The sequence below is a fragment of the Monodon monoceros genome, unplaced genomic scaffold (genome assembly GCF_005190385.1).
Source record: "Monodon monoceros isolate NGI ecotype Baffin Bay Population unplaced genomic scaffold, NGI_Narwhal_1 Super_Scaffold_13, whole genome shotgun sequence".
Classification (NCBI taxonomy): Eukaryota; Metazoa; Chordata; class Mammalia; order Artiodactyla; family Monodontidae; genus Monodon; species Monodon monoceros.
In genome coordinates, this window is record NW_021703769.1 from 70,282,617 (window position 1) to 70,419,247 (window position 136,631).

General features: G+C 49.6%; 11 protein-coding genes across 28 annotated transcripts in view; 5 read left to right on the forward strand and 6 right to left on the reverse strand.

Annotated features, from left to right (window-relative positions):
• Positions 1-679: 679 nt before the first annotated feature.
• On the reverse strand, positions 680-6,407 carry LOC114894325 (keratin-associated protein 10-2-like). Its single transcript, XM_029220855.1, has 4 exons — positions 6,402-6,407; positions 5,437-5,580; positions 5,028-5,183; positions 680-811 (listed from the first exon to the last, which is right to left on the reverse strand). The coding sequence occupies exons 1-4, from the start codon at positions 6,405-6,407 to the stop codon at positions 698-700; spliced, it is 420 nt and encodes a 139-aa protein (XP_029076688.1). The 3' UTR covers positions 680-697.
• A 17,026-nt stretch (positions 6,408-23,433) lies between these two features.
• TLCD3B (TLC domain ceramide synthase 3B) lies at positions 23,434-29,626 on the forward strand. Its single transcript, XM_029221681.1, has 5 exons — positions 23,434-23,886; positions 24,740-24,823; positions 27,451-27,685; positions 28,122-28,217; positions 28,529-29,626. The coding sequence occupies exons 1-5, from the start codon at positions 23,762-23,764 to the stop codon at positions 28,814-28,816; spliced, it is 828 nt and encodes a 275-aa protein (XP_029077514.1). The 5' UTR covers positions 23,434-23,761; the 3' UTR covers positions 28,817-29,626.
• An 8,489-nt stretch (positions 29,627-38,115) lies between these two features.
• DOC2A (double C2 domain alpha) lies at positions 38,116-43,312 on the forward strand. 3 transcript variants are annotated; one of them, XM_029219439.1, is made up of 11 exons: positions 38,116-38,314; positions 39,001-39,274; positions 39,634-39,713; positions 39,931-40,005; positions 40,136-40,245; positions 41,462-41,588; positions 41,670-41,729; positions 41,804-41,967; positions 42,100-42,181; positions 42,271-42,367; positions 42,456-43,312. In XM_029219439.1, exons 2-11 carry the CDS (start codon positions 39,010-39,012, stop codon positions 42,599-42,601), a joined length of 1,206 nt encoding a protein of 401 aa, XP_029075272.1. In that variant the 5' UTR covers positions 38,116-38,314; positions 39,001-39,009; the 3' UTR covers positions 42,602-43,312. The 3 variants fall into 3 exon arrangements, with proteins under 3 accessions (XP_029075272.1, XP_029075271.1, XP_029075270.1); XM_029219438.1 differs by lacking the exon at positions 38,116-38,314 and having other exon boundaries at positions 39,010-39,274; positions 41,462-41,729; positions 42,456-42,601; XM_029219437.1 differs by lacking the exon at positions 38,116-38,314 and having other exon boundaries at positions 39,010-39,274; positions 41,462-41,729; positions 42,271-42,885.
• INO80E (INO80 complex subunit E) lies at positions 43,011-51,957 on the reverse strand. 2 transcript variants are annotated; one of them, XM_029219444.1, is made up of 8 exons: positions 51,733-51,957; positions 51,505-51,575; positions 51,239-51,291; positions 48,097-48,175; positions 47,881-47,992; positions 47,386-47,502; positions 44,167-44,234; positions 43,367-43,593 (listed from the first exon to the last, which is right to left on the reverse strand). In XM_029219444.1, exons 1-8 carry the CDS (start codon positions 51,811-51,813, stop codon positions 43,584-43,586), a joined length of 591 nt encoding a protein of 196 aa, XP_029075277.1. In that variant the 5' UTR covers positions 51,814-51,957; the 3' UTR covers positions 43,367-43,583. The 2 variants fall into 2 exon arrangements, with proteins under 2 accessions (XP_029075276.1, XP_029075277.1); XM_029219443.1 differs by lacking the exon at positions 44,167-44,234 and having other exon boundaries at positions 43,011-43,593.
• Positions 51,958-52,459: 502 nt separating this feature from the next.
• Positions 52,460-55,951, forward strand: HIRIP3 (HIRA interacting protein 3). The gene is made up of 7 exons (XM_029219435.1): positions 52,460-52,601; positions 52,679-52,799; positions 52,918-53,032; positions 53,272-54,296; positions 54,398-54,566; positions 54,650-54,748; positions 54,835-55,951. The coding sequence occupies exons 1-7, from the start codon at positions 52,537-52,539 to the stop codon at positions 54,996-54,998; spliced, it is 1,758 nt and encodes a 585-aa protein (XP_029075268.1). The 5' UTR covers positions 52,460-52,536; the 3' UTR covers positions 54,999-55,951.
• A 159-nt stretch (positions 55,952-56,110) lies between these two features.
• On the reverse strand, positions 56,111-74,857 carry TAOK2 (TAO kinase 2). Of its 7 annotated transcripts, none has more exons than XM_029219432.1 (19): positions 73,597-74,052; positions 70,359-70,525; positions 70,109-70,180; positions 69,917-70,018; positions 69,372-69,417; positions 69,143-69,239; positions 68,878-68,991; positions 68,680-68,771; positions 66,504-66,597; positions 66,327-66,408; positions 65,358-65,525; positions 64,923-65,183; positions 64,562-64,723; positions 62,749-63,114; positions 62,460-62,663; positions 61,897-62,136; positions 58,578-58,790; positions 57,435-57,617; positions 56,111-57,352 (listed from the first exon to the last, which is right to left on the reverse strand). In XM_029219432.1, the coding sequence occupies exons 2-19, from the start codon at positions 70,488-70,490 to the stop codon at positions 56,831-56,833; spliced, it is 3,150 nt and encodes a 1,049-aa protein (XP_029075265.1). In that variant the 5' UTR covers positions 70,491-70,525; positions 73,597-74,052; the 3' UTR covers positions 56,111-56,830. The 7 variants fall into 7 exon arrangements, 6 of the variants coding, with proteins under 6 accessions (XP_029075265.1, XP_029075266.1, XP_029075267.1 ...); XM_029219434.1 differs by lacking the exon at positions 56,111-57,352 and adding an exon at positions 57,754-57,861 and having other exon boundaries at positions 73,597-74,368; XM_029219433.1 differs by lacking the exon at positions 56,111-57,352 and having other exon boundaries at positions 57,396-57,861; positions 73,597-74,368.
• LOC114894326 lies at positions 72,805-74,613 on the reverse strand. Its single transcript, XM_029220857.1, has 3 exons — positions 74,518-74,613; positions 73,597-74,298; positions 72,805-72,810 (listed from the first exon to the last, which is right to left on the reverse strand). Exons 1-3 carry the CDS (start codon positions 74,611-74,613, stop codon positions 72,805-72,807), a joined length of 804 nt encoding a protein of 267 aa, XP_029076690.1.
• A 227-nt stretch (positions 74,858-75,084) lies between the features above and the next one.
• On the reverse strand, positions 75,085-85,916 carry TMEM219 (transmembrane protein 219). Of its 3 annotated transcripts, none has more exons than XM_029219442.1 (6): positions 85,831-85,916; positions 84,587-84,785; positions 84,304-84,493; positions 77,823-78,052; positions 76,224-76,393; positions 75,085-75,185 (listed from the first exon to the last, which is right to left on the reverse strand). In XM_029219442.1, the coding sequence occupies exons 2-5, from the start codon at positions 84,749-84,751 to the stop codon at positions 76,256-76,258; spliced, it is 723 nt and encodes a 240-aa protein (XP_029075275.1). In that variant the 5' UTR covers positions 84,752-84,785; positions 85,831-85,916; the 3' UTR covers positions 75,085-75,185; positions 76,224-76,255. The 3 variants fall into 3 exon arrangements, with proteins under 3 accessions (XP_029075275.1, XP_029075274.1, XP_029075273.1); XM_029219441.1 differs by having other exon boundaries at positions 75,086-75,185; positions 84,587-84,788; positions 85,831-85,910; XM_029219440.1 differs by lacking the exon at positions 85,831-85,916 and having other exon boundaries at positions 75,086-75,185; positions 84,587-85,740.
• A 28,965-nt stretch (positions 85,917-114,881) lies between these two features.
• KCTD13 (potassium channel tetramerization domain containing 13) lies at positions 114,882-127,890 on the forward strand. Its single transcript, XM_029221563.1, has 6 exons — positions 114,882-115,310; positions 116,737-116,906; positions 124,159-124,248; positions 124,338-124,390; positions 125,067-125,262; positions 127,102-127,890. Exons 1-6 carry the CDS (start codon positions 115,067-115,069, stop codon positions 127,336-127,338), a joined length of 990 nt encoding a protein of 329 aa, XP_029077396.1. The 5' UTR covers positions 114,882-115,066; the 3' UTR covers positions 127,339-127,890.
• A 145-nt stretch (positions 127,891-128,035) lies between these two features.
• Positions 128,036-131,440, reverse strand: ASPHD1 (aspartate beta-hydroxylase domain containing 1). Its single transcript, XM_029221562.1, has 3 exons — positions 130,349-131,440; positions 128,839-128,952; positions 128,036-128,301 (listed from the first exon to the last, which is right to left on the reverse strand). The coding sequence occupies exons 1-3, from the start codon at positions 131,226-131,228 to the stop codon at positions 128,192-128,194; spliced, it is 1,104 nt and encodes a 367-aa protein (XP_029077395.1). The 5' UTR covers positions 131,229-131,440; the 3' UTR covers positions 128,036-128,191.
• A 1,334-nt stretch (positions 131,441-132,774) lies between these two features.
• The window catches only part of SEZ6L2 (seizure related 6 homolog like 2), a 19,146-nt gene continuing 15,289 nt past the window's right edge, over positions 132,775-136,631 (forward strand). For 2 of the 7 annotated variants that reach the window (XM_029221559.1, XM_029221560.1), the window contains exons 1-5: positions 133,051-133,383; positions 134,285-134,416; positions 135,302-135,391; positions 135,736-135,875; positions 136,159-136,360. In XM_029221559.1, coding sequence (XP_029077392.1) covers positions 133,305-133,383; positions 134,285-134,416; positions 135,302-135,391; positions 135,736-135,875; positions 136,159-136,360 — 643 coding nt within the window. In that variant the 5' untranslated portion in view covers positions 133,051-133,304. Of the gene's footprint in view, positions 132,846-133,050; positions 133,384-134,284; positions 134,417-135,091; positions 135,392-135,735; positions 135,876-136,158; positions 136,361-136,631 lie in introns of those variants that run through there. The other 5 variants (XM_029221554.1, XM_029221556.1, XM_029221555.1 and 2 more) reach the window with 4 other exon arrangements.

Genomic DNA, 136,631 nt, shown 5'->3' on the forward strand with positions numbered 1-136,631 from the left:
GTGGGCCTGCCTCTTTGGGGGTGGGGGGAGGGTCCCCTGCCCACTCACCAGTACTTCAGAGGAAATTTCTTCCTTGGAAATCCAGACTGAGGCCCTCAAAAGGTTGTCAGGAGAAATCTTTGGACAGGGATCTGTGAGGAGGGAAGGAGGGTAGGGGACTCAGATCCGTGGCCTTCCCTGCCTCCTCTGCTCCCCTGACTCCGGGCCTGTCGCTGGCTGCTGTGATTCTCCGGAGCCTGTTTCTTTAGAGGGAGAGCAGATGCAAGCACTACACTCACACCTCAGAATAACCAAGAGTCCATGGACAGGGTGTGCCTGGGGTACCCCTACACCCTGATATTCAAGGCCCAAGTTTGTCCCATAATGCTCACTGTGGTGAGCAGTGTCCCCCACCCTCACCTTCAAATACGATCATTTACTTGGGGAGGGGGAAAGGAGGGCAGGGGCACCTGGCAGAGCACCAGCCACTCTCTCTTCTGGCCCTCCAAAGGGGCCGCCATGCAGCTGGCGGAGGGCTCCTTGAGTCCCACTCTGCAGGGAGCCAGGCTCTCCACTGCTGGTTCCCAGGCTGGTGAGCTGGGTAGGCCATTTGTGGTTCCAATAGCCTGGAGAAAGGTGTCCTGAGGCCCCTCAGGGAACAGGGCCTGTGGGCCCTGGGAGCTGGCCGCTCCCCAAAGGGCAGGGACCCTGGGTCTTGTCATCGGAGCTTGATCTCAAAGCAGAGACAGTTGAGGCTCTGGCAATCAGGAAGCTGGCACGCACAGGCACAGTCACAGAGCGGGCAGCAGCGAGGGCAGCGAGGGGCCCAATCCTGAGGGAGAGAAGAACGGGGTGAGGGAGTTGGGCAAGAGGAAGGGGGACCAGAGCCTGAAGCTGTTTCCTTCTCAGGGGAGAAGGGAACAGAGTGGCCTGCAAAGTCCCATTTGCCCAGTGGATCAGAGGGTGGCATTCACCATTCTTGGGAACAAATCAATTCTTTCTGCTGTTGAGAAATCAGCAAGGAGGCAATGTTCCTAACAACTGAGTTCAGGAGCTGGAAGAAATCATTCGGTGGTGGGGGGGGGTCCTTTCTTTCTTCCCATCTTATGGATGAGGAGATTGAGGACCAGAGGTCAGCTGGCCCTGGACCCACGCTTAGGTCACAATGTTCAGCTCAGAGATGGTTCTCTTATAACACGCAACTGCAAGTCGTTAGACTGGGAAAGCACACACACACTGTCTATGATGAAAACAACTTGTTGGTTTTGTGGATTTCTCCCTTGGCCTGAGACCAAGCTGGATCTCATTCATCCTCTATTTCTGAGCACCTACTCTGTGCCAGGCACAGACTATGTTCATGAATGATTTTTTAAATCTAGTTTTCCTTAAAAATGGTAATTTGCAGATTTAATTTTTTAATGTTTAAAAGGAGTTACATCTCTTTTATTTATCAGAACCTTGAGTAGAGGGCCTCTTTACAAAAGAGGAAACGGAGGTTCGGAGAGGGGAGTGATCGTGCAAAGGAATACAACGAAGGAGTGGGGCTGGGATGGGTCTGGGCCTGCCTGCTTCCAGTCCTGAGATGCCCCCTGACCAACTGCTTCCCAGGGGCATGAATAGCAGCTTCTTTCAGGGTCTGCTAAGGCAGGGACAGTTCATCTCCTGTCTCCACTGAGCTACCAGGGGACTCAAGCTCAGCAGGTGTCTGAGATACAGATGAATATTGAATGAATGGATCAATCAAAGCATATCATTTTTCCCTCTTTAGGCAAAGAAGGAAGAAGAGGGCTTCTCATCTCCCAGGGGAGACAGAAGGTCTGCCTCTTGGGGAATAGGAGCAGCAAGTCCTTAGGAAGGGAGAACCGGTCCACCCCAACCCACTCCTCTTCTGCCCTGGGACATGGATGATCTGTCACCGCTGCAGGCAGGGACTGGAGTCAGGCCAAGTGGCTGGAATAGGACCCACCCAGGATGTGTGACAAGGCTGGCTCCTTGAGGCCTGAGGCAGAGTTAGTGACAGTCACAGTTGCACAGCTCAATCAGACACCGGGCCAAGCCAGGAATAGGGGAATGACCTTTAGAAGAGCTGAGGTTTCGGGGTGATATCTGACTGGTGAGATCAGATATCACCAGGGGCTCCAGTGAGGGGAGGGCATCTGCTCCTGCTAAAAGAATTGTCTCTCTAGAAAGAGGTAGAAGTATATCATGGTGGAGGGGAGAGAGCGAGGTGGCTTCCTTGTGTTTGATGGGGGTGTAGTTTGGGGTGTCTCTGGGGAGTCCCAGTCTGGGCTGAAGTCAACTCTGTGGGTTTTTGGAGGACTTGCACCGTCATTCTGTGCGCAGAATTGGGGGCTGAGAGAGGTCCCACTGCTCTCACTTCAGAGAAGAGGGTATTAAAAGCATTTTTTGGCTCTGCCCCCTGGAAGGGTTTGGCTCTAGTTGTTAATAACTAGCTAATGGATATCTCGACTCTCACAGGCAGCCTTGTGGCTTCTGGAAGGAATCTGCTTTTTAAGTACATTAAACAAGGGCTCCACATGACTGTTAAGCCCCGTGTTTCTCTAGGCCTGTAGTTTTTCACTCTGATTTCTGTCACTTTGAGGTTGTGAAGGCCAGCCATCGTTACTGTTTGGAGCTCAGAGTTTGAATCTAGTTCAGGCCCAGGTGTGGCTAATTCATGATTTGCGCTTCAGTTTCCTCATCTCTGAAATATATTTTAAATATAACACCTACTTCACAGGGTCACTGTGGGGAATCAGTGGAAGGCACGAAGCACGGTGCCTGGTAGGGAGGGAGCTCTCAGCAAAAGGGAGCTCTTCTGTCACAGCGCTTTTCCCTTAGCAATAGCTCTTAACCCTGGTGGTATGTGTCAGTCGTGTAAGAACTTGTTAAAGATTCGCAAATTCCGATCCCATTCCAGATCTGCTGGGCATGGGGCCTGGATGCCTGGCTTCCCATTTAAGCCTCGTTCCAGCTTCTGATCACTCAAGGGGCTGAGAACCAACCACTGCCCTGGATTGCATCATTTCTCACCCTCGATTCAGAATGTGAGGCAATTTCTCACATTGCCTACTTATTTCTCTGTCCTTTGCGGGAATGTAAGCCCCGTGGTGGCCGTGTCTACCTTGTTTCCACTGCGCCCCCAAGGCTCAGCACAGTGACTCCATAAATCTTCCATAAGTGAATAAATAAATGAATGAATGAATTAGGTCCTCATGACATACCTGTGAAAGAAGTAACATAGGCAGGTTTCTCCCTGAGAGAAAGAGAAGCCTGGGTTTGTGTCTCCACCCAGGCTTTAGGCCTCTGTAAGCCTCAGTTTCTACAGCTGTGAAGAAGCCAAGAGCTTTGGAATATTTGTGGTGGCTATTGTTACTATAAGGAAACTGAAGAACACAGAGGCCTTACTGTGCTTTGTGGAAAGACAGCTCAAGGAAAGAATGACCATTCGTCATTCTAGAATCCTTCCTGGCTCTGGCAGAAGCCAGGTAGGATCAGGACCTGAGGTCTCCAGCTTGGACGCCCTGCAGCCCTGGAGGCGGCAGTGGGTGGAGCCAGTCCCTCCTGACAGCGCACCTCACTTTCAAGGAGGAAGAGAAGCCTCTGACTCTTCCCTCCCCGCGGACAGAAGGCAAAGGGAGTGGTGTCCCCAGGAGAGGGGGCCAGAAATCATTGTGCAATTGAGCATTTCTTATAGAATAGGAGGTTTGAGGACCCAGGGTCTTCTCCTTTTTCCCCTTTGTCCCCCTAGCCCCAGCCCTGGGCCCCATCTCCAGGCTATCCCTGGGAAACCAGACGCAGATTACCTGAAAGAGGAGAACTCCTTGCCCTATAATTTATTTTGAAACTCAAAACATCTTGCAGGGATTTGCAACTGCAGTCTGCCCGAGTTATGAATTTGCTTGGTCTTTTCCCCTCACTCTTCCCTCCCTGGGGAAGGTCCCCACTTCAAGGGCAGGAGCTTTGCTGTCTACATCTCTGAGCCCAAAATCATCAGAGCCTAGGAAGGTGGTCAATTACACTTAACACGTGGCTTTAAAGCCACAAATGCAAAAATGGCCTGTCCTCTGTGAGCCAGGCTTCTCCCTGAGGGTTCTGTTTCAACACATGAAGGAGCAATTTGCTGTGCAAGACTCTACTGTGGAATGCTGGAAAAGTGACTAAATTTCCCTGAGCCAATTTATTCCCCTGCAAAAGGAGGATAAAAACATGGATAGGTAACCAAGGTGTGATGTCACGTTAAAAAGGGCAAGTGGCAGATGTGAGGAAATAGTCTGTGTGGTATATGTGGTATGACTACATTTTTACCAATAGTAAAATACAACAGTGATAGTACTGTATGTGTATTAGTATATGAGGGACATACACCAAATGTAGCAACCTTGGTTAGAGAGCTAGTTTACAAAGTGACTTGTACTTTCTATGTATTTCTACATGCACACTTTGTAATTAAAAAAATACATATAGATAGGTTTTTTAAAATATCCAGCTCTCGGGGTTGTTAATAAAGTAGCACAGTATCTAGAACATCGTATTTACTCTGCAAACAGAAGAAGCTCTGTGAGGGGCTGTCTTTTAACTACCATTTTCAGAAGTAGAAATGTGCCCTACATGTTACATACATTACCTTTCTCCAGATGCTGCCCTATTTTCCTTTCTCCAAGTAGCTTTCATTACCAGAAAATATCTGATATGGTGTTTTTGGCTGTCTCCACCTGACCCAGTACCTGGAACTGTGCCTGGCCTAGAATAGGTACTCAGTAATAAATTTTGTTGAACCAAAAAATGAATGCAGGGCTTTCCTGGTGGCGCAGTGGTTGAGGGTCCGCCTGCCGATGCAGGGGACGCGGGTTCGTGCCCCGGTCCAGAGGATCCCGCATGCCTCGGAGCGGCTGGGCCCGTGAGCCATGGCGGCTAAGCCTGCGCGTGCGGAGCCTGTGCTCCGCAATAGTAGAAGCCACGACAGTGAGAGGCCCACGTACCGAAAAAAAAAAAGAATGCACAGAGAGTACCAAGATCAGGACCCAGGGGCCAGAACGAGAACTCACAGATTCGGCGGGCTGGGGGCAGCAGGCATCCAGGTAGTGGGCTGGTCTGGGCAAAGGGAAGTCACAGGCTTCTGCGCAGGTCCAGCAACAGTCTTGGGGCCTGGAGGCGCCTTGCTTCCTGCAGGGGGAGCTGCAGTCTGCGCAGCAGCCCTGGGCCTAAGAGAAGGCGGGGCTCAAGCTCTGGGCCAGGCGGCGGGTAGGGAGGTACAGCCAAGACTCAGTTTTGGGGAGAGGGGCAGGAGAAGGTTCAGCTGAGGACGAGAAGAGGATCTCCTGGTCCCACGAAAGGGACAGATGCGGGGACTAAATGGCAAAGGTGTCTCAGGGTAAGGGCCTACAAATGAGGGGGAAAATTGACCAGGTTCCTCCTCCCCCAGGCCCACCGTTCAGCCCCCACCAGGCCCCTCACCAGCAGGCAGTGCCTAGTCAGCAGCACTAGGCCCAGCAGCAACAAATAGATGCCCACAGCGAGGACGACAATGGCAGGGATGGGGAGCAGCAGGGAGGGGCTGCTGGCAGGAGCCGGGGTTGGATTCCACGGGCTAGAGGAGGCCTGGACAGCACAGGAGGAAGGGGTGATGAGGAGACGTGGAGGGGCTGCAGGGACACAGAAATACCAGGAGGGACACGGGAGGTGGCTGGGAAAAGGGGAGGAACAGCCACCAGGTGGTGGGGAGAGAGTGAATAGGACTACACTGTCTTGTCCCCAAACCTGCCTTTTCTCTTGTCATCCCCATTTCAGCACCATCGAGGACCTGTTGGTCATTCTAGACTTTTCCAAGATTTATTGCTTTTCCTTTCAGAATGCCTCTCCAAACAGATCTATTGTCTCTGCTTCCACTGCACTACTTTACCATCCCTCAGCCCACAGTACTGGCCTCTAACTGTCTTGCAACCTGCAGTTGTGACCCTTATCCACACCAGCTGTCCTGCGTATCCCCACCTCCTTTGCGGTCCATCAATGGCTCCCACCGACTCAGTCCAAACTTCTTATCTCAGCGACAAAGGCCTCAATCTGGCCCTGCCTACCTCTCCCTCTCCCCCATTACACTCCAGCCATACTGAAGTCCTAGCAGTTCCCCAAATGCCCTGGCCTCTCTCTCATGCCCACGTCTCTGCCCATGCTGTTCCTTCTGCCTGGGATGCCTTTTCTTCTCTGTTGCTTGGCTAGCTCCTCATCTTGCCAGAGTGGGATGTGCCCTTCCATGGGAAGGCCGTCCCTGCAACTCTCTTTCTGTCTCACAGCTCTTGTCCTGAGCTGGAAGGGTCTATGTTGGGTAAAGAGCCCCCTCTCCAGTCCAGGCTCCAAGGCAGGCAAAGTCAGGATGAGTGGAGGGCGCTGAGGGGGCCGCTCCAGAGAGGGGTAGGACTCACGTCCATTGGGCAGGACAGCGCCAGTCAGTCCAGGAGCTGCAGAGGAGAGAAAGTCCTGGGCCTCAGACACTGAGAGGGGCCATTGGCCTGGGATGCCCATTCTCCTCCTCCCATTTCCCGTTTGGGGAAACTGAGGCCCAACGACGGTCCCTGGTCCGGACAGCGATGATGGGGACTCGGGGCAGCGCCTCCTTCGAAGGCCCCAGCCCGACCCTGGCCACATCCTACTGTTGTCCCCAAACCCCGGGCTCCCTCCATCGACCTATCCCCATCACCTTCGCCCTCGGGGCTGCGGGCAGTTCACGGATTCCGCTCCTTGTTTGCTCCAATCGGCCGCAGCTACTGCACCGCCCAGAAGCCTCCCGCTGCTTCTCCCTGTTGTCATGGGGATCAGAGCGCCGCTACTACGGTGGCCGCTCAGACCCAAAACTCCTTCTACGCGCCCCTCGTTTCCCTTTTCCAGTCTGTGGACGCCCGCTCTTCTTTCTAGTCGATGTCCGCTGGGCTTTCCGGCAGTTACCGAGTAGAAATGGCGAGAGTTCCCGCCGCTACCCGCCTGGGTCGGATCCTCATCGTGTGCTGGGTCCTGCGGCGCTGCAAAAGCAAGCCTGAACCTCCAGGCTACACCGCCAACTGGCTGTGTGACTTCGGCCAAATCACTGCGCCTCACTGAGTCCATTTTCCCCTCTGTAAAACGGGGAAACGCCTGCCTCCCAGGGATATTGTAAAACTCAGAGACACTTCTTAATTGTATAGAATTATCCTCAATAATTTTTCAACCTGACCCCCCACTCATTTTTATTGACAGTGCCCAAATTTAAGAGCCATCATCTGGTCTCTTCAACCTTCACATCATTATCAAAGTGATTTCTTCCCACCCACGTCAGATCTTGTGCCTTTTTTCTTTTTTAAAAAATAAATTTATTAATTTAATTTATTTATTTTTGGCTGCATTGGGTCTTCGTTGCTGCGCGCGGGTTTCCTCTGGTTGCAGTGAGCGGGGGCTACTCTTCGTTGCGGTGCGCGGGCTTCTCATTGCGTTGGCTTCTCTTGTTGCGGAGCATGGGCTCTAGGCACGCAGGCTTCAGTAGTTGTGGCACCCAGGCTCAGTAGTTGTGGCTCGCGGGCTCTAGAGCGCAGGCTCAGTAGTTGTGGTTCACGGGCTTAGTTGCTCCGCGGCATGTGGGTTCTTCCCGGACCAGGGCTCAAACCCGTGTCCCATGCATTGGCAAGCGGATTTTTTTTTTTAATTTTATTTTATTTATTTTTTATACAGCAGGTTCTTATCAGTCATCAATTTTATACACATCAATGTATACATGTCAATCCCAATCGCCCGATTCAGCACACCACCATCCCCACCCCCACCCCCCGCCGTGGCTTTTCCCCCTTGGTGTCCATACGTTTGTTCTCTACATCTGTGTCTCAACTTCTGTCCTGCAAACCGGTTCATCTGTACCATTTTTCTAGGTTCCACATACATGCATTAATATACGATAGTTGTTTTTCTGTTTCTGACTTACTTCACTCCGTATGACAGTCTCTAGATCCATCCACGTCTCAACAAATGACTCAATTTCGTTCCTTTTTATGGCTGAGTAATATTCCATTGTATACATGTACCACATCTTCTTTATCCATTCGTCTGTTGATGTGCATTTAGGTTGCTTCCATGACCTGGCTATTGTAAATAGTGCTGCCATGAACATTGGGGTGTGTGTGTCTTTTTGAATTATGGTTTTCTCTGGGTATACGCCCAGTAGTGGGATTGCTGAGTCATGTGGTAATTCTATTTTTAGTTTTTTAAGGAACCTCCATACTGTTCTCCATAGTGGCTGTATCAATTTACATTCCCACCAACAGTGCAAGAGGGTTCCCTTTTCTCCACACCCTCTCCAGCATTTGTTGTTCGTAGATTTTCTGATGATGCCCATTCTAACTGGTGTGAGGTGATACCTCACTGTAGTTTTGATATGCATTTCTCTAATACTTAGTGATGTTGAGCAGCTTTTCATGTGCTTCTTGGCCATCTGTGTGTCTTCTTTGGAGAAATGTCTATTCAGGTCTTCTGCCCATTTTTGGATTGGGTTGTTTCTTTCTTTACTATTGAGCTGCATGAGTTGTTTATATATTTTGGAGATTAATCCTTTGTCCGTTGATTCGTCTGCAAATATTTTCTCCCATTCTGAGGGTTGTCTTTTTGTCTTGTTTATGGCTTCCTTTGCTGTGCAAAAGCTTTTAAGTTTCATGAGGTCCCATTTGTTTATTTTTGCTTTTATTTCCATTACTCTAGGAGGTGGATCAAAAAAGATCTTGCTGCGATTTATGTCAAAGAGTGTTCTTCCTATGTTTTCCTCTAAAAGTTTTATAGTGTCCGGTCTTATATTTAGGTCTCCAATCCATTTTGAGTTTATTTTTATGTATGGTGTTAGGGAGTGTTCTGATTTCCTTCTTTTACATGTAGCTGTCCAGCTTTCCCAGCACCACTTATTGAAGAGACTGTCTTTTCTCCATTGTATATCCTTGCCTCCTTTGTCATAGATTAGTTGACCATAGGTGTGTGGGTTTATCTCTGGGCTTTCTATCTTGTTCCATTGATCTATGTTTCTGTTTTTGTGCCAGTACCATATTGTCTTGATTACTGTAGGTTTGTAGTATAGTCTGAGGTCAGGGAGTCTGATTCCTCCAGCTCCGTTTTTTTCCTTCAAGACTGCTTTGGCTATTCGGGGTCTTTTGTGTCTCCATACAAATTTTAAAATTTCTTGTTGTAGTTCTGTAAAAAGTGCCATTGGTAATTTGATAGGGATTGCATTGAATCTGTAGATTACTTTGGGTAGTATAGTCATTTTCACAATATTAATTCTTCCAATCCAAGAACATGGTATATCTCTCCATCTGTTGGTATCATTTTTAATTTCTTTCATCAGTGTCTTATAGTTTTCTGCATACAGGTCTTTTGTCTCCCTAGGTAGGTTTATTCCTAGGTATTTTATTCTTTTTGTTGCAATGGTAAATGGGAGTGTTTCCTTTATTTCTCTTTCTGATCTTTTGTTGTTAGTGTATAGGAATGCAAGAGATTTCTGTGCATTAATTTTGTATCCTGCAACTTTACCAAATTCATTGATTAGCTCTAGTAGTTTTCTGGTGGCATTTTTAGGATTCTCTATGTATAGTATCATGTCATCTGCAAAGAGTGACAGTTTTACTTCTTCTTTTCCAATTTGTATTCCTTTTATTTCTTTTTCTTCTCTGATTGCCGTGGCTAGGACTTCCAAAACTATATTGAATAATAGTGGTGAGAGTGGACATCCTTGTCTTGTTCCTGATCTTAGAGGAAATGCTTTCAGTTTTTCACCATTGAGAATGATGTTTGCTGTGGGTTTGTCGTATATGGCCTTTATTATGTTGAGGTAGGTTCCCTCTATGCCCACTTTCTGGAGAGTTTTTATCATAAATGGGTGTTGAATTCTGTCAAAAGCTTTTTCTGCATCTATTGAGATGATCATATGGTTTTTATTCTTCAGTTTGTTAATACGATGTATCACATTGATTGATTTGCGTATATTGAAGAATCCTTGCATCCCTGGGATAAATCCCACTTGATCATGGTGTATGATCCTTTTACTGTGTTGTTGGATTCTGTCTGCTAGTATTTTGTTGAGGATTTTTGCATCTATATTCATCAGTGATATTGGTCTGTAATTTTCTTTTTTTGTAGTATCTTTGTCTGGTTTTGGTATCGGGGTGATGGTGGCCTCACATAGAATGAGTTTGGGAATGTTGCCTCCTCTGCAATTATTTTTTTCTTTTTCTTGCGGTACGCGGGCCTCTCTCTGACTGTTGCGGCCTCTCCCGTTGCGGAGCATAGGCTCTGGACGCGCAGGCTCAGCGGCCATGGCTCACGGGCCCAGCCGCTCCGCGGCATGTGGGATCCTCCCGGACCGGGGCACGAACCCGTGTCCCCTGCATCGGCAGGCGGACTCTCAATCACTGTGCCACCAGGGAAGCCCCTTCCTCTGCAATTTTTTGGAAGAGTTTGAGAAGGATGGGCAGGCGGATTCTTAACTACTGCGCCACCAGGGAAGCCCAGATCTTGTGCCCTTTCAATTTTTCACCCCCACGCCAAAGGGCTCGCCATTGACTCCAGGATAAAGCCCAAATGCTTTAGTTGACTGTCCACACCATCCACCCTGGGCCTATCTTCGGTTTATTCATTCACAAGGTATCCCACAGCGTGTCAAGCACTGCTCTAGGCTCTGGGACTCTAGCAGAGACTAAGGCAGACAAATTTCCTGCCCTCGTGTTGCTTATATTCCACTGGGGGAAGAGGATCAGATAATATGTATACAGATAAGATCATTTTGTGCCCCATCAGCTCATTCAAGTTTCCACCGTAGGATCTGTTCAAGGTTCCTGAACCAGTGCATAGGGTTTCACAACTGCTGTTCCCTCTGCGTAGAACACCCTTCCCCTATCTCTCCCCACTGCCTCCACCCCAACTAACACCTTCCTCAGCCTTTGAGCCACTGCTCAGTTTTGCTCAGTCACATGCCTGCCTTAGGCACAGGTGACTGCTTTGGTCACCATATACATACAGCTGTTCTAGCACTTCTCACAAGGTCGTTAAATTCTCCATTTCACTGCCTGGCTCCTCAATTAGACCACAAGTGCCTGCGTCTAAATCATCTCCATATCCCAAGCCCTAGCAATTAGCCTGGCCTCGAGGGGGCCTCCACTAAGTACTTACTGATTCTGTGAATGAATAGAATCCAACCAATGAAGTAATGTTATCTAGATCCCCTGGTTCCCTTGGCTCTTAAGGCACTCCTACCTCCCACTTTCATTCCTGACCTGTTTGGTTCTCCACACCCACGCTTGTACACAAGATCACACACACGCACACTCAGGTAAGCACACCTCCACCACACAGGCCTCAGACTTCATCCATGATTTCTGCATTCTGGCATGTTCCCCTGAAAGCAGCACTGCTTCTGTCCACATTCTCCACCCCAATGTACCTCGCCACAGCTGCTGCCCCAGGGATTTTCTGCACCATGAGGCAGCCACAGAAATTGCCAAGGTCTGTGTTCCTGGTTCCCAAATCTCTCCTCTCCCCTTCAGCCACACTGAGAGGGTCCCAGGCACCTTCTCTGCCACCCCAGCCCTCTCAGAGGGGGATTCAAGCCCAGAAAACAGGAGTCTAGCTGTCCCCAGTGACACCTCTGTTGAGTCGAAGTCTGGGTCAGGCTGCGTGCTTAGGGCTGTCCTGTTGTCTGCCCCTATCTTCGCAGAATCCTGAGACCCAAGATGAAACCAGTTCCCACCTCAGCCCCAGGAAAGGCTTCAAGTGACACGTGGCCCCTCCCTCTCTTCAGCTCCTGCCAACGGAGAGACATTAGCCTTGGCAAGACCTCTGGACACGTCCAGGGCCTGCAGTGGCCAGACTCACCACGGGTGGTATTCTGTTCCTGCCACGGGTGCATACATTATGCAGGAGGGTGGACAGGGCACCAGGTCTGCTCACTGCAAGGCAAGCCAGTAGGAGGGGTGATGTATGCGCCCCACTTTGCCAGGGCCCCACTCCTACCCACATCACACCAATTGTTGGAGGCAGGGAGAAACTGACTTCACAATAGCTGAATAGCCATAAGATCTCCCTTTTTCTAAAGTTCAAAGCCGGCGATGTTAGATATTCTCACCTGTAGTTTTACACTGCCCCTGGGAAAGAGAGTAAAAGATGATGTCCTAATCGTCATGGGGTGGGTGGGAGGCCTGAGACGCAGAGAAAACCAAGAAGATGAAAGACACCTCTGCAGACCTGGGCTTGGATATGGGAAGGCAACCTGGCAGTTCTGATTTTGATCTGATACTTCCAACCCCCTCCTATGGACATCAGATAATATTGCCTCCTAGAGACAATGAGGGGTTCACCAGCCTCCTTATTATGAAAATGAAAGGCCTAGGCTTAGATAATTACTTCTTATCCCCGGGGGAATAAGAAGCTGAGCTGAGTTGAGCATCAGTAGAAGCCTCTTCACAGACTTTATCTTTTTTTTAAAAACATCTTTATTGGAGTATAATTGCTCTACAATGTTGTGTTAGTTTTTGCTTTATAACAAAGTGAATCAGCTATACATATACATATATCCCCATATCTCCTCCCACTTGCGTCTCCCTCTCACCCTCCCTATCCCACCCCTCTAGTTGGTCACAAAGCACCGAGCTGATCTCCCTGTGCCATGCAGCTGCTTCCCACTAGCTATCTGTTTTACATTTGGTAGTGTATATGTGTCCATGCCACTCTCTCACTTCGTCCCAGCTTCCCCTTCCCCCTCCCTGTGTCCTCAAGTCCATTCTCTACATCTGCATCTTTATTCCTGTCCTGCCCCTAGGTTCTTCAGAACATTTTTTTTTTTTTTAGATTCCATATATATGTGTTAGCATACGGTATTTGTTTTTCTCTTTCTGACTTATTTCACTCTGTATGACAGACTCTAGGTCCATCTACCTCACTACAAATAACTCAATTTCGTTTCCTTTTATGGCTGAGTAATAGTCCGTTGTATATATGTGCCACATCTTCTTTATCCATTCATCTGTCGATGGACACTTAGGTTGCTTCCTTGTCCTGGCTATTGTAAATAGTGTTACAATGAGCATTGTGGTACATGACTCTTTTTGAATTATGGTTTTCTCAGGGTACATGCCCAGTAGTGGGATTGCTGGGTCGTATGGTAGCTCTACTTTTAGTTTTTTAAGGAACCTCCATACTGTTCTCCATAGTGGCTGTATCAATTTACGTTCCCACCAACAGGGCAAGAGGGTTCCCTTTTCTCCACACCCTCTCCAGCATTTATGGCTTGTAGATTTTTTGATGATGGCCATTCTGACTGGTGTGAGGTGATACCTCGTTGTAGTTTTGATTTGCATTTCTCTAATGATTAGTGATGTTGAGCATCCTTTCATGTGTTTGTTGGCAATCTGTATATCTTCTCTGGAGCAATGTCTATTTAGGTCTTCTGCCCATTTTTGGATTGGGCTGTTTGTTTTTTTGATATTGAGCTGCATGAGCTGCTTGTATATTTTGGAGATTAATCCTTTGTCAGTTGCTTCGTTTGCAAATATTTTCTCCCATTCTGAGGGTTGTCTTTTCATCTTGTTTATGGTTTCCTTTGCTGTGCAAAAGCTTTTAAGTTTCATTAGGCCCCATTTGTTTATTTTTGCTTTTATTTCCATTTCTCTAGGAGGTGGGTCAAAAAAGGGCCTTGCTGTGATTTATGTCATAGAGTGTTCTGCCTATGTTTTCCTCTAAGGGTTTTATAGTGTCTGGCCTGACATTTAGGTCTTTAATCCATTTTGAGTTTATTTTGTGTATGGTGTTAGGGAGTGTTCTAGTTTCCTTCTTTTACATGTAGCTGTCCAGTTTTCCCAGCACCACTTATTGAAAAGGCTGTCTTTTCTCTATTGTATATTCTTGCCTCCTTATCAAAGATAAGGTGACCATAGGTGCATGGCTTTATCTCTGGGCTTTCTATCTTGTTCCATTGAGCTATATTTCTGTTTTTGTGCCAGTGCCATACTGTCTTGATTACTGTAGCTTTGTAGTATAGTCTGAAGTCAGGGAGCCTGATTTCTCCGGCTCCGTTTTTCTTTCTCAAGATTGCTTTGGCTATTTGGGGTCTTTTGTGTTTCCATACAAATTGTGAATTTTTTTGTTCTAGCTCTGTGAAAAATGCCATTGGTAGTTTGATAAGGATTGCATTGAATCTGTAGATTGCTTTGGGTAGTATAGTCATTTTCACAATGTTGACTCTTCCAATCCAAGAACATGGTATATCTCTCCATTTGTTTGTATCATCTTTAATTTCTTTCATCAGTGCACAGACTTTATCTTATTTCATCCTAACAGTAGACCTCAGTGGCAGAAGCCATCATTTTCACTTTACAGATAGAAATGAATTAGGACCTAGTTGAGAAGGAATTTTAGAAACAGGCAAGATCTAGGTTTGAATTCTAGTTCTGCCACCATGTGTCTGTGTGACCTTGGGCAAGTCGGTTGACCTCCCTGACCCTCAGTCTTCACCTGGAAAGTAGGGATTACATAAGAGACTGGCAGGGCTCATTGTGATGATTAGAGGAAATGTATGCAGAGCTGCTGGCACAGAACGGGGGTCATTAAAAAATAGAACAACATGGGACGTCCCTGGTGGTCCAGTGGCTGACTCCACTCTCCCAATGCAGGGGGTCCGGGTTTGATCCCTGGTCAGGGAACTAGATGCCATATGCCACAACTAAGAGTTTGCATACTGCAACTAAAGATCCTGCATGCTGCAGCTAAAGAGCCCACATGCCACAATGAAGATCCCATGAGCTGCAACTAAGACCCAGTGCAGACAAATAAATAAATAAATATTTAAAAAAATAGAACAACAGGGCTTCCCTGGTGGCGCAGTGGTTGAGAGTCCGCCTGCCGATGCAGGGGACGCAGGTTCATGCCCCGGTCCGGGAAGATCCCACATGCCGTGGAGCGGCTGGGCCTGTGAGCTGTGGCCGCTGAGCCTGCACGTCCAGAGCCTGTGCTCCGCAACAGGAGAGGCCGCAACGGTGAGAGGCCCGCGTACCGCAAAAAAAAAAAAAAAAAAATAGAACAACAAGAACTATCAATGACTGACACAATGAATACTTACAATGTGCCACATAGGAACTGTGTTCACATACATCTCATTCAGTCATCCCACAGTCCTATGTAGAGGTACTGCTCTTGTCCCTATTTTATAGATAAGAAGCCTGAGGCTCAGAGGAGTTAAATCACTAGCACAAATTCTTCTGGCTAATGAGTAACGGAACTAAGATTTAAGTCCAGGCAATGGGACTTTGTGTGTATTCAGCTGAAGCTCAGAGAGGTTCTGACACTTGATCGAGGTCACACAGACAACGTATGGGAGAAAAAGGGACTGGACACTTAGTTTTCTCACTCCAACTCATCTGTTGTGCCCCTTCGGCGGCCTTTTCTATTGTAGAGATGAAGGGTGCGACTGAACTTGCCTGGAACCTAACACTAAATAATAAATGATCTGGCGCACTGTCCAGGACACACCCCAGAGCACGGGGAGGGGGAATTGGACCCTTCCCTGGGTATCATGTGGGAAACAGGCCACTTCTGGCTGTTTATCGTTTACTTATTCACAGGCTTCGATGATATCACACCTGCACACCTCCGCAGGGCCGCGGCGGCACGGCACACAGGTAAAGAGGATGCGCAAGATAGCATTTGGACCTAACGGAGGCTGAAGGAGCAGGAAACGGTAAACTCCAGGCCCGGGGTGAATTGTGTGACAGGTCTGTGAGGTCCACTTGGGGGTGAGAGACCCACCTGGGAAGCCAGGCTGGAGCGGGAAAGCGGCGGCCGAAGTCGTGGGAGCTTGGACGGGCACTGGGGCAGCGCCACCCCACGCTGCCCGTCTCCACGCGGCCGCTGCCGGCTGCCTTCCAGAGGCGCGTGTAGCCAGGGGCTGCACCCACACGCCAGAACTGGCTGGCATCTCCCTTCCTCCGCGGGATGTTCAGACCCTCCTGGAACGCCCAGACAAGGGACCACGGTGTGTGGAATGCATCCCATCTTGGGTTTATTTCAGGTGGTACAGCCATTAAGCAAGAAAGCGCTGCGCCCGCGCGCCCCTGGGCGCACACACACACACACACACACCCCTGAAAGCCATTCTCTTTCCAATTCCCTTTCAACGCTTCTGATTATTCCAGGACAAAGTCTCATTGCGCTGCCAGAAGCCCTTTGACACCTCTCTATCCATGCTTCTCTTATCTTGTCTTTAACAAAGAGAGAGAGGGCGGCCTCCAGCTCAGAATTCTGAGCACGTGCTAATATCTAGTGAGAATGTAAGAACAAGTTTTTTTTTTTTTCATTTTATTTTTTGTTACCTTCTATTTAGAACAAACAATACTGGTTTTCTATTTTCCGTACTGATAAGAAGTTTCCTTTTAACGTACATGGTTAAAAGCAGGTACTCTGGAACTCATATTATTAGGTTCAAATCCCAGCTCTGCTACTTACTACCCATATGACCTTGGGCAAGTCACACAACCTCTCTGTGCCTCAATTCCCTCAACCGGAAAGAGAAAGTAATAATAGCATCTCCCTCTTGGGTTATTGTGAGGATTACATTAATTAATGTATGTGAAAAGGGTAGATTGGTGCCTGACACCTAGTATATGCTGTAAAAATGTCTCCTATTATTAGCTCAAATAGGGGGGAAAAAAACCCTGAGGTTTAGAGAACACTTCTTTGGACCAATTCCGCCATTTTCCATGTGAGGGAACGAAACTTTGGAGAAGAGAATTAAGCAGCTGAGCTAGGATCTGGTAGGTCTCTGGATTCCCAATCCATTTACCAGCCATTTCAATCTTCAGTAATTAATATAACCTCTCAGCCTCAGCTTATTCATTGCAGAATGGGACTAATTCTATTTCATTGGATGTTGGGATGCTGTGTGTAAAGGTGGCTCAGAAAATGAGTTGGTATGATGTCTCCAGTGCATTCTCAACAGGGGTAATAGCACCCCCTAAGAGGGCAGAAATTGGTTCTTGGCAGGTGAAAAATATCTTTTAGATATACAAAGCACAGACATATAGTATATAAGTTCATGAGAAATGGTGATTAGGAAACAAAATGTCTAAAAAAGGCTTGGGGAGCAATAGTTAAAAAGAAGTTGAGAGTTGAGAAATACTGCTCTTAACCAAGATTTTTCCAACTTGGGTTGTTACTCATAAGTGGATTATGAAATCAGCTTAATGGGTCATGATAAGCATTTGGGGAGGAAAAATGATAAAGGGGAACAATGATGTAGTACGGTGTGTGCTGCACATAATCAGGATAAGAAAGTATCCTGAGAAAGTTTCAGTTCAGTTTGGCATGTGCATGCCTGTGCTGAGTCACGAAATAAAAGTCTCTCTTGAGGCTCACTGTAAAAAAAATGGTGCAAGCCATTTCTCTAAACCACAATTTTCTTTTTCTCCCCTCATTATTTATCTCTCAGACAAGCCCATGCAGCCTCGAACTATTTTACTCTGAACAGGAAGAACCTGATAAGGAAAGAAAGAAATGTAGAAGAGAGTGTCCAGATTCCAGTAAAACTAGGGCCTGACCTTTACCAGCTCATGGCCAAGGACTCTTCCCTTCCTCATTCTCTGTTCCAGGGTAAGCCACAGCTATGGAGGAAAATGACTGGCCCTCAGCACCAGAAGGACCTCCCCTCTTAGATTCCTCCCTCTTCCTCCCCTTTCCTCCCCTCCTCTGCTCCCAATGTGAAAGGCAGCAGTCATGTTGATGGAGTCTGAGTCCTAGCTCTGCCATTTACTCTGCAATCCCAGGACAAGTCATTTAATTTCTCTGATCCTCAGTCTTCTCAGCTATAAATGAGGAACTTATTTGTAAGATCGTTGTGGTGCTTAAATGAGAGAAGGTAGAGAAAGTATATTAGTATTTTAGTGCCTTGTATACTGAAGGTGCTCATGATAATAGCAGCTAACAGGCCCTGAATGCTGTGTGAAGAAGTTTATCCATGTTATCTCTATTTCGTCCTCTAAATGAGCTTACACAGGAGTAGGAAAGGTAACAGGGCAGACTCCAGTCAGGCTGCCTAGTTTCAAACCTCAGTTCAGTATCTTTTCACATGTTTAAGGGCTGCCTATAGTTCTTTCTTTCTGACTGCATTGTCTGCCTTTTAAAAAGGTGCTTTCCTCATAACCCCACATAATGTCTTCGGCTTACATCACATTGGCCAGACCTCTAACTACCAGGGAGGCTGGGAAATATAGTTTTTTAAGTAGGCACATTTCAGTCTCCAACAAAATATAGAAAGTGATAAGGATGATACCGGTTAGGCAACCAGAGTCCTCATCTTCAACAGTCTTATCTCGCTCTTGATTTAACCTTGAATTTAATTTTCAAAGGCCCATCCAGAGGGGAGAAAATGGAGGAAACAAGTAAAACAGTTAACAGAGATAAGCTCTGAAAATGTCGCTGACGTGTCTAAATTGTAGTCAATAATGTTTCATTTCTTTTTTTTTTCTTAACCATTCAGTTTCTTTAGGAAATGAATTTACGAGTTTTCTATATCTGTTTAATATTAGAGAGACCAATACAGTCAGAAAATAGGGTTGAAAAAAATCCCACCTCATTAACTCCCTGACTGTGTAACCTTGGACAAGGTACCAAACCTCTCTGTGCCTCTGTTTTCTCATCTGTAAAATGGGTACAATAATAATCCCCATTAACAAAGTTGTTGTGAGGAAATGACTTGATATTTTTAAGCACTCGTATCAGTGTCTGGCCCATAGTAAATGCTATATAGTTAACATTTAATGAGCTGGCATTATTATTATCCCAACTTCACAGATGAAAGAATTGAGGCCCACAGAGACTGGCCAACCATCGCTCAGGGAATGGAAGAGCCTAAGATGGTTTAGCATTTAAAAAATTCCAGGGCATTCCCTAGCGGTCCAGTGGTTAAGACTCCGCACTTCCACACATTAGAAGAGTATGCCTTGAGGATGCGTACCTGTGCAAATGCCCATGATCCATATAAGGGCATTCCCAACCCCTCAGAAGGCTCCCTGGGGTGTCCTCTCCGTCAATACCTCCCCCAAGTTAAATGCTGTTCCGATTTTTCACAGAAGATATTTTGCCTGTTTTGAACGTCGTCCAAATGGAGCCATACAGTATGTTTCTTTTATTATCCGTGGAGTCTGAATTTGAAGTCCAGATGGTCCCACCCTAGGAACTGCCGTCTTAACTATTATCCTGTACTGCCTTTTAAAGCAATGACTGCTTAGCTGCTATTTCCCCCACCTCCTCATCCGGTCCCCTCCTTCAGCTCCACCCCTGAATCCTAGCTGTGCTTCAGGCCATCAACGAAAGCTAATTAGTCAATTCTGTGCTAGAAGGTTACCCCGCCAATGTACCCTCCGGCCCCCCCCCCCCCGCAGGCACTCTCCAGGAAGCATATGATAGAGCACATGTTGTCAAGAAGTGGGCCAATGGGAAGATGGCATATTCCAAACCGTCCACCATTCCACCAATAGGAAGGTGATGTTCCTGCCCCCTCCAACTGCCTCTGTAGAGCTGCCTCCGCCTCATGCCCTTGAAGTTTGACGCTTTCCTTGTATCCTGAGAAGGTCCCCTCAAAGCTGCTTAAGGGGTGCAGGATGGCAGGCCCTGACTCCCTACATCTCTCCTGGGCTTTCCTCACACCTCCCCTCCCTGGAGTGGATGGGAGGGGAGGCTTTTCCAGACAAAAATAACATATATGTAAATATATATGTTTTCAGAGGTTTTCCCATGTTTTGTTTGTTTCTTTAATGGGATAATGCTTTGAGTTTTCTTTTTCTTTTTAAAGAAATATTATTTTAAAAATTTCAGTTATCTTTACAATTTGAACACCCCTCCTTCCTTTTTTTCTGAGTTCTGGGCACTGATGAGAACCACCAGCCTCCCTCTCTAGCCTCCACCTTGCCCCTCCGAGGTGAGGACCTAGGAGAGGGGAGAGGTGACACAAAGAGCTTGGGGTGGGGGGACAGAGGATGGGATGGGGTGAGTTAAGAAAGAGCAGGCACATACTTAAGAGCTGAAAGAGAAAGAAGGAATTTTAAGATGTGAGACGGACTGGGAGGTGTAGGCCAGCTTCAGGAATTACAGCGAAAATGAATAAAAGTGTAGGAAATGGATTGATAACCAAAAATTAGGATGTCCAATTGCTCTGGATGAGGCATATTTAAAGTGCATTAAGGATCTCGAAGAGATTGGGGAAGAGCTACGCCTGATGGCTTTTGATAGGTATGAAAGATGGATCCCATAGGCCTTGAGTTTTTGGGGTGAAGGGAGGGTCTGAGGGACACTGCGTTGAGGTGTTCTCACAGCCATCTTTTCTCACCTTCTCTACCCCAGACAGGCATGACCCTGCTCTTTGTACTGGGCTGCATCTTCTTCCCGCTGAGCTTTGCTCTCCTCTGCTGGGGTCTGCAGAATCACTCCAACCTGCGGATGGAGAGACCAGAGGCTGTTCTGGTGGCATCCAAGTAAGAGGACAGGGTGAGGGCATCCTTCCTGGGGCCAGGGCTGGTGGAGCTGATCTCCTACTTTCAGGAAGAGCTAGTGATAAGAGCAGAAGCAGACTATGTGTGTATGTGAGCGTGGGTGGGTGGGAGATACAGAATCAAAAGACACTGGCTATGGGATCTCTTGCAAGTCATTTAACCTCTCTGAACTTCAGAGCCCCCATGTAAACCCCATGGGTTTAATAAGAATACTCACCTTCCATTCTTCGTGGAGATGTTGTGTGAGGGTCAGGTGAATTCACGTCTGTAGAATAGGGGTAGGGAATTCCCTGGCAGTCCAGTGGTTAGGACTCCGTGCTCTCACTGCCAGGGGCCCGGGTTCAATCCCTGGTCGGGGAACTAAGATCCCACAAGCCGTGTGGCCAAAATAAAATAAAATAAAATAAAATAGGGGTTGCAAACTCCCGCAACTGACACAAGAGATGTAGGCTGTGTGGGGACTGTGTGAGCTGGAAGACTACTCTCATCCCATCCAGTGGGGGCAGCAGCTGCTCGGCTCCAGCCAGACATCATGGAGTTAAGAGTGTGGGCCCAATGTTGTCTGACCTTCTGATTTTTTTCTTAAAAGAAGTTGAGCTTTTATGTGAAATCTAATTTTTAAACACTGACAAATAACTTAGAATTTAAGAAAATACTATGCTGGCAACACCATACTGGCCAAACGAAACATGTTTATGGACTGGCCTGGGCCCTTGTGCTGCAAATCTATGGCCTATTTGACAACGATTAGTAATATACCTGTGAGTTATCACCAAACCTTAGGGAGGAGAGGGAGCCGGCAGAAGGCAGAACTTACTTGGGTGTCTGGAAGACAAAAAACCCATCTCTATCCGCTTTAATGCCCACTATCCGAAAAGCTCCTTCACCAGGTCTGCGGCCCTCCCCACAACTCAGCACCACCCTGCGGCCTTGTACACCTTTGGCTCTGGAGCTATGCAAACATGGGTTTGAAAGCCAGCTTTGCCAATTCTCATAGCTAGGTTATCTTGGGCAGGTTTTTTGTCTTTTTTTTTTTTTTTTTTTGAATCTCTAAGCCTCAGGTTCCTGTCTATAAAACAAAGATACTACCATCTGGGAAGATTAAATAAGAATGAAATAAACCACTGCACCCCGTCCCCAGCACATAGTAAACACTCAGGAAGTTGGGTCCCTTTTCCCCTTAAGTGAAGCACTGAGATCAGGAAGCTAGGTCCACTATTGTCTCTAAAATTGTCCCTCACTCTTGCTGCCTAAGGCCAGGGTCTGTTCCCGCAGTCCGACACTAGAGGGCAGCACAAAATTGCAAATCCCAGTCCTTTGGGGAGGTGATGGCATGGGCTTCGGACAGGCAAAGGCAAATCGTAGGGTTACTGTTGAGGCGTATATTAAGACAGGCTTGAAAACCAAAGCATGGCTTGGGTAGCAGGGCCCCACGTCATGCAGAAGTCTACAGGGCAGTTGGTTTCAGGACGAGAAGGCCAAATTCCAGGGAGGCAGCATGAAAGGGTGAGAAGCATCTCAGAGGCCAGTGTGGTTCTGGTGGGGCTTCTGACCTGCAGTGGGACCCTGGTCAAGTCACTGGACCTTGGTTTCCTTGCAGTGGAATGAGGGGCTTGAATCAGCCAATCCCCAGGGTCCTTTCCCACATGGAGACTGGGCTGTGAAGTTGCAGAGGAAGGGGAGCCAGGAGCATAATAAACCTGAAGAAAAAGAGAGTGACCAGGGCTTAGGGGAGGCCTGAAGGACACGGGCAGGGGCGTCATCGGGCTTGAAGTGGGTTTTCAGAGAAGCAGCACTTCCCCACCCTCTTCAAACCCTGCCACCTAGTGTGAGTGGCCTCTTGCGTTTTCTGAACTATGTGACCTTGGGGAGGGTCACTGAAGGCCTCAGGACCATTTCTTGACCTGTAAAAAGGGGACACATGTCGTTACCTCAGTGCTGTTACAATAGTTAGAGGAGATCATAGGACAGTCTTGTGGCGGCGTTGGGACCAGAGGCACCTCACGTATATATACCTCAGAGTTTCCCTCCCTCCCATTGGCGTGAAGGACGTGGGGGTCTCTGAGCCCAAAGGATACTGTGTTGAGGTGTTTTTATTCCCATCTGTTCCTTAAACTCATCCTTCAGAGACAGCAAGATGCACCAACTTCTCTCGCTCCCCCCTCCAGGGAATCCTCTTTCTCTCTGCCGGCGTGGGTGCCCCTAAGCTGGGACCCCAAGGCCGCTGAGGGACACGTGTTGAGAGGCCTTGGCAGAGGAGGAAATGGCAGGCATTTGCAAAGTACTGGTGGGAAACGGGGTCAGGCCCATCTGGGGGCCCAGGGCCTCCTCCCAGCTGGCCAAGGAGCCCCAGGCCACCTCCCTCCCCAAGAGGAGAGACGACCCTCCCCTGGCCCTCCCAGGCCGACCCTCCCAGGCAGGCCCCTGTGCCTGCCGCAGCGGCTGTCTCTTTAAGGGCCTCCCCCTCCCTCTTTCTCCGCTTCCCCCACCTCTGTCGCAGCCGCTGCTGTGGTTCAGAGCTGCATGGGGAGATGCTGCTGCAGGTCCGGTTTCTTGGTGTCTGGTCGGTGCCATCATTTCCCTCCCCCTCCCCCGCCCTCCCCAAGCCAGTGACTTCCCGTCCCCCTCCCCCTCCCCACCGAGGGGGCAGGGGGCTGGGCACGAACTCTCCATAATGCCCCGTACAGCCTCCCGGCCGGGCCGCGGGCACTGTGGCGGCAGCGAGAGGCGGGAGAGCCGTGCTGACCGCTGACCACTTGCCCGGCTGCTCCTCTGTCTCCCCTCCCTCCCTTTCAGAGCTGGCACCACAGTCCCACCCCCCACCTCCCACCCCGCCTCCTCGGGCCCTCCCAGCCTCTCCACGTAAGCCCACCCCCACCTGCCTCTCTCCCTCCCCTCCCCCATCCGCATCCTCCTCGTCCTGTACCCCCTCCCTCTGTCCTCTCACCCGGTCCTCCCCTCCCCGGCTCTCTCCCAGCCCTCTGGCTGGCTTTCTCCTGCTCCCTTTCTCGGGTCCTCCCTGTCCCCGGTCTCTCCCCATTTCCCCAGTCTCATCTAACTCCCTTTCTCGGGTCCTCTGGTCTGACTCGACAGCCCCATCCCGTCCCTGCCCTGTCCCCTTTGTGCCCCTTTCTCTTTCTCTCTCTCCTTCCCCGGCTTGGCGTCCCTTCTCCACCTCTAACTCCCTTCAGCTCGGCCTCCCTGTCCCTTCTCGGCCGCTCGCTCGGCTCCCTGCCCGAGGCCTGAGCACCATGCTGACCCCAATGGTGGCTGGAGGGGTGGTGTTCCCCGGACTCTTCCTGCTCTCCAAGAACACGCTCCAGCGGCTGCCCCAGCTGCGCTGGGGGGAGGCCGACGCGGTCATTGTCTCAGCCAGGTAAACTGCATCCCTTCCCCGCCGCCCCAGGCTCTTTGGGGATGGAAGGGACCCTTGGCCCGGTGGGGACTGGGGGCTCCTGAAGTGGTCGGTGGGCTCTACCTCCAAGCTTCCCTCTCTCCTCACTGCCTTACTCGCTGTCCCGGGAGACCGCATCCAAGCCCAGCCATCTGGTCTACTAGTATTCAGACTGCTCTCCCTCCCTTTCCCATTCACCCTCCCACCCTCCAAAACAGGTCCGGCCTGTGACTAAAACATCCCTATAGGATATTAGAGAGCAAGGCAAGGGGCACAGAGCTGTGTATTATTCGGGGCATGTGTTTGGGGGAATGAGGGACAGAGGAGTGAACAGTGGAACTCTGCACACCCTGGAATCCGGGCCAGAGTTGGGGAGGGGAGCGTGGTGGCACGCAATGAGAGAGCGGGAAAGTGACCAGGGGGAATCAGAGGCAACCGAGGGGCCATGGGATAACCGGCACCATGACTGGGCAGCTGATGGTGCCAGAACAGGCCCACGGGCTTCCCCCTGCCATCCTGTGCTGTGCCCCCCCACTTCCCTGGAAGGGACACCTTGTCATCAGCCCCTCGTGCTCAGCAGCTTCTCACCTCACGATGACCTCCCTGGTGTCCTCCTGAGAGGAAGGCAACTCAGTGTCCAGTGAGGAAAGGGTGAACCGAGGAGTAGCAGCCGGGCCAGTCCAGGAGCCTGAGGTGGTGTGGCTGAGTCCCGGGCAAGGCAGCCTTGGGGAAAGATGGGCAGGGAGCACCCAAGAAGTGCAGAAACCGGTCAGTAAGGAGAAGAAACCGAGGGGCGCGTCTCCTCCCTCTACTGCTGCTCCCTCTTCCTCCCTAGGCTAGTGTCCTCTGTCCAAGCCGTCATGGCCTCCACAGCTGGCTACATCGTCTCCACCTCCTGCAAGCACATCATAGATGACCAGTAAGTGCCATGAGACCGCCTTAGCCCCCGTTCCAGCAGCCTGTGTGTATGTGTGACCCCTGAGTACCCCAGATCATCTAGGGGACTCCTTCAGTGGTCCCCAAGCCCTTAACTTGAGCCTGAGCAAGTCAACTGCAGTAGCTGCAACTCAACACCCAGGGATAAATTTATCCACATCCTGTCCTTAAAGGTCAGAACCAGGAGGAGAGGGAGCGGGGAGCAAAAAGGATTCTCAAAGCAGCTCCTAGGCTTCCCGGCCTCTCGGATCATAGTAGGTTCTGAAGGTTGTTTCCTCCCGTACCTCCTCCCACCGTTTCACCCCTCGGACCCCATTTCCAATCAGCACCCAACTGGGGTGCTTCTCTACTCATGTCGGGCTCACCCCTCCCCTCCTCCCAGAATCCAGGTGTCCAGCCCCAGCTCTATGCATGAGAGGGACAGATGACACAAACAAGGCCACCAATGGTGAGGCAGTGGGGTGGAGAGTGGAGGGTGAAGAGGCCAAAATTTGGCACTGGGAGCTGCTGCAGTGCCTGGTGTTTGCCAAAACCCCAGGCCTGAGAGGTAGAGCAGGAGGAGGGAGGAGAGGGGCCCTGTCCGTGGTGCTGACGGGCAGCTCTAGGTTGACCCACGGGCCGCCACCGCAGAGTTGCCGGTGAGGGTGCTGATGACGCCCCACGCTTAACTTCGGGTCCTGTTCCCTCCTCTGGTGGCTGCTGAGCTCCAGGGACATTGTCTGGATGCCCCAACCTAGAGACATTCCCTGTCTCCCTCGAGTTCCTTCATCTGTGGACTGAGGTCCATCCCTCCCTGGAAGGGCTGCTGCGAGGAGGAATTGACTTGTGTGTGTCTAACGCCTAGAGCAGTTCTGGCCACACAGAGTGGATGCTAAACTCTTTCTTCAGACCCCCACCCCGGGGACTTGGCTTCCTCTTGTCCTCTCCCCCCATTCCCACCCCTGGGTCCAAGATGAGCCTGGATCCCCACACATTCCCTTCTCTCGCCTTCTTACAGAGGTCACTTTTCAGTTCTTACATTTTCTCCCCCGCCCCACCCAGTCTGTTCTTGTCCCTCCCCGCTTAATCCTCAGGTGGGTGGGAAGGATCAGGGTTAATCCAGGGGCAACAGCTGTTCCTACCTCTGAGCATCTAATTGCTGAAGAGGGTGGGAATGGGTTTAACCCTGCACACTGGAGCCCAGGGCCTGGAGGTCCTGGAGCCCCACAAGCTAGTGGTGTCACCGTGTCTGCTGTGGCTGACTCTCCAGGCCACTCTCTGCTCTAACCTCTCTTGGGCCAGTGGGACCCCTTTCCACCTTCCTGCCCTTCGTCTCTAACCTGGGCTACTGCTTCCTCTCCTCTCTCTCTCCCTCCTGGTCACACACTCCAGCATGGGTCTCTGCTTCTCTTTTCCTGACATCATCCCTGCTAGAGTGGGCTGCCTGTCCCCTTCCAGGCCAGCCTTCCCCAGGGTTCACCTTCTGTTTCCATCTCACCCCTGGTCCTCAGCTGCCCTGCCCTCAGGTCTCACTCCACTTCTCCCTTCAGCAGCTGCTCTTATTTTGTCCTCATATTTGCGTCCCCTCTGGCTGACTTTGCTTTCAGCCCTCCACCGAGCTGGGCGAGTTCCCCTGGGCCTGCCTCTTCGACCTCCCACCCCACCTCGGACCTGTCACAGGACTACAGATTTAAGAGAAGGTGCTTCAAGTGCTGACTCGAGAAGAAAAATGCAATGTTGCGTATTCATGCACTTTTCATTTTTGTTTACTCACTAAGTGCATGGAACTTTCTCTGCTCTTGACTCCTTTTGCTCAGCGTTTTCTCCATAATGCTTGGCTGTACCTGAAAAAACAAGAGATGGGGCCACATTCAAGCAGAGCAAGCACCGCTGACAGCACCACCAACTCCCCAGTGCGGCCTGTCTGTGACCCCTGTCTCGAATCTTCTAGGGGACAGCAGGGCTGAGAGGGAGAGCTGTGGAGCCAGACTTCTCATGTTTATTCCTTGGTCAGGTTACCTAGCCTCTCTCACCTGTAAAATGGGGTGACAACCATACCTACTTTTTATAGGCTTTCTGTGGGGAGTAAATACGTTTGTGCATGTAAAAGATTTAGAATATTAGAATAGTGCCCGCATGTAATAAGCAGTCAATTGATGTCAGCCAATATGCTCTCTCCCCACCACTCCCAGAATTACTCTTCTGCTGTAATTCGTCCTGATCTCAGCTGTTTCTCAGATCTGGTCTGGCTTGTTTGCTCACTCTATCTCGGCCCTCAGGTCTGTGGCTGTCTTCTGGTCTCTCTTCCTTTTTCTCCCACCATATTGCAGAGAGAGAGAGAGAGGGAGAGAGAGAGAATATGAATGAATGAATATGAATCCTGGGTGGGTCCTCAGGTCAGTCGGTGTTTGAATCCCAGCCCTACTACTTACCAGCTGTGTGATAGTGTGAGCTTGGGCAAATTTTTCACCCTCTACCCTTGTAACTTGACAGTCCACTTCCGTCTCAGGGTTGTTACGAATATCACCTGAGATCTGACTCCCGCGATGCATCCAGCATGGGCCCCGGCACCTGGCAACTGCCCTGCCCATCCCCTTTCCTCCTTGACCCCCCTTTCTCTCTGCCCGACAGACACTGGCTTTCCTCTGCCTACACGCAATTTGCGGTGCCCTACTTCATCTATGACATCTACGCCATGTTCCTCTGTCACTGGCACAAGCACCAGGTCAAGGGGCACGGAGGGGACGAAGCGGGGACCAGAGCCCCGGGCAGCACCTGGGCCGCGGCACGCGGCTACCTGCACAAGGAGTTCCTCATGGTGCTCCACCATGCCGTCATGGTGCTCGTGTGCTTCCCACTGTCCGTGGTGAGTGGGGCCGCTGAGAGCCAGAGCCAGGGCCCCGTGTCCTGCTCATGCCAGCACTGCAGGAGCCTAGGAAGCCCTGGGTCCAGGTCCCAGCAGCAGGGCAGGCCCAGGATGGAGGGCCCCATGGAGGGGTTAATGAGCTCCAGCCCAGCCCCAAACAGCAAGAGGGTGGATCGCACCCAGCTGTGGTGCTTTGGAGCTGTGGTTACACACCACTGCCTCTGAGACTCAGTTTCCTCATCTGTAGTATCAGGAATACCATCTCACCTGCAGGATGGTTGGAGGGATACGGTGAGTTAGCGCTCCCAGCTTAGCTACCGTTCACCTGTGCTCAGACTTTCAGAGTGAAGCATCCCCAAAAGTGACGGGGGTGGGGGCGCAGGTGCTGCCCAGGAACCCAGGCTCAGGGCAGGCTGTTTCCTTCCGCTCCTCTCAGGTGTGGCGTCAAGGCAAGGGAGATTTCTTTCTAGGCTGCTTGCTGATGGCAGAGGTCAGCACCCCCTTCGTCTGCCTTGGCAAGATCCTCATCCAGGTGAGAGGGGCGCTGAGGGTTCTGAGCGTGACAGGAGGACCGGGTAAGGGCGGGCACTTTTAGGGACCGATTGGAGATGCTTTAAAGGACAGGTGAAGAGTCGGGGCTATAAGGCGGGGTATAGGGGAGGCGTCAGGGCGGAGGGGGGCGGGTGGAGGGGAGCGGGGCCTGGGGCCCCTAACGTGGCCCCTGTCCGAGGAAGGCGAGGCAGGGAGGTGGGCCGAGGGGGGAGGTGGCCGGGGGCGTGGCCGGGGCGTGGCCGGAGGCGCCCCGCCCCTCACCCCGCCCCTGTCTGCCCGCCCCGCCCGCAGTACAAGCAGCAGCACACGCTGCTACACAAGGTGAACGGGGCCCTGATGCTGCTCAGCTTCCTCTGCTGCCGGGTGCTGCTCTTCCCCTACCTGTACTGGGCCTACGGGCGGCACGCGGGCCTGCCCCTGCTCGCCGTGCCGCTCGCCATCCCGGCGCACGTCAACCTGGGCGCCGCGCTGCTCCTAGCCCCGCAGCTCTACTGGTTCTTCCTCATCTGCCGCGGGGCCTGCCGCCTCTTCCGGCCCCGGGGCTCCCGGCCGCCCTCCCCCTGTCAGACCCAGGACTGAGGGTGGGGCCGGGGGCCCTCCCCACCCCACCCCTACGCCGTGGGGACAGGGCTCTGGGGCTGCTGGGTGGGGGGAGGAGCCAGTGGCCTCTTGCCCTGACAGCCCCCGGGAACTGACAGATGGACTCCGAAGGGGTGGGGACACGTCCCCTCAGGGGCTGAGGGCTGGGACCGGGTGAGTTGGAAGGCAGGGAGAGGGGACCTCTCCCTACAGTGCCTGAACCGAGGGTCGACCCCCTCCTGCCTAGCCCCTGTCTCCATCACCTCCCCTGGGCCCTGGAGAAGCGAAGGAAGAGGAAGAAGACGCACCCCTTCTCAACCGCTTAGGGCTCAAGGCTGTGGGGAGCCTGAGGGGACCAGGACTCACAGAATTGTCGGGGAGGCCCTGCTGCCAAGGCCATGCCAGCCCCCCTGCTGCAAACTCCTCTCAACTCCCTGTCACCTGGGAGGGAGGGGACACCCTATCTAATGCCCGTGGGCTCGCTCAGGGCTGGCCGTCCCCACTGCTCCTCTCCAGGGGAGGCCAGCCTGAGGAATCTTATTTATTTTATTAATTCGTCCAAATGCAAACTCGTTTGTGGGTGTCAGGGGAGGGAGGTGGTTGCTACCCCCCAGCCTTCCCAGTGCTGAGCAACCCCGGGGGCAGGTGTGGGGCCCCCTGGTCCCTTCCCCATTAGGCTGCACATCTTGCCCTCGGGCCCTGGCATGTCCCTGGTGCTACAGACCTCTCAAGGCTTCCTCCAGTCTGGGGTCGGGGGACCCTGGGAGGTGCTTTACAGACCGCTAATAAAGAGGATCTGCGTGAACGCCACCAAGGCCCTCGTCACCCAGTTCTTTGGGGCTGGGAAGGGAGCAGGCGCCTGGGGATAGAAAGCACGATGACTGGTTGGCCGCAGGATGGGGCAGGACCCCCGGGCTGGGTCGCTGAGCAGTCAGGGAGAAGGACTTTCATTCATCAGCAGGAGAGGAGAGCGGGTATGGGCACTCAGGGCAGAGTCCAGGGCCCTCGTCCGGCTTTTTAGGCCCCTTTCTCACAGCTCCTATGGGGTGTGGAGATCAGAGGTGGGAGGTCACGCCACCGCCGCCTCCCTGGGCTTTGGGTCCTTCAGCCTCTCCCAAGGAAGGTTGAGGTGGGCGGGGCTTGGGGAGGGGGACAGGCCTTACATGTGTGTGCAGAACTGGAAAAGCAGGAAGATGAAGGCCACCACCAGAGCGCCCACCAGGATATGATGGAAGAGCCTGGAGTCGGAACCTGCTAGACAGTGAGGTTGAGACAGGGACCCTGGACTCACCTCCAACCAAAGGGCCAAGGGCAGCTGTCCTCCAGGCCCCGTCAAGGAGGGCAGCCCCTTCTCAAGCTGGGTCATACCTGAGTTAACAAAGATGACAGGTCTCTCTCCAATGAACTGGGCCAGGGCCAGGAGCCTGGCTTGGTCCGAGTCTGGGTAATCAAAGAAGTCAGGTCTGTCTAGGAAGAGTGGAGACTCTGCTCCCCGGGCCAAGGCCTTGGCATTCTCCAGGATGGGTGCTGGGGACCCAGAGCAAAGTCTATGAAAGAGCCAAACAGACCCGTGCCCCCCACCCAAGAGGCTGAGGCAGACCCAGGGCCTGGCCAGGCCACAGAGCCCTAGTACAGCTGTGGAGGGCCTTGATTTTGTTCCAGGAACTTCTTGAAGGTCAGCTGAGCTCTCCATGAGAGGACCCACGCCAAGCAGGGAGGATGGGAGAGAAGCATGGAGAGCAAAGAGAAAAGCCCAGGCTTGGCCTCCCAGCCTCTCAGGGGCAGGAACCCCACACCCCAGCCTTCCTCCTTCCCACTGTTCCCAGGACAGCTTCCCACCTGATTCTACGGTCCCCAGCCCAGCCAGCCACATCCACACCTGTGCCCACTGCCACGGCCTCATCACCCTTCCACTCCAGTGATGGGGTGAGGGCTCTGTGATGTCACCGCCCAGAGCCATTCTGATCACACACTCTAGGGTGAGGGGAGAGAGAAAGTGCTAGGATCTGGAATCCTTCCCCCCAAGCCTCTGAATCCAAAGGGAAGGGATTGGGACCCACAGAGCCTTTGGGCTGATGCTGATGATAGAACAATAACAGTGGAAGCCCCAGGATTTACAGATAGGGGGACTTGGTCGGGCAATCTTGCTGAAAGCTGGGACTAAGGAGAGCTGCATTCGTATAGCAGGCATAGTGGATTTGCGGGGGGAGGGGGGACAGGCCTAAACATCTCCACTTACCCCTTGGATTGACCACAGATAGCATTTATTGAGCACTTGCTACTATGCCAAGTACTTTAAATGGACTGACTCATTGAACCATCATAAAATCCTATGAGGTGGGTACTGCTGCCCTCAACTTATAGAAGAGGGAGACAAGGCATAGATGGGCAAAGTGATGTGGGCAACACACACTTCCCAATGGCATGTATCCTCCTCCCCTGAGCCTACCCCCTGCCTCGTGTCCTCAAATGCAGGGGCACAGGGGTCTCCCCCATGCCCAAACTCTGTCTCGTAGTGCTCAGCTGAGGACAACCCTGGGGTTAGCAACCTAGACAAATAACAGACATTTCCACTAGGTGGCAGCAGTGTCCATGCCTGCCTGCTTGTTTCCCTGTTCTTGCCCAAGGAAGGCACAGCTCCCAGGCTCCAGGCCCTCCCGCCTCATCCCATCAGGCTGTATCAGGTGCTGCAGGGAAAGGTATTGCAGGCATGGGCGTTGTCAGAGGAAGTCCCCCGGCCCATCTCGGGGCAGGTCTCTTGGTCATGCACAGAGCCTTCACAGGCTACCCCTCTCTGGGTGGGCTCCCCCAAGGGCCATCCCATTTACCCTTTCTAGTTTCTGCTCTTCCCTTATTTGTCACTTCCCAACAGCCACTTTCACTCCTCTTGCCCCCCCCCAACCAGTGGCTAAGAATTAGCTCCCTTCTGATTGGAAGGTGGGCCTCTCTGTCACACATGTGTCCCGCCCCACCCAAGCCCAAGGACACTTCAGGGTCTCCTTGGTTTTATTACACAGTTGCCTATTCAGCAGCCTCTGACAGTCCCAGTTCCATGACATGCCCCACACCAGGCATGTGTCTGTGGCGTGTATGAGGTCCTCTGTCCTATGGAAGGAGGCTCCTTCCTCCACTGGATTCGTACCCCTCATCTTTCCGATCCTCAGGGACTATCCAACCATTCTCCTCACAGCAACCCTGGGAGGTACTTGTCAGGGTCAGCTTCTACTTCCTAAACAAGGAAAAGGCGCAAAAAGAAAAAAAGGGGGGAAAAGAGGAGACAGACTGACATCTATGGGGCCTCCTGCAGGACTGGCTCTTGTGGGCCTCTTTTCCCTACACTTATCTCTTCTAAGAAAGAGGAAGTGATTTACCCAATGACGCAGGCATGTGAAGGGCAGCAGGGACTCCACCTGGTTCCTGGCTCTGGCCCAGGGCCCCCTCCCCAAGTCTGCATGCAGCTGCCCTTGGGGGCTTAGCTGGGAGACACGGTCCTGGGAGAAGGGGTCCAGAGCCTTTAGCCTTTGGAGTAGATTTGGTAGTTTCCTCCGTCGCCTCAAAAGAACACTGCTGTCCTCTCTACCAGAAAAGGCCCTTTGCGACAGCCCTCTGTTTCAGGCCATCCTGGATAACCCCGTGGTGCAGCTGGGCCTGACCAACCCTAAAATCTTACTAGCATTTGAAGACATGCTCGAGAACCCGCTGAACAACACCCAGTGGATGAACGATGCCGAGACGGGCCCAGTCATGCTGCAGATCTCCCGCATTTTCCAGACCCTGAACCGCACATAGGCCGCGTGCTCCAGCCGCGGGGTCCAGGAGGGCGGCCTCTTACTTCCCAGCCGAGGGCTGGGAAGAGCGGGCAGACCCCGGGGTGCCCTGGGCTGGGGAGCGGAGAAGGGCGGGCCGGAGGGGGCCCCACCCTGGGTGTTGGGCGCCCAGGCCACACTCGTGCTTGGATCTTCCTGCTGAAAAACCTCTGTGGCGGCAGCGCGCTCAGCCGTGCCTCTAGCCTCTGACAGTGTTTACAGACAAGGTCGTCACCCCGGGAAGGGGTCACCTCCCTCCAGTGTCCCTCTGGGCTCTTGAAACGCTACTTGAATTGACCTGTAGGCGCTGCTTGTAGAGTCCACTTGTTATTTGAAACATGGCATGTTTCAATCCAAAGTGTTAACGTCAAGGGTACTAACTTAAGTAGAACTCGCAGATGACTTTTCTTTAATAAATAAATTCCCCTTTTCCAAAAAAAAAAAAAAGAAAGAAAAGGCCCTTTGGACACAAGCAGTGAATTATCCATTCATTTATTCATCCAACCATTAAATAAATGTATTGAGCTCCTGTTATGTGCTGGGCTCCATTTATGGCTTAGATAGAAATCACCAGGGCATGGTCTCTGCCTGCGGGGACCACAGGGGAGAGAACTCAGGGATACACATCGTTCAGAGTATAGACAGACAATCCCTAAGGGGCTGTCTACACTTGCTGTCATCGCTCCCTCACCTTTAGTGTATTCTTCAAACCCTTCAGACCTAGCTTTGTCCCTCCCACTGCACTGAAGCCACTTTGGCCAGGTCTGCCAATGACCCCATAACTTGCCACATCTAACGATCACTTCTGTCTTTTTACTTCTGTCATCTAATGGTTGGTTCTGTCTGTCAGCATCCTGCCTCCAGGCATGGGGGCCACACTCATCTGTTTTCTCGACTCCTCCTCCTCTGAGCTGCTCAGGCTTGGACCTTCTCTTTTCTATCTATACCCTCTCTCCCTAGGTGATCTCATCCAGTCGCATGGCTTTAAATACCATCTATATGCTGGTGACTCACAAATGTATATTTCCAGCCCAGCCCTCTCCTCTCCTCCAGACTCCCCTACCCAACTTCCTGCTTCATGGCTCTGTGTGTCCAAAAACATCTCAAACTCAATAGATCCCAAATGGAGCTCTTGATTCTCCTATCTCAAACCTGCGCCTTTTTTCCATCGCAGCAAATGGGCTCACTATTCCTCTAGATGCTCTGCTCAACACAAAAACCTAGGAACCGTCTCAAACCCCTCCCTATTTCTCTCCTGACAAACCCATAATCAAGACCTGTTGGCTAGGACCTCCCTGGAGGTCCAGTGGTTAACACTCCATGCCTCCATTGCAGGGGGCGCGGGTTCGATCCCTGGCCAGGGAACTAAGATCCCACATGGCACGTGCGGTCAAAAAAAAGACCTGTTGGCTCATCTCCAACCTAAATCTCAAATCCATCCACTTCCCTTCCCCTCCAGTGCCGCCCTGCCCCCCTTCATTCAAGCCAGCCCTATGTCTCATCTGGCTTATTGCAACGACTTATGGACTGCTTGATCTCTATTCCCTCTTCCCCCAGCGAGAACAAACCAGAACACGTGGATCCGCTACTTAAAACCCTCCAGTGGCTTCCCTTGCCTCCTGTGTTATTTTGAACTTCTTACCCTGATCTGCGACACTCTTGTCTACCTACCCACCTCGGGTTTTCCCGAGCTTCCCTTCCTCAGCACACCCCAGCCTTTGCACACACCTCTGCCTAGGACACTCTTGCCCCAACTTGACCCAGTAATTCCTCCTCATCTTCCAGGTCACAGCTGAGACGACACTTCCCCTGGGAAGTGAACCTGAGTTTTCTGACCATCCCCTGTCACCACATCAGTCTGACTGCACTGGAGTTGTCTGTGTATTTGTCTGTCTCCCCTACAAGCCTGTGAAGCCAGAGATCATTGACCTTGGTCATAGCCGTAGCACCACAGTATAGAATAAGTATTCAATAAATACTTATCGGCTTAATGGATGGATGAAAAGCCTTTCTACCTCTGGACAAACCAGGGCTCAGAACTGTCTGTATTTTCCCCCGCGGCTGGCTGGAACTCCAGCCTCATCCGTGTCTTCCTGCAACAAGGCTTTCTGGAGGTGAGCTGCTGGGCCTGAGCTAAACCCCAGGAGAAGAAAGCAGTGCAGGAAGCAGGGCTGGGCTTCTTGCCCAGCTCGCCCCTCCTTTTACTGCAGGCCCAGGTCTGCCTCTCCCCAAACCCACCCGCTCCTGGACGGTGTCTCCCTTAGTCCTGCCTCCTCCTTTCTTATCCTGGAGAACCTCAGAGGAAACCTAATGGTTGCCTTTATCTGAAAAAAGATATTATTTTAGTGTATTCTTTTGAGTAGGTAACATATGCACATGGTACAAAATAAATCCTCTTCCTGCCCTCCCCTGCCTCACAGCAGCCTCCTCAGAGGTCACCATAGTTACCACTTTCTTGTGCAGCCTTCCAGGAATAATTTATGCACAAATAAACAAACATATATAAGCGCTCTTTTTTTTTTTTTTTTTTTTTTACTCAAATGGCAGCGTTCCATTCATGCGCCTCCTTACCTTAGTTTTTTCTGCACAAGTACATAAAGGGCCTCTTTCTTGTCATGGCTGCATGTTATTTCACTGTGTGAAATTCTCATAACTGATTGTGGACATTTAGGTTGTTGTGGACATGTTAGATTGTGTCCAGTCGTGGACATTTAGGTTGTTTCCCGTCTTTTGCCATTGAAGACATGCTGCCGTTAATAGCCTTGAACTTCTATTATTTTGCTCATGGGCCAAATCCTAGAAGTGGATTTTTTGGATCAAAGAGTCTGACAGTGGCTATGTAACTGAAAGTGGGGTCCGGCTGCTTGCTGCGCAAGAGCCAATAAAGGAGCAAGGTTGGTGCAAAGGAACGTTTGCTTTATTTTGGGTGCTGGCAACCAGTGGGGAGGGTGGACTCCTGTCCAAACGGCAACTCCCCCCTACTGACAATCAGTGGGCAGGAGCTTTTATAGACGGAGGGAGGGGGCTACATGCAGGAACAGCACAGTCAGCTCTGACAGTCTTGTTGAAATTGGTCCTGCGGTGGTCTGATCAGTGTCATCTTGATTGTTCTAAGTACAGTTAGTCCTTGGTTCCAGGGTTGATTTGTTCCCATTTCTTGGAGGCCAGTTCTTGGAATTGTGGGAGCTTATGTCATGGCTACAGTCCTGTCATCATGTAGTTAACTTCTTCCACCTGGTGCGGGTTTCAGTATCTACAAGACAGCTCACGGGAGATGGCTCAGAATATTATTTATAGCCCTTGAGAAGGAACTAAGGGTCCTTAACTATGCTTAATGACTAAACTATTATTATTTAGTCTTGCTGGACTGTTTTCCTTTGTTTCTGCATTTTCTCACTTCTCTGATCAAACGTATTCTTTTCTTTAAAATGTATTTGTTTATTTAATTTTTAATGTATTTTTGGCTGTATTTGGTCTTTGTTGCTGCGCCACGGGCTTTTCTCTAGTTGTGGCGAGCGGGGGCTACTCTTTGTTGCGGAGCACGGGCTTCTCATTGCGGTGGCTTCTCATTGAGGAGCACGGGCTCTAGGCACGAGGGCTTTAGTAGTTGCGGCACGCGGGCTCAGTAATTGTGGCTCGCGGGCTCTAGAGCGCAGGCTCAGTAGTTGTGGTGCACGGGCTTAGTTACTCCGTGGCACGTGGGATCTTCCCGGACCAGGGCTCGAACCCGTGTCCCCTGCATTGGCAGGTGGATTCTTAACCACTGCGCCACCAGGGAAGCCCTAAACTTATTGTTTGGCTAAAGTTTTCCCACAGACAAAAGGCAGGCTGAGGACACGGAGGGGCAAAGACCTAGGGTCCTGCTCCGTTTCAGCTACAGAGGTGGTGCCCATTTACTCACAGCCTCACCAACACTGTGTGTTAACATTTGCTTTGAATTTCACCATTTGATGGGTGACAAGTGGTATATCAGCATAGTTTGGTTTTACATTTCTATTACTTTAAAAAAATTGGGGTAAAAATACACATATGAATGAATAGCTATATCTTAGCTGTTTTCAGGCACAAAGTTCAGCAATGTTAAGTATATTCACATTGCTATGCAACCTAAAATCACAATATTTAGTGATGCCAAACTAGTGCCAGGCCTAGCATGTGGCAGCCTCTGCTCCCCAGTAGTGGGGGAGACAGAAATGGAAACAGACATGACAAACCAGAGACAGCACTGGAAGCTGGGGGCTGGGCTGGGGGTGGGGAGATGTTCCAGTAAGTCTCTTAGGAAGAGGGGGTCCAGGATGACCCCTGAAGAAAGGAAAGATCTTCCAGGCTGAGGAACTTGTATGAGCAAAGGTCCACAGGTCTGAGAGATCCAGGTGTGTTCTGGGAACCGCAAGTAATGGTCCTGAGAGCCAGCAAGATGAGCACGGGGGATGAGATTAGAGAAGTCAGGGTCTTGGGCTGAAGGGCCTTGAATCAGGTCACTGTGAGGACTTTGTCATTGGGGGCTGGCAAGTTTTGGACAAAGGAGAGCCAAGATCAAAGGCTGGAGTTAGACTGACAGGCAGGTGGCAGGGCTCAGGTGAGAGACAGCAGAGAGCGGAGGAAGGCCTGCAGGGCTCTGAGGCATTCAGAGCGAAACCCCACGCTCCGCTCCACCTGAGGGACAACTGGAGATGGGAGGGTGAGGGAAGGCGGATTCCCAAAGGAGATGCCATCCCTGAGAAGGGGACTTGGACCCTCGGGGGCTGGGTTGGGTCACAGGAGAGAATCCTGAACAACTAACGGAAGGAGGCGTGGGGGGAAGCCACAGCCTCAGGCCTCAGACTCTCAGGTTTCCCAGCCAGGGTCCGAGACCCCGAGATTTCAAACCAGGGACCGTAGGCGGATTAGACCCCCTTCCCCAGCCCGTTCCTGGGTCACTGCGGATCTCTAAGCCCCGCCCCCACAGGCCCCGCCCCTACGGATATTTGGTAGGGGAGGGCCAGACACCCTCCCCCCCTCCTCCAAACGCTCTCTGCGGAGGAGGGGCATAAGGACGCGCGAGGTAGGGGGCGGGGAGGGAGGAGGAGCCGGCGTCGCCATGGCAACTAGGCCGGTGGTCTGCCCTGGAGACCCGGGAGGGAAGCTAGGAGAGAGGGGCGGAGGGAGGCTCCGCCGGCTCGGCGCGGGGGCGGCGCGGGGAGGAGTTGGGGAACACCGGGCAGTTCTCACCGTGGGTTCCTGGCGGCGCAGGGAGCCCGTGTGTCTGCGAGCGTGTGTGTGCGAAGTTCTCCTGGGTGAGTGTGCCAGCGCGTGTCTGGGTTTGTGCATGACTGTGGTGTGCGCACGTGGGCACAGGCGTGTGCACGGGAGTGTCCGTGCAAGATGCGTGTGTCAGCCTGCCCGTGAATGTGTGTGCACCCGTGTGCGCTCCTAAGTGTGCCCGGGCGGGCGCCGGCGGGAGAGTCCCGCCCCCTCCCCAGCCTCCGTCCGCCCCTCCCCGCCCCGCGCCGCCTGCGCCGGCCGCATCCTCGCCTCCACCTCGCTCACCCCCTCCTCCCCGCACTTTCTCCTGCTCTCCCTCCCTCTCGGCTCAGACTGCCGGACTCGGCGCTCTTCTCGCCGGCCGCCCTGGGAATCGCCGGCTGCCACCGCCCAGCTCGCACCCGCTGGCCCCCCAGTGCTTGGGCACCTGTTGGAGGCGCAGAGACAGGTGCAGGGGGCTGGGCTGCCGGGGGCGAGAGGGTGAGGGTGAGTGTGTGTTAGCCTGTGTGTGCCCCTGGGGGTGTTTAGCTTCCCGGAGGCTGTAATTTCTGGCTCCTCTGGAGAGCCAGTTTCAGGAGGAGGCTTCTGAGGCAGGGGTCCTCACCTTGGATGGCAGCGGATGGGGGCCCAGGCAGGCGGGCAGATCTGGGGCTGAACGAAGGGACAGTGGGAAGTGAAAACCTAAGAGGTGGGTGACCCCCAGACCAGACAGGCGCCTGGTGCAGAAGGATAGTCAGAGCCTCAGAAAGACAGAGGAGGGGGCCTAGGGGGCAGCTTCAGGGGTAGGCAGGGCCCAGGGCAGACAGAAGCCCAGAATGAGGGGCTGGCGCTGGGAAGAGGACAGAGGGACAATCTAGAGGAAAGTGGGCAAGGCTGAGGTGGAGCCAGGACCTATCTGGGGGGAGTGGGCTGGCAGCCCAGCCCCGTGGAGCACAGCTTGGGGTCTGGAGGGCCCAGGCCTTCTGCCTGCCCGTCAGCGGGCACAGGCTGCCCTCTCCCTCAGCACCTAGGAAGGGAGGCCAGTGAGGGCCCACAGACCCTGGCGGGTGCCGCCTGGCCCTCAGCCAGCAGACGGGTAGGTTTGAGAAGTCAGCCCCGGGCTCAAGCTCTCTCGAACCTCCCTCCCCCAGCCAGGGGTGCTGCATGAGGGGCCGCAGGGGCGACCGCATGACCATCAACATCCAGGAGCACATGGCCATCAACGTGTGCCCGGGGCCCATCCGGCCCATCCGCCAGATCTCTGACTACTTCCCCCGCCGGGGACCAGGACCTGAAGGGGGTGGCGGGGGCTTCGGAGAGGCCCCTGCTCATCTGGGCCCCCTGGCCCTGGCACCCCCTGCAGCCCTCCTTGGGGCCACCACGCCCGAGGATGGAGCTGAGGTGGACAGCTATGACTCGGATGATACCAGTGAGTCTGCGGGCTTGAAGGGCCCAGGGTGCTAATGGGGGCCTCCAGGCTTGTGGGAAGGGGATGGGGCCCTGCTGGGGGTGGGGAGGCGGCGGGCACCGCCACCACAGCTGCAGTCAGAGTGGAGATGACAGGTTCAGCTAGGCTCAATATTCAATATTTCTGCTGAGACACTCAACCACCCACAGAGCACCAGTTGCAGCCCAGCCAGGGACCCAGACGTGCACACACAAGCAGGCTGACAGGCACAGACACGCACAAACCTTCACAGCTGGCACACGTAGCAGGCCTGCCCACCTGTCTCTCACACACACCTGTCTTTACGCACGGACTCAGGTTACCTCTTCCCTCTTCTCCAGCCTCCCTGGGCACGCTGGAGTTTGACCTTCTCTACGACCAGGCTTCCTGCACTCTACACTGTAGTATCCTCAGGGCCAAGGTGGGTACTCCCTGCCCCCGAGAGCCCTGGCCCTGTTTGCCTCCTACCCTGAGAGGGGTGCGTTTCCATCCTCCTTTCCCTTCCCCAGGCCTGACTCCTGCTCCTCTCCCAGCACCCATCTTGGCTCTCCCGCCCCCAAGGGTCCACACTGCAGAGAGAGGGAGGGAGGGTGGGCAGGCTGGGAGCTCACAGCCCTCTTCCCTCTCCTCCTCCCCAGGGCCTCAAGCCCATGGATTTCAATGGCCTGGCCGACCCCTACGTCAAGCTGCACCTGCTGCCTGGAGCCTGCAAGGTAACGGCCTCCCCCTACCCTCACCCCCCAGCCTGACCCAGCTTGTGGGTCTGCCCCCAACCTTCGTCTGCCTCCAGCCTCTGTGGGTCTGGGGGACACGTACTGTGAACCCTTCGTCCCCACACCTAAGGCCAATAAGCTAAAAACTAAGACTCAGAGGAACACGCTGAATCCCGTGTGGAATGAGGACCTGACGTACAGCGGAATCACAGATGCTGACATCACCCACAAGGTGCTCAGGTGAGGGGTCTGTCCTCCCGGTTACCAACGAGTCCAGCTCAGCACCTCCTTGGGGACAACTGTCATTGGAACCTTCTTTGGTTGGTCGACCCACCTCCCATTAAGCCCTCGGATGCTCTAGAACCATCAGTGGCTCCCTGTCCCCTTCGGGAGCAGGCCAGAATGTTCCCCTGGGTTCCTGCCCTCCAAATAGCTCCTACTGCTCCTCCAACAGAGGACCGCCCTCTTGCGACTGGTCGGGTTCCTATCTCCTGACCTTTGCCTGTCGTGTCTCTTCCTGCTTCCTCTCTCTGCCGGCCTAAATCCCACTCATCATTTGAGGCTCTGCCTCCTCCTGCAATCTTTCCCTGCTCACTGAGACCCCTTCTCAGAGCCCCTGACTTAAGTCAGACCTATGCAGCAGAGGTCTGCCCATTCTGCTGCCCTTGTCTCCCTAACATCTCTAAGGAGTGAAGTCTCAAGCGACAGAAATGGGAATGAGGCTTAGGGAGGTTAAGTGACTTGCTCAAGGTCATGTGGTTGCTAGGTGGCGGAGCTGGGAATTGAACACCTCTGCATGACACAGCTGCTTGAGAGTGTCACAGCAGAAGGCAGGGAAAGGGGCTGCAGACCGAGACGGATGGAAGTAAAAGCAATAATCTCTTACTTGCTGGGTTCATGAGCCTCTCCCAGGCTGGCTCCCTGCTCCACACAGGAAAGGACAGGGGCTCTAGGGGGAGGTATGCACTCCTGGTCCAACTGCTCAAGGCTCCTTCAGGCCCTTCTAGCTCTTACATCCTGGACCCGTGACCCACATCCACCAGTGCACACCCTGTGCATGTTCAGTTGGATCCTGTCCCCAGGCCCTGAATGGAGGCTGTGTGTGTGTGTGTGTGTGTGTGTGTGTGTGTGTGTGTGTATGTATGTGGTCGCGTTCCCAAGATTTGTGAGGGCTTCCTCAAGGAGCCGAGCAGGTCCTGATGGGCCGGGGACAGCCTGGGCAGCTGGAAAGGGAGGCGCAGAGGAACAGGGCAAATCAAAACATCCTCCTCCAGCTCCAGGCCTGGTGCTCCCCACACAGCCCTGAGACAGCCCATTTTACAAGTGAGGTGTAGAGTATTTAGGGCAGAGCTGGGACCAGCCTCGAGTGTTCAGCGTTCAGTCGGAGGACCTTTCTCCCAAACTGGAGTGGGGCTCAAGTACCCCAGGGGGCCTTGACCCTGCAGTTCCCTACCAGGATCTCCGTCTGTGATGAAGACAAGCTGAGCCACAACGAGTTCATCGGGGAGATCCGTGTACCCCTCCGCCGCCTCAAGCCTTCACAGAAGAAGCATTTTAACATCTGCCTTGAGCGCCAGGTCCCGGTCTGTGCCAGGCTGCGGGGTACCACGGGAAGGGGGCCCTGGGGAGATCAGGTTTCCAGAACTTTCTCTTTGCCCCCTCAGCTGGCTTCACCGTCTTCCATGTCTGTGGCGCTGAGGGGCATCTCCTGTTACCTGAAGGAGGTGAGCCACCCACAGGGACCACATCTGGGTGGGAGGTGGTGAGGGTGCCGGCTGACGCCCGCGTCTGCTGGCAGCTGGAGCAGGTGGAGCAGGGGCCTGGGCTGCTGGAAGAGCGCGGGCGCATCCTGCTGAGCCTCAGCTATAGTTCTCGGCGCCGTGGGCTGCTGGTGGGCATCGTGCGCTGCGCCCACCTGGCTGCCATGGACGTCAACGGCTACTCTGACCCCTACGTCAAGACGTGAGCCCTCGCCCTGCCCCGAGGCCCACCCTCCCCTCCCCAGGGACTTGCCACCAGCCCTGTCCTCTTCTGGGCCTGGTCTGTCCCTGACTGACCTGCTGCCCCACCCCTGTCCCTCCTCCCCCTCGGCAGGTACCTGAGGCCAGACGTGGATAAGAAATCCAAGCACAAAACATGTGTGAAGAAGAAGACTCTAAACCCGGAATTTAATGAGGTAAATGGGTCAGAGGCCAGAAATCGAGCCGGGCTGGGGCTGGGAGTGGGGGCAGCGCCTCATGGAAGGTGTCGCTTGCCCTGTCCCAGGAGTTCTTCTACGAGATGGAGCTCTCCACTCTGGCCAGCAAGACTCTGGAAGTCACAGTCTGGGACTATGACATTGGCAAATCCAACGACTTCATCGGTGAGGGAGGAGCCTGCTGGGTGGTGCTGATGGAGGGCAGCCCGGCAGTGAGCCCGGCCCTGATCTTGCCTGCCTCTACTGCTCCCAGGTGGCGTGGCCCTGGGGCCAGGAGCCCGGAGAGAGGCCCGGAAGCACTGGAGCGACTGTCTGCAGCAGCCGGACGCAGCTCTGGAGCGCTGGCACACCTTGACCAGCCAGTTGCCCCCGGCAGCCGGAGCCCTGCCCTCAGCCTGAGCAGGACAGCAGCCGCCCAGCACAGGGCCCTCAGGGCTGGGCCCAGTAGGCAGCCTTCGCACGAGTGTGTTGCACGTTTACACGGGGTGGAGGCCCCACCCCGCACTACTTGTCTTGTTTCGTGTCTCCGTGACCGTGGGTCTGTCTTCTTGTGAGGGACTGTGGAGATCTATATTCACATATGCAACCTTCCTCCTGCCTGACTCGCTACAACAGACAAATATGCAAACCACCCATCCAGAGCACACCTGCAGGGGGGATCCCACAGTGCCCCTGTCCCAAGGACCCGGCTGCTGCTCCTCTCTCCTGCCTCTCCAGGCTGCCCGGCCCCCTCCCCTCCAGGGAGGAGGTCGGATTAGGGGGGGTTTGGAGGAGGAGGTTTCCAAAAATGAAAATGACACACACAAAAAGAGGCACTCCTTTAATGCAGAATCTTCATTAAAAAAACCACCACCACCGAGCCCTGTACAGCTGCCCTTTTAAGTGGGGGGGCCACTGCAGGGTCTCTGCCTCTCTGAGAGGTGGCAGATGCTCCTGGCCCACTCATTTAAATAACTGTCTCCTGGATTGGGCTGGGATGTGAAGGCAGGGCCCCTGCCCTCCCTGGAGAGGGCCCACCTTCTGGGGGACATTCATGCATGTTTACGCCTTTTCTGATTGTGTCAGTGGCCACAGCATGGCAACCGGGCGTCAATAAACGTCTCTGCGGAAGCTGGGGGCTCATGTGTGCTGACACAGAGGGCGCTGGGCAGGGGGTCAGGCAGAGGGGTTCACTCCGGGATGTCGATCACCAGGTCATCATCCCCGTCCAGGGCGTCGTCCCCGCTGCCTGCATCGCTGAACATCTGCCGAGGGACGGCGCTCAGGATCGTAGGGGGAGGCATCTTGGGTGGGGGCAGTGGGGCCAGGGCTGCCCCCACGCCGGCCCCAGAACCCCGGCCTGGGAAGGTCAGCGGCCCTCCCACGGGGCAGTCGGGGGGTCCTACCGCCATCTGCAGCAGTGGGGAGAAACACAGGGAGGGCCTATCAGGGAGGCACTGGGACCTCCAGGAGGCCGGCACTGCCCCTTAAGACAGTTCCAGGGGATGGGGAAGGGGGCAAAGGCTCTCATTCAAGGGGTAGTGGACACAGCCAGGCCAGCCACGGCTGGAATCAGGGAGCCTGCCCCACCTCAGCCCTGCAGTCTCACACCAGCAAGTGCGTGGGGGTGAGGCTTGGTGATGGGAGTGCTGATGAGGGTGGTGGTGGAGGGAGTCTCATGGGAAACCAGGAGGGAAAGGCCGGGCCCTGCCCTTGCCAGTCAGGCACTGTGGCTGCCCCTGGGATAGCAGCCAGAGCCAGAGCCAGCCTGGAGTGCCTGCCTGCCCGCCTCTGGGCACCTCCAGTACCACCTGCCACACTGGCCTCCTCTCCCTCCTCCTCCTGAGGGGCTCACTGGTTTGGTGGAGGGTGTCAAAGGTCTTCACCCCCGGCCGTGTGAGGCTTCTACCTCTTGTGTCTGGGAGGGGCCCCTCTTTGGGATCCCCAGAGCCACCGGCCTAGGCCAGGCCCTCCTCTCAGCTCACCTGGACTCCCTGCCTTCAGCCTCTCCCAGATCCAGCTCCTCCTCCGCACTGCAGCCAGAGTAAGCTCTCTAGAACACAGACCTGAGCGCGTCACTCCTGTACTCGGGGGCCTCCGGCTCCTCGCTGCCCTCAGGATAGGCAGTGCCTGAGAACAGGCCAGTCCTTCCACCTGGACTGTCCTTTTCTATTTGTCAAAGGTCCTGCTTTGTGCTCTGAGGCTGGGAAGTGGCCTCTGTCCTGCCCAACCCTCCAGCCCCACCCCTGCCAGGTCCTTCTGAATCCTTCCCAGAGATCTGTGGGCCTCCTGCTTTGCCTGTAGGCACAAACTGAGCACCTACTATGTGCCAGGTGACTTCCATTAATGATCTCTCACTATTCCGACCACCCTGGAAGGGAGGAGAGGTCATCAGCCAGAGGAGGAAACGGAGGCTTGGAAATGGAGGTTTGAAGGCACAGGCCTGCCAGGTCCCCACCAGGCAGTGTCCAGTCTGGCCCCGGGGTGCGGGGATGGCAGTAGTCTTCACAGTGGCCCTTCTGATTGCCTTAACACATTCGGGCCCCTGTGGCCTACTCTCTGCTTCTCAAGGCGGCCCCCTCATCGCCGCTGTCCCTAGGGTGGCATGGAGAGCCAGAGTGGGTTTGTACCTCGGGCGACTGGGGTCTGCCAGGATGGATGACAGACAGGAAGCCCAGCTCTGAACAGCACCCTTGCACCCAGTACCAGGCACTCATGTGCACACACGGGAGCAGATGCACACGCACGACTGAAAAGGCCGGTGGCATGACTGTCCCCCTCCTCTGGCCACCACCTCTTGATTACCTACCCGAGGCCCCATGTCCTACCCCTGCTTGGACTGACTTCATGGCCTCCTCAGCGTGACCCAAGGTAGTGAATGCTTATCTGTGGCATACTAGGGACAAGGCACTGGGCTAAGTGTTTTCTCTCTCTTAACTCATTTTATCCTCACAACGACCCCACCGAACAGAGGAGCAAGCGGAGGCTCTGAGAGTTAAATGACGCGCCCAAGTCGCACGGCGAGTGCGTGGAGGAAACCCAGCTAAAACGGGTGAGGCCCAGGCTCCTGACTGACCTGCTTCAGTCTTCACAGCGTCCCCTCCCCTCTCCTCACACCACCACACCCAGAAACTTCAGGGACCCCCACTCTCCTCATAGGACACCCAGCCTTCTATGACCTGACCCACCCTATCCTTCCTACGCTGTTCGCTCTCACCCCTCCGGCTCCAGCCCAAACACCACTTTTGCCACGTCCCCGCCTTCCTTCCACAACCGCCTCAGCCTGAATATCCAAATCTCACCCTGGGCTCAAGTGTCACCTGTTCTTTGAGGCCGTCCCTGATTTTTCCCCTCCCCCATGCACCGCCATTGGTTTGGGCCCTTTTCCCCTGCCTGCCCCCGAACGTAGCTCACTGACACGCCTCTGGGTCAGGAGCCAGCACTTCAGAGCCCTGAACTGCCAAGCGCACACCACGCCACGCCTCCACGCTCTGCTCCAGGTTTCTCCGGCCCGTGCCTTCTCCACCAGTCCGCCCAGCCCAGGAAGCAGAACCCCTGCCAAGTAGCGTGAAGCAGGAGCTGAGCAGTATCGTCACCCATTATCTACTCATCTTCCAGGCTCAAGGGCCAAGGTCACACGGGAGGAAGTGGCAGAGCTGGGGTTAGAACTCCAGAACCCACACTCCTAACCACCACAAGCAGGGCTCCCGTTCCACCTCTGGCTCCAGAGTCTCCAGTCTCCAGTCCACCCAACTTGAGAGCTGCCAGCCCGGTCCTCATCTCGCTTTGACTCAGCTGGAAGGGCACTGTGCCTTCCGTGTCCTCATCGCTCCCAGGGCTCAGGGTGCAGAGACCTCTTCTCCGCGCCATCCACCTGCCTGCCCGTGACTTCCAAATACGGCCCCCGTGCGGGCCAGGCTCACGTTACCCAGTTACCCAGTTGTCTCGTTGACATTTCCAGACAGCATCTCAAGACATCCAAAGCCAAACTCACCTTCCTTCCCAAACCTGCTCCTCCCAGAGTCCTCCCCGACTCAGAAAAGGGCCCCTTCTTTGGCTGCTCAGGCCCAAACCCCTGGAGTCACCCTCAACGCCCCTCTCTCTCACAGCCCACACGGCTCTTCCTGGGGCTCATTCTTTGAAAGAGACCCATCACCCACTTTTCACCCTTCCCCCTGCTGCCTGGTTGACCGCAGGAGCCTCCTCACTGATATCCCCACTTCCATCCTGACCCCCCACCCACCAGCCTATTCACTGCAGTGTCAAGCAATTTTCTTAACACGTCAATCAGATCAGACGCCCCTCTGCCCCACCTTCTCCAGTGGCTCCCGTTTCACTCACAGTACCAGCCAAAAACTTCCCAACACCTCCGAGGCCCTCCACAGCCTTGCCCCTCAGGTGCTGTTCTGACCTGCTCTCTGGTCACTCTCCCTCTCCCTGTCCTCCGACCACACCGGCCTCCTTCCTGGCCCTTGAAGAAGCTGAACACGTGCCCACCCCCAGGGCCCCTGTGCTGGTTCTTCCCGAATGAAGCACTGCAGAGAGCCAGGGCTCTGCTCATTCAAGTCTCTGGCCGCCCCCTGTAAACATCAGCCCCGCGTACTCTGGTGTCCCCACGCCCTTTATCTGCATCTGTCTTTCCACGTCGGTACCTATTTATCCTGCTTGTTTCCTGCCTACCCTCCGAGAACATGGGCTCCATGAAAGCAGGGGCTGCTGCTTCCTTCGCTATTGTGCGTGCAGCACCTGGCACAGTGCCTGGCACACAGCAGGCGCTCCACACCACTTGCTGATTTTACACGTGGTTGATCACTCACTTTACAGACGCACAACCTGGGACCTAGAGCGTCACGGCCACATGGTTTCTAAGTGGTGCAACCTTGACTTGATTCTAGATCCCACAACTCTGCCCCTCCTTGGGGGCTGCCTGGCAATACAGAACACTTGTGAAAATGAGCCTGGCCCCCAGCCACCTTCACTCTGAGCTCCCCGAGTCTGGGCTTGCCCTGACTGGTCTCACAGGGAGCCTGGGAGCCAGGACTTCTGGGACCCGCCCCTCAGCGCCTAACCCTGGGCTGGGTCCCCAGCAGCAGCCCCAAATCAGCCCTTCAACGTTCTCGGACAGGCCCCCAGCCGTCCTGAGCCTCCCTCAGGTGGCTGTCCTGCCGTTCTGGCCCCTCCCTAACGTCCCCCAAACAGGGTACCTTGAGTTTCCGGGGCAGGCGGGGCCGTTTCTCCCGCTTGGGCCTCAGGGGGCTGGGCTCGGGCAGCTGCAGGGCCAGGTAGTCAGAAGGGAATGGGGGGTAGGTGGGGGAAGCCAGCTGCAGGCGGGAGTGAGGGGATGGAGATGGGAAATGGAGTGGATGGGGTGGGGGTAGAAGGAAGAAATGCAAACAGGAGGAAGAATGGAAAAACAAGAGATGGTGATGAGTGTGGCTCCTGAGAACAGACGGGAGGGGACAGCAGCAGGACTGTGTCCTGGGGTCTCCTCTCCTCAGTCACGTCTGTCCCCCATTCCTACACCAGAGAGAAGTAGGCAGCCCCGACTCACACCCCTCCGAGGCACGCTTGCTGGCCACACCCAGACAGATGTTCTTGGTGCTGGGCTGGCTTCACCCTGAGGCCTGGACCCTCTGCCCAAATGATGCCCACCTTATTCCCAGGCATCTGACCATTTCCCACCCCTGACCCCAACTCACCGAGCTCAGGTATGGGGAGGGGGCCCCAGAGGCCTGAAGGGGAAACCCTGTTGAAGGAGGCAGGGAGAGGCTGGTGGGGGAGGGGGCACCCCCCAGCGGAGGGCTTCTCTTCCTGGAGAAAGGACAGGGGAGGGGGTCAGAGGCAAGAGGCAGCCCAGGTACCCTCTCCAACCCCCACCCCCCACCCTCCCGGGAAGAATGATGGCTTCTTCTCACCTCTTAGGGGCTGGCGTGTCCGACAACTTGGATGTCCCCTCTGTCTCGCTGTTATCTGAAGATGCAGTGGCATCTGAGTCTGTGAGGAGAGGGCTGGTAAGTAGTGGGTGGGAGTCCCCGTCTACCCCAGAGGGGCGTAATCTCAACTCTACGGAAGGGTTCTGGGGAATCTGAAGGGCACACAGGTGTATTCTGGGGAGGCCCACAGCTTCCTTAAAATGTCCTTTACGACCTAATTCCTGCCTGGACTCCTCCCTGGTAACATACTGTCAAGCATTTTCTACGTGCCAGGCTCTGAACAGGTGCTTGACATTCACTGCCTCTCCTTGTCTTCAGAACTATCCAAGGAGGAAAGGGAAGACGTCACCTCCGCTTTTCAGATGCAGTCACAGAGGCTCAGAAAGGAAGGTGTTGGACTGGGACTTGAGCCCAGGCCTCTGACTCCTGACCATTTTATGCTATTCTCTCCTTATTTGCCTAAGCTGTCCAGAGCTTACCTCTGCCCCACTCCACATATGCAGGGTCCTGGTAATTTGCCCCTCAAATCTCTCCTACCTTCACTCACTGTTCCCCATTCCAACTGTCACGAGGTCAGGTCAGCACCATGTCAAAATCACCTGCTAAGCAATCTCACCTCTCCTGCCACCCACTGTCCTCCCCAAGGACAGAACAACATAAAACGCAAAACTGATCACATCCTTCCCAATGCCTGGAAGCATTTGAAGTGCTTCTTAATATAGCCCCAACCCACCCTTCTGGTCTCCCAACCAAACTGTATTCTTCACATCACACCAACCTATTTTCTCAAAACCAAAATTCATTTCCCAGATTTGTGCCTCTACCTAGAAGGCCCATCATTCACTTAACAGATAACCATTTACACGTAAAATACGTTATTCCCGATTTCTCTGCTCAGACAGATCCTTTAAGAAGCAGATTAGGGCTTCCCTGGTGGCGCAGTGGTTGGGAGTCCGCCTGCCACTGCAGGGGATGCGGGTTCGTGCCCCGGTCCGGGAAGATCCCACATGCTGCGGAGCAGCTGGGCCCGTGAACCATGGACACTGAGCCTGCGCATCCAGAGCCTGTGCTCCGCAACAGGAGAGGCCACAGCGGTGAGAGGCCCGCGTACCGCAAAAAAAAAAAAAAAAAAAAAAAAAGAAAGAAAGAAGTAGATTAAATGCCACCTCTCTGAAAAGTCTCCCAGAATCCCTCAGGCCCAGTTGATGGCTGACTCTTCCAGAACCCTTTACTCTCACTGGTCACGGCTCTCCTCACTCTGCTAGGACACTGTCATATATGGGTGTCTCCCTCACCACACTGTGGGCTTCTCCAGGAGATAAGTGGTGGCTTATGTCTCTGGCTCTTGTTTCTCAGCTATATCCCACTCTGATCATAAACAGGCTGGGTTCCCTCACGCCTCCTATCCTGAAGTCCCCCTCCAAAAGCAAGTTAACTGAAAGACCTCCAGGAAGGAACACGAAGGCAATGAGAAGCTAGAATGAAAGCCAAATATTTTGCCATGATCTACATGAGTTGGCTCCTACCTACTTCTTTGACCTCATCCACTGTCTTCCTATAATATGTAAATAAATAAGTGTTCAATGTTCTAATAAAACATTATTTACAAAAACAAGCAATCTGGGGACTTTTCTGGTGGGGCAGTGGTTAAGAATCCGCTGGCCAATGCAGCGGGCATGGGTTCGATCCCAGGTCCAGGAAGAACCCACATGCCGTGGAGCATCTAAGCCCGTGTGCCACAACTACTGAGCCCGCGCTCTAGAGCCCGTGAGCTGCGACTACTGAAGCCCGCGCGCCTAGAGCCCGTGCTCCGCAACAAGAGAAGCCACCGCAATAAGCCTGCGCACCGCAACGAAGAGTAACCCCCGCTCGCCGCAACTAGAGAAAACCTGCGCGCAGCAACGAACACCCAACGCAGCCAAAAATAAATAAGTAAATAAAACAAAAACAAGCAATCTGGCTAGCTGTTTGCTGACCCTTGCTCTAGACACCATGGAGAGAGGTGATTGCAGGTGACATGGCTTATGAGAAAAACTGGGCCACAAAGGCCCATCTTAGGACTTTTTCAAATTGTGGGTATCAACCCAATAGTGGGTCACAAATTCAACTTATTGATTTACAACGAGCACTAAATGGAAAAAAAAAAAAGCAGTCTAAAAAGTATCAGAACAAACTGCATATAGGGCTCTCAACGTTATTTCACTAAATTTTGTTTTATAAGCAAGTAAGTACGTGGGGGTTGGTCACGATGTAAAATCTATTATTGGTTGTAAATGGTGCTCAAAAAAAGTTTGAGAACAGTGCTTTATGTGCTTCATCCCTTCTCCTCAAAAAACCTGGTACGTTTTTACCTCAGGGAATCTGCATCTGTGACTCCCTCTGTGGGAAATCTCTCACTCATCTTCACATCTTCTTCTTATCTAGGTCCCAGCTCCAACATTACTTCCTGAAAAAAGCCTTTCTTGAATTCTTTATTAAGATGTTGCCTGCCATCTACTTTTGTATGGTCTGTAACTAAGAACGGCTTTTACATTTTAAAATCGTTGGGGGAAAAGAAACTCCAAAGAAAAATATTTCATGACGTGAAAGTTTTATGATATTCAAATTTCAGTATTCATAAATAAAGTTTTATTGAAACACAGCCATACTCACTTATTCACAACTCACCTATTGCTGTTTCTGCACTACAAAGGCAGAGCTGTATAGGCGCAACAGAAATTGTACGTTCTGCAAAGCCTAAAATACTTATTACTTGGCCCTTTACAGAGAAAGTTTATCAACTCCCGTTCTACTCCAATCCCTACCACGTAACCCTGATTTTCTTCCTCAAATCTAAAATTCTAGTTTATTTCTTTGCTTACTTACTACCCCCAACGAGAATACAAATTCCAAGAGGCTTTACCCATCTTGGTTACCACTGTATCCTCTGTGCAAAGCCCACTGCCTGAAATACAGCAGATACTCAGTTATACTTGAGTGAAAGAATAGTGAGGAGGACGACAAGTGACTAGGCTTAAGAACCATTGGAGGCTGTATTGGCCTCCGCGGCCTAAAGGGAGGGCCCAGGAAGCTTGCTGGAGTGTCAGGAGCATGTCCTCCACCAATTTTTCATGACCTTGCTCACCAGAAGAGTCTTCATCCACGTTCTCGTACTGCAGAAGTCGGTCTAGGAGGAAACTGAGGGAACGGGCGGAGAGAACAAGAGTGTTTACTCCCATCTCTGCAATGTTCTCCTGGGCCCTCGTCCCTTCCAGCTGGCCTGTTGGAGCCTCACAACAGCCCCGAGGCAGTTATCATGCATTTGTGGCCCATTCCAGGATGGGATCCGAATGCAGATCCATAGGAGCCATATCACCCGCTGGCCTCCCTCCTCCCCTCAACGTGTCTCACCTCTTGTCCCGGGACACCTTCAGCAATTTCCTCTGCGCCTTCCTCAGTTCCTCCTGGAAGCACTCGTGTTCCTGTATTACCGGCAAGGTGGGAGCTGAGCCAACGGCCGTCCGTAAATGGAGCCCGGACGCCGGCCACAGCTCACCCTACTCTCTTCACACACAGGTAAACTTAAGTCTTACGAGCACCAGGCCTCACCCCCTACCGCCTCACCACCCCAGCACTCACGTAGATGAGGAATTTGAGCTTCCGCTTCAGGTTCCGGTATTTCTTCTTGTAGTCCACTTCGCCGTCCGCCGGCCCGTTCATGACCCGCCCCGGGAGAAGCGCCCCAGCACTGGCCGGGAGCCGGGCTACCCCGAGCCGGCTCAGCCCAGCCTCTCCCACCTCCACTTCCGGAGAGTCGGCAGGGCTGTATCCGCTGGGACTACAACTCCCGCCGTGCCCCGCGCCCAGGAATCGTAACCACACCGGCTGCCCTCCTGGGGAATACCGGGAAAGGAACGTTGCTTCCAGGGGATACGCTAAAAATGGCGCCGCGGCGACGCGATGATGTCACAAAGATGGCGGACGCTGGAGGGCACCCTTACTGATTCGAAATGTGCTTAGCGATTTGAAGCCACGAGAAGGCATTCCTCCTCGGATTCCTAGTCTCCTGGCGAGGACGCCCTTTTCCTTCTGTCTTTCAAAATCACAGATGCCTAGTTGCTGCCCGTGACCACGAACAGAGGCAGCGTCGCGGGTTGATTGTTACATCCAAAGGTGTAGCCGGCTCCCAATCGGTTTCTAACGAGAATTCTCCTTCAGAAGAGATTCGTTCTAAGAAAAGCAAGGAACCGCGAGACTCTCCAACTGCCCGCGGAAGGCAAGTTTTGTCTCGCAAAGTTCTGGGTCCAAGCGGCCCGTGACGGATACTCAACGGTCCTCCACCTCACGGCGCCACGATACTGCGCGTGCGCAAGCTCCTGTCAAACGCGCGGACGGGGGCCGAGAAGAAAAACGGCGGGAGCCGCCGATATCAGGTGGAGCAAAATGGCTCGGGAGAATGAGATGCAGGAGTTCACCCGTAGGTTCTTCCAAGGCCGCCCGGACCTCAGGTGCACCGGAGGTTGGAGGCGGGGTTGTAAAGGGTAGGGGCGGGACAGGGACTCCGTCGTGACACGTGTTTCCGCAGCACGCTTACGCACTCCATCGTGCGGCGGAGGTTCTTGGCTCACGCGGGCCGCGACCACCTGGAGCCCGAGGAGAAGCAGGCGCTGAAGCGGCTAGTGGAGGAGGAGCTGCTGAAGATGCAGGTGTGGGCCCGAGCCTGGGCCACCGCAGGCGGGGGTTGTGGCCGTGGAGGAGGGGCCTGAGAGCGGTGGGGCAGAACACAACCTTGATACACGTGATGCTCTCTTGATGCACACACAGGTGGATGAAGCGGGTGGCAGGGAAAAGAGGCTCGACGTTGCCAAGAAGGCCAAGAGGTCTCCCATCCCCTGCCGTGACCCAGCGAGAAAAAGGTTCCGTTTCAATTCGGAGTCAGGTTAGTGCCTTGTGCATAGTTGGTTCATGCTAAAGGTATTTATTGTGCGTGTGTTATGTTCCAAGGCCTCAGGTGAGGGCGCGTGGCCCGTGAGTCAGGAGCCAGGAACAGGGTGGACTGAGAGCTGTTTCCTACTGCCCTTCCCTCCATCAGAGCAGGATTCAAGGCAACCAATCCCAAGTGGAGGGAGAAGGGACAGGAGGAACCTGTCCCAACCTCCTCTTCTCTCCACATTCCAGAGCCCAGCTCTGCAGCCTCCAGTCCAGACTGCTTCGGCCTCCCAGCAAAGAATGGGATGGCAGCAGAAGTCAGTCCAGCCGAGGATGAGAATCCAAAGCGAGCCTCAAAGAAAGCAATTGAGAGCAGTGACGAGGAAGAACAGCAGAGGGACCTGACTGCAAAGATGGGATTAGAGAAGGAGGAGGTGAAGGGAAGCAGTGAGGAGGAGGAAGAGGGCTCTGCCAGAAAGAGTAAGGTCTGGAAAGAAGAAAGCAGTGAGGAAGAGGAAGATGAGAAAAAGGAAGAGGAGGAGGAGGAGGAAAAGGAGTCCAAGGGCAGGACTAGGAAGCAGCCTGGGACAAAGAACAAGCAGGCACCAGGCAAGGCCTCAGCCAATAGGAAACAGGCCAGGGAGGAGAGTGAAGACAGTGAGGAACGTGCCCAGGGGCCAGGAAAGAAGGCAAAGGGAAAGAAAGGAGCTAAAAGCCACCAGGAAAGTGAAAAGGAGAGTGAGGAGGAGGAGACCCTAGCCAAGAAGAAAGAGAACAGAGAGTTAGAAGAGGATTGGAAACTCACAGCCCAGAGCAGTGGAGGTCAAAGGTCCTCCTCTTTGGAGGAGAGGAGCTGTAAGCAGAAAAGCAGGGCAGCAAGACTGCTGGGATCCCCGGGGGACAGAGAGGAACAGAAGGAAAGATCAGCAGCAGGCAGTGGGAATAGTAGTGGGGAAGATGAAGAGCCCCTAGTGCAGAGGAAGAGCAAAGACAAGACCCAGTGGAAGGGTAGGAAAAGGCAGAGTGGAAGCAGTGAGGAGGATGGGGAAGACAGCTGGAGGAAGATGACGCCAACTACTGGAAAGAGAGCCAACGTGGGCAGTATCAATGGTGAGGCAAGTGACTCGGAGAAGGAGGTGAGTGACAGCGAGGCAGAGGGGACCCCCAAGAAGGAGAGGAAGAACCGCTCTTCCAAGAAGAGCTCCAAGAAAGGCAGGACACGAAGCTCCTCCTCCTCTTCCACAGATGGCAGTCCAGAACATAAAGGCAGGAAGGTGAGGGCTGAAGATGGGGTGGGAGGCTACCATCAAGGAAGAGGGAGACCCTGACTCAAGCCCCAAAGGCTTGGCCTTCAGCTGCTATCTTCCCTTGCCAGGCTGGCTCTGGTCGCCGTGGTGAGGACCACCCATCTGTGATGAGGCTAAAGCGCTACATTCGGGCCTGTGGGGCTCATCGAAACTACAAGAAGCTGCTGGGCTCCTGCCGTTCACACAAGGAACGCCTGAGTGTTCTCCGGGCAGAACTGGAAGCCCTGGGCATGAAGGGTGAGGCTGGGCGTGCCCTGGGGGCTGCAGGAGAAGGCCTTGGCTGCTGGGGAGGAGAGGATCACGAGCTTCTTCTGCCCCAGGTAACCCTTCCTTAGAGAAGTGTCGGGCCCTGAAGGAGCAGCGGGAAGAGGCAGCTGAGGTAGCCTCCTTGGACATTACCAACATCATCAGTGGTTCAGGTGAGGGGCTTCCTTCCACTGTCCAGGAGCAGATGGGGCATGGACTTTCTCAGACAACTCATCTCCTGCTTTCTCATCCCCTCTAGGCCGGCCACGCAGACGCACAGCCTGGAACCCTGCAGGAGCAGCAGCCCCACCAGGGGAGCTATACTGCAGGACCCTGGACTCAGAGGAAGAGCGGCCCCGCCCCCCACCCCCAGACTGGTCACACATGCGTGGCATCATCAGCAGTGGTGGCGAGAGCAACTGAGCCCCCGTCCCCAGGAGGGACTTTCCACTTGTAGAAAGCACGCACAGCATACCCACCCCCAACTCTGCCTGCAGAGCAGAAGCAGCTTTCTTCGGAGAAGACTCACAGCTCCCAGGGACACAAGTTATTGGGATTCTACTTCTCAGCTTCACATTCCCAGTTTAAAGTGTTTACAGGGATTTATTTTTAAAGACTCAATAAAGGAGTGTTTGAATCACCTCATCAAAACTGGTCCCCCACTCTCACCCCCTGTACTTTGGTCCAGGAAGCTGAGGAGGAGCCACTGTCCCCCTGATCTGGTTCCCTTTAATTTCCCCCCGATTCTCCAAAGAAAATCCCAGCCTCCTGACCCTGCCATCCAGTCTGCCACCAGGCTTGATTCAAAAAGAGTGTGGCTGCTTTCTCCAGCCTGACCAGTGGGCCCCTCTGACTACTTAGGCCACGCTGTGTGGCATGTGGGATCTTAGTTCCCCAAACAGGGATCAAACCCATGCCCCCTGCAGTGGAAGCAGGGAGTCTTGATCACAGGACCGCCAGGGAAGTCCCTGACCACCCTGCTTTTTAGTTGTCTGATAACCTAAAGCTTAGTTGGGAGGAAGATCTGAATAACTGGCCTTAAGAAGAATGTGAAGCACAAAATGAAAGGTCTTGGGAACAGCTGTTGTTTATGTCTTTCTTCCCCTTTCTGGAAACAGCCACTTAGTCCACGGGCCGACTCTTTCAGCCTTCAAGCGGTGGGTACAGGGTCTAAACCTGACCAATCAGAGCACCCCAGGCCTCTGGCTACAGATCAAACCAATGAAGTCACTTCAGGACTGCTGGAATTCTTGCTGTTGAGGTTGTTGGCAGGTTGTAAGGCTTGAGCTGCCAGGGCCCTGTGCATAAGGTGAACCTTCCTGAAAATCTGGAGCCAAAGCAAAGGGAAGCAGAGGTCCAGCGACTGATGACTTCCTTTGAAGCTCTGGATTCAGTCATGTCCAAAGTCAGTAAAGTCACTGAAATTTTTAGTTACACAGCCCAGGGAGTTCTCTTTAAATACAAGTAACACTATCACCTGCCACTGAACATTCCTTAACATACACCTTAGACAGAAAAGGTGAGTCCTGGGATCTGTTAGAATAACCAACAGTTTATTAAAAGCTTGCCATGGGGCTCTGTGCCAGCCCCGTAGCTGGGAGGGGCTCTCATGACTGCCCCCAGGCCTGGGAGCAGCCCCTTCTAAGGTTCTTATTTTGTTCCCCTGCCCCAGCTCAAATCTCAATTTAAAAAAAAAAAAAAAAAGGATAAAGGACAAGACGGCACAGGACGTCAGACAGCAACAGGGGAATGGAGAGACCCAGGCATCCTGACCCCCAAGACCCCATCCTGATCTTTCTTTCAGGAAGAACTTTTCCTCCCGTTCTCCCCACCCCAGGCCCCAGACCTGCTCTGTCACATCTCAGGTCTGGGGGGCCTGGCGTCCCCAAGTCCATGGCCCCATTCCAGGGCGTAGTATAGTTCGCTTTATATAATATATCTAGACCCACCCTTCCCCTCCCCCAGGGGACTAGATGAATATTTGACACGCATATCTCCCTCCTTTCCCGAGGCCGTGATGGAGAGAAACCCTGGCACCATGGTGGGGAGGCAGGGGCTCCTGGTCAGCCTTGAGGCACCTATGCCCAAGCTGGCCTTGGGCCACTGGCCAGCCCAAGAAGCTCATGAGATAAGGTCTGAGGGGAGCTGGAGCCAACTTCCTGTCCCTCACCCTTGGATGGACCTCAGGCTTACAGCCCTCCAGGATCAGGCTCCACCCACCCCTGCCTCATTCATCGGCTTATCCACCTTGTACTTCAGGAATAGAAGTGGGAGGAACCATTGAGGATGTGGGAAGCGACACTGGTGCTGCGGCTCAGAGGCCCAGGCACTGCAGCAGCAGGTGGGCCCACATTGTCACTGCCACTGCCCCCCGAGGCTGCTCGTCGCAGGGGCTGGGGGCTGTTTCTTAGCAGCAGCAGGGCTCCACCACGGGGTGTCCCACTCTGTGCTGGGGGCCCCAGCCAGCTTGGGGGACCCGGGGGAGCCAGGAGAGAGGGCTGACGCCAGGCTGGGGGGGGCATGCCTGGTGGAGGAGGGCCATGGCTCCAGTGCGCCCCTGAACGGGGAACAGGACGGGAGGGCCAGGCGGGGGCAGGGGGTGGAGCAGGATAGCCCTGGGCAGCAGCCTCAGCTGGGATGCCCCCCAGAGCCATACTGGAGAAGCCCAGCCTCATGCTCTCAGCATCGAAAGCCTCGATCTCACGGGCCTGCCGCTCGAGCAAACTCCGGATTCGCTCAGAGCGCCCCGTCTGCAGGGCCAGCAGCTCCTCTTCCACCTGAGGCACCCAGAATAGAGGTCAGAGGGTCCGGGGTGGGGGCTGCCCTCCCCACCCCATCCTGGAAGCCCAGCCCTCTTACCCGCTGCTCCAGCAGTGCCCGCCTCAGAGCTACTCTCTGCTCCAGCTCCCGCAGCTCCCTCTCGTGTTGACTCTCCGTGCGGATCTTGATCTTGCTCTGGTAAGCATTGAGCAGCTCCAGCTCCTGTTGAAGCTGCTGCCGAAGGGCCTGGAACTCTGCCTCCTGGGTCTCATCAAGCCGCAGCTAGAGATTAGGTAGAGCAAGTTTTCGGGGCCTCCTCCCCTACCCCCACAATCCTCCCCTGCCCCAGCAGGCCTGGGCCCTCAGGTTTCAAGAAGCAGCCAGTCTCAACATCTATCAAAATGAAAGGTCGTCATACCCTGTGACACAGCAATTACACTTCCAGGAATTTATCCCCCAGGTATACTTGCACATGTGCTCGAAGGTGTTCACTGAAGCGTTGTAATAGCAAAATACTGGAAACAACCTAAATGTCCACCAATAAGGGATGGGTTAAATAAATTATGGTACATCCATACCATGGAAAACTCTATGCTCTTAAAAAATGAGATATGTGTACTGACATGGAAAGATGTCCAAGAAATACAAGGTGGAAAAAGAAGTTAGAGACCAGTATATAAAGTATGATTCCACTTTTGTTTAAAATTTTTATATAATTTTCTAAATATGCATAGGAAAAAATCTAAAATACAATTAATTGTTAACAACAGTTACCTCTGAGAGGTGGGTTAGGTGAGGGAACGGCAATGAATAAGAACACTTTTACTTTTTACAGTGTTATTTTAAGTGGCCTATTCCAGTGTGATGTGTGATCACTTTTAGAACAGCAAACTTCAAAATCCTCCAGAAGTCTGAGCAAATTGGCCTGAGGGCCACAATCATTTTTATTTGTTCCCTGTTCACAGATTAAACTAACTCAGGCCCAGGAAAAAATTACAGCCACTCTTTTCTTGGTGGTTCTTGGGTGGAGTAGGCAGGCTGGCTTTGTCAAGACCTTAAGAAAATACTTAAGAGAAATAGTAAAACCATTGCAGAGAATACCAGCAGTGAAAGAATATCTGAGTTTCCCAAGAGCGAAAAGCCCTATCTCTGTCTACACCCCCCACCTGCAGTGCCCACAGCTAAGCTGGAAATACAAAGGCCAACCTCCACCACGCTCCCTCCCTGGACCCCAGGCCTCACCGCCTGTGAGCTGAGCATCTCTGAGATGGACTGGTCGTACTGCTCAGCTAGGATTGCCAGCTTGCGGGTCTGTTCTTCCTTGAGCCGCTTAAGGAGGCTCTTGTGCTGAGCTTTGGGCGTGGTCTCCAGCAAGTGTGCCCGCAGAGCCTTGTACTGCCGAGTCTGGATCTTACACGTCTCCTGGAACTGCTTCTTGATCTGCAGCTCCTTAGACTATGCAGTGGACGGACCAAGGGGAGATGGGGGCAGGGGGGAGGAGGAGGAGGAACAACCAGGGGAAAGGGAGAAGAAAGAGAGGAGGAGAGGAGACAGAAGCAGAGACAAGAAGAGGGAGAGAAACAGAAAACATGTTAGACAGAGGGGGCGGGGGGAGCTGTATACAGACAGACATGGAGAGATGGGATTGTGTTGAGAGAGATCAGGAAGATTCTCAATGGGCAAGAGATGCAAAGAAAACAAGACATCTTCCAAGAGCACGTTCACAGAGTTGGGTGGAAAACTCACAAGAAACAGCAGGAGAGTTCATGGACAGGGAACTGAGAATCTTGAGAGGACTGAGTGCACACAAGAAGCTTTGACCATGCAAAGAGGGAGAAAATACAACCTAGAGATAGACGCCTGTGAGCAGATACAGAATATGAACAAGTGAGAAAACCAAGTCACTCAACACACACATGGAAGACAGCAACACAGCTGAGGAAAGACAGAGGGAGTCCCAGGTTCATCACCTCAGGGTGGGAGGGAGGGAAGGATAAGCACCAAGCTAAGAAATGGATAAGATGGGTGGCCCCATCTCGGGCCACATAAGGGAAAGGGGCAAAGGAGGTGGCCAGAAAGGGCCCGACAAGTTCAACAGGCCAGCAGCTGCCACCCTGACCAGATATCCACATTCCAGCCCGGCCCCTTGTATACTCAGCTCCCACTCCAAGCCCACAACCAACCCCATTTCCGCAGCCCCCACACTGTCTGGGCCCCCAAACTCACCACCCCCTACTGTGGACGGTTTGCAGTGCCATCCCCCCAGCCCTCTAGGGTAATGCCTGATGCCAGGAGAGAAACTCAGCTCCCAGACAGAAGGCAACCACGTAGGGAGTGGGTTGGGAGGAAAGGCAGTGAATGAGGACAAAAGGACCCAGAACCTGAGGACTCTCGGGGAGGAATCCACAAACAGGGGAACTGTGGGACCAAGAAGTTCTGGAGAAGCTCAACAGGGGCCCAGACCCCTGAACTGGTGGTGGTCATGGTGCAACGAAGCTATGAAGGTAGAGAGGATGAGGCTGAGGAGTGAAAGGGGTTGAGATAACGTAGATGGGGTGAAGAGGTCATGGAACTGGGGGCCAAGGGTCCAGATTGGGGGCATACCGGGGAGGCTAGGCGGCAGGACAAAGCAGACAGAGGCAGCCTGGGCCAAAGGTACAGTTCCGCTCAGATATTTTATTTGTGTTTGTCTTTTTCTTTTTTTGGTGGGGGAAAGGGGACAGGTTGGAAGGGAGACAGAAAAACAAAATCAAAGAGAGAAAAAAAAAACATGACTCTTCCCACCCACTGCCACCCCTGGCCCCAGGCCTGAGTCGGTGAGGGTGAGGGTGAGCACACACAGTGGGAGAGCAGCAATAACTTAGGGTGTGGGGGGAGCATCAGGAGAACACAAAATAGAACCTCCGGGCTCCACGGCGGGGGAGGCTGCCTGTCTAGAGGCCCAAAGGGCTAGGGGTGAGGTGGGGAAGCATACCGAGGAAGGAGTGGTGAAAGGGAGGAGAGGTCTGGGACTGGAGAAACTTCACTGAGTAGTGGGAGATAAAGTGCTCAATGCTCTAGATTTGGGCTGGGGAGAAGCTAGAGTTGGTTACCTCCAGGGAGGCAGGGCCCGGGACTGGCGGGTTCGGGATCTCCGCCCAGCTAGAGTCTCTGGTGGTGGTTGGTGGGAGGCAGGGGGGCCTAGCCGGCGCTGGCTGCGTGGTAGCAGCCGGGGGATACGGCTGGGCCGCTCACCCCGAAGCAGGCCCCAACTGGCCAGTGTGTGGATGGCCCAGGGGGGCAAGCGGGTGGCTAAACCTTGGCTGGCCCGTGCCAGGCGCCAGTTCCAGCCCTTGCACAGGGCCCAAAACCTTGCCAACAGGGCTAGTGGGTGTCGGGCAGTGCGAGGATTACCCCGCCGGGGCCCAGGGACAGGCAGACGGCTGCGGAAGCCATCCTTGTTGGTCTTGGGGTAGAGTGCAAATAGGCCCCGATCCCCCACAGCCCCACAGCCCTGTAGGGCCCTGAAGGCCATGGGCGACAGACGCAGCAGAGCGCGCAACCAGAGTCGAGAGATGCCCCGGCGCATCCGAGGGCCCTGCTGCCGCACCCATTTGCCCCCAGCTGCCAGAGCTGCCAGAGGTAGAGCCAAGCCTGGCCAGGCTAGGAGCCAGGCAGCCCCAAGGCCCAGAGGGACACCCATAAGACCTCGGCGCCAGCTCAGACTGAGGACGGCCCCCAGTGCGGTGCCCTGAGCCAGGAGTAGGAATAGACTGGGGGGCAGGTGCAGAGCTGTACAAAGCAGTAGGTAGGAGGCCCCCAGGCCCACCAGCCCCACCTCAAGGGCCAGCAGGGCTGCCTGCAGGCCACCCCCACCCTGGGCCGCCAGCAGTGGGAGCAGCAGCAGAAGTAGTAGGGGCAAGAGGCCAGAGGAGGACCCCACTGCAAAGGAGAGTCCAGCCAAGAGGCCATGGGACAGGAGTCCAGGGAGCTGGCTAGTAGGGCTGGGCCTCAGATGTGTTGGAGGGGGTTCAGGGGGGATGTCTGGTGAGGGACAGCCATCTCCAGAATCCCTCGGGGTCCTAAATGGAGCACCCTCCTCCTCTTCCTCCTCCTCCTCAGGGACTGGGGTCAGTGTTGGACCCTGGACCCAGCCAAGCTCAAACTCCTCATCCAAGAGGCTACCATCCTCCTTCCCCCACAACCTCCATTCCCCGGATGCCTCCTGGCCCACAATGCTCCTCTCCTGGGGTGCCGGGGATGGAATTCTAAGCTCCTCTATCTCCTGCTCAGGTAGCCCCCAAACTTCCTCATCAACCAAACTCCTATGATTCTGTGGACTGGGACTAGGGGTTCCTGACTCTTCCCCCAATATCCTCTGCTCCTCTGGCTCCAAGGCAGCCCCTTCCTTCCCCAGAATCCTTCTCTCTGGAACTGCTTCCTCCTCCTCTCCCAGAATTCTTTGGTCTGCCTCCTGGCCAGATGAGCAGGACTGCTCTTCTCTAGGGGTGCCTGTGTTAGGTGGTCCCAGAGCCCCAGGAATGGGGAGCGGGAGGCCCAGGGGACGCTGGCCTGCACGTACTTTGAGGCTCTTGGGCTGCTGGCGAACCTGGGCCGCATGCTTCTGCCGCAACTCTTGCTCACGCCGCTTATTGTACTCCAGCTGGTTGCCCAGCTCCGTCTGGTGCTGCAGGCGGGTGAGCTCAGCCCGTGTGCGCTGTACGGCCTGGAGCTGCCGTAGCTCCAGCTCCCGTGTGGCCTCATGCTGCCGTAGCAGCAATGCACACTCCAAGTCCTTCTGTGTCTGTTTCTTGTTCAAGTCCTGAGGCAAAAGGGAGGCAGGGCCCAGAAACTGGTCAGAAAGCCTTGTTGGTGTCAAGGAAGTGAGAGGCCCAGGACTCCTTGGCAGAGGGAGCCGAGGGTGGGGAGATGAGGGGTGTAGATGAGAGGTGTAAGGGAGCCAAGCTCCTAGCTGGCCTGGGAACTCTAGCAGGGTCTAGTGGGCACGAGAAGCGAAAGAGGTGTTGAAGAGAAGCCGAGCTGTGACACGAATGAGGGCAGATGGGAAAGACAACCACAAGTGAGGCAAATGGAAAAGGGTAGGTGCCTGGGATCTGGGAGGGGAACAGGGAGGGGGTGGCCTACCTCTCGAAGCAGGTCCTGGTCCAGGCTGTGACGAGCCAGCAGCATCTTGCGCTTGTACTGGCGACACTGCAGCTCAAAGTACTGGCGCTGCCGCCGCAGCAGTCCAGCCTCCTCCTCCGCCTGGCACTGCTGTAGCTGCTCCTTCTGCCGCAAAAGCCACTCAGCCTTCTCCCGCTTGGGTGTGCTGGGGTTCTCCTGGAGCTCCTAGGAAAGGGCAGCAGGAGAGCAAGGAGGTCAGGGCCCGCCTCACCCTCCACCAACCCCACCCACTGCTGCAGCCCTATCCCACCTCCTTCAGCTGCTCCTTCCGAAGTTTGTAGGTTCGCTTCTGCGCCTCCAGCAGGGCAGCCAGCTCCTTCTTCTGCTGCCCGAGGATGTGCTGCTGGAACTTACGCTCCTCAGCCTGGGCAGCTCGCGCCTCCTTCTCACCGATAGCCTGGTGCCGCCTTGACAGCTTTTCGGCCTCAGCCCCAAAGCCAGCCCGCTGCGCCTCGAGCTCCCGCTGCAGCCGCGCACTGTGCTCCTCACGCTCACCCCTCAACCTCGACTCCAATGCCAGCAGCTGTTTCTGGTGCTGTCGTCGCATCCGCTTATAGCCACTCAGCTGCTCCCGCAGGGCTGAGTCCTGCTCATGCTCCTGGATCTGACGGCTGACCTGGGGGCGGGAGAAAGGATGAGAAGTGGGGCGCAGCCCTGGCCCCCATTTTATTAACACACATAGTCTTCGTGCTCTATGGGGGAAGAACGTTGAGTGTTAGCCTTATGGGTTTAATTCTCATTTGATATCTTCCTCACACTTAACCTCTCTGAGCCTGCCACCTCAACTGGATCACGGAGATATCTCCTTCAGAGGTTGATGAGACTCAATGAAACAAGAAAAGGTGCTGAGCACAGGGTTTTGCATAAAAGTAGGAACAATTCAGATTAATTCAAAAGAATAAAAGAATCAGACAGACCTGGGACCAGATCCCAGCTCTGCCACTTACTAACCATGTGACCTCAAGCAAGTTAATGCTGCTAAGCCTTAGCTCTATTAAATGGGACAATAACACCTCCTCACAGGGGGCTGGGGAGGTTAACTTTGATACCTATATAATAGTGTCTAGAACACTCTGAACCAGTAAGTGATGGTTCCTTCCCCTTCAGCAAACACTGAAGACCCTTTACAGCTCAGATACGGAGCCAGAATATGGACCATGGGACACTGGAATAACAAGAACACTGGGCCTGGATGTCCTCATCTGAAGTTTGAGCTCAGATCCCACTGTCAAGGGGCTACGTCAATGTACCCCAAACTAGTCCAGGTGGCCAAAACCCTGGAGATCACAGACCTCTCTACACAGTACCACAAAGCACCAAGCATCACAGGGTCTGAAGAGTTGTCCTAAAAGAACAACCAGCCATAAGCAGAGGCTACAAGAACATACTAGACCAACCAGTGGCCTCCAAGGGGACCATCAAAGCTTACAGCTGAACAGGAATGTAATCTAAAAGTTTATTAAAAGTACAGACGAAAAACTATGTTTTAGGAAAAGTATACCCCTTTTCCTATGAACTGAGAAAAACATCGCTGTGACTTTAAGAGAGGACCAAGGTCCTGGTTACAGAATTTGGGAAGCACCAAAGGTAGCCCCCCCTGAGTCACAGCTGTTTCATCTCACAAATGGGATCATACCCTCACCCTCCCAGAAGAGCTGGAAGGATTAAATACAGGGATGTGTGTGGGCCTGAAAGCCAATTACTGGCACAGGCAGGTACCTGTACACCATCTCTGCCCTCTAGGGGCACAGAATCCAGCAAACCTGTCATCATGCTGTTCAGGAGTACCACAGCACAGGATATGAAGCACCTGGCTGGCCAGGAGCCTGGGAAGGCATGCCAGGAGATGCTATTTAAGTCCAGCCACAAAAATGGAGTACGAGCTGGGCAATGTGACCAAAACAGTCTATTGGGAGAAGGGAGGGGAGAGGGGAGGGTTTAGGTGAGACGGTCGAGGTGAGAAGGCAAGAGACAGCAACACAAAGTGAGGGTGGAATCTGGACTTAATCATATGTCATTTCTGGACTTAGACAGTCTGGGGCATCCAGGATGGCTGCACTTACCAGGGAGGCAGTACGGATGGTGGCAAAATGGTCCCGGTTGCGGCAGTAGGCCCGTCGGCGGGCAGAAGAGGTGGTGGATGTGGGAGCCGGGGCTGCAGGTGGCTGGAGAGGGCCTGGGGTCATCTCTGGCTGGTAGGGGTCATCATAGAGGTTGTCAGAGCCCTAGAGGAAGGGAAGATGGAAGGAATGCCCAAGGCTCAGAGGTCAATGGGCCCACAGGGAGTTCCCTGGAGACCCAGGCAGACTTAGAGAAGGAGCAGTCACACATGGGAGGGGGAGCAGGGAACCAAGGTGATTCCTGAGAAGGAGAGCTGGGGCTCAGCCCTGCCGCTGTCAGGCCTACTCAGGGTGAGCTGCATACCGGCAGCCGGTGGATGATGGAGCTGTGGGAAGTGACTGTGTGCTCGCCCTCCTGCATCATGGCCATCTCCCGGGCTTCAGGGCCTTCTTCCTCCTCCTCCTCCTCCTCCTCCTCCTCTTCCTCCTCCTCATTGTCAGAGGCATCTGCTAGGCTGTTGACTGAACTGCTCTGGCTGGAGGCGCTGATGGACATGCTGGGCACTGAATGGCTACTCTCTAGACTGGTCAGCGTCCCGGCCCGGTGCATGTAGGGCTCTGCCTCCTGTGGACAGGACACAGGCTGTTGGGCAGGGAAGGGGAAGGACAAGGGATGTGCATACGGAGGTAGCACAAAGAGACAGGGGGTATGGAGAAGGGTGGGGAGGGGCGCCAAGCAACCGCTAGGAGGCAAGCACAACATGGTGGTGAAGAAGGGTGGCAGGGCAAGCCGGGTCACCTCCTCCTCCTCTGGGGCCTCAGCGCCAGGGCCATTGGGTGCCTCTTGGAACAGTATCTTCTTCATTTTGCGGTACTGCAGATTGTCCAGCTCCCGAACAGCATCCTTGGTCCTCTGGATTAAGTCCATGATGACTGTGGGTGGCCGCTCCCGGAGCACAAAGCGGTGCTGGGGGAAGAGAGCACTGAGGCCTGCCGCCAAGCACCTCCCGCATCCCATATCCCATGGATCTTGGCATTCCCTCTGGCCTGAGGCACTCCCCTGGGGCCCATGCCCACCACAGGTTGATGCTGGCCTTGTCCCAACCCCTCCTCCCACATTAATTTTTACCACCCCGTCTCTACTCCCCACACAGTCTCCTGTTCCTCCAGGCATGGCTGACAGGCAAGAACAGCCAGGAGATCTGGATTCTAGTCCAGGTCTTCTATCAAAGTGCTCTGTGCCCCTGGACACGTCATGAGGCCTCTCTGGGCCTCTCAAAGCATCCCACAATTATAAAACAAGTAGGTCAGGGTAGACAATCTAAGTCAGTGTCCAACTAGGGGTCCTTAGGCCCCTATGGATCTCTGAAGGGAATGGGGGCCCCTCTACTTTTGATAACTCAAAAAACCCCTAAGGGAAATCATACATTTCCCCATGACAAGGCTACACAGGCTTTTGGCTTGAATTACATCAGATTGGTGTGGTAACCCTGGTTATTGCACACTGGCCAGAAATTCTGGCTGGCAATTATATATATCTTTGATTAATAAAAGACGGGAAAACAAATGATTACTTAATAAATAAAGGCAATCTGGTAGACAAAATCTTGCAAAACACAGAGTCCACTGGGCACTGGGGATGGGGGTGGGAATTCATAAATGAAGTTCTCAGTGGAGGAAGAATCAGGAATCACTAATTTCACTGAGGGGTTTCTGTGGCTCCAACAAGCTACAGTTCTAGGAGAATGCTAGGCCAGTGAGCCCTCACCTTCAGAAGAACCTCTGAGGTTGGTCTGTCTTGAGGGATTTTCTGAAGGCAGGAGTCGACAAAATTCCGGAAGTACTCAGACCTAGAAGTCACAGCAGGGGAAGGGTGGGGAGGGCGTGAGCCAGGCAGCCTTACCCCTATGGCCTAACCCCTGGGCCCAGGAATCCCAGTCCTCACCAGTGTCCTGACTGGAGCACGGGGGACTCGTTCTGTGCAATGTGGTATAAGGCACTCATCGCATTCATGTTAAACAGCGGTGGTTTCCGTTCCGCTACAGAGAAAGGTCAAGGGGGAGAAGGTGAGAGGTGGCAGGTGGGCAGAGGAGACTGGAATGGAAATCAGAAGATTTGGGCTCACACCCCAGCTCCCTGACTTCCTCACTCCATGACCCTGAGCAATTCCCATAATCTCAATTAATCCTTCCTCTGTAAGACGCAGCACGCATCCTCTCCACTGCACATGGGTGGAATAGGTATCAAAGAAAATAACACATGCAAAAGCACGAATGAAGGCAGAAGAAAGCACATTCAGTTGCCGACCCAACTAATATTTATTAGGTGCCAAATCAGAGCAAAAAACTCGCTTAAGTATTACGGGAAAGATGAAAAACAATAGACAGGCCCTGTCCTCAAGGAACTTCCAGTCTAACAGGGAAGATTAAATAGGATTGAACAAATAGCATCAAGTTCAAAGTGCTAATTGGCACAAGAGGAAAACAGGTAAATGGCTGGGAAGCGGGGTGTGTGGTGGGACTTCAAACTGGTACATTCGCAGGGGATTCAGGGAAGCTATTTTGGAAAAAGGGATATTGGAGGCAGGCCTCAGATCAGAAGTCACAAACTAGAAGCCCCTTGTGGCCCAGACAAATGCTTTGTGTTGGTTTTGGTTTTCGCCTAAACAGTGATTTTTAAATTCTGATAATAATAATGAAATAATAACCTAAATTTCCAGTTTCTCTTAAAAACTGAGATCTGGTGAAATGGAGCCTACATTCCTGCATAACAATGGGCTGGAGCTAAGCAACAGCTGCCCTCTTCAGGTGGGAACAGCAACCTCCGGTTTGCTGTAGTCTCCTCCATATTGCTTCCCTGATACTGGCTATCCGTTGCGATTTATAATAAAGATTGATGGGTTTTTTCAATAGTAGAGAAATAGTTCCCTGCACCCATGTCTCTACCAAAAACTAGGAATAAAATGGACAGCTCTAGAGTTTTCTTATACCTGGCCTGCTTCACATATTTCCATTGCCTATCTGGTCATGGCCTTAAATGGTAAATGTAGACATGTGTAGATGGAGGGAAAGGCAAGTCCAAATCTCCAACCTTGGGCACAGGAAACAATACAAACAAAGGTAATTAAGAGGAAAAATTCAGAACTTGTTAAGAGGAAAGCCAGCCTTTAGGAAGCAGAGCCTTTAGCTTGGTGGAAACAAGGATGGGGATGGCTTCAGTCTTGAAGGCAATGGGGAGCCACTGACGGCTCTGAGGAGAAGAGAAAACAACAGCACATCTCTCTGATGTAAAAGAGACTGGAAGGAAGAAGAGACTGGCAGTGGGAGAGATCACTGCAGGAAACTGTTGGAAAGAGTAACTGATAACATCTCTTTCTTGGGCAACTATTTTGTGCCTGGCACCGTGTTGGGGGCTTTACAAACATTATCTCACTAAAACAGTTGTTTCAATAGCATTGGCTGGCAGAGATGAGAACCTCAACATGGCTTCAAGACCTCGTGAACTCACTGAGCCTAACTCTCTGGCCTTATCACTCACTGTTCTTCGTTAACACATGCAATATTCCAAACAACTGAGGCTAGTCTCAGCTCCCCAGGCATGCTCCTCTGTCTGGAATACTTTTCCCTACAGTCTTTCAAAGCTACCTATTTATTTGTCTTGTGGTTGTTTAGACATCTCTGCTACAAGGAGACCTTCCTCAGCCCCTAACTAGGTCAAATACCTTGTTTTTTGGTTGTACTGCTCCCGTATCTTCTCCATTCAGCTTTTCTTACAATGAAAGAAAACATGCCTATTTCCTCAACTTGAATGTAAGCTCCAAGAGGGCAAGAACCTCATTCACTGCTCTACCCCCAGAACCTACTAGCACAGTGCATGGCACACAGTGGGCACGCAAAAAGATTTAGAACTAGAGTAGTGGACAAGAAAAGATGAATGTTATGAAATCTTTAGGTCTAAGAAATGGCAGGATTTGACAGCTGCCTGTACTGGGGATCAAGGGTAGACTCAAAATGGACAGATGCTTGGAGGCCTCAGAGGATGGGATGGTGTGGGGATAGTAAGAAAAAGAGAAACGAGTGGAGAGAAAAGAGGATAAGGAGCCAAGAGGAGAATGTCCTTACCCAGCTCGATGCAGGTTATGCCCAAGGACCAGACATCCACCTTGCCATCATACTGCCCCTCATCCATTGCCAGGATCACTTCTGGAGCCATCCTGGGAGAACGGTCAGGAGAGAGAGGCTAATCACCCGCCCAGACCCTGCCAACTCCTGCTCCCAACATCCCGGGAGCTCTCTCCATTCACCACCACTCCCACTCACCAGTATGGGGTGCCCACGAAGGAGTTGGCGGGTGCCATGATGGATGCGGAGCCGAAGTCCCCCAGTTTCACCAAGCCTGGCTCTGACAGCAGGATGTTTCCAGCCTTCACATCCCTGCCAAAGGCAAAGCACAAGGATAAGACATGCATCTCAGAAAGGCTGGGCAGGGGCTTTTGCACCAAGTTTCCAAGAAGACTGGAGCCCAGGAGAATGAGGAGCGGTGTAAAGAGCACCCCCTCCCAGCCATTGTCAGTACTGCTTGTACCTATGGATCATGTTGTGGGAGTGCAGATAAGCCAGGCCCTGAAGGGCCCCGTGGGTCACAGCTGCAATCTCCACCTCCTGAAGGGGCTTCTTGTGCACTGGGGAGTAAGGGAAAAACATCAAACTGAGGGAGCCCAAGGGTGGGACGGGAACTATCTTCCCTTAGCCCTTCCCCTACGGCTTCTCTGCTCTTCTCCCTTCTCCCACTTGTTGGCCAAAGAATCACTTACCTTCTAGAAGGTCAGAAGCTGAGCCCAGGCAATACTCCATCACCAGCTATGGAAGGGTCAAGGGTCAGAGATCAGCAGATCTGGCCACCCCTGGCCTATCTCCCTTGGAGAGAGATCCAAAACAGAGGGCCTCCTTGCCTAGCCTCTACTCAAGCAATGGTCCCAGGGTAATAACAGGGAGAAACGACAACTGGGAGAAACGAGAGGGTGGGGGTAAGTCCCTGGAGTCAGGGCCTCCCTTAGAAAGAGCCCAAGACATCACTACCATCTCCATCTGAATCCCATCGTTCAATCTCCAGCTCTCCCAGCCCATGTGCCCCCTTTCAACTGCTAATAGTCTATGTCATTCTTCAGCCTCTCCCTCTGGACACACAGTGCTGCTTATGAGTTTGTCTGAGGACTGCAGAGGTTGGGAAAGATTTCCTCCTTCCCATGATCTGCCCAACAACACCCTGAACAGGGCCCACTTAAGAGACTAGACCAGGATAAGGATGGGCCTGAGTACTGAGTACAAAGATCAGGGCAGAGTCAGGGGGCCAGCTCACCCAAGCCGTGTGCTCCCTCAGGTAACAGCCCCGGTACTGAATGGTATTGGGATGCCGGAGCTTCTGTAGGAACCGCACCTCCTTGATGATGTCCTGCCATTTCTGAGAAGGTCAGGGGAGGAGAGGCTTACTTAGCCTGCATCTTGAGCCTGGGGTCCCCTGCCTCCTACCAGTCTGTCAAGCCTGACCTACCTCATTTGACTGCTTCCCACTGTAGGACATCTTCTTGATGGCCACCACCTCACTATTCCGGACATCCCGGGCCTAGAGGACCAGACCAGAAGGTAGTGAAGGCCCCCAGTGAGCACTGGGTAGCAGGAAGACTTGCTGGCCCAGCAGGAGAGGGCAGGAAAGCCTGGTGTGGTGGAATAGTGTACAGGGCTGTTTGGAGGTCCACAGCGGGAAGACAGTCCCTGCCCCACCCTCCCAAGCCTCAACTCACAAAGTACACAGCTCCAAAGCTGCCATGGCCAATTTCCCGGAGGTCAGAGAAGAGCTTTTCCGGGTCATCTTTGAAGAAGAGCTCAGCCACATCAGGGTCCTTCAGGCTCCCGGCCCGGCCCCCAGCTGGCATGGTGGCCCCTGGGGGCCCTGAGAGTGGGGCTTAACCTGGTGAAAAGATGGGACTCTTAGAACAAAGATGGGGCCCTCAGAGAGAGAAAGGGCCCCTCCTCCCCTAGTTCCGATGAGGGGGAGGCACTACCAAGGAAGGGCAGGGGGAGATTAGGAACAATATCAAAGCTCAAAAAAAAAGAAAAAAGAAAAATGAAGTTGCCCTGGCAACGACTGCACTAGGGCTGGGTCTCTGGAGTCCCTAAAACTAAAGGAAGACTGGGAGCTCAGCATCCTCACCAACCCCTCAGCCCTCAACAAGTTCCACTTCCCTACAGCCCCTAAATCTCGCCTCAAGAGTAAAAGATTCTGCCTCCCAGCCAGAACCCCAGATCCCCAAGCGTCCTGTCCCACAAGTCCCACGCCCCAAATATTTCCAGGTACCTTCCTGTTCCCCTTGGTGTTGAGGCCCCCTCCTCCCTCAACCTCTCACACTCTGGAAGAGAGCAGGAAACAGCCAAGGCCGGAGGCAGTGGAAATCCGGCCATTGTTACAAGTGGGTACTGGCCCACAGGGGCCAGGAGACTCACTCTCAAAAAGGGCTAGGGACACTGTGGCAAGCGGGAGATCGAGAATGGGAAGGACAGAGATAGAAATGGTGTCTGGCTCTGGGGGCCTGCGATCTGGGCTGCCTTACTTGTCCAGTCCAACGGCACACCCAACACACACAGGTACAGGACATTTGCAGTACAAAGAACATTTATTAAGCTTATACAGTAAGCACCTTACATGCATTATCTCTCATTCAATCCTCACCACAACCTTATGAGGTGTTACTATTACCCCTATTTTACAGATGAGGAAAGGCACTCAGAGGGGTTAAGTGACTTGCCCAAAGCTGGTCCTCTACCACTATGCTTTCAAAATAGCCCTATGAAACAAGCAAGGCAAGATCAGGATCACCATTTCATGGATGAGATCGCTGAGGCATAGAAAGGAAGGACTTCTCCAAGGTCAGAGAACAGGATCTTCTCCTCTCCAGTCAGGCCTGTGTACTCATTACTCTCTCAACAACTCACCCCAAGCTCAGCCCCCTCCTCTAGGAAGCCTCCCCTGACTACCCCAAGCCCTTGGGGGGAAGAACTCCTAGAGCACCCAGCCAGAAATGTACTGAAAACTCCAGCAGAACATCAGAGCCAAGACCTCCTAAGGGGATTCCAGGCCAAACTCCTGGATAAGCACTTGTTGGAATTTAGGCACAAAGGAGTTTTTCAGCAGAGCTCAACTCCCAGGGCAGAGTTCTAGCTCCTTAAAAGCACCTAACAATTTAGCATGTAATTATATTCTGTCACACATTGTTTCCTGTTGTGTTGTTAATTTTGTCTCCTCAGCCCCACTGGAAGCTGGAGGGCAAGGAGTAAGCCTGACTCTCTGGTGGGCCCCCAGGGTGCAGAGGGCTCAGAATAGCCTAGGAGATTGATTGATTGCCCTCAGCCCAGCCCCAAGCAGCTCCCAGGCCGCTCAAAGCAGGCCCCTTTCTCCATTCTTCTGCCAGCAACCCTGCCAAGCACCCCTCACCCCCACCACACACCCACACACAAAGGCAGGTGCTCACAGCTTGCCAAAGGAATCTTCTTGACCTCTTTACCTGCACCCAACCAAGAATGCCAACTGAGGACCCCAGGTCACATATAAGAGATGCCAGCAAAACATCACAAGGGGCCTCTTCCTCAAACACCAAACATCTGAGTGATTACCAAGGTCTGTGCTAAATCATAACCACCTTCTAAAATGGACAACGTTACCTCCATTCTACAGACGAGGAAACCCAAGCCTGTCCGCCCTAAGCTTCACTACCAGTGCATTTCATCTGCAATATACAGCAACAAGGCTTTGAGTAAGTTCCTTACACTTGGTCTTCTCTTCAGTAAAACGGATTACAGCGTGGAGCTGTTGTGAAATTTTTAATGAGATCTCGTACTTAGGAACACCATGCAGACACTCAGCATATGGATTTTTCCTTCCCTGCCTCCAGAGTCGCCACGACAAGGCTTTAATACTTTGGGGATCATCCTACCCCCCGGCAGCTTGGCTTTAACTGTTAAGAGACACCACTATCATTTGTCACAAGAGATGGCCCTCTCAGGAACCCAGGCCAAAGACTGGGATGAGGGGAAAGATGAAGGTCACAGTGGAGAGAAAAATCCATGAGGCAGAAGGCAGGGGCCAGAGCCTCCCATCAGGAAAAGCTTCTGAGTATAGGCCTCCTAAAAAGGAAGCTCTTCTCTCTCCCATTCTTAAATCTCACCCCAATCCATTCTCTTCTGGACCCATGGCTAAACCTAGGCACAGAAGAAAAGAGATGACAAGAGACAGGTACGGAACACAGGTAAGACTTGTTCAAGGACCTGGGTTCCAATCCTATTCTGCTGCTGTGTGACCTTGGGCAACCTCTCTGGGCCTCAATAGCCTCAACTGTAAAATGGGAAGAAGGCAGTAAAAGAGCCCCCTCACCAGATGAATGAGGGGGGAGATGAATGAGAGAATGGATGTAGAGCACTTTGTAAATGATAAATCGCTTGACTAATTAGATTACTTACACCATCACAGCAAGAGGCTGGAAGGTAACAACAGTTGGGGGAAGTACTGCCAAGCACCCCTAAACACAAATGCACATATACACTTCCTTGAAAGGACAAGAAACCCAAGCAGACCATGCCTAAAAAACAGATAAGCAGACCCACCATGGGGACCAGAGGCATGGGAATTAACACCCCAGAGGAAAGAGAGTTACAATCATGAAGGGGTAGCTGTGAGGGGCAAAGTGAACAGGGAGAAAACCAGAAGGGTGCAAATCCATCTGATTAGCTCAAGCACCTTAGGGTGTGACCCCCGTGACATCAGAGACCCTGTCACCTGAGGTCCCTCATCAACCAGACATAATGAAGGGAAAAGGAAGGGGAAGAGGGTGGCAGCAGAAGGCAAGGCTAGCCAGAGGCTGACCACTGGCCCAGCTAGGCTTCCCCATCCTGAGGAGAGAGCCTACCCAGGCCCAGCTTCCCAGAAAGCAGCACCCTCTCTTCTCAAGCTAGACACAGGGACCCGCACCCCTGCAGCCCGTGTCTCACCTGGTAGGGGTCACTATGGTGCCCCAGCGCCTCCGCCTCCTCCTGGGGTCCTCCAGCGGCTCTGCCAAGCAGGGAGAGGGGCAAGGAGACCTTTCCCCTTGCCACCTCTTCCTCGGCTTTCGCCCTTCCTAAGGGGCGGGCCCGGGAAGCCTCCCCTGGAGGGGAGGGGGTGACAACCTGATCTGACCTCGCGGTCCAGTCCTCCTTTTCCTCGAGGGCGACAGTTGCTGAGTCCCGGATTTCTGATTGTGGGGTCTTAACTCCAGATATTCGAACAGGGGGAGGCCGAATCTGATATTTGAACTCGTGGGGAATGAACCCCGGATACTGGTGCACGCAGGGTCCTGAACCCCAGATATTTGAAACCCTGTGAAACAGAGCCCCAGGTTTAGAGAGGTTGGGACCCGAGTCCCGGATATCTGGAATCTCAGGGGCTGAGACCCGGATATTTGAGAAGCGTGGGGTCAGGCCCGGAAATTCGGGACCGAGGGGACTGAGCCCCAGGTCTTCGGCCACCGACAGGGGGCCTACCCCGAGGACGTCCGACCGCACGGCCCCTCTCACGCCGGGGTCCGAGGGTGACAGCCCCCACTCCCGCCCCGGCCCCCTCCCTTTCCCCTTCTCTTTCCCGAGGACAGCTGAAAGACTGTAGCTAAGGGCGGTCCCCGTGCCCTCTCCCCCTCTCCTCTTCTCAGTCTCAGCCTCTCCGCATCACAGCCCCGGTCTCGTCCCAGTCTCCCTCTCCCTCTTCCTCCCAATTCCAAGATGGAGACCGGGCGGGAGCGCGCAGGCGCGGTATGGACGCCGGGCCAAGGGGGCGGGGCCCCAAAGGAAACAGCCCCGCCCCTCTCTCCTTAAGGATGCGGCCAGAGAGCTGGGCAGCAACCCAGCCAGAGTGCGCGCGCGCCCCGCCACGCGGACCCTGGGTGGGAGGAGGTGGGGAGCAGGGCTAGTCTTGGAGAAGGAGGAGCCCAGCGCGCTGTCCGACAACTGGTGGTGGAAAGGGCTGCAGCGCATGCGCTCGCCCCGCCTTAGCGCGGAGCCCGAGCTTGTTGCTAGGGGAAGCTTTGAGGGGGCGCGGGTGGAAGGAAATAAGAAGCCGTGATCTGCGCCTGCGTGCAGGGTAGAGGTTGGGAGGGGTAAGGGAAGACTGCTGCTGGGCGCGGAAAAGGCGGGAAAACGGACTGTCCTGGTTAGTAACTATCCAGCCTGGTCGTGGGCTCCCAAGTTCGAGGAATCTTTGCTGAGAAAACTCAATCTGTCATATCCCTTCAGGAGACTGAGGCCCTTCACAGCAGCATGACCTGCACAAGGTCACAATGCATTTATGTCAAAGCATTTCCATGACCATACCCAAGAGCTGCAGTAACCTTATGCCCTATACCAACCCAAACTAAAGAGTCAACAAGGAAAAATCCCCTAAACCTCCCGAGACTCTCTACCTTAAAATTCCCACCTCAATCCAGTCCCCAATAAACACCCTGGGAAACACTGGGCAAAAAAACCTTTTATTTCCCCCACATTCCAGCTCTCCACTTTTGTAATATCTCTTCCAACTCAGAATCAAGGCCCAAGAAGTTGATTCACACCTGGAGAGAAACAAAATAAAAAAAACAGGGCAGGTCAGAGGGCCTTTGGAGGAAGCTCTGGTATGGCTGCAGAAATTGGGGAAGGAGCAGAGGAAGTGACAACTAGAGATAGGTACAGGCACTTATTCCAACTGAGATGGCCTCAGGATCCCAGGATCTGCCAGGAGCCAGAAAGCCTTCCTTTCCCACTCTGCTCAGATCTAAGAAAGGCTAAGAGGGTTCCACCTTTTCCCAACCCAAGTAGGTGGTTGGAGCAGTCAGGCCTAGCCCTAAGCAATATAAGCAAAGTTGCTCTTGAGGGTCCAGCTCCTCTGGTCAGCACCTTGCCTGGGTCTGAGCGGTTTCCTCTTCTCCCACAGTTGCTTCCTAGGGCACAGCGGCCAGCTGAAGCTGAGAACAGTTTAAGAGCGGGGTGCACATATATGACTCTTGAATTATATGAGACTCAACTGAAAGGGTGAGATTTTTTAAAGAACTTTTTTTTTTTTTTTTTAATCTTAATGAGCTGATGGACTAACCAGTTAGCCAATATGTCCTACCCCCACTTTGGAGGCTGTGTCCCTGCAAAGATCCTGCTAGCAGAATCAACTTTTTCTAATGCAATGATGGCTAATGTAAAAGATCAGGTGCATATGAAGTGCTTGGGCACATAGTGCGTGTCCAGTAAAAGGGCATCATCAATCCTTTTGAGCAGTTCAAGATGAATTTTACAAAATTTGCATCATAAAACTGGGTATCAGAATTTCAGGACAAAAGCAAGACAAACATGCTTCATATCCAGGACACATCATCAAATTTGAACCCCCTTAATTCACTGCTGTTGCCAAAAAGCTTGGATGTGAACTACAGCTATGGATGAATCTTAAAATCAGAATGTTAACTGAAAGAAGTCAGTCGCAAAAGAATATGTATGATTCCACATAAAGTACAAAAATAAGTAAAACCAAACCATATTGTTTAGGAAAAGCTCTGTCTCAGTTACAACTGCCACTCACACCCCATCCCCTATTCCCACAGGACTGAATCAGAGAACCTTACCTGAGAACGAGACAGGAACTAGGCCAGTGCCCTCAGAACCGGGTTCTAGACCAGTGGGACTCCCGGCGTGGGTGGAAGCACACAGCAGTGAGACAGCAGAGAAGGCCACAGAAGAGAAGCAGGAAGGAGCCCAAAATCAGCAGCCTAGAGCCACACAGAGCCAGCTCCTCCTAGGGGTGGGGACAGGAAGGGGAGGAGGAATGATGGAGAGAGAAGGGACTGTGGAGAATCTTCCCTTGGGAAGATATCTTAGATACCCCCAGCCCAAGGGCTATAGAGAGAAGCCTCCATGGGGGAGAGGGCTCTCCACATCCAGGGAGCAACTAAAATTGGGAAAATTCTATTCTTATTTTCATGCAAGCTAACATTTGTCTCAATGGTCTACAAACCGCTTTCTTGCCCAAACATTTAAACTGAACCCCTATAATGACTCCAGGAGATAGGAAAGTTCACTATTGTCTACATTTTGAAATGTGCAAGCAGGGCCAGGTCTGGAAACCAAGGTCTCTGATTCCAAGCTCCCAGGTCATGCTCCTCACCAGGGTCTTTGCAAATGTGAGGGAGCAGTATGAAGCAGCCTCCTAACTGGTCTCTCTCCTACACTTAGCTAGTCTTGTCCACCCAGCACCAGTGACTCCCATGGCCTGCAGTATCAAGTCACAGCATCTTAGCCAGGCCTCACGGTGCCTCATGACCTGCCCCCTGCATCTCTTTTGTCTCTTCCTCTATGTCATGCCTAAGCCCTCGTCGTGGAGTGCTCCTGAAGCCTGAACACTTTTCAATCCCTAGGCCTGTACTCATGCTGGTCCCTTTGCCTGGAATGTATCTCCCCTCTCCTGAACCGCCTCTACTGCATTCCTGCCCATGTCTTCCTCATTCTTCAAGGATCATCCTGACAGAGCAGAATGAGCCTGGGACTTGGAAGTCAGAAGGCTGTAAGTTGCAATCCTGGCTCTGCCACTTAACCAGTTGTGTGGCCTGGGGCAATTCACTCCCTCTAAGTCTGTTTCCTCATCTGTAAAATGAGATAATAACAGCTACCTCATAACAGCCTTAAGATCAAATGAGGTAATGAAACTGAAAGCACTTAGTAAGGTATAAACTATTGTAAACAATTCCCTTTCTTAAATGCCACCTTCTTGGTGAAGCACTCTCCATAAACGTTCAAGTCAGAGTTAATTGGTCCTTACCCTGTTTGAATAACACTTTGCTCACACCCCAATGATAGCAATTAGCCCATTCTGCCTCTTATTACAGCTTCTGAATTCCTTTGAGGTGAAGATCATGTTTTATTGTATCTATAGACAATTGTTAATAGTAATAGCTGTCATTTATCCAATCTCTATTATGTACCAGGCGCTTTACATTCATTCTCATTTATCCTTATTTGTTGGTATTAGGAGACAGCATCATGTTTCCTATTTTACAGCTGAGGAAGCTGAGTTTCAGAGAGGCCCACATGCTTGCTCAAGGTCACAGAACCTGAGGCAGGATTATAAAGCCTGTGCTTTTCTACTAGGTAAAATTGCGTCCAGAAGCCATCAAGACACAGCATTCAGCATGGCAGTTTATGAAACCCCAACAATCTGAGGCTCTTACGGAGGTGAGCAACTTGGTGAGCACAAGACCTTCGTGGCTCCAGACACTGACACACTCCTCAGCCATCCTAGGGCTCAGGGTGGCATTTCCTGCTCCCTCTTCCGAGCAGGACATGGGTGGCTGGCTGGAGGGCAGGATTCCTGGAGCAGCACTAAAATACAGGCAGGTTCCTGGGGTCCTTTCTGTGGTCACCCTGGCTGTAATGAGGACCAGCTCTCCTGCAGAAGATCCTATGAGAGGCACAGGGGAGGAGATGGAAGAAAATGTAGGGTGGGATGGGAGTCATCAATCTTTAGACAGCTAGTCACTTATGTAGGCTTCCTACTGTACCAGGTATTTTGGCATTGATTCTATTCAGTAAAGTCCTCTAATACCATCATTTGCATCACTGAGAAATGAAAATAGCTGTGTACCGATATAAATAAAAATTAATTTAAATTAGCTCACAATCAATAAAACAATCATACCAATACTTGGAAAGCTGCAGCAAAACTGGGGTAAATACACATTGCTGATGTCAATTTGTATAAACTAGTTCATTCTTTTTAAGAAAGCAGTTTTCCACTACTACCCAAATCCATTAAAAGGTTCACATACCATTTCAAATTAGTGGGAAAAGGATGGCCTACTCAGTCAATGGCCTTGGGACAATTTCCATTTGGGAAAAAAAAGTCAGACTCTTGCCTCACACTATAAAGTCCAGATGTATTAAAGACCTATGCAAATAAACTAAAACAAAACAAAACAAAAACCTAAGCAAGTATTAAAACAAAATACAAATATTTTCTAACTTTAAAGTGGGAAAGAAAGGCCTTCCAAAAAAAGACACAAAACCTAAAAGACCGAGTAGAGGACAAGAGCAATAAATTTCATTAAAAACTAAGAGCAATGAAAGATAAGTTCTATCTTATCTTAAACTATACAATGAAAGATAAGTTTAAAAAAAAGTCACAGAATGGCTGAAAATACCTATAACATATTTAATTGGCAAAAGGGTTTACTATCCAGAATGTATAAAGATCTTCTAAAAAATTCAGACGATAAAGACAAATAACTTAAAAGAAAAATAAGTAAAGGATATGAATAGGAAATTCAGAGAAGACATGAAAATGGCCAATAAACCTATAAGAAGATGCTCAACCTCACTAGCAATCAGGAGAAAGTAAATTTAAAACAATCAGGTAATTCCTTAGACCATTAAATTGGTAAAAATTAAAAAGACTGACAATAACAAGAGTTGTTGAAATGTGGAGAAATGGGCGCTCTCCACTGGTGACACTTTTAGAAGACAATTTGGCTGTTTCTGTTGCAATTTTACTATTTATTTATTTATTTTATTATTATTATTTTTTTTTTGCGGTATGTGGGCCTCTCACTGTCGTGGCCTCTCCTGTTGCGGAGCACAGGCTCTGGACGTGCAGGCTCAGCGGCCACGGCTCACGGGCCCAGCCGCTCCGCGGCACGTGGGATCCTCCCGGACCGGGGCACGAACCTGTGTCCCCTGCATCGGCAGGCAGACTCTCAACCACTGTGCCACCAGGGAAGCCCCCTGTTGCAATTTTAAATGAAGACAGAGAAGGACTAAGAGGATGCCCACCAAACTGTGGACTCTGCAGAGAAGGTAAGGAGGACTTTTACATTTGCCTTGTACACTTCTCTGTAGTCTGAATCCACAATAAAATGAATTTGTGTATTAAAAAAAAAGGTCCATACTCTCTGACTCAGTAATACCACTTGCAGAAACTAATCCTAAGAAAAAGATTCAAAAGAAAAGTGCAAAGTACACTTGCAAATGTTTATTGTGTTTTCATAAAAAATACCAGAAAATAATAAAAATGTTTATCAATAAAGAAAGCATTAATAAATGATGGCCTAACCAATTAACAGATCAATTTACATCCGTTAAAATAATAATGTTCTGGCCATTCAGTAATACAAAAAACACGATGTCATAAAGTGAAAAAAGAAATACAAACCGGTATATACATTATAATTGCAACTGAGAAACATTCATGTAAAATTCTGTAAGAGAATTCCCCTTTCTTCTATGTTCCCCTGATCGAATCTGTCACCAAATCCTGTCCATCCCACACTTCTATCGACTCTCTCAAATCAGTCCCCTTCTTTCACACCACTGTCTTAGCTCAGATAAGTCACCTTTTTATCGCAACCACCTCCTAACTGGTCTTTGTGCATCTGGACACATTCCTTCCCGGCAGTCAGCCAACAGAGTATGATCTTTTAAAAAGAATAATAACAAAATTCTATTTTCCTGATCAAACTCTTTGAGTTAGCCAAATGTCCTGGATAAAGCCCAATTACCTTGGCTTGGCACAAGGGACTCTCCATGGGATTCTGCCTGCTTCTTCAGACCCATCTCCTGCCACTCATTCTACACTCCTTCCCCTGCACCAGTCAAACTGAACCCCTGGAAGTTCCTAAATGTGCCATCATAATCCCATCTGCATGCCTTTGCATATGCTCTTCCCTCTGGCTGGAAGGGCACATTCCTAAGCCTCCCTCAAGCCTCAGCTCAAGCCCCATATCCTTGGAAAAGCCTGTCTTCACCAACCCTGCTTGATGGACTTATGAGTACTCTCACTGTACCTTGTGTTCTACTGCACACACTCAAAGGTATTTACTTCTGTTCACATCTGTATCCTTGCTAGATTGTGAGTGACTCGTGGTGAGGATCCACATCTTACCAGACCTCTGTATTCCCCATGCTTGGTACATAGTAGGTGCTCAACAATTACTGATTAGATGATGCAATCATATGTGATTACTTTTTACTTGGTCCAAAAACCTTTGATGTTATTACTTTGTTTCTAACCATGAAGAAGCAGAAACTGACAAGCTGATCCTAAAATTAATATAGAAGTTCAAGGGATCTGGAATAACCAAAACAATCTTAAAAAAAAAAAAGAACAAAGCTGGAGAATTCACATTTTCTAATTTCAAAACTTACTACAAAGCTACAGTGATCAAAACGGTGTTGTACTAGCATAAGCATAGACATGGATCAGTGGAGTAGAACTGAGAGTCCAGAAATAAACCCATATGTCTATGGTCGATTGCTTTTCAGTAAGAGTGCAAAGGCTATTCAATGAGGAAAGAATAGTCTTCTCAACAAAACGTGCTGGGACAAATGAATAGTACCTGCAAATGAATAAACCTGGACTCCATCCTCATACCATACACAAAAAAATTAACTCAAAATGGATCACAGACCTAACTGGAAGAGCTAAAACTATAAAATTCTTAGAAGAAAATACAGGAAAACCTATATTTAGTGACTTTGGGTTAGGCAAAGTCTTCATAGATATAGTACTAAAACCACAAGCAATGACAACAAAAAAATAGATAAACTGGACTTCATCTAAATTAAAAATGTTTGTGCTTCAAAGCACACCATCAACAAAGTGAAAAGACAACGCAGAGAATGGGAGAGAAAATCTGCAAATCATACATCAGGTAAGAGGCCTGGATCTAGAAAGCATAAAAAGAACTCCTAAAACTCAATAATTAAAAGAAAAATTATTCGATTTTTAAAATGGGCAAAGATTCTGAATATACATTTCTCTGAAGAAGATACACAAATGGCCAATAAGCACATGAAAAAATGTTCAATATCATTAGTCATCAAGAAAATGCAAATCAAATGATGCAACCGATAAGGGCTTTTTCCAAAATATACAAACAGCTCACACAACTCAAACCAAAAAACAAACAACGCAATCGAAAAATGGGCAGAAGATCTAAATAGACATTTCTCCAAAGAAGACATAAAGATGGCCAATATGCACATCAAAAGATGCTTATCATTGCTAATTATTAGAGAAATGTAAATCGAAACTACAATGAGGTGGTTACCACCTCACACCATTCAGAGTAGCCATGATTAAAAAGTCCACAAATAACAAATGCTGGAGGTGGTGTGGAGAAAAGGGAACACTCCTACACTGTTGGTGGGAATGTAAATTGGTGCAGCCACTATGGAAAACAGTATGGAGGGTCCTTAAAAAACTAAAAATAGAGTTGCCATATGACCCAGCAATCCCACTCCTGGGCAGCATATATCCAGCCAAACCATAATTCAAAAAGATACATGCACCCCTATGTTCATAGCAGCACTATTCACAATAGCCAAGACATGGAAACAAACTAAATACTACTCAGCCATAAAAAAGAATGAAATAATGCCATTTTTCAGCGACATGGATGGACCTAGAGATTATCACACCAAGTGAAGTAAGTCAGAAAGAGAAAGACAAACACCATGTGATATCACTTATACGTGGAATCTAAAATACAACACAAATGAACATATCTACGAAACAGAAACAGACTCACAGATATAAAGCAGAGACTTGTGGTTTCCAAGGGGAAGGGGGGGTTGGGGAGGGAAGGATTGGGAGTTTGGGATTAGCAGATGCAAACTACACTATTATATATAGGATGGATAAACAATAAGGTCCTACTGTATAGCACAGGGCACTATATTCAATATTCTGTGATAAACCATAATGGAAAAGAACATGAAAAAGAATATATATATGTATAACTGAATCACCTTGCTGTACAGCAGAAATTAACGCAACATTGTAAATCAACTATATTTCAATAAAATTAAAGAAAAAAAGAAAATGCAAATTAGAACCTTAGTTAGGTATCACTTCACACTGACTAGGACAGCTATAGTCAAGAAAACAGGAAATAACCAGTGTTGGTGAGGATGTGAAGAAATTAGAACTCTCATACACTGCTGGTAGGAATATAAAACGGTACAGCCACTTTGGAAAACAGTCTGGCAGTTCCTCAAAAGATTAAACATAGGGACTTCCCTGGTGGCACAGTGGTTAAGAATCTGCCTGCCAATGCAACACAGGTTCGATCCCTGGTCCGGGAAGATCCCCCATGCCGCAGAGTAACCAAGCCCATGCGCCACAACTACTGAGCCTGCGTGCCTAGAGCCCATGCTCCTCAACAAGAGAAGCCACCGCAATGAGAAGCCCGCGCACCACAATGAAGAGTAGTCCCTGCTCGCTGCAACTAGAGAAAGCCCACGTGCAGCAACGAAGACCCAATGCAGCCAAAAATAAATAAATAAATTTTTTTTAAAAAAAGATTAAACACAGAGTTACCATATGACTCAGAAATTCCACTCCTAGGTACATACCCAAAAGAAATGAAAACATATGGTAATGCAATAACTTGTACATGAGTGTTCAGAGCAGCATCATTCATAATGGACAAGAAGTGGAAACAATCCAAATGTCAATCAACTGATGAACGGATAAATAAAATGTGGAATACGTGTATAGTGAATGCTCTTCAGCAATAAAAGTAAATGAAGTACTAACATATTATACAACATGGATGAGCCTTGAAAACGTTATGCTAAGTGAAAGAAGCCGGTCACAAAAGACCACATATTATATGAAATGTCTGGAATAGGCAAATCTGCAGAGACAGAAAGTAGTTACTCATTGCCTAGGGCTGGAAGGTTAGGAGAAAAAGGGAAGTGCATGCTAATGGGAACAGGATTTCTTTGTCAGGTAATGAAAATGGTCTAGAATTGACAGTGGTGCCGGTTGCACACTTTTGTGAATATAAAAAAGCCGTTCACTTGTACATTTTAAGCAGGTGTACTTCATGGCATGTGAGTCTTACCTCAATACAGCTATTACGTTTTTTACATAAAAAGAACAGGAGAAATTGTCCTGAGTCTATATAATCAGACACATTCCTTTTCTCTTGCTCTCTGATCACACACACGTTCACTTGGCAATACAGAGACCTACTCTCACCTGGCAATATGCGTATGTGTGCCTACACACACATACACCTATTGACTCATAGGAGAATCTTAGAACAATCGTGTTGGAAAGGACCTCAGAAGTCTAACAATTCCACCTTTCTCTCCTCCTTCTTCATCTCCACATTTTTTAGATAAGGAACTTGAGGCCAAATCTCACACAGGAATTAACGGCACCCTCTGACTCACTCTCACTCATCACCTTCCCAGAAGACTCTAAGCAGTTTGGGAATGGAGGATGTCTGATTTTTCTGTACCCTTCATAGCACACAGAGCTGTGCTAAGCACATAACAGGCACTAAAGACACTAGTTTAAATAAACAGAACATGTTTCTCTGATATCCCTGAGGAAAAAGAAGGTGCCTCTAACAGAAGCCCCAAGGGATGAAGAGGGTTGAGAAAAAACTTTAGGTCAAATCTTGCCCATCTCATCACACCTCCAAGGATAGAATCAAAGAACCTCAAAGTTGGAAGGGGAGAGAGGAAACATTTATAGAGACCCTACACAGTGGGCACTGTGTTCACTGAAAGTATCTAGTCCTATTACAGCAGAAGTGACTAACGCTCAGAGATGTGCCGAAGGTCACCAGGATGGTGAGGTCAGGGGCAGGGCCCACCTCTGAATGTTCTGATATCCAACCTCACAGTCCTCCTTGGTCTCACCTTTTAATCCCATACGACTACCCTGGACCTGGGCTTGGAATGTCTGGGTCTTGTTCCTGTCTTGATCATCTCCGAAGTTCAAGGTGGTCAGTAAGCCCACGACGTGAGACCCACGCCACTTCCCTTTGACTGTCCCATTCATGGGGCACAGGGTCAGCTGGCCAAAAGATCTCAAGAAGGAGACCCAGTCCTGTGTGCAAAAGGAAGGTGGGGAGAGGTGAGAGGAGATCAGCAGCAAAAGCTGGCCTGCAGGGGAAGGATGAGCCGGAGGGTGAGTACTCACCTGAGGGATGTCAGGGCTGCGCAGGCCAGTCTTGTGGGTGAGGAGGAAGCCACCAAGGCCCAGGCCAGAAAGGCCAAGAAGCAGCAAGATCAAAGTGGCACAGACCAGAGGTGGGTGGTGGGCCAGGCAGAGATGCAGGTTGTGCCCTGCCTGGCAGCTGCCCATGGGGAGCAGAGGGGTCTGGGCCTCCAGGGAGAGCCTGCTGGAGGACAGGAAGGGAGACCTGGACAAGAGCCTGCCAGTAAGAAGGCACTTACCCATTTTACTCAAAGGAAGTGAAAGCACCAAGAAGACAAGGAACTTGGCCAAGGCCACACAGCCAGTTAGTGGCAGAGCCAGGACAAGAACCCAAGGCTCTTGACTCCAAGTGTTCATCTCCAGGCACCACTCAATAAATGTTTGCTGCATTTCATTTCTGAAGTAATCAAGGTGGAAGCAGAGCAGAGCACGCTGTACTGGAAAAAGGAACTCGAAAAGGAGAATTCTCAACGGGAGAGATTCAGGAAGCAACTGTTCTGGGGCTAGGGTTTGGCTGAAGAACAGTTCCAGCTGATAGCCCAGACAAGGGAAGCGTCTGATGAAAAAGAACTCCACTTTGGAGCTAAACTCAATTTGAGTCCTCCTCTGCCACTCACTGGCTATGTGAGAAAAATCAGCGAACCTCTGCGAGCTTAAGAATCTGTGAAATGGGAGTTCTAAGAACATCAAGTAGTGAGGACTAAATGGAGCAGATAAAACAGTTTGCATAGTACTTGGCCTTGCAGGAACTGAACAAATGTCCATTTCCTTTCTATTCCTCTGGGTCATATTGATCTTCAAAACCAGATGAAGCAAGGCAAAAAGACTGTGGGGAAAACTGAGGCTCGGGCACTTTTAACAAAGGAGTGGTAGGGCCAAGGTCTGAAACCCGTCTCCAGCTTCCAAGTGGAGTGCGCTTTCCCTGGCGAGAAGCAAGAGCCTGATGAAAAGGAACATCTGGAAGGCAAGATAAACATATGGGATGGGAGAGAAGGAGGGCTCCAGGGAAATGCAGGTGTCACAAACGCACAGCCCTGGCCCTGCCTCCCGTCCCGGAACATCTGTAAAGGGATAAAAGGTAGGAAGGAGGAGGGTAGAGCCTGAAGGTCGGCGGCTGTTGGTGCACCTAGGCCTCCCCTCCCCCGCAAAGCCCCTCCAGCAGAAACTCAACACCCATATCCCTTCCCGCTGTAGCAGCGTCGAGTCAGCCCGCCGCTCGCTCTCACCACTCGCAGCCGGGCGGAGGCCGGCGCCCCCCCGCGACGTCACGCGAGGAGTCGCGAAGGGGCGGGGTCCGTGCTCCCACCCCACCCCACCCTCAGTCTGCGGGATTCGCATGCGCAGTGCCCACGCGGGCGGCCGCCTCGCCCCTCCTGGTCAGGGTGGGGGCGTACCAAGAGGACATCCAATGCAGGGCCGAAGGGGAAAAATAACACCGCGGGAGGTGAGTAAAAGGGAGAGAGGCAAGGGAACTAGCCCTAGAGACGTTGTGAAACTGTTAACTCTCCATCCGGAGAGACCATTGGGGCATTTCAACGAGACTCTCGTCGCAGACAATTTTCTTTTGCTCGTCTCTCACCCGCACCAGTAGCACAGCCCAGCCGCGCCCTGGTTCCGGGTAAAGACTTGGGGTCCGCCCGGGGGCGGGGCTCCGGTCCTAGGACTCTGGCCTTCCGGGCTGGCCTTCGGGTTTGAGTTCCGTTCTTCTCTGCAGTCTAATAGTGTTGAACGTGTACACCTCACGCTTGGTCCCTGGCTTTTGGCGACTCCTTAATGCATAGCTGCCAGGATCCTACATAGATCTGCATAGATCCTACAGCTGCAAGGCTGCTCAATAGAGATCTCTCATTTCACTTCTGCCCGCATTTTATAGATGAGAACACGAGGTCCATCTTAACCTGAAATAGCAGGACACGTGGAGCCAAGAACTTTGGATTCAAATCCTGACTCTGTCCCTGCCCCTACATAAGACATAACCGTGCTCTTCTGGGGACTGAGTTTACTCCTCTGTTAAAGGGGATCATCTTATCTATCTCACTTGTTGGATAGGAAGATTAAGAGGTAAGGTGTGGGAAAACGTGAACCCAGTGAGCACACAACCAGCACTGGAAAAATGCTGTTTGAAACATAATCTGAGTATTCAATTCTACTGAGGCTTTCTTAAAGCAGAGACCATATCCTTCTGTACAACCACCCAAAATCCTCTCGTATATGGTCAAATGATATTCAACAAGGGTGCCAAGGCCATTCAGTGGAGAAAAGCTTGTCTTTGCAACACATGGTGTTAGGAAAACTGGATATCCACGTGCAAAAGAATGAAGTTATTAAACTCTTACTTTACACCCTATGCAAAAGTTAATTCAAAATGCATGGAAGGGGACTTCCCTGGCGGTCCAGTGGGTAAGATTCCTGGCTTCCACTGCTGGGGGCACCAGTTCCATCCCTGGTCAGGGAACTAAGATCCTAAATGCCGCATGGCCAAAAAAACAACCAAACAAAAAAAACCCCCAAATTCATGGAAGAACTAAATGTAAGAGCTGAAACTATACAACTGTTAGAAAGAAACATGGGAAAGCTTCATGATGTTGGATTTGGCAATGATTTCTTGAATATGACACCAAAAGCACAGACAGCAAAAGAAAAAAATAGATAAACTGGACTACATCAAAGTTTAAAACTTCTGTGCATGAAAAGACGCAACAGAGTGAAAAGGCTATCCATGGAATGGGAGGAAATATTTGCAAACTGTGAATCTGCTAAGGAGTTAATATCTAGAATATATAAAGAACTCCTACAACTCAACAACAACAGCAAAACCAACTTGATTAAAAAACGGGCAGGGGCTTCCCTGGTGGCGCAGTGGTTGAGAGTCCGCCTGCCGATGCAGGGGACATGGGTTCGTGCCCCGATCCGGGAGGATCCCACGTGCCGCGGAGCGGCTGGGCCCGTGAGCCATGGCCACTGAGCCTGCGCATCCGGAGCCTGTGCTCCACAACGGGAGAGGCCATGACAGTGGGAGGCCCGTGTACCAAAAAAAAATAAGTAAGTAAAACAAACAAAAAAACGGGCACAGGGGCTTCTTGGTGGTGCAGCTGTTAAGAATCCTCCTGCCAATGCAGGGGACACAGGTTCGAGCCCTGGTCGGGGAAGATCCCACATGCCGCAGAGCAAGTAAGCCTGTGCACCACAATAGTTGAGTCTGCGCTCTAGAGCCCGTGAGCCTCAACTACTGAAGCCCGCATGCCTAGAGCCCATGCTCTGCAACAGGAGAAGCTACCACAATGAGAAGCCCGCACAGCACAACAAAGAGTAGCCCCCGCTCGCCGCAACTAGAGAAAGCCCATGCGCAACAACAAAGACTCAACTCAGCCAAAAATAAATATAATTAATTAATTAATTAAAAAAAAAAACCGGCAAAGGACTTGAACAGACATCTCTCCAAAGAAGATATACAAATGACAACACATAAGAAGATTCCCAACGTTACTAATCATTAGGGAAATGCAAATCAAAACCACAATTAGATACCACTTCATAGCTATTAGGATGGCTATTATCAAAAAAAAAAAAAAAAGAAAAGGAAAATAACAAATGTTGACAAGGATGTGGATAAAGTGGAACCCTTGTGCATTGTGGGTGGGAATGCAAAATGGTACATCTACTATGGAAAACAGACCAGTGTATCTTTGAAAATTTTTAAATAGAATTACCATATTATCAAACAATTCCACTTTGGGGCATATACCCCCCAAAATTGAAAGTAAGGTCTCCAAGAGATATTTGTATACCATGTTCATAGCAGCATTATTCAAGAGACATAAAAGGTGGAAGCAACCCACGTGTCCATCGACAGATGAACAGATAAAAATATATGATATATACATAAAATGGAATATTATTCAGCCTTAAAAAAGGAAGGGCATTCTGACACATGGTACAACATGGATGAATCTTGAGGACATTATGCTAAGTGAAATAAGCCACTCACAAAAAGACAAATATTGCATGATTCCACTTATATGAGGTGCAAAAAGTAGTCAGATTCATAGAGACAGAAAGTAGAGTGGTGGGGGGAAAGGGGAATAGGGTGTTATTGTTTGATGGGTCCAGAGTTTGAGTTTGGCAAGATGAAAAGCATTCTGGAGATGGATGGTGGGGACCACTGCACAGCAAGGTGGATGTACTTAACACTACTGAACTATACACTTAAAAATGATTAAGATTGTAAACTTTATGTGTATTTTGCCACAATTAAAAATAATGATTAAAAAACCTTGGGCGGGGGGGACTTCCCTGGTGGCGCAGTTGGTTAAGAATCCGCCTGCCAATGCAGGGGACACAGGTTCGATCCCTGGTCTGGGAAGATCCCACATGCTGTGGAGCAACTAAGCCTGCGAGCCACAACTACTGAGCCCACGTGCTGCAACTACTGAAGCCCACACGCCTAGAGCCCATGCTCCACAATGAGAGAAGCCACTGCAATGAGAAGCTCGCGCACTGCAACGAAGAGTGGCCCTCGCTCGCTGCAACCAGAGAGGGCCCGTATGCAGCAACAAAGACCCAACACAGCCAAAAATAAATTAATTAATAAAAAAAAAAACCTGGGGGGGATTTATGGCACAGTCTCCTAGGATATAGTGGGTGTTTTATAAATGCCATTGATTGTTGCAATTCCAAGTGTAGGAAGTATTTTCTTCTCAAAGGAAAAATAAGTGTGGCTGTCAGAATTTTAGAATCTAGGAATTGGAAGGCACTTAATAACTGAACAAGTTCAACAATACCACCACCCTCCTTTATTTTCCAGATGCTAAACTGATGTCTGGAGAAGTTAAGGGACTTGCCCCAAGTCTCCCAGCCAGTTAAGCGTCATCCAGAACTAGAGCCCAAGTGTCCCAACACTGAATCCAGTCCTTTCCCACTAAATCCTCCTTTGTCAGCCCTGCCAAGAGATCTCTCCTGAAAACCTACAAAAGTCTCTGCCCATTCACTCTCAGTCATGTCCATCCCAGTCTGGGCCAACTAGGTAAACTTTCCCCAGTCTTGATCTAGTCTCCCCACCTGCAACTCAGCTCCTGGAGTACTATGTTCTCACAAGCCCCAGGTTTTTTCATAGTTTGAGCACAGAGTATTCACTCAGTAAATATTTGTTGATTAATCTACTAAAAACAGCTTCATACAAGCCAGTTTCCCTGAGAACTCACCCATTTGCAGTCTCATTTTATGGTTGGGAGCATGTCTGCCCATGCTTAAATGTTTGTGAAGTTTAGGTTAAAATGTAAAAGAAAGTTTATTTGGTCAACAGTTATTTTTTTAGTGCCTTCTATGGTCCAGGTACAAAATTGCTATCCAAATAGCAAATATGTTGTTAATGCTTCTACTTAATGACAAGTCTAATTTGTAGGGTAAGATAAGACATGAAAGTGCCCAGTAGTGCTAGTATACAATAGGAAGTCAAGAAATGATTTCCCCCCATTATTCTTGTGCTACAGAGTAATTAGGCGTATTTGGACAGCAGTTTCCATAAATGACAGTAATTGATATTTACTTGCCAAACCAAACAAATCCTATGGACTGGTAGAGGCAGACTGGTTAGAGCAAGAAACTGCCTCGAGGTCTGAGAATCAGGGTAAATGGATGTGAACAAATGTCTTATGTATTTAAAAAAAAAAAAAAGTTGGAGGAGAGCAGGTGAAGACACAAAAATTGGTTGTGCACTATAATGCTCAAGCATTACACCAACATTCTGAGTTAATCCACTCAGCAGGCCCTCAAAGGATGTTATTGTGGAAACCTGGTCCTAGACATGTTTAATATAACCAAGGTCACACAGATAGTAGGTGGCAGAAGTTGGCTTATGATTCAAGCTTGACTACAGCCTATCATGTGAGAATCAGAAAGCTGATGGATAAGGGAATCAACCAGTTCCTTGAAAGGAATCACAGGAGGGATTCCTCAGTCACTCCACAGTGATAAATTCCTCTCAGAGCTCTGGCCCAGATAAAGCTTCTCTAAGGGATCTGTTTGATTTTTTTCCTTCCAAATTATTGTCTTAAAATCTGGGGGGACTAAAGACCCTTTTGAGACTCCAATGAAAGCTTTTCATTTAGTCAGCCAGATATTCATTCAATAAACATCTGTGAGCTGCCAGGCTCTATTCTGTGAGCTAGGAATACAATGGTGAACAAAGTATTCAGGATCCCTGGCCTCCTGGAACTATAATCTGCTTCTGGACCCTCTCCCTGGAAAAATGCACTTTCATCTAAACATTTGCATGCAGTTTAAATCAGTGGAACCTCAGTCCTCTTGGAGCTCATCCTTGGACAAGAGCCCCTAGATACTTAATAACGTTCCTTCTACCCTAGTTAAACCTCAGTTTTGTGTTTAGTTTCATATCAGAACTGCTTGATAACATTACTGCTTTCTCCCTTTATGACTTGGTTTCATCCATTCAATCAACCAATTCATTCATTCAATAAATATCTGAACACTTGCTAACTGCCAGGCACTTGGTTAGGTACTAAGGGAAGCCATATTTCCTACCAATGAAATGCCTTAGTGAAAGAGGCAGACACACAAAAAAATTATGATAAAATGTCTAATACTGTAATAGATATATAATCACATAACATATAGTAACAATAGCTACCCACTACTGAATAACTTCTAAATGGGTCAAGCATTTAATGGCCTTTAAATGTTACCTCTTTCAACCATGCCAATAACAAAATATTATCCCTACTTTACAGATGAAAAAACCAAGGCTTAGCAATGTTACGAAACTTGCCAATGGTCTCCAGCTAGTCAATAGCTACATGTAATACACACACACACACACACACACACATAAAAATATTGGGGAAAAAAGGAAAACATGTCTATAAGCCTGGGATAAGAGATACTTTCTTAAGCAGGACACATATATACAGAAACCATACATGAAAAAATTGATAAACTTAACTGTTTAAAATTTAAAACTTCTATATGATAAAAAAAAACAACATGTAACTGAGAAGTGGGAGAAAATAACTGCAATATATATTAATAGTCAAGAGATTAGTAGTAACTGATATGTTGTCCCCCTGAGGTAAAATTTACATAGTGTGAAATGCACAGATCTTAAGTGTAAAATTTCATAAATTTTAACAAATGTAATGCCCATGAAAACACCTCAATCAATATAGAAAACACTTGCATCACTCCCAGAACTTCCCTCATTCTCCTTCACTCCTTACCTTCTCTGTCCAAAGGCCATCACTATTCTGATTCTATCAACAAATCTTTAATTTTTTTCCTTAAAATGTTCAAATTCTCTTACTAGGTTGTAAGTTTCCTTAAAGGAGGACCTGTTTCTTTTTCTCCTTTAGGTTGTGTGTGTGTGTGTGTTAAAATATATATAACATAAACTTGGCCATTTTAACCATTTTGAAGTGTACAATTCAGTGGAATCGGTTACATTCACAATGTTGTGCAACCATCACTACAATTTATTTCCAAAACTTTTTTATCACCCCAAACAGAAATTAGGTAACCATTAAGCAATAATATCCCCCCTGACCCAGACCCTAATAACCTCTTATTTACTTTCTATCTTTATGAATTGCCTATTCTAAGATATTTCATATAAGTGGAATCATGATATTTGTCTTTTTGTATCTGGCTTATTTCACGTAGCATCATGTCTTCAAGGTTCATCCATTTATAGCATGTGTAAGAATTTCTTTCCTTTTTAAGGCTGAATAATATTTCATTGCAGATACACACTACATTTTCTTTATTCATTCATGTGTTGGTGGACACTTAGATTTTTTCCACACTTTGGCTATTGTGAATAATTCTGTTATGAACACTGGTGTACAGGCGTCTGTTTGAGCCCTTGTTTTCAAATCTTTATATGACTGGGAGTGGAATTGCTTGGTTATATGGTAATCCTATGTTTAACTCTTTGAGAAACTGCCCAACTGTTTCCCACAGCAGCTGCACCATTTTACATTCCCACCAGCAATACACAAGGGTTCCAATTTCTCCACATTCTTACCAACATGTTATTATCTTTTTGATAATAGCCACCCTAGTGCTTTGGAGGTGGTATCTCATTGTGGTTTTTATTTGCATTTCCCTAATGACTAACGGTATTGAACACTTTTCACGTGCTCATTTGTCATTTGTATATCTTAGTTGGTAAAAAAAAAAAAAAAAAAAAGATATTAAATTGTCTAGAAGGACAAACAGGGCCAGTCATTAACTTTAGAGAGGTAGGTGGCAGTAGTAATTTTGCTTTGTCCTAAAAAGGAATTTATTTGTTACTAATGTAATTTGAACTTAATAAAAACTTCTTTTTCATCAATGGCTTCAGTTAGTGTATGATTAGTGTATGATGATGCTATACACTAATGATTCAGAAATCCCTATCTCTAAGCCATACATTGAAGTTTAATGTCCATATTTTCATATTTTTACTATAAAGCTGCATTCACTCAACATACGTTTGTTGGGTACCCACTGTGTGCCATGGACTGTTCTAAGTGCTGGGGATCCAGTAGTGAATGTAACAAACATCTCTAGCCTGAGGAATTTATATCTTTGTTTACACTTGGTGTCATCTAGGCACCTCACTTAGCATGTTCAAAACTGAACTCAGGGAGGGACATCAGTGAAAAGGACAGAGTAGGTACCTCTAGTAGCCTATACCTCCCCAGAATTACCGAAAAACCCTGGGAAAAACTGTCAGAATGAACATATCAGAACTCTGGGAGATAGTCAAAGGTTTATAACAGGGCTTCCCTGGTGGCGCAGTGGTTGACAGTCCGCCTGCCGATGCAGGGGATATGGGTTCGTGCCCCGGTCCGGGAAGATTCCCACATGCCGTGGAGCGCCTAGGCCCGTGAGCCATGGCCACTGAGCCTGCGCGTCCGGAGCCTGTGCTCCGCAACAGGAGAGGCCACAACAGTGAGAGGCCCATGTACCACAAAAAAAAAAAAAAAAAAAAAAAAAAAGGTTTAAAAAAAATAAGTGAATGCTTAATCAAGAGAAAGGTCACAGAAACAGGGTAGGATAGCTTTGTGGTGTTTTAATGTTAGCTTTGCTCCACTTCCCTCCTGGCACAGTGGCAGTCTTAAAGACAGAAGCCTGTGCTCCTGGTGTGGGTATCTGGCCCCAGAGACAACCGAGTGAATCTTGTTCCCAGGAATTATGTTTGTTTGTTCTGACCTACCCATGGGTTCCCTGAAGGACTGATGCACCTGTTTTGCCTAACTCAGAACACTCTCAGGGCAGAGACATACCTTCATGGAGAATATTCCTAGAAAACATTAAAAGCCAAATGAACAAGCCAATGCCATCCAAGACAAAAGAGAACAGGTGAGACAAACAAGAGACATACAAAACTCCAGAGAGGAAAAAAAAAAAGGGAAATGAGGATCTTTGGTAAATAGGGCTTTGAAAAGCTCCCACATCCAGGACAGGATGCATGCTCAGAAAATGCCTGAGAAGACCATAGCTTTCACCTCTGGCTGGTCTCTAGGTTCAGCACAGCAGGAAGTGAAGGCTAAGGCAGAGCTGTAAATGGCCTGGCTAAGTGTTGAAGGAGTGCACCGACACAGAGACAATCTGCAAAGACCTGGAAAGTATTTTTTCTTTTCCTCTCCTCTCTTCCCCACCCCCTTTTCTTCTCCTTTTCTCTCTCTTTTCTCCACAACATCATTTCAAAATGTTCAGTTTTCAGCAAAAAATTAGCATGCAAAGAAACAATAAAATACAGCCCATTCACAGGAAAAAGAAAGTAATAGAAACTGTCCCTGGGAAGCACAGATTCTGGACTTACTAGACAAAGACTTTAAATCAACTGTCTATAATGTGCTCAACAAGCTAAAGACATGGACAAAGAACTAAAGGAAACCAGGAGAACAATGTCTCAACAAATAGAGAATATCAATAAAGAGGTAGAAATTATAAAAAAAGAACTAAATAGAAACTTAGGAACTGAAAAGTACAATAATGTTTTTAAAAAGTACAATGATGTTTTAAAATGTACACAGAATTTGTTTTAGTTGGGTATGATAAGACAACAGACACAGAAATTAATGTCATGAAAGGAGAAGTTTTTATACTCAGAGATACCTAGAAGCAAAAGGCAAAGCACACCACACAGGGCAACATGGGGAAGCACCAGGGTCAGTCAGGAGGCAGTGGGAGTGGGAAGAAAATGTGGGGCAAGAGCCCCACATTTTGTGGAAACATGAGAAGGAATGGATGAAGCAGGGTAAGCATACTCTGGATTGGTTAGTTTGATTAACTTCACTGGGTTCTTGGGTGTTGGAGCTGTCCCTGTTCTCTGGTATCTGGCCCTGGGGTGATTAGGACAGAGGGATAGTGGCCTAGAGTGTAAGAGGTTTGATAAAGGAGGTGGTTGGGGGTGTAGGCTTTGATTTGGTTGACTTGCATATGAAAGACACACTTGCAGATGAGTCCTTTCCTCTCTCTAGGAACTGGCTAGCCCTCAGAGGTGCAGTATCTTCCAGGTCAGCAAGACCCCAAATGTCAAAGCGTCAGGAAATACTAAAATGAAAAATTCGTTAGAGCAGTTCAACAGAAGATGTGAGCAGACAGAAGAAAGAATCAGTGAACTTGAAGATAGGTCAAGTGAAATTATTCAATCTGAGGAGCATAAAGAAAAAAGAATGAATGAAAATAAAGGAAGCCTGAGAAACTTGTGGGACACCATCAATAATACTAATATGAAAGTAATGGGAACCCTACATGGAGACGAGAGAGAAAAAAGGGCAGAAAGAATATCTGAAGAAAGAGTAGTTGAAAATTTCCCAAATTTTATTTTTATATATAGGCACCCAAGAAGCTTCATGAACTCCAAGTAGGATAAACTCATAGATCCGCACAGACACGTGATAATCAAGCTGTCCAAGGCCAAAGCTAAAGAGAAAATACGGAAAGCAACAAAAGAGAAGCAACTTGTAATGTACAAGGGATCTTCAATAGATTAATAGCCAATTTCTCATCAGAAAACATGGTAGTCAGAAATCAGTGGGATGACATACTTAAAATGCAGAAAGAAAAAAACTGTCAACTAAGAATTCTATATCTTGCAAAACTGTCCTTCAAGAATAAAGGAGGGACTTCCCTGGTGGTCCAGTGGGTAAGAATCCACACTCCCAATGCAGGGGGCCCGGGTCTGATCCCTGGTAGGGGAACTAGATCCCACATGCATGCTGCAACTACGAGTCCGCATGCCACAACTAAGACCCAGCGTAGCCTAAAAAAAAAAAAAGAATAAAGGAGAAATTAAGAGTCCCACATAACCAAAAGTTCACTACTAACAGACTTGCCCTAGAAATGCTAAAGGGAGTCCTTCAGGCTGAAATGAAAGGACACTAAACAGTTACTTGAAGCTATACAAAGAAATAAAGAATACTGGTAAAGGTAACTACACAGGTAAATATAAAAGTCAGTATAATTGGCTTTGTAACTCCTCATTTTTTCCTATATGACTTATAAGACAAATGCATAAAATGATAATTATAGATCTGTTAACTGACACACAATGTATAAAGATATAATCTGTGATAATAACAATATAAAGGGAGAGGGACAGAGCTGTATAGGAGCAGAATTTTTGTATGGTATGAAGCTAAGCTGTGTTCATTCAAACTAGGTTGTTATAAGTTTAAGATGCTCATTGTAATTCTGAGGGTAACCACTAAGAAAATGATTATAAAATATACAGAAAAGGAAATGAAAAGGGAATGAAAATGGTACATTACTAAAAATAAAAATCAAATAAACATAAAAGTAATGGAGGAACTGAAGAACAAAAAAGATATACAGAAAACAAATGACAAAATGGCAGAAGTAAGTTCTTCCTTATCAGTAATTACTTTAAATGTAAAAGGATTAAACTCTCCAGTCAAAAGGCAGAGATTGGCAGAATGGATTTAAAAAAAGAAAAAATTTGTATGCTATTTACAGGAGCCTCATTTTAGAGTCAAAGACACAAACAAGTTGAAAGTAAAAGGATAGAAAAAGATATTCCATACAAATAGTAACCAAAAGAGAGCCAGGGATGGCTATGCTAACATCAGACAAAATAAACTTTAAGTCAAAAATTGTTTCAAGACACAAAGAAGAACATTATATATTGATGAAAGTGTCAATTAATCAAGAAGATATAACAATTATAAACTTTATACACACCTATCAACAGAACCCCAAAGTATATGAGGGCATGGGACTTCCCTGGCAGTCCACTGGTAAGACTTCACGCTTCCAATGCAGGGGGCACGGGTTTGATCTCTGGTCGGGGAACTAAGATCCCATAGAGCACAGCCAAAAAAAAAAAACAAAACAAAATACATGAGGGCAGCTGTATGGCCTGGAGCTCCCGCCATAGCAGCAACGTACACTCCAAGTCCTTCTGTGTCTGTTTCTTGTTCAAGTCCTTGATTAAGTTCTAGAGATGGATTGTGGTGATAGCTGCACAATGTGAATGTATGTAATGCCACTGAACTGTATACTTAAAGATGGTTAAAACGGTAAATTTTATATTCTGTGTATTTTACCACAGTAAAAAACTGGAGGAAAAAAATGAAACACCGACACATGCTACAACATGGATGAACCCGGAAAACATTATGCTAAGTGAAAGAGGCCAGACACAAAAGTGTACATATTGTATTATTTCATTTATATGAAATATCCAGAAATGGCAAATCCATAGAGACAGAAAGCAGATTGGTAGTTGCCAGGGGATGGGCAGAAAGGAGACTAGGAAATAACTGCTTAATGGGTTTAGGGTTTCCTTTGGGGTGATGAAAATATGTTGGAACTAGATAGCTGTGATAATTGCACAACACTGTGAATGTACTTAATGCCACTGAATTGTACTCTTTAAAATGGTAAATTGTATATTATGTGTATTTTTCCACTATTCAAAAAACTGAGCTTATTACTTTTCCTTAATATATACTCCTTTTACTGCATCTTCATCTCAGGTAACAGGAGAACCATCGACCCAGTCTCCCAGGTAAGAAACCTATGAGTCAGCCTTGACTCCACCCTCTCCTTTTACCCCACCCATTGCATCCACCATCAGAATTGTCTCTGGTACCCTTCCCCTCCTCTCCATGCCTACTGCATTAGGACTACTGCAGCTATCTCCTAACCCTTCTCACTGCCTCCAGTTTCTCCCCCCTTCAATACCTCACGCACATTGCCTACTCAATTAGCTTTCTAAAAGGGCAATCTCAAGATTCCGCTGCCCTCCTAAAGACCTCTGCTGACTCCAGGAGAAAGTTCCACCTCCTGGGACATCCTTCACAACCTAGCCTCAACCACCCAGCATCATCTTTCCATTTTTCACTCCAGCCACATAAACATCTTGCGCTTCTAGCTCTTCCACACCGCCACAGTTTAGGCTAGCACTGTACTCTTCATGGAACACACTTACTTCTACCTTGTACAGTTTCTCTTTCTTCAAACAACCTCAAAGGTCACAGCCACTGTGATGTTTTTCCTCCACCCTCAGAATTGAGCCTCCGCCCCCATCATGCTTCCACAACACTCCTTTCATTACAGTACACGGCACCTTGCATTTTAACTTTCTTGTAGAAAATCTATCTCCTTTGGGTTGTGAATTCCTGAAAGGCAAAGACTGTGTCACATCCTCCTCATCTCTATAACCTCAGCACTCAATACGGTACCTGGCACATGGTATTCTAAAAATGTTGGTGAATTCTCTCTCCCATTCCCCCCAGCAACTGTTCTAAATCTCTCCCACTCTCCTCAAATCCTTTTTCCAACCTCTGAAACGTCCATCTGAACTGTCAGCAGATGATCTTACCAGAAAGAGGCCATCACTTATGAAATCCTTTATCATCTACACTTGTCACACAGCCCCTTACCCTACATACCCTGCATACCTGTCCAAACTTTCCTCCTTGTCTCTGTTCACAGTGGAAGATGTGTCCCTCCTCCAGCCCAAAGCCAACCCCTCCACTGTGCTCCAGATCCCCTCTCATCTCTCACTGCTTCCTCAGTCATCCTTCTCGGGCTTTCCTGGTGGTGCGGTGGTCAAGAATCTGCCTGCCAATGCAGGGGACACAGGTTCGGGCCCTGGTCCGGGGAGATCCCACATGTCGCGGAGCAACTAAGTTCGTGCACCACAACTACTGAGCCTGCGCTCTAGAGCCCGCATGCCGCAACTACTGAGCCTGCATGCTGGAACTACTGAAGCCCATGCGCAACAAGAGAAGAGCCCATGCTCCGCAACAAGAGAAGCCACCGCAATGAGAAGCCTGCGCACTGCAATGAAGAGTAGCCCCTGCTTGCCGCAACTAGAGAAAACCTGCACGCCGCAACGAAGACCCAACACAGCCAAAAAAATTAAAGAAATAAAAAGAAATAAATATTTTTAAATGTTAAAAAAAGCAACTATATTCCTATTTAAAAAAATCATCCTTCTCTCCTTTTCCACCCATATTCATTCAGCAAATATTTACAGAGCAACTCTTTGTGTCTGGTACTGGGCTTATAATGGCGAATGAGTTAGATAATGCTCCAGACCTCATAAAGCTTCTACTGTAGTGAGAAAGATAGACAAGTAAATCTGAAATGGATATAAAGGAAATGAATATGAAGATACAGGGAATAAGAGACAGGTCACTTTAAATAAGAAGATCAGAGAAGGTTTTTTTTTTTTTGTGGACGTGACATTTGAGCTGATGCCTGAAGGATGTGAATGAGTTCTCTGTGTGAAGGTCTGGGGGATGAGGATTCCAGGTAGAAGGAACAGCAATGCGAGGACCCAGAGAGAAAAAACAAGCCAAGGTTGTCTCTATGGCCTATAAGGCCCTCCAAGCTCCAGCCCCCTATCATCTCTCTGACCCCATTTCCTACTGTCCTCTCCCTCTCTCAGTCCACTGGCCTCCTTGCTGCTTTTCAATTATGTCAGGTCTACTCTCATCCTAGAGCCTTTGTGCTGCTGGCTCTTCTCACTGCCTGCAGTTTTCCTTAGATATCTGCTTGGCTAACTTGCTCACTTTCTTCAAGCCTTTTCTCAAAGGTCACCTTCTCGACAAGGGCTACCCGACTACTTTACTTAAAATTGCTATTCACGTCCCCCTCCACCACAGACACTCCTGATCCCCTTACCCAGTTTGCTTTTTATTTTTCTATAGTGCCCATCACCTTGTAACATACTACATAATTTATTTATTCATTAAGTCTACTGTTTACTGGCTGCCCCCTCACTAGAACATTAACTTCATGAGGGCAGGAATCTATGGCCACTAATGTATCCTAAGGACTCAGACAGTGCTTGGCACATAGAAGGCGCTACACACAAATCTGTTAAATAAATGAATTCTTCAAAGCTTATTTCAGATATCAGGTTCTTCACAAAGTTTTCCCCGGCTGTGAACAGTCCCCACTTTTCCCCAAACATGAAATTAATCCCTCCCTTCTTTGGGCTACCTTTGTACCTGTACCACTGTTGCATTTTCCAGATAATATTATAGTCTGAAAAAAAAAATTATAGTTTGTATGTCTATATCAAGGCAAGGTTTGGGACCCATCTAATTTATTTCTACATTCTTGTAGAATTATTATTATTTTTTTTTATTTTTTAAAGGTTAGGAGAAGCAGCTGAGATGACAGCTAACCTGACAGCCCTGCTTCTTTTTTTTTTTTTTAATTAATTAATTTATTTATTTATTTTTGACTGTGTTGGGTCTTCGTTTCTGTGCGAGGGCTTTCTCTAGTTGCGGCAAGCGGGGGCCACTCTTCATCGCGGTGGGCGGGCCTCTCACTGTCGCGGCCTCTCTTGTTGTAGAGCACAGGCTCCAGATGCGCAGGCTCAGTAGTCGTGGCTCACGGGCCTAGTTGCTCCGCGGCATGTGGGATCCTCCCAGATCAGGGCTCGAACCCGTGTCCCCTGCATTGGCAGGCAGACTCTCAACCACTGCGCCACCAGGGAAGCCCCTAGAATTATTATTATTGCCATCTCAGGGCCTGGCAATAATATATGTGTATTATTTTGATGAATAAACTAATAAAGCCACACCAAGATCAAAAGTCTGGAAATACTCTGTTGGTGAGGTTGTGGGAAAATAGGCCCGCCCATAATGTTGATGGGAGTGTAAACTGACTGACTTACGCTCTCTGCAGGACAAAGTGAAAATATCTATCAAGCTGAACATAAATTTTGACCCAGAAATTCTACTTTTAGGAACTTATCACATTTACTCATTCAAGTATTCCAAGAAATATTACAAAGATATTCACTGAGGTATGGTTTATAATATTAAAAAAAAACTTAATTGTCCCACCAGTAGGGCCTTATACAAATTACAGTATATCCGTAATAGAATACTACTCTGAAGCTGCTATATGGGATGAGACATATCTATTTGTACAAACATGGAATAAGCTCCAAGATATATCAAGTGGAAAGAGTATAATGCAGGAAAACGTATAGTATGCCAATATGTGTGTTTCACAAAAGGGAGGACATTAGGTACACACGTGCTTGTATGTACATAGAATATCTTGGAAAGATAAACAAGAAACTCTGAACAGTGGCTGCCTCTAGAGAGGAGGACTAGAGTATTAGAGGTCAAGGTGGGGGAAAACCTTATTTTACACTGTATACTCTGTTACTGTTTGAACTCTTTATCATGTATATTACCCTTCCAATAATAATTTAAATTTTTTTAATGATAAAAGAAGCCTCAAAGGTGCATATTGGGCAAGGATGGATAAGGATTCAACCCTCCATTGCCTTAGGTGATTGATTGATAGAAAAATGTCACATCGTTTTTAGAACTTTCTGTCTTCAGTCTCTCTGTCTCTCTCTCAGTGAGAAAGGAGATAAGAATGGGACTGGAGACTTGGACTGGGAACTTGATCTTGCCACTGAGCCACTCCTTGAAAGATGGTGGCCACGGCTCACTGGACAGTATCCAAAGTATCTTGATTCAGGTGTTAAGATCCATATATTATGTGAGAGGCAGTCAGGGGTTCCCTGTAGTGGCTATATTCTGAGTAATCAGTCTCTTCTACAGTAAGGCCCAGACTGACATTATGAGCACAGGAAGGCTGTAATGAGCCCAAGAGCCAGCACTGGCCAGGGGGCTCTGGGCTGCAAAGGGGGCTGGGGCTAGCTCCAGTCCTAGGGAAACTGTTTTGTCATGCAGGGAAACTGAGGCAGAAACCTTGGCCCATGAAGCAGAGGAAAAGGGAAAGGCAGGGGTTTGGTGGGCTTAAGGGTTCCCAGGGCTCACCTCAGGCAGTCAGAGGAAGGCTAAAGTCCCTGGGCTTTTTGGAGAACAGAATGAATGGAGGATGTATGGTGTGTGGAATGGCAGGGATACAGAAAGGGAAGTGAGTTAGTGGGGTATAAACCATCACTTAGCCTAAAGCCTTTTCTGTTCCTTCCCATCTTCACAGGCCCAAGCAGATATCATAGAATTGGGTCCCTTGCTCCTATGATTCCAGGGCTGGCAGAGTCCTTAAAGATATTTTAGCCAACACCCTGAGTTATGCTAGAATCCTTCTAGGCTCAATTCATACACTCACAGAACTAGCAATGCCCTCAGAGACCACAGGACCTGGTATACAAGGCTCTTCTGCTTTCTTCTCAGGAGAAGCAGGCCTGGAAGGATTTTCCCCACAGCCTTTCTCTGCCAGGCTCAAGCCCCAGCTCCCAGTAAGAAGCCCATACCTGAGACAGCTCCACTTTCTTCTCCTCCAGAGCCAGCTTAAAGTCAGGAGACGGCACAACGCTGAGAAGCCCAGAAAGTCCCCCAGATTCCTCTGTGATCAGGCCAACTTCATTAAAATGAACTTTGTTCCCTGAGGATTCGATCATGGAGGTGTTATTGTTTGCTTGATCACAGTTCCTATGGCTACCAGCTGACAGTGAGAAGGGAACAGGTATACATCAGCATCTTCCTGTAAAATAGGGATCTGACCTCATTTATAGGCAAACAGGCAGCAGTCAACCTTGCAACTGGCACAGCATGAATAGAGTCAAGAGAGTTCTGAATGATTTAAGTAGAAAAGAACATTAAATGAAATAGTACATGTGAAAGTATGTGTTCTATCCCTGGTTCAGCTTACATCCTGAAGCTGTTAACCATTCACAGCAGTATCAACCTTCATATCCAGAGGAGAGATCATCCAACTGAAAGGTTACAAACTGGCAGCCCTCAGGCCAAATAAAACCCATAAACCTAGTTTGTATGATTTCATAGTGCTTAAAACTTGTTTTGGGAGATTGGGATTGATATATATACACTAATATGTATAAAATAACTAATAAGAACCTGCTGTATAAAAAAATTAAAATTCAAAAATTCAAAGAAGAAAAAAACTTGTCTTGAGTCAACTTTTAAAAACTCAGTATCTTTTCAGGACTTCCCTGGTGGTCCAGTGGTAAAGAATCCTCCTTCCAATGCAGGGAATGGGGGTTCGACCCCTGGTCAGGGAACTAAGATCCCACATGCCGCGGGGCAGCTAAGCCCGCGGGCCACGACTGCTGAGCTCGTGCGCCTCAATGAGAGAGCCCGTGTGCCGCAAACTACAGAACCCATACACTCTGGAGCCCACGTGCCACAACTAGAGAGAGAAAACCCACATGCCACAACTAGAGAGAAGCCCCAGCGCTACAACTAGAGAGAAACCCATGTGCCACAAAGAAAGATCCCACATGCCTCAACGAAGATCCGCGTGCCACAACTAAGACCGGAGGCATTCAAAAAAAATAAAAAAAATTAAAAAAATAAATAAATTTTTTAAAAATCAGGATCTTTTCAGTGAAAAAGAAGTCCAATTTGCAGTGTCAATGCCCTCCTGTCAAAGGCTATCAAGAACAAACCTATAATTGAACAAAGTTGGGTGTACTGACTCATTGCAATGAGGGAGACCACACAATACGAGAAACTGGGAGGCATCTCAGTAAGAGATGTTGTAAATGACTTATTACAGGATTTGAGCTTGTGTTAGGTTTCTGGGAAGGATTCAAGGAAAGGGGCTTTGTTCTGATTTGGATGCTGTGAGGAAGTGGGGAATAGTTCTATGATTGGTATCGTAAAACTTTTTATCTACATGGTGGGAAGAAAGGAGCAAGATTAAAGCTATCACTGATAAAGAAAGTGAAGTAATTTATATTAGGCAGGATAGGGATACTTGGCATTTCTGTTGTTTGGATAATGTTCTTGTTTTTGACTGTGTTCAGACATAACGACAGGGTGGTCTTGTTTTTATCTTGATCCATCACAGTGACAGAGTGGCCTTGTCTTTGTGATGTTGGTGTTCTGTAAAACTGTTTATGTTTATCAAGAGAAAACAACAGTCTAGCTGTGAGTGTCATATTAGCTCCTATCAACACCAAGGCCTAGATGATAGTGCCAGGCCAGCTCCAGGCTGTCAGAGGATGCTTTCTCTTTCTCTGTCTCCCTCTTAGCCAAAGGCAGATGGAGTCAAGCCTCAGAACTTTAGCCTACTAGCCAGCTCTTCACCATTGCCAAGATTTTGTTCATCAGGAGACTGTCAAGAGAACATCTATAGTGAGCCTATGGTTAGTCTTTCCTTCTCCTTTTGTTGCAGAATGAGTTCTCAAATCCTCTGACATGATGATGGTTGCACAGTAGCATTTAAAGCTCTGACCAGAATACATCAGCCAACTGCACCACAGGAAATTACCAGAAACTAAATAGTTATTAATCCTTGTAACAGATCCTGAAGACAGGGGCCTAGAGTATCAAATTCAGGCAATGAAAACATGTCCCAAAGTCCAGCTTGCCTTTTTTAGCGATTCAAGTGACTTTTTTTTTTTTTGAGCATAGTCACAGGCTGCTCAACTTGACCTGTATTTACATAGGTGCAGCAAGCAGTGTTTGCCAAAGCATACATTTCCCCTTGGTTAGTGAATTTAAGTTTAAACTAGTTGTTGGGCTTCTGAGTAGAAGTTGGCATTTATGATGTCTGCTGAGGTTAGAGGCAAGATTTGGATCACCTTTTCCAGTACTATTACCCCTCTCTGGGAAGTATAGCTCATACAGCATACATGATAATGAAGTAGGTTATCCCTCCTGGGAGTTTTCCTGAATAGCCTGTTCTTGAACAGCCTGCCTCATTTTGGAGATTTCTGGAGAAGTGGTAATTTAAAATATCTGAAAGGCTCTTAACAATTACTCTGAATACACAGGATAAGTTAGAGTGCAGCCGACAGGTAAAAGCCTGATGTCTGCATAGGAAGTCGGACCCTACTGAGGCATAGGTTGTACTGGGAGTACCCAATTTTTGGACTCTTGAGGTGGACAGATTCCTTGAGTGGAGTTACATAGTGCTTGCAAACAGGCTGGAGTGTCTCAGAAGAGAACAGACTATTAGAGCAAAGATAGCCCCAACCTTATATCCCATTCTTGAATGACCTAGGTTTTATGGGTAGGGTTATAATGACCTCAGCAGAAGCATTTCATTCAAGAACAAGTTTGTAAGACTGAACTTTGGAATTAATTATGTGAGAAAAACTTAAGACAAGAAAGGACTTGTAGAAGGACATCTACCTTCTGAAGTGTTTGAAGTTATTACATTTTTTTGTCAGCAGGATTAGATGGGGAGGCAACGGTTCCAGGAATGAGTTAAATTCAGAGCAATACCTAAGGTCTGAGAAATACACACCGGCATATTTTTTTTCCTTAAGCAGCGAAAGGAGACCACAGGGGGTCAAAAGTAACAGGATGAAGATAGGGAAGACCATATTAAGATAACTTTTAATCAGTTAAAGAGGATGTTAAAGACAATAATAGGCAATATTACTAGGAGAACAAAGGGTATGGAAGAGGGCACTGAAGAAGCAAAAAATCTTGTTCTGCAGAAGCTATTCACATGTGCGGTTAGCACCTTTTTCCTTCATCTTGGACAGAAGCTGCCCACAGTCAGCAGCTTACAGAAAATGTCTAACAATCCTCAGTTTGAGGTCCCCCAATGGACTGGATGCCCAGTACTCTGGAGTAAGTGATGTACATCTTTTCACTTCGGAAATATGAACCGAAAGATCAACAGCTTGGAGTTTTATTGTATGTCAGTTATCTGTTAAAGGTTCTTTTTGTAGAGGCTCAAGGGCAGTTTTTTTCTGATTCTTTTCCAGAAGACCAAATCTCCAGGTTTCAGATCATGCAGAGCTGCTTAGGTGGGTGTTTTGGAAATGAAGCTTATATCTGTTGGTGCTAAATCTGGAGGTATTATATGAATCCCTGAAGAAGTTAGTCATGTAAGTATAATGGGGTCAGTCTAGGATTGGAAGTGATTCCCAAATGCACGGAGCAGTTAACTCAGAAGGAGATAACCTGTGGGTCCTGGAGGGACCCACAATTGATCTTATTTTACCAAAGGCAATGGCAAAACTTTGGGTTTCTGAGAGTTTTGATAATTATGAGTTTTTTGATTCCTTTAGCTCTCTTTCTTTTTGCTGAAGATAGCGGATGATATGGACAGTGTATTTTCCAAGTAAAAGGTATAAAGAATTTTTAAAAAATAATGGTACCAGTGAAATATGTCTCTTTGTTACTAGAGAGGTAAATTGAGACCCCTTTCCCCAACGGTGGGAATTTTAAAATCAAGCAATTTTTTCTCTGCTAATGTGTCCATAGCTCTCCAGCAAGAAAAAGTCTCAATCCACCCTGAGAATAAACAATAACTAGAACATACTTATAGTTTATTTGGAGGTGTTCACAGAGCCTCAAGGCTTTGGTTCTTGTCCATGTCCTACCTTTGCAGTCTTACCAGGAATATGTCACTGGCTGGTAAGATGTGCATTGGAAAATCCTCAGCAATACCCTTAAAGTTACCCCCCACCAATGTTGGTTCAATGCTGTCAATTTATCTCTACTATTCAGGCAATATCAAGAAGCATTCTTGCTAAACTCCATTTTTACTATGGCTACTTCCTTAGATAACGGAAAAACATCTACAAGTTTTTAATTTGCTGTCCATTTTCTACGGACTACTATAGATGTCAGGGAATCTCTCTTTCTTTCTTTTTGGATTAAAAAAAATATTTTTGAAATAATATTAGATTCACAAGAAGTTGCAAAAATAGTATGAAAAGGGTACCATGTACCCAGTTTCTCCCAGTGGTAACACCTTACATAACTGTAGTACAGTATCAAAACCAGGAAATCGACATTGGTACAATCCACAGACCTTATTCAGATTTCATCAGTTTCATATACATTCATTGCATTTGTGTGTACATATACAGTTATATGCACACATGGAATTTTATCACATGTAGATTTGTGTAACCACTACCACAATCAAGATACAGAACTGTTCCATCACCACAGAGATACCTTGTGTTATCCCCTTATAGTCACACATCCCCTCTCCCCACCCCACCTCGCCCCAGCCTTGTCTTAACCTTTGGCAACCACCGATCCATTCTCCATGTCAATAACTGTGTAATTTCTAGAATGTTGTATAAACAGAGTCACACAGTATGGAACATTTTGAGATTGCCTTTTTTTTCACTCAGTATAGCTCCCTTGAGGTCCAGCTAATTTGTTGCATGTATCGATAGTTTGCTCCTTTTTTTTTTTTTTTTTTTGCGGTATGTGGGCCTCTCACTGTTCTGGCCTCTCCCGTTGCGGAGCACAGGCTCTGGACGCGCAGGCTCAGCGGCCATGGCTCACGGGCCCAGCCACTCCGCGGCATGTGGGATCCTCCCGGACCGGGGCACGAACCCGCGTTCCCTGCATCGGCAGGCAGACTCTCAACCACTGCGCCACCAGGGAAGCCCCATAGTTTGCTCCTTTTTATTGCTGAGTAGTATAGTAACCAAAAGCTGAGAAGCCTAACAGGAGACTGTGAGGCAACCCCAAAATTAACAACAGAAGAAAGCTGTTACCACTCCTGGAACTAGAGGAACAAAGGGCAGTGTTACCAGATCCCAGAGCCAGGGTCACCTGTAGAAGCCAGAATTGTGGCCAACCTTTCTTGTGGGAGCTGGACCCACGTGAGAGCTATTGCCATCATGGGGGATGATACTTAATGTGGATATGGGAGTTGGGGTGGAGGAGGGTGCTGGTAGAGAAATGCCCTGGCTTCTCCCTTCCCCCTGCTTTTCATTCTCCTTCCACGGACTTGCATTTGCTGAACCAACTGGAAGCCAGCTGACATGGCTGCCTGAGATAGGTAGCCTGCAGCGGTCACCTTGCCACAAAACTGAGCACATCAGGTTTTGACAGTTCCCTAACAAAGAGAAACAGCCATGGGCTTCTCCTTCTTCACGTTAGGAGGGTGGCTGGGTTTACAGAGTTGCAGCGATGGACAGTGATATGTAAAAGGAAACAATAATATTTCACAGGCAGATAGGTCACCAGCTGAGAAGTACTGAACATTATCTGTCAACAGAAGAGTCTTTAGAATGGGTAACCATTTTAGTTAGTAGAGACCGTAGAACTAAATCAAGGGAAAATTTCCCATACTCTGCTATTGTTGCTGTAGTTCTTAGATGAGGCATCTATGTCTTGGCTACTGGGTCTAATAAAAAACTGAAATAAGCAGTAGGCCTCTGATGATCCCCATGTAATTGACCAGTACCCCAAATGCTTGTTCACACTTTTCATGAACAAAAAGGGAAGGGGCTTGTGAATCTAAAATTCTGGAAACAGATCTTTTTGTAGACAGTTATCATACCAGTCTTTGTGCTTAAATAGGTAGGCTTTATTTTTTAACTTGAAAAGTATACAATTCTTGACATATATTCATATTAACATGCTTTACTTATGTGTAAGTAACTTAGAAAGATAACCTCTCTTTTCAATTTATTATTATTTTTTTAAATTGTGAGTTTAGTAGACAAAACAGCTCTCAAAATAGTTTTGAATTAATTAAATTTGGTAAATTCCAGATAAACCTAATGATTCCTATTGTTCTTTTTATAGAAAAAGGGAGCAGATCTTTGTGCTATTTGATGGCTATTTTAGGAAACCCAAACATAGTTTAGGCACAAAAAAAAATATCCTAATAGTTTTATTAGCCTAAATTTGGGGCCTGAATTTAGGAAAGGTAAAATCAAGAATAGTTGTAGAGGAAACAACATATAAGTAATAAATAAATATCTAAAGAAAAGATATATTTATAGGCAATATTGTAAAAACACACAGCAATGAACAACAATGGTTATTAGGAACTTAACTTTAAAAAAAAAAAAACTCTTTTCAAAAATGATTTAAGGCCTTCCCTGGTGGCGCAGTGGTTAAGAATCCGCCTGCTAATGCAGGGGATACAGGTTCAAGCCCTGGTCCTGGAAGATCCCACGTGCTGCGGAGCAACTAAGCCCATGCGCCACAACTACTGAGCCTGCGCTCTAGAGCCCGTGAGCCACAACTACTGAGCCCACGTGCCACAACTACTGAAGCCCATGTGCCTAGAGCCTGTGCTCCGCAACAAGAGAAGCCACCACAATGAGAAGCCCGCACTCCACTATGAAGAGTAGCCCCCACTCGCCACAACTAGAGAAAGCCCGCGCACAGCAACGAAGACCCAACACAGCCAAAATTAATTTTTAAAAAATGATTTAAGAGTATATCAAAAAGCACCAAGAGTTAATAGGATATTTTTAGTGACAAAAAGGAAAGAGTAGACTTTCCCTGCTCGCCACAACTAGAGAAAGCCTGTGCACAGCAACGAAGACCCAAAGAAGAAAGAAAGAAAGGAAGGAAGGAAAGAAGGAAGGAAGGAAGGAAGGAAGGAAGGAAGGAAGGAAGGAACTTCTACTAGTCTGGATATTAAAAAAAAAAAAAGTCCCAATTCTCATTTTCCTCCTTTTATATATTATTCATGTAACAATTTTCAGTAAATGATTTATTAATATACCTTTACATATATGTGTATTTAGGCATTCACAGATACGTAAATACACAAATAGGTAATAAATTGAAAGCCTTAAAACATAATTAGGGACTTCGCTGGTGGCGCAGTGCTTAAGAATCTGCCTGCCAATGCACGGGACATGGGTTCAAGTCCTGGTCCGGGAAGATTCCACATGCCGCAGAGCAACTAAGCCCGTGCACCACAACTACTGAGCCTGTGCTCTAGAGCTCACGTGCCACAACTACTGAGCCTGCGTGCCACAACTACTGAAGCCCACACGCCTAGAGCCCATGCTCTGCAACAAGAGAAGCCACTACAATGAGAAGCCCGCGCACCACAACGAAGACCCAACGCAGCCAAAAATAAAAAAGTAAAAAATAAATAAAATTTAAAAAAAAGATAAATAAGTTCTGGGGATGTAATGTACAGCATGGTGAGTATTTTTAAAAATTTCAAAAGGTAAATCATATATGAAAACTAAGATAATTTACTTAACTTATAAAATCAATATAAAAAGTAAAAAGGTTTAAATCATAAGAAAACTAACCCTGATCTTGTACAAACCAAAATATTGTGCTGGCATTATTTTTACATGGCAAATTAAAATGCAAATACACTGGATCATGCCAAAAACTCTTCTTTTATCTTGGAACTAAGGCCTTATCTTATCTATAATTACAAAGTCTATTACATAAATATACTTTTCAGAGCCCACAAAGGAAACATATATAGTTTAGCAATTCTTTCAGACATTTTTGATTACAGTTGACCCTTCAACAACGTGGGGGTTAAGGAACTTAAGAAACAACACCCCCCAGTCCCCCACCCCCCAAGGCACAATTGAACCCCTCCTCAAACTTAGCTACTAATAGCCTTACTGATAATATAAACATTTAACACATTTTTATATGTATTATATAATGTATTCTTACAATAAAGTAAGCTAGAGAAAATGTTATTAAGAAAGTCATAAGGAAGAGAAAATAAACTTAAAGTACTGATTGTATTTATCGATACTGATACCATATGTTTACATGGTCTGTTTACAAGATGAATCATCTGTCAGTACCTACGTCAATACTGTCTTATGTTACACAAAACATTGTAGATAGTAAATGTATTAGTAACACTAGACATCAAAAATGAAAAGACAGGGAATTCCCTGGTGGTCCAGTGGTTAGGGCTCCATGCTTCCACCGCCAGGGGCATGGGTTCGATCCCTGGTCAGGAAACTAAGATCCTGCATGCCGCACGACGCAGCCAAAAAAAAAAACAAAACAAAAGATAGTGTGAAAAAGAAATTTATATTTATTTACAGATAAAACGATTCATGCATTGATAATGAAGCAGCAATATGACTGCCTTCTGGTAACCTAGTGTAATCGATAGTGCCATGTATAGTCTGTAAATGTTTGTGTGTGGGAATTTCGATAAATTTTTACTTTTTCTTTATATATGTATATTTTTGGCTACGTTGGGTCTTCGTTGCTGCGCACAGGCTTTCTCTAGTTGTGGCGAGCGGGAGCTACTCTTTGTTGTGGTGTGCGGGCTTCTCATTGCAGTGGCTTCTCTTATTGCGGAGCACAGGCGCTTCTCTTGTTGTGTGCGGGCTTCAGTAGTTGCAGCACGCAGTCTCAGTAGTTGCGGCATGCGGGCTTCAGTAGTTGCAGCGTGCAGGTTCTAGGGCACGTGGAATTCAGTAGTTGTGGCTCAAGAGCTCAGTTGTCATGGCTCGCGGGCTCTAGAGCGCAGGCTCAGTAGTTGTGGCACAGGTGCTTAGTTGCTCTGCGGCATGTGGGATCTTCCCAGACCAAGGATCGAACCCGTGTCCCCTGCATTGGCAGGCGGATTCTTAACCACTGCGCCACCAGGGAAGTCCCAAAAATTCCCTTTTTATAATAGACTTGGTATATTTTATGATAGTAAATGATAAAATACACCAGTATCTGTTTATTATTTACGCATTCATGATATACCTTTCTCTTAATTTTTTTGATATTTTTAGGCTACACGTTTTCTCAAATTGTTACAAATCCCCCCCACAATTTTTTCCAATATATTTACTGAAAAAAATTCACGTATAAGTGGACCTGTGGAGTTCAAACCCATATTGTTCGAGGGCCAACTGTATTTAACTGGATTGTGCACATTCAATGAAATATTTTTTTGATAAGTTAATCTTTAAACTTTTCCAAGAGAGGAAAATGGACAGCAAAAAAAGTGAGAGGGAGCTACTTCAGAAAAATATGAAACTATCACTCTAAAAAGCTAATCCATGTTCCCTCTGCAAGTAAAGATAAAACAGTTCAAATGCAAAACCCCTCCAGATTTTGACATATACATACACACACACAAAGAGTGACATTCCACCTAATTTTAAAAATATCTTAGGCACTTGACAATTTCAAAGAGCTATATAATTTAAAAATCAGTATTTATTAACCTCCAAAGTACGGAAATGAAATATCACCTATGTTAAACAAAATAATCTCTCTTTTTGACAACCAAGACAATCTCCTCATGAGGGTTTCTTATCTTTTTGTTCTAAGGTAACTATCAAATAAAGAATCTTGTTCTTGTCCCAAGTTCCTCAAAATGGCCACTGCAATTCTAAATTGTCCCTAGTGAAATTGGGTCAGTTAGAAAGATAAGGGTACGAGTTAGTGTAATTGTGAGAAAACATGAAGGAATCAGGTATTTGGCCCAGTTTTAGTTGAGACAAGAGTTCATAAGGCCAGTGCTGTGCAACCTTGTATCTCTAGAACTTGGCCAAAGACCAGTCATCACTGATCAGAAGCCAGAGAAAATGACCTGATTCTGGGCAGAAGAAATGAAAAAAAGGAGTTCTCAGGGACACAGACAAAACTGAGGAAGAAGTCCTTATAAAGGTTTGGAATGGCAACCTGAGGCAAAGTTTATTCAAAGGACACTGGTTTGAGGATACCTTCTGAATTCCATAGTCTCCAGGGCTGGCTGTAGGACAGACTTATTGGGCCTTGGTTGATGGAGTTATTTGTCTGGTTAATTCTGATAACAAATGGCACTGCAGCATGCTAACTAGTTACATGACCCCTGAGTGGCTGGCATCCCCAACTTCTTAGAGGGATAAGTGGTGTTCAGCCTCCAGAGACTGAGCAATAAATAACAGGTTCATGTTGCCCTCAGACATCCAGGGCTACATACCTATCCTTTCCCTATAGACTTTTCCTCTTACAGACAAACAACATTCAAAACACTAGACGGGGGGAATCATGGGAGCAGATAGATGTAGAAAGCCAGAAAACAAATTCCCCAAGGAAAAATAAAAATCTAATTGGATAACCAAAAAAATGGAAGAGGACCTTACTCCAAGGAAAATAAACAAAATAATCCCAACACTCAAGGGTCTCAACGGAACATCAGAGCTCAATTCAGCAAGAACTTACCTCTCAGCCATGGGCAGGATGGCACCTCAAATAGTTAGAGACACGAGGGGTCTCAGATGTGCACATTATTACTAGAGTCAAGGGTTCCAGTCCAAGGTAGTGAGGACTTCAGCTGAATCTCTGTGGATCCTCCATTTCTGATAATGCCCTCCAGCCAAAGACTACTAGGAACACACCTGTAGTAGAATGAGGGAGACTGCACACCATGGAGAACCCATTCTGGGCATCTCAGCAAGTGCATATTAAAAAGGACTTATTACAGGATTGGGGCTTGTGTCAGATGATTTTCTGGGAGGGTTTGAGCAAGGGGAGATTTGCTCTAGGTTGGATGCTGTCAGGAAGTGGGGATAATTCTTTCTGGTTTTCTTTCTTTCTTTCTTTCTTTCTTTCTTCCTTTTTTTTTTGCGGTACGCGGGCCTCTCACTGCTGTGGCCTCTCCCGTTGCGGAGCACAGGCTCCGGACGCGCAGGCTCAGCCGCCATGGCTCAGGGGCCCAGCCGCTCCACGGCACGTGGGACGCCACCAGGGAAACCCCTTTCTGGTTTTCTTAATAATTCTTATCTAGAAGTTAGGAGGAATGGATCAGTGCTAAAGCTGTAGTTGGTAAAGAAGCAGCAGTCACTCAAACTGTGGAGAGGGTTGTGTTTGGTCATTTTTGTGGTCTGGACAATGTTCTCGTTTTCGTGTTCAGGCATGATTATGGAATGGTCTTTCTCTCCATCCATCAGCGACTAGTTTTTGTCTGATGTTGGTGTTCTGTAAAATTGTTTATGCTCAACAAGGCAACACCACAGCCTAGCTAATAGTGCCAGGCCCCCTACTAGCAACACTGAGGCTTCTGAAGGAAGAGTGCAAACTAGCTCCCAGTTGTCATGAGCTGCTTTTCTCTTTTTCACCAGCTACATTTGAAAAATCAGAATTGGCAATCCTTTTGGTAAAACATGGGCTCTTCAGATCACCACAGGACTCATGACTCCCCAGTACCTTGTAACTGGTCTGCCCCACTCATTTACACTCCTACCTTGTCTCCTGGCATTTAAATTTGCACCCCTCACTAGCAGAAAAGGAACCAAGCAAGCCCAGAGAGAAGTGACTTGCCTGATCACACAGTGAACTGATGGCAAGGCGGAAACTACAACTTTGTGTTTAGTTTTCCCTCCAGAGGATCCGTCTGCTAGACATTCAGGTCGATTGTTAAATCTCTGAGGTATCAGCCTCTCAACTGAATGTGGATGGGATTGGATAAAAACACTTCTCACCACACCTTATCAACAACGTGTTCCCAGCTTACTTCTCCTTTCTTTAGGGGTTGGGTGTCTCACGACATCGGCTGGGATTCTAAGGCCTTTGCTCAGCTGCTCCAGCCACTCCTGACCTTCTTTCTGCTTCTCAAATATGCCAAGTGTGTTCCGGCCTGAGGGTCTTTGTATTTGCCCTTAGCTCTGCCAGTAACTCTCCGCCCTCACACCTCCACGGGGCCGCTTCTTCTGAGCTTCAGCTCAGTATCACCTCCTCAGGGAAGCCTTCCATGACGACCTTACCTGCTCACACCCTGCATGCCCTAGCACTACCGCCATCTCCTCTGCGAGGCCACATCCCTCTAGCCTCCTTGAAGAGCGTCCCTTGGTGCTTCGTTCGCAGCTCCCCTCAGTCTGTCAAATGCGCGGGGATGGGAGGCGGGAAACTGTGCCCAATCCCCTGCTTCTCTGGGCCACTTTTCCCTTTACGCCCACGTAAGCGCTCTGAGAGCAGAGACACGCGGCGGGGACACCGGTTTCCACAACAGGCTGGTGGCCAAGCGCCTCCTACACCGGGTCGCCAGTACTCGCGATTGGACCGCACTTCCCGCGTCGCCCTGCCCCGCGGCAGCCGGCGCTCAACCCCTCCACCGACCCAAGACCACTACGCATGCTCCGCACTTCCGGCCCCGCGAGGTCGGGGGCGGGAGCTTGACGCGCCTGCGCAGCTGCTCGCCCGGCTTCCGGGCGGTGCAGGCGCTATGGGTCTGAGGGCCAGTGTCTTTGAGTAGCGGCGGTGTAGAGGCGTGCGGGCCCAGAGGTCCGGCCCGAGGGCTCAGGACCGGGGTCTTTGGGAGCGGCCGGGGGGCGCAGAGAGAACCTAGGATCGCTGCCCGCCGCCACCACCAGGCATGTCGGCCGAGGCCTCGGGCGCGGAGGCGGCCGAGGCCCCGTCCCTGGAAGTCCCTAAGCCCTCAGGTCTCGAACCTGGCTCCGCTGCCTACGGTCTCAAGCCATTGACCACGAACAGCAAGTACGTGAAGCTGAACGTGGGCGGCTCGTTGCACTACACGACGCTGCGCACCCTCACGGGACAGGACACCATGCTCAAGGCCATGTTCAGCGGCCGCGCGGAGGTGCTCACTGACGCCGGAGGTACGCGAGCTGCCCTTGCTTACTGTCCTGCGTCCTCCAGATCCACGTCTCCCTTTCCCGTGGTCTTTCCTCGCCCAGTCTCCTCATGCCCGTTCTCTGCCACCGTCCAGTCAGTTCATTCTCACCCCCTCCAGCCCCCACATCCCGTCTCATCTCGCCTGGCTCGGTCATGAGCGCCCTCCCTCCCCCGGTCTTTACCCCCAGCAGTAGTAACCAACATTCATGGACATCCCCCGCCCCGCCGCACCATCCACCCCGCCCCTCCAACTACTCTGCCGGGCGCTGTGGTAAGTGATTCAACGTGTCAGCTCCCAATTTTCATGACTGCTTCCCACTGACTCTCCCACCCTTCACGCCTCAGCTCAAAAGACTTGGGAACCAGCCCAGCTGCCAGCAACATCCTTCCAGGCACCCTTCATCAGTTTCTTCCACCTGCCCAGCCTTTTGTTCCCCTCTCTACCTCAGCGCTGCCAACAGCCATCCCCGAGAGTTGGAGGATCTTGTCGGTCTCCGTTCCCCTAACGGAGGTTCCTCTACACTCTAGGACTCCATCTGTAAATACAGACTGTAGAAGGAGAGGGCAGCTTTGGGTTTGCCAGGGACGCCAGAGCGGAGAGTGGACAGTTCTCTTTGGCAGGCGAGCCCCTTACCTTCCCGAAGTGTTGCATTCAGGTCTGGGCCCCATATGCCCAAGTGGAACCTTAAAGTTTGGTGGCAGGGTTGAGGGTGGTGGAGGTGGAGTGGATTCAGGAGGGGTTAACGAGGGTTGTGAGAGCAGGAAAGTAAAATTTGGGGAGGTAGAGCTCAGCCTGCAAATACCTGAAGGTGAAGAATTTATTTATTCAATAAGTATTTGTAAAATGCCAGTGCGGGAGATAGTTTGGTACACAAATCTGATAAGCTAAGCCTTATGGAGTTTTCTTTTTTTGTGGGGGCAGGGGGAGAATAAGCAAGTAAACATACTAAAACAAAAGCAAAATATGTAATTTCAGATAGCAATAAGTATATTATGAAGAACAGAATGAAGAATATGTATCTTTATATTCTATGAAGAATATAAAGGTTAAAATGGTAGTAAACTGGACGGTGGGGTGGACATTCTAATTAAATAGGATGGTCAGAATTAGCACAAGAGGTTAGAGGTTTATTGATAAGGTAATCTGTACGAACTCTCTGATGGTGAGAACCTTCTCAGTGTAGCACAGACTTGGGAGGGAATTAATTCTCTGTGGCTGGCTGTGTTAAAAAGGGGCTTATGGGAGAACTCACTGGAGATGTTTTAAAGGGATTTTCTTAGCTATGGCACAGGCTTGAGACAGATCAGTATTAAGACTTGTGGCTTTCGAATCCTTCTTTCATAAAAATTTAGTAGCTCCACAGCCTTTAGCAAAGCCATCCTTCCTCCTGCCTCTCCCCACCACACCAGGTTGGGTGCTGATTGACCGGAGCGGCCGCCACTTTGGTACAATCCTCAACTACCTGCGGGACGGGTCCGTGCCACTGCCTGAGAGTACCAGAGAACTGGGGGAGCTTCTGGGCGAAGCACGCTACTACCTGGTACAGGGACTGATTGAGGACTGCCAGCTGGCACTGCAGGTGAGGGTCCCTTCCCCACCTCCTGAGTCCCACCCCTATGCTCATGTCCCTGGGAGAGCTGCCCAAGCAGTTAGCTATTAAGATATTAAAGAAAAACAAAGGGAAGTATGGGGCACTGCCTGGAGGAGTTGCCTCTGGCCTGGCTCTGACTGGCCATGACACCAGAGAATTTGGGGGTATTGTCCTCTGCATTTCTGCTGTCTCAGGCAGGGCCCCCCTCACCACCTCATGCCAAGACTACTGCAGTGGTTAAATGACTACTGTCTCTGTTTCTTGCTGTTTCTATCCAGCCAATCCAGCTGTTACACTAGCACCTGAATAATGATCCTTAAACACAATCCCAATTTATTCTCTCCCTTGCTCAGAAATCCCAAATAATGCCCTTGTCCCACTAAGGGGAAAAAAAAAATCTGAATTTAAATTGGAATATAATGACCTCCATGATCTGGTCCTATCCTGGGAGGCAGCATTCCATCCCTCCCAGGGCTTTAAATAATACTTTTTTTTCTAGCAGTGAAATACTATAGAAGCAGTCACACCCAATAAAACAGGGTTGGGGGTTCCAGGGCCCCACCTGCTGGGCTTCTTTTCTGGGGATCTCTTAGGATTCTAAGAAGAGTTTGGAAAGCACAGCCAGGAGATTGGGTTAAGTGTCACTCCACCACAGCTGACTGAGTGACCTTGAGTGAGTCAATTCCTACCTCTGGCATTCTTTTCTCATGTTCCAAAAGATAGGGAAATGAGAAAAATATGTGCAGTGTAGTGAGTTTCACATAAAGCCTTTTATTCTGTTCTATTTTTACAATGTGAAAAGTGTCCTTTTATGATACAATATTAATAGGAGATTGTAAGAATTCTTTTTTGATGCCCTTTATATTCAATATATTAAAAAGTGGCAACTATGAACAACTTTCTGTTATCTTGGGGAATATTTATTGGACCTTGAAATCCAGAAGTATAGAATTCCTTTGGGCAATATCTATGTTTTTCAAGCTTTTTGACTGCATCTCATAGAGATGCATAAAATGCATTTTATACTTGCATATATATGACTGAAATAAGTTTTATAAAATGATACTTTTAGTGAAATACACTCTGACATACTCTGTTTTCTTTCTCTCTGATGCCGTTTGGAACCCATTAAATTTATTTCATGACCCATTAGTGGGTTACCACTTGCAGTTTAAAAAACATCAAACTAGAAGTGCATTCCTGTTCTGTAACTTTACATTTATCTAATGTTATCTCACATCCACTGTGTGTTAGGATTGGTTCTGTTACCTTCTTGTACCCCTGTTTGACATAAAAAGAAATATGAGGGAAGCTGGGGATATATTCAAGGTGAAAGAGCCGGTAAGCAGCAAAGCTCAGAGTCAACCCCAGGTGCCTGACTCCCAAGTGCAGTGCTTTTTCTTCTGTGCTCAGCTGCCTCCTTTGCAAGCTTCCCCGAGACCATTCTCATTCCCCACTCCACTCAGCTAGAATATGCTTGTTTGGAGGTTTGGGGTTTGGAGTTTTTTGTTTGGTTGTTTCTTTCTTCCTTTTTGGTCGCCCCGCGTACCATGCGGGATCTTAGTTCCCCGACCAGGGATCGAACCCGTGCCCCCTGCAGTGGAAGCTGGGAGTCTTAACCAGTCGACCACCAGGGAAATCCCGTTGTTTTTAAGATTCTGGTACAGAGAATTGAGTTCAGCATATTCTCAGTGTGTGACACTTAGACATCATTAGTCTATGCAGATCTTTTCTCTTTTTATTTTTTCCTTCATTCCCAGTCCCCTGCCCACTTCCCTTTTCCCCATAGGTACCCCTCCAGTTCTAATGTTTTAATACATTTCCTTGGATTATGTTTGTACCATTAAAAAACTAAAACATTGTTTTGTATACATATGTATTTTAAATTTCCATAAATGTCATTGAGCTATGGATTGTGTGTTCTGTTTCTTAATTCAACACTTTTTCCAAGTTCTATTCATGCTGCTGTATGTACATTTAGTTCTTTGCTTCTGACGGCTGCACAGGAATCTATGGTGTGCATTCAACCATATTTTATTTATACATTCCCCTGAGGTTGGAAACCTAGATTGCCTCCCGCTTCCTGCCCCCACAAACGATGCCACCATGAGCAGCTTTGTACGTGTGCCCTTGTGGGTCCTGGGTCAGTGTTTCTCATGATTGTAGCTGGGAATGGAATTGCTGGACTGCAGGACACATGCAAACGAATTTCAGCAAGTATCATCAGATTACTCTCCCAAATGGCTGTAGCACCTTGTACTCTTGATGAGCAGTGCATAAGGAATCCTGTTTCTGCGTATCCTCAGCAACTCACGGCATCACCCAGCATTCTAATTTTGCCAATCTGATTGGTATAGAGTGATTTCATTTTAATTTGCATGCTTCTGATTACTAATTAGATTGAGCATCTTTTCACATACTAGCTTTTTTGGTTTCCCCTTCAGTGAATTGCCAATTCATATTCTTTACCAAATTTTCTACTGAGTTTCCTATCTTTTTCTTGTTGTTTTGCAGGAGATTCTTACATATTTTAGCTTAGTTCCTAGGGAGAATTAAGCCCTATTACTCTAAGGCATGTATTTTACATAATAAATTAACTTCTCCTGTGCATCTAGAATGGTACTATTTACCTGACATTCTCAGAAGAGTTGAGAAAATAGTTACTCAAATTATTTGCTGGGTTTTGATATTCAGTGAGGAAGCCCAGTTGAGAAAGTCTGTTTTAGATAATAATTTCTAGTCAGTTTTAGATGTTACCAATAATTTCTCTTAGAATGTCACCTGTCTGTGGCATCTGTTGTTGAATAGAAATTATTCTTTTTAATTATAAATAAATGTTTATTATTTTTAAAGCAGTCTATAAGTATTGTAGAAATTTAGAAAACACAGATCATCAAAATAATAAAAGCACCACATATCCTTCCAGGTCTTTTCCTGTGTGTGTGTTTTTGCCAAAATATGATTATGCTGTATGTGCTGTTTTGTAGTACGCTTTTTTTTTGTTTGTTAATAATTGCCATCTTTCCATGTCAGTGAAATTTTATGTAACATGAGGGGCATATACACATTTCTCCATTTGTTCCAGAAATGTCTTTTATAGATGGTTCATCTAAACCAGGACCCGATCTAGATCCTTGCATTACATCTGGTTATTATGTTCTTTTTCCAACCCAAGCAGTCCCTTTTTTCTCAAAATACTGACTTTCTCATAATACTGACCATCAGTTGTCCTTCACAGTGACCTACTCTCCAAATTCGCCTGATGTGGTTTGTTACCCTACCCTATCCTGAGTTTTCTTTAAATTAGATGGTAGATTTAAAAGCTGGATATTAAACATTTTGGTTGGAAAGCATGTTAAGTAATGTTACATATATCATACTGTGTTATATCGAGACCTACAATATTGTTAATATGACCCATCATTAGTGATGCTCAGTATTGGCCCCTAGATTCAGATGATGATGGTTTGATCCCTCCGTCGTAGTTACATTTCCTTGTTGCTAACTATAAAGTAATTTAGGCATTTTATGAATGGCAGTTACCTGTCAACCACACATCCATTTATAATTCTCACCTGAATCAATAATTTCATTAGGGTTGTAGAATAATTATAATTCCTTCAACATTATTACGTGAAATTACTTATAAAGTCATGTTTTTCATTGTCAACTTCAGAGATTCTTGATTTTAATATAGTCACATTCCTCTTTTTATTTTTCTAATGGTGTATCCTCTTAGGATCTTGTTTAAGAAGTTCATTCTACATTTTTTATTAGCTTTATAGTTTTACCTTTTGTATATGGAATTCACTGTTGTAAATGCGAATTATGAAGGGATTCAACTGTTTTTTGTCCGCTGTGGACTGAGCTAGTTTTCTCAATGCCATCTACTACACAATCTGTGGTAGCCAGCATCCAAGATGGCCACCAGCAATTCTTGCCTCTTGCTTATTCAGGCTCTTGCTTAGTCCCCTCCCACACTGAATAGGGCTGACCTATGTAACCAGATTGCAGAGATGATAGTGTGTGACTTCTAAAGCTAGGTCATAAAAGACCCATAGCAGTTTCTGCCTCTCTTGGATCACTCACTCTGGGGAAGCCAGCTGCCATGTGAGCATATTCATGCAGCCCTAAGGGAAAGGTCCACTTGGTAAGGAACTGAAGCCTCCTGCCAACAGCCAGCACAGACTTCCAGCCAAATTGGTGAACTATCCCAGAATTGGATCCTTTAGGCCCAATCGAGTCTTCAGATAACTACAGCCTGGTCAACATTTGGACTCCAACTTCATGAGACACCCTCGGCCAGGACCACCTAATTAAGCCAGTCTCAAGCTCCCAACCCACAGAAACTGTGTGAGATAATAAATGTTTATTGTTGTTTTAAGCTGCTAAGTTTGTACTAATTTGTTACCCGGTAACGGATAACAGATTTTGGTATCTGGAGTGGGGTTCTGCCGTAACAAAAACCTAAAATGTGGGAGCGGCTTTAGAACTGGGAAGAGGGCAGAAGCTGGAAGGACTTGAGAACAGTGTTAATAAAAGCCTAAAGAGCTTTAAAGAGTATTCATAGAAGTCTGATGACCTTTGAGGAGGCTGCAGTGTGGAACATGTTTACTGGAAAGTGGTAGAAAGGGGATCCTTGTTATATAGTGGCAGAAGTAGCAACACTGTCTCCTACAGTAATGTAGAAAGTAGAAAACATACTAATGATCTGGGTGATCTAGCTAAAGAAATTTCCAGATAGAATGTTGAAGTGCCACAGGTTTCTTGTTGCTTATAGTGAAACAGAAGAGGAGAGGGTAAGCTAAAGGAAAAAGAATTGAACAAAAAGGAGCCAGGAATTTTGGGGGCTTGAAAATTCCCAGTCTTGCAGATAACAACTGATGTTAAAATTAGCAAATAGCTTCCAGGCAAAGATCAAACACAGGGCATTCTCAGTAAAACATGGTCTAAAGATGAAGCTGAGGATGTGATTGTAAAATCCCTTAAGACCTCAGAAATATCCAAGAAGATGCCTCAGAGAACCATTCAATCAAATAATAGCACTTCTAAGAAGCTTAAGGCTATTGTCAGGCAGCAGTCTCAGCATAAGCCCAAAGTAGAGAAGAGCTTATCTCACAAAGATGTGTGGGTGAGGCTTTTGTCTAATGAACTGAACCCCAGGACTCACAAGACACCCATTAAGTTTTTAAGAGAACTATATTGGCAGAAACACTGCCAGCTTAGACTGGAAGGGACAAGAGGAGAAGAAGCCTTTGGACCCTCAAAGTTCTACAGGCAGAAAGCAGGCTAAGGAAACTATGGAGCTGCAAACACGGACTGTCTTTCATGGAAATGGAAGGATGACTCAGGTCAGAGCCAAGAGCCATAGAGAATCATTCCTGGACAGGAGTAGACATCAGAGAGCTCCCAATATTTGTCCAACTGGATTACAGAATTTCTGTGAAGCAGCGACTTCTCTGTGCCCCCTGCACCCCCTCCTCACCTTTTGAACAAGAGTGTTTATCCTAATGCCTGTTGCACATGTTGCATGTGGAGTGTGTGGAAGAGATAACTAGTCTCTTTAGTTCACAGGTCATCAGATCCAGAGAAAACGTACCTACGGAGCTATAGTTAAGGAACACCTCCCAAGGAGCATTGTCCCCACCTGGACCTGATTTAGATGACCAGATTCTGTACTTCAGTGCTGTAATAGGATGGGACTTTGGGGGATCTTGGGAGGGGGTGAGTGTGTTTTGGGTATGGGAGGGATTTGAATCAATGGGAGCCAGAAAGTGGACTGTGGAGCCAGCCTCCAAGGCAGTCCCCAATGATTCTTGTTCCCTAGTACTCATTGCCTTGTGTTGTTCCCTCCCACACTGAATAGGGCTAACAAAACTAGGTCATAAAAGACAGTGAGGCCTCCACCTTGCTCTCTCTTGGATTATTTGCTCTGGAGAAGCCAGCTGCCATATTGTGAGGACACTCAAGCAACCCAACGGAGAGGTCTAAATGACAGGGATCAGATATTTCCTGCCAATAGCCAGCCTGAACTTGCCAGCCATTTGAATAAGCTTTCTCAGAAACAAATCTTCCAAACCCAGGCATGCCTTCAGATTACGGCAGCCCCACCTGACTTGACTGTAACCTTGTGAGAGACCCCATGCCAAAAACATTCAGCTAAGCCACTCCTGAATTCCTGAATATCTGTTCTGACCCACAGAAATGGGTAATAAGTTATTTGCTGTTGGTTTAAGCCGTTCAGTTTGGGGACAGTTTGTTATACAGCGGTAACTAATACACACCTGCCCCACTGATTTGTGATGTTCTCTCTATAAATATCAGTTCTCCTATATACACCAGTCTGTTTCCAAGTTCTGTATTGTGTTTCATTGTTTTTGTTTGTTTGTGCACCAGAACTACATTGTTTTCATTATTATGGCTTTGTAAGATATTTTAATATCTGGGCGGGTCAATCTCTTCTCTTGCTTAACTCTTTTTAAAAATTGACCTAAGTAACGGTAGACTTATTCTTCCAAATTAATTTTAGAAAAAGTCTTAGGAGTTTCTCAAAAAAAAAAAAATCTTCTGGAATTTGTATTAGAATTGCACATCTAGTTTTTAGGTTGGGAGAGGTGAGGGGGTTTTGGCATGAAGATTCTAGAAAGCAGAGAAGAGGAAAGAAACCTATGTGTCTGGTTCTGATTCTCCCTCCAGCCTTCCACCTAGCCCAGTTCATTCGTTCACCAGATATTTATTGAGCATCTACTGTAAATTGATACTTATTGTCTAGGAAGAGACCATGAGCAAATATACCAAAAAATGAGAAAATATGAGGAACTGAGTGCCACGAAGAAGGTGAACTGATAGTGTGAAAAAGAAGAAGTAGAGGAGGCTGCTTAGCCAGGGAGCTTAGGGTGGAGGACCAGCACCCTCCTAGGGGCACTGTTTGAGTTGAGATCTGAATGGCATGAAGGGGCCAGCCATGCAACCGAGTGCAGGCTGTTGCCGGCAGTGGCAGCTGCAAAGGGCCTGGTGGGCACAAGCTGGATGCGTGAAGGAACAGGTGGGGCTGAAGTCCAGCAGGCAGGGGAGAGTGGTAGAGACGAGATCAGAGTTCGTATCCTGCAGAGTCTTGTGTGGGCTACTAAGGAGTCTGGATTTTTTTTCCCAAAGGCAACAAGCAGTTTTTGAAGGCTTTTAGGTTGGGGAGTGAGTGACCTCTGGTTGTGCTGTTAATCACCTTCCACTTCTTCTCCAGCAAAAAAGGGAGAACCTGTCCCCGCTGTGCCTCATCCCCACGGTGACATCTCCCCGGGAGGAGCAGCAGCTCCTGGCCAGCACCTCCAAGGTGAGGCCCCTGAGCCCTGTAGGGTGGAGGCTGGGGGCCTATCCCGGCAGCCTGACCCCCACCCTTCTCCATCCTTTCTCCCGCAACAGCCCGTGGTGAAGCTCCTGCACAACCGCAGTAACAACAAGTACTCCTACACCAGGTGACCCCCTCAGGGGCGGGGAGGTGCACTGGGTGGAATCCTGGGCTCAAGCACAGCTCTGCTCCTGGCCCAAGGGGGGGATTATGGCCGCATGGGGGCGGGGGGGTGGGGGGCGAAAAGAATCCTGCCTGGATGCAAATTCTAGCTCTGCCACTTACCCACTGGGTACTTTGGACAGGTCATTTTCACTTCTGAGCTTCAGTTTTATCATCAGTAAACTGGGGTCCAGGTGAGGATCAGATGATAATTACTAGCATTTCTTATAAGAGGCATGGCTCTAAGTGCTTTACATATATTTACTCACATAATCCTCACAATTGTTTGAAGTAGGTATTGTTGTGATCTCCATTTTACAGATGAGGCAACTGAGGCACCGAGAGGTGAAGTAACTTGCTTAGTGTCACTCAGTTAAAAAGTGGTAGAGCTAGGATGCCAGGTGAGGTAGCTTGGCTCCAGAACATGCATGGGGTAGCCACTCTGCTGTGCTGGGATTTGCTGAGCAAATGCTGCTTCCATTCTGAGGCCTCCTTAGCCTGGCCCCAGGGGTGGAGGAAGCTCCATTCTGGGCACCAAACTCCTAGGTAGGACTAGAGTGCTAGATATCTGGGCCCCTAAGCTTGGGGGAACAGAGGGAGGAAGCCATTTGTGCTGAGCCTCTTGGCCCCCTGGTCCTCAGCACTTCAGATGACAACCTACTTAAGAACATCGAGCTGTTTGACAAACTGGCCCTGCGCTTCCATGGGCGGCTGCTTTTCCTCAAGGATGTTCTGGGGGATGAGATCTGCTGCTGGTCTTTCTACGGGCAGGGCCGCAAAATCGCCGAGGTGTGCTGCACCTCCATTGTCTATGCTACGGAGAAGAAGCAGACCAAGGTCAGAAGGGGTTCAGGGCCTGGTCAGGGAGGGCTGTGGTGGTGGGCAGGACGAGCACCCTGGACAAAGGCAGCTCAGCAGATCAGGCCGGGGAAATCCATCACCGGAGTTCTACGTTCTGGGGTCTTAGTTCTGTAACCTTGGGCAAGTCATCTGACTTCTGTGGGTCTCTGCTTCTCTACCTGTGAAAGGAGGGTGTTGGATTAGAGTGGGATTCTTAATCTAGGCCAGTTGGGTTTCAAGGCTATCTTGAAAGAGTGTGCAGTTTTGGGAGTGGGTATGCATTCTTCTATATAGAAGGACCATAGTTGTCATTAGAATTTCAGAAGGATCCATGACCCAGAGTAGGTTCTTAAAACTTCAGGTGCTTAGAACACACTGGGGTTGTAGGCCCTGAGTCATTAACATGGCAATCAGCAGCAGATACGTCCTGAGCACTGCAAGAGGCTTGAAATCAAGGCGAATAAGATGCTGAGTAAAGTACAAGCCCTCTGTCATGACGTCTGGCCCCTGAAGATCTTATCAGCCTGGTCCCTTCTGACCTTGACATGAAGGATGTGCCTCAGATACACTGGAGATCTTGAAAGTCTCTTAAGCACCCAGTGCTATTTCACACCCCCCTACCTTTGCACACACTATTCCCTCTTCTTGGAATTACTTTTCCTCATTCCTGTCTGCCTAATGGACTTGTGCTTAATCTTTAAGACCTAAGCCAAGCATCACTTTCTTTGGGACACCACTCATGAACTTTCAGCCCAACAACCCCAGACAAAGTTGGTCATACCCCCCTGTCAGCCAAACACGATGTTGATTGTAGTCTGCTGGGGATGGGGGAGTAGGAGTGTTTACTTCAGCAGCAAGGAGTTAGCTTCTTGAGAGTAGAGCTGAATCTTTTTTCCCCCCCCATCTCTGTAGCATTAGCCAGGCCTTTATCACGCCGCAGAAGCTAGGAAACATTTATTGAATGCATGAATGAGTGAATAATCCAGTTTCCAAGTAGCGTCCTCTGTAATTGGGAAGACAGGAAGATAAACCAGTAATGAGAATGCAGCTTGTTAAAGTTTTTTTGTTTATATCCCTCCAAGCCACACAAGGGGAACCCCTAACCGCCTCTTCATCCCGTACTACTCTCCTTCACTCTGCCTTGTTGCTTTGGCCTTGCACTGATCTTCAGATACACTAAGCGAGTTCCTGACCCCAGAGCTGTTCCCTTCCCAGACTGATCTTTCTCTAGTTCTCCATCTGGTTCCTTCCCTCCTTTCCTTTGGCTATTGGTCAGATGTCACCTTCTCAGTGAGGCCTTCTCTGAGCTCCCTCTTTAAAGTTGTAACATTCCTGGCGGTGGCCATCTCCACACCCTTTTCCTGCTATAATTTTTCCGTAACATTTATCATCATCTGACACTTTATATCTTATTACATATATGTCTGGGTCCTCGCCCTAGAATGTAAACTTCCTGCGGACAGGAACTTTGCCTGTTTTGTTCACTGCTATATTCCCAGTGCCCAGAACAACACCTGGTACAGTGCAGTCACTCAGTAAATATTTGTCAAATGAAAAGATATACCAAGAAAAAAAAAAAAAAAGATATACCAAGAGACTTGGCCACAAAGGACAGAAAACAAATAACTCTCTGCCTGACTTCAGAGCTGGACCTTGAAGTATAAGTGTGACTTAGCTGAGCAAAGAAGTTGCAAAGAGGACAGTCCAGGCTAAAGGAACCTGTGACTGCAGAGGCTATAGGAGTGGAGAGACAGTGCAGGAGCAGCCTGGGGGAGGGGATGGCTTCGTAGGAGTCGAGTCAGAGGGAGGGAGCTGGGGGTTGCTGGCCTTTTGCAGGTGGAATTCCCAGAGGCCCGGATCTTTGAGGAGACCCTGAACATCCTGATCTACGAGACTCCCCGAGGCCCAGACCCAGCCCTTCTGGAGGCCACAGGAGGTGCAGCTGGAGGTGGCGGGGCAGGCCGAGGGGAGGACGAGGAGAACCGAGAGCATCGTGTCCGCAGAATCCATGTCCGGCGCCACATCACCCACGACGAGCGTCCTCACGGCCAACAGATTGTCTTCAAGGACTGAGCTTTGCCCCGAGTCTTCCTCTGGCCGCTGGGACCCAGTCCCTCTCTCTCTTCCTCCCCTTCCCAGACCTTTGCCCCGGCTTTGCTGGCCAAGTCGTGGGTCCTTCTTCCATCCCTTCATTGCATGGTACAGTTCACTTTGGCCCTTTTCCATCCATTCCCACCTCATTGCTAACCACAGAGTACATTCCAGCCCCTCCCCTCAGAGGCCTTCAGAAGGCCTACATTGGTTGCCTCCTCCCCATCCTTGTCCTGCCCTCTTCCCTCACCAGCTGGTTTAGAAGGATTTAGAATTCCCTTTGTCTTTTTTTAGGACATTGTACACACCAAAGTGTCAAGCCAGCCCTTAATAACACCCACCACATTCTGAGCCGCCTCCTCACCATTGTGCAGGGCAGTTTGCCTCCCTCCTGCTTCCCCAACATCCTCCCTACCTCCTTAACTTTGTACTAGGTGGGCCTGGGCCTGTACCAGGTCAGCATCTTCTCAATTTTTTTCATATTATTTATTATTATAATTTTCTATTAAATTATTGGAATAAAGTTGAGTTGAGGGTCTGGTGCTGGCTTCCAGAGAAAGGGCCAGGTATATGGCTTGTTAGGGAGGTACCTGGCTAGTTGGATGGGAGAAGACACAGACCCCTGCCCCCAGCCTTTCCCTGGGCTGGTAGCTGGGAAGAAAGTAGTCAGGAGTTAGGAGAGGATTTTAAAATCTATATTTCGGTGTTCACTGGCCAGTTCCCACCCTCAGCCCCACCCCACCCCCTGCAATGGAGAGGTGGTCCTGGCTACCACTCAGGCCATCCCCGAGCGCAGCATCTCTCCAGCCCAGATGTCTGAAGGGAACACCTTCCTTCAAGGGTCTGGTGCGAAGACAAAGTCGAGGGCCTGGCGTTCGGCCCCAGCCACATTGGGATGCCAAAGGTCCACGATGAAGACCACTCGAGGCCCATCTTCAGGAGAGCCTAGGGCACGTGGGGATGGAGACAGCAGAGCAGCTGACATTAAGTACTTACATGCCAGAGCACTCACCAAATACTCAAACGCAAACACTTTGTAAATAAGTGCCAGACAGCGTTCTAATCCTTTATGTGTATTAACTCTTAATCATCAGAACAAACTGTGAGGCAGTTCCATAAATGTTCTCATTTTACGCAAAGTAACTGAGGCACAGAGAGGTTAAATAACTTGCCCAAGGTCACACTGCTAACGCCAGAGGTAGGACAGGAACCCAGGTGGTCCAGGCCCAGGGTCTCGTGCTATGAACCACTTTGCTGTGCGCTTACATTAACTTATTTAATCCTTGCAGTCACTTGGTAAAAGAAGGCGGTTGCCCTATTTCACGGGTGATTGGAGAAATCATGTGACTTGTTCAAGGGCATGCAATTAGAAAATGGTGGTGTAGGACAGGAAGCCAGTTGGGCCCGATTGTGCAGCCTCTAGTCTATTCCCCTTAACTCTTTAGTCACTCATCCCTCCTAGCAGAATGGGAGCCCCATTACCATTATGAGCCACTGTATGCAGGAAGGAGTCGTCCACCAGTAGACAGTGTCCCTCAGCCCAGCACTGGGGCTCACCCCCGACCACCAGCTCACAGCCAGGGGGGATCTTCAGGCCTGTAGAAAGAGATCCGGGCCTCCAACATTCCTGCCTCCAACGAAGGGGCCCACCCCATTCAGTCAAAAAGCAGATCCGAGAGTCTTAAATGCTAGGTTCTATGGTGGTCCCTCTCCGTTCTCTGGAAGGTGACCCACGTAAAATTACAATACAGTACTGGATGAAAGAAATGCTAGGAGACAGAAAATGCAGTGCAAAGCACAATGTAGTCTGTTTCAGAGAAGAGGGAAAGCTTCCTAAAAGAAGCAGCATCTCCTCTTGGGCTTCTGACAGTTTAACTCAAGAACCTACTGTGTGTTAGGCCCTCTCTCCCCAAAAGGTATAAAACATGGCTCCATCCTGCCAAGGACCACACACTGGGGTGCAGGAAACTGAGGAGCCAACTTAAACGATGGGGAAGAGGAAGACATTCCAGAGGAGGTGGGCATTTGAAAGTGTGAGTCGTGAAGGCTACGTAGGAGTTTTCCAGGAGGTGATAAGGGGAAAGACATTCTAGGTTAAGAGCATGTGTGTGGCATCTGCCAGGATCAGCCAGAAGGCGTTCATGATTTAGGGCATGGTGGGAGAGAAGGGGAAGAAGGGAACAGGTAGGAGATAAGGAGAAAAGATCTGGCCTTGCTCCAGATCTCTTCAAAGCCAGTGTGCTTTGAAGTGTAGAACACATTCAACTGGTAGCACAGGAGATGATTATAGGCAAAACAAAGTCATGGCATTAAACAACAATCAGAAGACAAGTCTTTTTTTCTCCCCATTTTCTTTCAATCTCTAAAACATTGAAAAGAAAATCGCAGTTTGGTGCTACCATAACTTTAACATCCCTCCTAACATTGCCCTTTTTATGTTTATTTTTCCTCTGAGGCCGCGTCCTGCGTCTTGTGGGATCTTAGTTCCCAGACCAGGGATCGAACCCAGGCCCTCAGTAGTGAAAGCACAGAGTCCTAACCACTGGACCACCAGGCAATTCCCGACATTGCTCCTTTTTAAAGGAGGAGAGTGTAGGCTTCAGCCACAGACTAGGATACTTCGCTAGAATTTTTAAAGCTTTCTTTTTTTAAGTTTAAACTTATTTTCATGAATAATCCCTATTTAGGTCAAGTAATACTGATTATCATTTTTCTATAAAGATTCCTTTTCAATAAGTAAAACAAAACATTGGGGGGAGTCAATATGAAGAAACAGTACAGGTGGTAAATGACTATGGAAAAGCTTATGAAGATGGTTTGCAGATCACTGAAGCTCAGGAAATGCTGCTGTGGGAGACAGGGAGTCAAGGAAGATTTCCGAGAAGAAAGGCATGATCAGAGTCACAGTGTAGAAAGCTATGATGGCAGAGAAGAGAGTCTGGAGGGGGAATCGTGGAGGCGAGGAAGCTGTCTGTAAGTAGCATCCACTTACCCAGGTGGCATCTGACTCGGGCATTGGTGGGCCCACAGCGGCCCTCGAGCCGGGCCCCAGGCAGGAGGACGGAAAAGCCAGCATTGCCGAAGGTGTTGGCACTCATAAAGCTTCGCAGCCCCCTCAGTGCCCGATAGGCCCCCGGGCACCGGCGGCAGTTGCTGGGTTGGCACCGGCCTGCTTGGTATAGCAGGAGCTGGTAGCACCCAGGGCCCAGTGGTGGGGACCAGCCCCGAGGCAGAGGGGTAGTCCCTGAGAAGTCCCAGCTCACAGCCCCAAAGTCCCTCAAAATGGCAGGGAAGCTGCTCTCCAGGAGCTCCACATCATGCCGCTGGGCATCCCGTGGCACGAAGGGGGCTGAGGGCAGGTCTGGCAGGAAAAGCAGGCCTGGGCGCTGAATGCCCAGGACCCCTGGCCCTCCCCCAGGGCCTGGGCTACCCTGAGCCGCCCGCCTCACCCTACCCATCCCTGCCCAAGAGTAGCGCCTGGCGTAGGCCCGAAGGCGACGGCTCACTAGGCCTTCTGTCCTAGGTCCTTCCACAGACTCCCCAGAGCTCCGTGGGCTTGGTCTGCCAGCCTCAGAGCACCCTCCAGGCCTACCACTGACAGCCCCAGCCCGACTCCCAGCCCCTAGGGCCTGCATATCTTGGGAGCCCAGGCGGTAGCAGTACCAGAGGAAGAGGGAAGTGAGAGCTCCAAGGAGCAGGGTAAGGGCAGATGAGGCCAGAGGCAATGGCCATGCAGGCATGATGGGCAGGGAGGCCCTGGCCAAGAGGCCTGGGGCATCTTCCAGACCCCAGTTCCCTTGTCCCCCCAGTTCCCCACCGGTTCCTTCCATGGCTGCTCCCTGGTTACACCCTGGGCTGTTTCCCTTCCACATTCCTACTCTTGGTTCCCTCTCCTTCCGAGGTCCTCTCTCCACCTTGTACCTCCTGCTTTCTCGCTTCCTTCATGCACCTCTAACTCTCCTTTCCTTCCTCTCCTTCTGCCTCTCTCTCCTCTCTCCTCTACTTCTTTCTCCTTCCAACTCTCTCCTCCTCCTCTTTCACCTCTTTCCTCCTCTTCTTTCTCCTTAGGGCAGTTTCCTCTCTCTCCAGTTTCCTGCCTCTCCCGTCAGTCTCTCCTTTCCCCACCCTCTGTCTCCCCGTCTCCTTTCTTCTCTCCTCCCTCCACCACCGCTCCCCCCACCCCCGCCCCTCTTTTCGCTCTCTCTTTCCCTCCCCGCTCTGCCTTTCCTTCTAGCTTCCCCGGACAGCAGTTCCTACCCCACCTGGACCCGCAGCCCTGGGAACCGCAACCAGCAGTCCTCTGCAGCGATTTCTCTCTCCTTCCTCCCCCTCTCTCCTTCCTGCCCTCGCTTCTCTCTCGACCCGACCCACGGGTTCTCTCGCTCTCTCTCCCCCCTCCCCCACTCGCTCCTTCCTTGTCCCCCACTCACCCTGACGTCACCCTCCCCACAGTCCTCTCAGCTTAGCTACCCCCGCCCTCGCCCAGTGGCCACCGCAACTCAGCCGGGTCGGGGGTGTCGTCTCCGGATTTGCCTCCCCCGGCCCCGACGGGGCGCCACGTGGGGCTCAGGGGGCACAGCGCCAACCTCCAGCGCCCCGCAATGCGAAACGAAAGGGCGGGGCCTGAGAGGGGCGTGGCAAGTAAGGGGCGTGGCGAGCGCGCGAACTGATGGACAAGACCGGCGCTCGCAGACTGCGGACAGGGACGCTGCGGCCGGTCCGTGGGTCAGCCGATCCTTCGACCAGTCGGCCTGTGACTCCACCTCCCCCATTCGCCTTCACAAGAGCCAACCCCGGCGGGATCCCGATTGATAATGAAGGCGGCTTCAGCCAATCGCCTGCAGCGCCGCGGGCCGGGCCATCTCAGGCGGGGCCGAGAAGAGCTGTCCTTTCTCGTGGTGCTGAAAAGGGCTCTCCAGCGGTCTTGCGAGATGAGACCAGGAGAAAAAAATTAAAGTTGAAGCCGCCAGGCAGCTGGCTGGGGTCATGTTGTACGTAAGAGGAGGGCTCTCCCCTCCCCAGATCCTGGCCTGTCACCCCTTAGACTTCTCACAAACGTAGGAACTTGTCATTCTTCTGGAGGGGGAGGTAGCGCATTCTACATGAGCTTCTCTGAAATGGTCTGGAAGAGGGCCGGGGGCATATTGGGGGCGCTGAGCAAGCGCAAACCCAGCTATGCTGCCCCTCAACACCCTGGGAAGAGAACATTCAGTTTCCAAATGTGCTGGAATGGTTGGGGGAGGGGTCATAATTACTGCTGGGACCAGAGTTGTCTTCACTTCCCCTAGGGGCCGTGGGAGTGAGGATTAAGACCCTGGCTCATGTGGTCCCTCCTTCTTCCATCTGCACTTCCTCCTCCTCCCTCCCCCCACAGCCCCCAAATAAATCCCAAGCCCCTCCCTTCGCCCGTCCCCAGGATCTGACGTGGGCTCGAAACCTTTCTCAGCTCTCCCTCCCGCAGCTCCAGTGCCCGAGCCTCGGCTCTCCAGGTTCTGCAACCCCCTCCTCTCCCCGCCAAGCCCCACTAGAGCACAGTAGGGACCCTCCCTATCCTCGACCACACCCTAGGTCCCCGGAAGCTGTTTTGCCTCGACCCACTCCCCCGGCTTAGAATCCAGCCAGCCTGGCGGACCCAGGTGCCTGAGCCAGAGGGTAACCCAGGCGACCCAGCTCCTTCGCCCTTCTTGGCCCCACCCGCTGCAGCCGGAGCCGCGCCCCCTCTCCCGCAGACAGGAGAGCTGAGGACAGAGGAGACCGGCCAAAGAGGGGTGGGCTCCAGGAGACCCCCAGCCCAGTTCTGCCCCTCCGTCCCAAAGGCAGAGACATTGTCTCCCTTGCTGCCAGTAGGAAAAAAAAAAATTAATAGGAAAGATAAAAGAAGACGGAGGAAAGGTGACAGCTAGATTATTTAGGAGAGGCGCAGAGGAGAGAAATTGGTGTGAGTCGCCATGGGGGCTCCCAGGGCCCAGCATCCGCCACCTCCCCAGCTGCTGTTCCTAATTCTGCTGAGCTGTCCCTGGATTCAGGGTAAGGACTTGCGTGCGTGGGGGTGGGCCCCCGGGAAGGCCCCCAGCTGGGTCCTATACCTTCCTTTCTCCGAACATCCTGCGCCTTCTGAGCTCCTGGGGGAGGGGAGGGGCACAGCTGACGGAGAAGGGGCAAGCCAGGGCTTTCCAGCTTGCACCTGGAGCCCCTAGCCCCATATATTGAGGAGTTGGGGAAATTAATGAGGTGAGCTTTTAGCAGCGTCTCAGGGGTTAAATCCAGGAAGAAGGGCTGGGGACGTTGTGGCGGGGCGGGGTGGGGGGGATGTCTGCGGAGGCGGCAGAAGCAGGCCGGGTACCAGGGTGGGAGATGGAGGTGCCGGGAGAGATGCCAGGCGCAGCACACACGAATGTTCTTGGACGTATGGACAAAGACAGATGAACAGAGGCAGTGCGCAGAGGCTAGATAGTCAATCCCCAACTCTGACCCCCCAGCGAGACTCCAGGGAAGGGGGCAGAGGCTGCAGAGAAAGAGAGGGAGGACCACACTGCAGAGACAGAAACCCAGAGAAAAAGCTGGACACTGCAGAAGCAAGGGCTGGGAGGTGCTGCCAGACCCTCCGCAGAGGCCCGGGGTTGGGGGGAGAGCATCACTGAGGGGAAAATGAAGGTAGCGCCCTGCCTCTTCTCTGCCCTGCTGGCTCTGTCCGAGGTGCTCACCGAAGGCCCACACAGCCTGGGGGAAAAGGGAGAGACGAAGGGATAGGAGTGTGATGGGCAGCTGGGAGCCCCTCCTCCAATCTTGGCTCTCAGCCCAGTCTGGGACCCTCTGAGCTCCTGCTGGCCCAGCTGACTGAGGAGAGAATAAGAGCTCTGGAAAAGATCTTTCTGGAGAAGGAAGGAGTGTGGGGCAGTGGAAGAGCTCGCACAACTTCATCTCCCAGGTCTGCCCCTGAAGGAGGAGGAGGCACTGCCGGAGCCTGGAAATGAGACCCCCACCGTAGCCTCTGAGGCCTTGGCAGAGCTGCTCCATGGAGCCCTGCTGAGGAGAGGCCCAGAAATGGGCTACCTGCCGGGTGAGGCCCCCAGAGTGGCAGGAGCAACATAGAGGCAGAGGGAGGGACATTAATTCAGGGAGATGGGGAGCCAGGCCAGTGATATTCAGAGAGACAGAGAGAGATGGTTCGAGAGAGTCAAAACTGGACATAGACAGTCAGAGAGCCAGAGAAATTGAGGTAGAATGATCAAGAAACAGCACAGAAAAACAGACAGATAGAAAGACAGATGGAAACTCAGAGAGCCAGAATCAGAGATAGAGTGGAAAAGAGACACAGAAAGAGAGAGAAATGCAGAGAGTAGTAGACCTAGAGTCATAAAATCAGAGAGGGATAAGAATACTAAACATAGACCAAGAGTTCTAGAGAGTGCAAAATAAAAAGAGGAAAGAGAAAGGGGTAACCGGGAGAGAGAGCCAGATCTGAATGGGGAGACAGAGAGAGAAGCTCAAGGAGACTGTCAGAGTGGAAGGGCCTGGACAGAGAGAAGAAAAGAAGGGGCTGGGGGGCAGGCTGTGGAAGCCTTGGGAGGAGGGGGGAAGTTTGGGTGGGGAAGGGAGAGGTGGGGGTCCTGCGCCTCGTGGGGGAGGTCTTTTGGGTTCAGTGGGGAACTCGCAGTGTCTCTTAGCCCTGATCCCCGACCGAGGCCCATCAATGTGCTCCTCCCGTTTCCTGACTTCCCTCGCACTGTCCCAGGATCTGATCCAGACCCCACACTAGCCACCCCTCCAGCCGGCCAGACTCTTGCAGCACCCTCCCTGCCACGGGCCACTGAGCCGGGCACAGGGCCTCTGACAACAGCCATAACCCCTAAGGAGGGCAGGGGGGCAGGCCCCACCGCGCCGGAGCTGCTGACCCCGCCCCCAGGAACTACGGCCCCGCCCCTTCCCGGTCCCGCCTCCCCAGGCCTGCCCCTCGGGCCTGAGGGAGGAGAGGAGGAGACCACGACCACCATCATCACCACGACAACTGTCACCACGACGGTGACCAGCCCAGGTGAGGCGATTGAAAGGGGATGTGGGAGAAGAGGAAGGTGTGGATGGGGGAGAGGCTGCCGGGAACGTGTGGAAGAAGAAGGGGTCTAGATGGGAGAGGGCCTTCTGCTTAATTATAATAAAGGCTAGCGTTGATACACCCTTACTATGTGCCAGCACTGTTCTATGTGTCTTATGTCTTACGACAGTTGAGGAAGGGAGTTCTGGGCACAGATGGGAGAGTGAGCATTGGATAAAGATGGTGAGGGGTGCTGGGGAGAAGACAGATGAGGACCCCCAGGGTTACTTGGCTGGGAGGGCAAGAACACAGAGATTCTCTCAACCCCAGCACTTATATCTCTTTAGTTCTGTGTAATAACAACATCTCCGAAGGTGAAGGGCATGTGGAGTCTCCAGGTTTAGGGAGCGCGGCCAGCCGAACCTTGGGGCTCCTGGACTGCACATACAGCATCCATGTCTACCCTGGCTACGGCATTGAGATCCAGGTAACTGGACTTAAGCATATGATTGTGAAACCTCCCAGCCCTTCCCTCCGGGCCCAGGGGTGTGCACGGGTTGGGCCTAGGAGCCAGAGAACTTGTTTTCTGACTCAGATGGACCTATTTTCTGAGGATCTCACAGACTCTCCTAAAGTTCTACAACTTGGCCAACGTTACCGTGGTTCTTGGTCTGCTACATACAGGGAAAAGGAAGGCAAGGGGCGGGGGAGCTTAGGGGGTCACACACCCCGGCTGACTTCCCTGGCGGGTCTGGGTCTGGCTTCTTTAGGTGCAGACGCTGAACCTGTCTCGGGAGGAGGAACTCCTGGTGCTGGCTGGTGGGGGTTCCCCAGGACTGGCCCCCCGACTCCTGGCAAATTCCTCCATGCTGGGAGAAGGACAGGTCCTTCGGAGTCCAACCAACAGGCTGCTCCTGCACTTCCAGAGCCCACGGGTCCCAAGGGGTGGTGGCTTCAGGATCCACTATCAGGGTGAGGAGTTCGGAGTGCTGGTGGGAGGGCAGGGGCCACACTGGGCACAGGGAACATCTTCAGGAGCCTTCTAAGCACAGGGTAATGTTGGGGCCTTTTCCTCCTGACTAGGACCATGGGGGGCAGAATCCTCGGAGGAGACCTATACACACTTATCTCACACACTCACAGACCTGTGCCTGGGTGTGCACACATCCAAGTGACAATTCATCCATTCACTCAGCAAATGTTTATTGAGTGCCCACTTCATACAGGCCCTGTGTTATCCTTG

Bases quoted from the DNA above. Each gene is read 5' to 3' on its own strand.
- ASPHD1 (XM_029221562.1), bottom strand. From the start codon at position 131,228: ATGTGGAAGGGAAACAGCCCAGGGTGTAACCAGGGAGCAGCCATGGAA. The intron at 128,953-130,348 runs GTAAGTGGATGC...CTCTTTCTACAG, and splicing joins CCGAGTCAGATGCCACCTGG to GCCTGAAGATCCCCCCTGGC. The intron at 128,302-128,838 runs GTAATGGGGCTC...CACGTGCCCTAG, and splicing joins GCATACAGTGGCTCATAATG to GCTCTCCTGAAGATGGGCCT.
- TMEM219 (XM_029219440.1), bottom strand. From the start codon at position 85,393: ATGACCCAGAGGAATAGAAAGGAAATGGACATTTGTTCAGTTCCTGCA. The intron at 84,494-84,586 runs GTGAGTACTCAC...TTTTGCACACAG, and splicing joins GCAGCCCTGACATCCCTCAG to GACTGGGTCTCCTTCTTGAG. The intron at 78,053-84,303 runs GTGAGACCAAGG...TGCCTCTCATAG, and splicing joins TAGTCGTATGGGATTAAAAG to GATCTTCTGCAGGAGAGCTG.
- TAOK2 (XM_029219428.1), bottom strand. From the start codon at position 70,490: ATGCCAGCTGGGGGCCGGGCCGGGAGCCTGAAGGACCCTGATGTGGCT. The intron at 70,019-70,108 runs GTAGGTCAGGCT...TGACCTTCTCAG, and splicing joins GTGGGAAGCAGTCAAATGAG to AAATGGCAGGACATCATCAA. The intron at 63,115-64,561 runs GTAAGTGCAGCC...TCCCGCCCCCAG, and splicing joins CCATCCGTACTGCCTCCCTG to GTCAGCCGTCAGATCCAGGA.
- DOC2A (XM_029219437.1), top strand. From the start codon at position 39,010: ATGAGGGGCCGCAGGGGCGACCGCATGACCATCAACATCCAGGAGCAC. The intron at 39,714-39,930 runs GTGGGTACTCCC...CCTCCTCCCCAG, and splicing joins GTAGTATCCTCAGGGCCAAG to GGCCTCAAGCCCATGGATTT. The intron at 41,730-41,803 runs GTGAGCCACCCA...GTCTGCTGGCAG, and splicing joins TCTCCTGTTACCTGAAGGAG to CTGGAGCAGGTGGAGCAGGG.
- INO80E (XM_029219443.1), bottom strand. From the start codon at position 51,813: ATGAACGGGCCGGCGGACGGCGAAGTGGACTACAAGAAGAAATACCGG. The intron at 47,993-48,096 runs GTGAGAAGAAGC...TCCTTTCTCCAG, and splicing joins GACACGCCAGCCCCTAAGAG to GAAGAGAAGCCCTCCGCTGG. The intron at 43,594-47,385 runs GTACCCTGTTTG...CCACTGCTGCAG, and splicing joins GCCTGCCCCGGAAACTCAAG to ATGGCGGTAGGACCCCCCGA.
- TLCD3B (XM_029221681.1), top strand. From the start codon at position 23,762: ATGCTGACCCCAATGGTGGCTGGAGGGGTGGTGTTCCCCGGACTCTTC. The intron at 24,824-27,450 runs GTAAGTGCCATG...TCTGCCCGACAG, and splicing joins AAGCACATCATAGATGACCA to ACACTGGCTTTCCTCTGCCT. The intron at 28,218-28,528 runs GTGAGAGGGGCG...CCCCGCCCGCAG, and splicing joins TTGGCAAGATCCTCATCCAG to TACAAGCAGCAGCACACGCT.
- LOC114894325 (XM_029220855.1), bottom strand. The intron at 5,184-5,436 runs GTGAGGGGCCTG...GCCTTCTCTTAG, and splicing joins TGACTAGGCACTGCCTGCTG to GCCCAGGGCTGCTGCGCAGA. The intron at 812-5,027 runs GTGAGTTCTCGT...TCTCTCCCTCAG, and splicing joins GCCCCCAGCCCGCCGAATCT to GATTGGGCCCCTCGCTGCCC.
- LOC114894326 (XM_029220857.1), bottom strand. From the start codon at position 74,613: ATGCGCTGCAGCCCTTTCCACCACCAGTTGTCGGACAGCGCGCTGGGC. The intron at 74,299-74,517 runs GTCCGCGTGGCG...TGATGCGGAGAG, and splicing joins CCCACCTCCTCCCACCCAGG to GCTGAGACTGAGAAGAGGAG.
- KCTD13 (XM_029221563.1), top strand. From the start codon at position 115,067: ATGTCGGCCGAGGCCTCGGGCGCGGAGGCGGCCGAGGCCCCGTCCCTG. The intron at 115,311-116,736 runs GTACGCGAGCTG...CCACCACACCAG, and splicing joins GGTGCTCACTGACGCCGGAG to GTTGGGTGCTGATTGACCGG. The intron at 124,249-124,337 runs GTGAGGCCCCTG...CTCCCGCAACAG, and splicing joins TCCTGGCCAGCACCTCCAAG to CCCGTGGTGAAGCTCCTGCA.
- HIRIP3 (XM_029219435.1), top strand. From the start codon at position 52,537: ATGGCTCGGGAGAATGAGATGCAGGAGTTCACCCGTAGGTTCTTCCAA. The intron at 53,033-53,271 runs GTTAGTGCCTTG...TCCACATTCCAG, and splicing joins CCGTTTCAATTCGGAGTCAG to AGCCCAGCTCTGCAGCCTCC. The intron at 54,567-54,649 runs GTGAGGCTGGGC...CTTCTGCCCCAG, and splicing joins GGAAGCCCTGGGCATGAAGG to GTAACCCTTCCTTAGAGAAG.